Source organism: Vidua chalybeata, chromosome 21, assembly GCF_026979565.1.
Source record: "Vidua chalybeata isolate OUT-0048 chromosome 21, bVidCha1 merged haplotype, whole genome shotgun sequence".
Classification (NCBI taxonomy): domain Eukaryota; kingdom Metazoa; phylum Chordata; class Aves; order Passeriformes; family Viduidae; genus Vidua; species Vidua chalybeata.
This window is the reverse complement of record NC_071550.1, coordinates 4,674,855-4,783,722: the sequence shown is the minus strand read 5'-3', so window position 1 is coordinate 4,783,722 and position 108,868 is coordinate 4,674,855. Positions and strand designations below refer to the sequence as shown.

General features: G+C 52.5%; 5 protein-coding genes across 8 annotated transcripts; 3 read left to right on the top strand and 2 right to left on the bottom strand.

Annotated features, from left to right (window-relative positions):
- Positions 1–4,665: 4,665 nt before the first annotated feature.
- On the bottom strand, positions 4,666–6,133 carry QRFP (pyroglutamylated RFamide peptide). Its single transcript, XM_053962438.1, has 2 exons — positions 6,100–6,133; positions 4,666–5,052 (listed from the first exon to the last, which is right to left on the bottom strand). The coding sequence occupies exon 2, from the start codon at positions 5,050–5,052 to the stop codon at positions 4,666–4,668; it is 387 nt and encodes a 128-aa protein (XP_053818413.1). The 5' UTR covers positions 6,100–6,133.
- A 920-nt stretch (positions 6,134–7,053) lies between these two features.
- FIBCD1 (fibrinogen C domain containing 1) lies at positions 7,054–22,813 on the bottom strand. Its single transcript, XM_053962162.1, has 7 exons — positions 22,729–22,813; positions 17,405–17,881; positions 16,349–16,508; positions 15,515–15,651; positions 10,362–10,458; positions 9,970–10,149; positions 7,054–9,727 (listed from the first exon to the last, which is right to left on the bottom strand). Exons 1-7 carry the CDS (start codon positions 22,798–22,800, stop codon positions 9,468–9,470), a joined length of 1,383 nt encoding a protein of 460 aa, XP_053818137.1. The 5' UTR covers positions 22,801–22,813; the 3' UTR covers positions 7,054–9,467.
- A 12,002-nt stretch (positions 22,814–34,815) lies between these two features.
- Positions 34,816–53,682, top strand: LAMC3 (laminin subunit gamma 3). 3 transcript variants are annotated; one of them, XM_053962388.1, is made up of 29 exons: positions 34,835–35,215; positions 38,930–39,234; positions 39,418–39,548; positions 40,432–40,598; positions 40,987–41,175; positions 41,340–41,457; positions 41,538–41,636; positions 41,847–41,983; positions 43,394–43,510; positions 43,821–44,016; positions 44,217–44,329; positions 44,579–44,797; positions 46,203–46,391; positions 46,465–46,710; positions 47,027–47,180; positions 47,289–47,431; positions 47,513–47,691; positions 47,782–47,920; positions 48,334–48,539; positions 48,821–48,897; positions 49,013–49,138; positions 49,422–49,566; positions 49,682–49,843; positions 50,081–50,183; positions 50,285–50,484; positions 50,616–50,762; positions 50,960–51,059; positions 51,700–51,947; positions 53,561–53,682. In XM_053962388.1, the coding sequence occupies exons 1-28, from the start codon at positions 34,843–34,845 to the stop codon at positions 51,942–51,944; spliced, it is 4,725 nt and encodes a 1,574-aa protein (XP_053818363.1). In that variant the 5' UTR covers positions 34,835–34,842; the 3' UTR covers positions 51,945–51,947; positions 53,561–53,682. The 3 variants fall into 3 exon arrangements, with proteins under 3 accessions (XP_053818365.1, XP_053818363.1, XP_053818364.1); XM_053962390.1 differs by having other exon boundaries at positions 34,816–35,215; positions 51,700–53,682; XM_053962389.1 differs by having other exon boundaries at positions 49,685–49,843; positions 51,700–53,682.
- Positions 53,683–54,301: 619 nt separating this feature from the next.
- AIF1L (allograft inflammatory factor 1 like) lies at positions 54,302–66,414 on the top strand. The gene is made up of 5 exons (XM_053962485.1): positions 54,302–54,408; positions 58,892–58,958; positions 61,926–61,967; positions 63,130–63,292; positions 64,949–66,414. Exons 1-5 carry the CDS (start codon positions 54,331–54,333, stop codon positions 65,034–65,036), a joined length of 438 nt encoding a protein of 145 aa, XP_053818460.1. The 5' UTR covers positions 54,302–54,330; the 3' UTR covers positions 65,037–66,414.
- A 1,889-nt stretch (positions 66,415–68,303) lies between these two features.
- NUP214 (nucleoporin 214) lies at positions 68,304–108,095 on the top strand. Of its 2 annotated transcripts, none has more exons than XM_053962210.1 (36): positions 68,304–68,380; positions 69,782–69,977; positions 70,635–70,786; positions 71,045–71,249; positions 71,737–71,807; positions 72,187–72,250; positions 72,510–72,613; positions 72,912–73,018; positions 73,166–73,232; positions 73,744–73,867; positions 75,712–75,873; positions 76,941–77,397; positions 78,691–78,866; positions 79,389–79,480; positions 79,807–79,896; positions 80,236–80,385; positions 80,618–80,776; positions 82,945–83,048; positions 83,541–83,720; positions 84,184–84,269; positions 84,364–84,447; positions 84,774–85,016; positions 85,698–85,865; positions 86,354–86,462; positions 89,782–89,857; positions 90,519–90,627; positions 91,599–91,701; positions 93,216–93,289; positions 95,075–96,829; positions 98,279–98,349; positions 98,855–99,008; positions 100,298–100,444; positions 101,679–101,850; positions 105,158–105,300; positions 106,121–106,145; positions 106,826–108,095. In XM_053962210.1, exons 1-36 carry the CDS (start codon positions 68,339–68,341, stop codon positions 106,857–106,859), a joined length of 6,255 nt encoding a protein of 2,084 aa, XP_053818185.1. In that variant the 5' UTR covers positions 68,304–68,338; the 3' UTR covers positions 106,860–108,095. The 2 variants fall into 2 exon arrangements, with proteins under 2 accessions (XP_053818185.1, XP_053818184.1); XM_053962209.1 differs by having other exon boundaries at positions 98,852–99,008.
- The last annotated feature ends 773 nt before the right edge of the window (positions 108,096–108,868 follow it).

Sequence of the window (108,868 nt, the reverse complement as noted above, 5' to 3'; positions counted from 1 at the left end):
CAAGGAGATTTATATCAGAGATTTGACTAAACTTTTCCTCTGTTAATGGTTTGTATTTTATAATTCAGCTGCTGTTTTGTTTTCCTCCTCCTCCTCTGCTATGAAATGACCCATGAGTTTCTCTCCTCATACAGTTCCCTCTGTCATTTCTGGTTGCTTATTCTTGTTTCCTGTTTCTCTTCAGCCTTTCTAGTAAAATTTGAGGAGGGGGGGGGGACATTTCCAGGTACTGAGCAGCCTCTAAAACCAGCCACTGCTTTGATTAATGAAGATGCTAAAGACTGAAAAAGGACGAGAAGGAAACAAGGGCAGGTGACAGTGTGTGGTGTGCCTGAGCTCCCGCAGTTCCACAATGATGTTTTAGGGTTGTAACCCAGTTCTCTGCATTTCTAATCCCCTCAGTAAGTCCCTGGTGAAATCTGTGGGTCCTGGCACTGGTATCTGGGCTGGGGGAACAAGGCTGATGGGAAACCTTGGCCTGTTGTGACAGTGACTGCTTTGATGCTGAAGAAGGTGAAGGAGAAGCAGGGGGATGCACTGGTGAATAAAACAAAATGAATGGCCTGCACTGGCAAGGCACAGGCACAGCAAAGGGGTCTGCAGTGAGCGGGGCTGCAGCGCTCTGGGAGTCCTGGGTGGGTCTGAGACCAACACCCTGGCAAAGGTCAGCGTCCAGACTTGGATATGGTGAGTAGCTGTGGCCTGAGGGAAGATGGAGAAGCTTCACCTGCCCCTAAATGCTGTCACTCCTGGTGATTTCCATCCCTTGCTGGCTTAGGGACCGGTCCATGGTGTCGTGGGAAGGGAGAGGCTGGATGACCTGGCTGGGGAAAGCCCCTGGATCTTTGGTGTTGGGAGTGAGAGAGAGGGGATTAAAGGCTAAATTTAGCTGAGTACAGTAGGAGTTGATTTAACAGATCGATGCATTTAACAGTTTGATTGCTCCAATTTTCAAGGCTATTGAGCTTGAAAGTGAGAGTGCTCTGGGGGAAAAATAGCTGTGTTTGTGGTTTTGTTTTGGTTTTCGTGTCTTTGAAATTACAATGTTCACTCTTTTAAGTTTTCCTTTAATGTCATCTTGCTTTTTGTTGAGAAGTTGCTTGTCACGAGATGTAAAATGTGGTCAGTGTTTTATGCTCACTCTTTTTCTTACAAACTCCATGGTTTTATGGTCAGGCTGGTGTGACAGCCTGGCTGGGCCAGAGGTGTTTTCAGGTGTGCCAGACACTGCCTGTCCCCCAGGATGGTCAGGGACAGCCCACAGCCTCTCCTTTGGCTGACATTCATCCTTCCACAATTGGAAATAGAGGAAAAATGCACCTAAGCACCGTGTCATCTCTGAGGAGAGGGTTCCTGTCATCACCTGTGCATCTAAAAACAGGCTGGCAGCAGAGAGGGACACACTCCTTGTCCGAGGGCGAGACCTGGCCTGGGTGGGCTGCTGAGAATGATGCTCCTGGGTCAATTCCTTGGCAGTGCCAATGCCCCTGAAGCTGTGGGTGAGGGACAGCCCTCAGTCATTTCAGTGTTGAGGCCGAGCTCAGAGCTGTTCTCCCTGGCGCTGCTGCTCAGTGCTCAGTGGTAGATCCAGCTCAGCAGAAAGCTGACCTGCAAACCAGGCCGTGCTGAACATTTTCCCAGCAATCACCCCCTTGTTGAGGGTTCTGTGTTTGTCCTAGCATCTATTCTGCTGTAAAGGTCCCACCTGTGCTCCTGCAGCCTGCATGACCCAGTTATGATACACAGAGCCCCTTCATGAGTCCCTGGGATGCAATTAACCCGGGCTCTTCCTCTGCAGAGGATGCTTTGGGTTTCTGGGATTTGCTGTTCCTGTCGTGTGTGTTTGTAGTGCTGCAGCTCTGCCGGGGGTGGAGGAACAGTGAGGGGCAGCCCATGGGAGTGGAGCAGACGAGCAGAGGCCAGGGGAGGGCCAAGGGTTGTGCCTGGGCAGGGAAGGCTAATGGGGCGTCTCATGGACAGTCCCAGCAGTGGTGGCAATGCCTGCGCTGCTCTCTCAGTTCAGGGTAGAGGAATCCAGGGCCTGTTTGATCCAACTCCTTATGGACTGGTGGGTGGCTGGGTTCTGAGCTCTCCACCTCTCAGAGATGTTCAGGATCTGGGTGTCCCCTCGGGGGCTGCTCCCCCCCATCAGGAGGAGAGGAACTGGGCAGGGGTGTAGCTTCCTGTGGGAGATATCATATCCAGTGTGCAGGGCTGGGCTTTCCAGCCCCTCAGGGGTCATTTTTGGCACGTTCCCCCTCCTCCCTCCCAGCCACACCCCCAGGCTCCGGGCTGTTATTTTCCATTCACTTTTACCTCCCCTCCCCAGCATTAATCGCCAAGGAGCAGTAATCAAGAGCCTGGAATGCTGCCTCTTCCCAGGCACCCTGAGGTGTGCTCAGGGGAGTCCAGGGATGCCATGGCCCCTCACCTGCCCCATGTCACAGCCTGGCAGGAGCCCCTTTCCTGGCAGAGGGTGAGGAGGGTGATGGCATTGCCCTGCTGGCACCAAGCTGCCCATCAAGGAGCCCCGAGGCATGGGGGCTGAGCCCAACTCTGTCCCACCTGCCAGGTAAGTGCTCCAATTTTCAGTGAGTTCTACAGAGGTTATTGCACATCAATCAAAGCCTCGTTATGTGAGAGCTTTTATGAGGCTGTTCTGAGCCTGTTCCTCTCCGGGACTTGAGTGCAGGAGCCCAGGCATCCCCGCAGCCACAGCGTTGCCCAGCAGGTTTCCTTTCCCTTCCTGCAGCAGTCAGTGCCACTTTCCCCTGCAATGATCCATCACAGCAAAGCCGGGGATTTACCAGCCCTCACTAACCCAGAGTTACTCCAAAACTCTTCCCCCTTCCTCCCTTCCATCCCTCCCCCGACTCCAGGGCAGGGTAAAATTGATCAGTGCATGTTTATTGATGGTTTGAACACTCCAAAGAAAGGGGTAGGGGGAAGTCGTTGCCATGGAAACATCGATAAAGCTCCGTCTCCGCTGTGTGATGCGAGCGCGGCGCCTGCGTCCCGATCCAAACAGGGGGCCTTTGGTGGGGCAGGAGCGGGGAGGGGTGGAGATGGGTTTGGGGGTGCCTGGGGTGCGGGTCTGCAGGGGCTCAGCCGCCCTGAGTGCTGTCGCTGCTGTGCTCCCCAGTGAGGGATGCTCAGGGCTGCAGGGGGAGGAAATGCCCATCCTCACCTTCGCAGCCGTCGCCGTCCTCTCCTGAGGGCCAAACCCTGGCACTCTCTGTATCCCTACAGACCTGAGTGAGCCTGGTCCTGTGCCTCCATTGCTCCCTGGACCTGCTGCCCCACGACTGTTTTCCCCTGGGTTCCAGCTCCTCCATTCAGCCACAGTCACTGCTCCTGCTGCCAGAACGACTCACGCAGCACTGCATTAAGTGGTCTGTCTGCTTGATGGATATTACAATGCACCTCTTGCAGCCTGATTTAGGTTTCTTTAAAATCTTTTTACTCCCCCAACCAAGTCCTGCCACGGTCTCTGATTTTTGAGGGTGCAATTCAGCGCTTGCAAATCATCTCCAGGCTCATTTTTGTGCCTACAATGAAATATCAGCAGTGGCTCAGTGTGTAAGTTGCCGTTAGTGCCTGCAGCAGGTAGTTAGAGCTCTGATTGCTGGTACCTCTGGCAGGCACAGAGAAAACACTGGGATTGGCAGAGCTAAATCTGCCCAAAAGAGGGGAAGGCAGTGCCTGGGCAGTGGGGCTCTTCCTGTGCTGGCTTTTTGGGGCTAATGGTTCCCAAAGCTGCACCACTGGTGCCTGGAGCACCAATGACACTGAGCACCTCTCAGTGGTCCTGGTAGGTGCAGAAGTTCTTGTTTCAGTCCTTCTGCACCCAAGTTCCTCAGGAGCTACAGCTGGGATTAGGTGGTGATGAGGCCAGGAAGGCGTTGAGAAGGGCCAGGCTGTCAGCAGGAGCTGGGGTGGTGACAAGGACGTTGAAGGTCAGGCATCACCATCTCGCCCTGGTGAGGAGTCTGGGGCATGAGCAGGGTGCTGGGGCTATGACAGGGCCAGTGGTGCCAGGGCAGGCTTCTCTGCTCACACCAGGGGTTGCTAAGGACAAGATTTTCTTGAACCCTGCTGTTCTGCCCTGGTTTTGCAGGCAGGAGCTGCCTCGTGTAAGAGGCATCTTGACACTAAGCAGAATTTGCTGCCGGAGGGACTTTTCCTTAATAGGCAGGAGAGCAGCAGCTCTGTGGAGAGCTCTGAGGGACCCTCTCCTCCCTGATGACTGGCCCTGGACTGCAGACAGTCTCTGGGGACTGATATCACCACAACTATCCCGCTGTAACCCTCCAGCCTCGCTGCCTGCCCCGTTGTGCCCGTCCCATTGTGCCACCCCTGCTCTCTGTCAGCACTGGAGACCCAGCACCAGGCCCTTTCCCTGGGCCCCAGCAAAAGCCGTGTGTGATCAGGGAAGGGATTTGGTGATTTCTCCTTAAGGCACCCTCCTCTTCTTCCATCACATCGGTCGGGAACAGGGATGGGAGATCTAGAGCAGAGCTGGAGTGGAGCAAACGCAGCGTCCCCCCCTCCCCAAGGCAACTCCAAAACCCCCCAATACCCTTTTGTCCGAGCAAGCCCAGGTGAGACGGAGGGGAAGGACGGGACAGGGTGACCCGCGGGAGGTGGGGAATCGAGTCCAAGCTCTCATCTCCCAAAGCGGAAGGTGAAGCCCCCTTTTTTCCTGTTGTAGCCGTTGAGCTCCTCTGCCAGGTTCCCCAGGGTGCCGCTGCGCTTCTCCCCTCCCATGGGCGGCAGCTCGGGGCCCCCCCGCCTGCCCGGCCGCTGCCCGGCCCCGGCCGTGCCGTATCCCCGCAGCTCCCGGGCGATGCTCAGCAGCGCATCCAGCTCCTCGCTTCTCCTCCGCTGTGCCCCTGCCCTCCAGCCGGGACCCCGGCCCTCCGCCGCCGTTTGCCAGCCGGGACCGAGCAGAGCCCCTTCCGCGGGATCTCCCGGCTCCCACCGCTCGCCGGGAGGGAAGCAGGCTCCCAGGCTCAGGAGGAAGAGGCAGGACAGCGGGTAGGGTGCTCTCATCTGGGGGAAGCACAGGAAGGGGAAGGAATGTCAGTGGGGCAGCGAGCAGCCTCGGGCAGCGGCTGAGGCAGCAGCACGGGCTGCAGTTCCCCGTCCCTGCTGCAGCACCCCCAAACCAGCCCTGCCGCCCCTGCTGGAACCCCCCGAGCTCCCACTGCTCCTTCTGCAGCCTCCACACCAGCACCCAGCCCCAGGGAGGGTCTGAGCTCCCCCCCTGCCTCCTTGAGAGCTGCTGCCTTCATGGGCAGCAGGTCCGCGCTCACAAATTGCAGCCTCGCAGCTGCTCCGCTGGTTCCCAGCCGAACGCAGGGCTGGGGGCTCCGGAGCTGCCCGCTGCTCTTGGAGGCACCGCGGGAGCATCACCCTGATCATCCCTACGAGCGGCTTCTGCCTGCTGTGCCTGGGTGACACAGCGGCAGAGGAAGGTGCTCGGCTTTGTCCCTGTGCTTTATGGGGCTCGGAGCTGCCCTGGAGAGGGGTCTGAGCCGAGCAGAAGGGAGTGAAGTCCTGAGCCTCGTGCGGTGCCGCAGGCAGGGGGTGACCTTCAGCAGGGGCAGGGCTGCTCGGCCTCCCTTCCTCCTCCCACAAAGGCTCAGAAAGAGGAAACGGGTTGTATTATGAATTATTATTATTTATTATTATCATTATTATTATTATCTGGAGATATTGCCTTAAAAGCTGCTGCAGGTGCTGGGGGCCAGGCTGTCTGCTCCACGCTTGCCCAAGGGGGCTGTTTCTCACTCCTGTGCCAGACCCAGGTACACTCAAGTCCCTGCCTGCCCTTCCCAACACCCCTTAGCCCGGAGGTTTCACTTCGGGCTTCACCCCTACCTTTTTCACACCTTGCCTCTGTTCTGCTCTCTCCCTTTTCCCACCCCCTTGCCCATCATGGAGCCAAATTGCCGAGTCCCGTCCTGGGGTCTGGGGGTGCTGGTGGGTCCCCAGCTGCTTCCCACCAGCCTTTGACTCCTCCCTGGCTGTGCTGCCCGTCGAGGCAGGGACAGACAGACAGACAGACAGACAGACACACGGGCACCAATCACTTACCTCTGCACCTCGGTGCTGTCCAGTGCTGCCAGTCCTGGCTCCTCTCTGCCCACCCTGTGTCCAGATGAGCGGCCAGCCCGCCTTGGGCCATTAAATAGCCACGAGCGCTGATTGCCATGTCACCCCTTGGGCGTGTGGCCACAGAGAGAGGAGGGTGGGATCCTCGGGGAGGGGACAGGGGTTGGTGGAGCTGCCACAATGGGAACACAGCAACATCGCTCATTAACGTGCCACCTCGTGTGGAGGAGCAGCTGGGAGCTGGCCTTGTGTCCCTGGCAGCTGTCAGGGCTGCTGCTGGGATGGAGGGTCTCATCTGGGGGCCCAAGTGTGTCCCCCTCAGCTGGCTGGTGTGTCCTTGTGTGCAGTTGTTGGGGGTCCCACCCATCCGTTTGTGTGCACAGGCACCACTGGAGACCCCTGCACCCCCAAACCTGCCCAGGGCCTGGCCCCACATGGACATGCCCAAGTGCTCCCACCCTCCCTGGTCAACACACACAGGCACCAGTGCTGGAACATGGTCCCCAAGGCACCCTGCTGTCCCCTCCAGGTCTGTCCTGGGCTGTGGCAGTGGAATGTGAAGTGGGCAGCAGGGAGGGGCAGGGGGCATCGCTCGGTGCTCTGTCCATCAGAGCAGATCCCCTGGCACAGACACCTGCCACCCTCCCAGTCCCAGTCCCGGGGCCACCCCAAGGTCCTGCAGGGCCTTGGTTTGGGCTGGAGCCCTGGGAAGGCTCCTCAGCCCCCTGGGTCTCCCCAGCTCTTGTTTTGCAGGGTGGTTTCAGTGTGGTGGATGTGTTCCCAAGGACGCCATGCCTGGTACAGGGAAGGAGCCATCCCCCAGCACGGCGAGGAGCTGCAGTGATTCAGTGTCACTCCCTTTGCTGTCACCACAGCTGGTCCCTCCGGCCGTGTCCCCGCGCTGTCACGGCTGTCACACGGTGGGTAACGATGAGATCCTTTTATTAAGGAGTTTAGAAAGTCCACATGTACAGCGTTGGACACACTCACACACGACCTAGACTTCACAGCACTGCTACACACCACGGCCTGGCCCAGGGCTTCTCTGGGAAGGTCCATGGCCACATCCCAGACCCCCCGGTCACCCCTGCCCACCCCTTTCCAGGGAGGTGTCACCACAGATGGGTTTAACCTAATCCAGGGCCACGGAGCAATGCGTGAGCTCTTGGGAATAATCCTGGGAAATCCTGCGTCTTGGCATGGATTAAATACCTCTCGTGCAAATCAAAACAAATCTCTGGGGGGTCCTGGGAGACACAGGCAGTTACACAAGGATGTGCTACCAACAAACCAACGTACAATATCCCCTCCCTGGCAGGGCAGAGCATCAGTGGAGGGGTCTGGGGGGGGATGAGCCTTCCCACCCGGCACATGGTTCCATGTGCATTCCTGCCCAAAGCATCAGAAAACCCAGCTACAGCTAACCCACCAAAATAACTGATCGAAAAGTAAAGGTGGGTGCAGGCAGGACCCTTTCCAGAAAGGTCCATTGGAATACAGGAAGCTCCATGGAAGCTGTCAGGGTTCCTGCAGTTGTGCTGAGAAATGCCACTGCTGAGTTCCCCCAGTTCCCATCCTTCCAGAAAGCCGGCCTGAGCAGCTGCTCAGGGAGCACTCAGAGGAGTGCGTAGAGCTGAGTGCCCTTCACTCAGAGCTCATCCTCACCCGAGGGCTCTGGAGAATCTCTCTGGCAGAGTAAAAAGCTGTGGTGATCCCAATGCATCGTTTGTGCATTTCTCTGTCAGGGCAGACAGACAGCCACTCACCCAGTAGGTGAGAGATCTTGTCCAGCACAAGATGCGGGGTGGGGAAAAAAGAAGAATCACAGAGGGAAGTACAAACCTGGCACAGCTGGGAAGCTGAGCCTTTGATCTCCCCGTGCTTTAAGCTCCCCTGGAAATGGAGACAGGGGGAGTTTTCCTCCCCTCCTCAGTCCCTCCATCTGTCTGATGGTGTTTCTTGGAGCAGGACTGTGCTGTAGCACAGGCAGAGAATGATGTAAAAGGTGGCAGGGTTCCGTCTGTCCCCTCCCCTCTCGGTCCAGAGTCTGCTCACATTTGGTTCTCGCTTTTCTTTGACAAAATCCCCCATTTGAGTCCTTCCAGGGAGCCAGCAGGAGACATCAGTCCCACAGCCCATGGCAGCTCCTGCTTGGGCCGGCTGCTGCTGCTGCTGCCCGGTTATCAGGGCCCTGCAGATGCTAAGCCCCACTCGGGGCTTCTTTTTTGCAAAACCTTAACGGGATTTGAGGAAATGAAAGGCTTTGGAGATCTGCAGGTGCCGAGCCAGTGCCGCAGCTCAGCCGGGGTGAAAATGAACGCGGGTGCCCAGGCCAGCAGTGAGCAGAGGGGGCTCACTGGGAGATGTGGCTGAGCTGCCCAAAGGGTTTGGGGAAAGGTCGCAGCTTTTGGATGGTGAAAGTCCGATGTGAATCTGAGGGGTCTGGTTGGGAGGGTGGGGCTGTGAAATGCAGGCAGAGATGTGTTGGGAAGTGAGCCTTCCTCGCCTCCTCCTCTTCCTTGTTGTGCTCCCTGTGTCCCCAGCACTGCCAAAACAGCTCCATGCCGTGCTCGGTTCTGGGTGTGTGTCCTTGCAGCGCTGTTCTGGCTCACTTTGGGGTGTCCTGACCTGCTGGGAGGCTCCAGGAGTCAGGCCAGGGACAAAGGGGACTAAGGAGCTGGTGGTCATCCCTCCCCAGCTGCGTTGCTCTTGCAGGGGCAGAGGAGAGCGTTCTGCAGTCCAGAGAAGGAATTGCTGGCACGGTCAGGCTGACCCAGCTGAGCCCTCCCCATCACCAGTAGCACCATAGGGGAGCTGGAGCTGTGGAGCAGCAGCCTCATCCCAGTCCTGGGGGTTTGGGGGGCCTGGCGTTCCCCATGACAAGTGCCCCCAGTCCCTTGCCAGCTTGGCAAGCCCACTGCCAGGTGTCAGTGCCCAGAGCAGAGGTGACTAGAGGTGCTCAGCCTGCCTGGGCTGCTCCATCCCTCCCTCCTTCCTTCCCTCCAGGCAGCCCTTTTCCTTCCTTGCAGGATCCTGCTGGGCACCTCTGCCCAAATACCTGCATCCTCTCTGCCCCAGCCACGAGCACAGGCCGTGGGTCACACTCTGGCCAGGACACCCGTTCTGGCTGCGGGGGAGCCACGGCAGTGGGAAGCAAAGGTCTGGCAACATCTGTGGGTGCCCAGGAGCCAAAGTCACCCTCACTGGCAGCAGATGCTCCCCAGGGGCCCCTCCGAGGTGGGCGAGCCCTCAGAGAGGATGGGGAGGACGGCAGCTGAGGGAGTGGGTCTGCAGGGTGCTGGGGAAGGGCAGGGGACTGGGCACGGTGTGGGGGGGGCTGATGCCATCAGCTAATTCTCCTCCCGGATGGGCCGGATCTTCATCTCGGTGAACTTGAGGGAATACTGCCAGCCGGTCCAGGAGGACCACTCGATGCCGTCGGCGTAGGAGCTGTGGTGGCCCTTGAGGTACTGCCCGTTGAGGTTGGAGGTGTGGCAGTTGCGGTACCACCACGCGCCGTGGTAGAAAGCGGCGCAGTTGTTCTCCGAGTGGTCGTTGTCCAGGTCCTTGGTGGTGAACTTCATCCCGTTGTGCTTCAGGAAGGAGTCACCTGTCCCAGGGGAAAGGAGTCCTGATGGGCACTTCCTGCCCTGCCCCGTGGGGCTCCCCTGGGCACCCCAGTGGGGATCCTACAATGGGGCTCCTCCAGCAGATGCCCAACCTCTCCCTGCCTCCAGCTGCCCGAGGCCGCGGGGATGCAGCCAGTGCTGCTGCCAGAGCACACTGGAACAGCCCAGCAAGGGGGCTTGGTGCCCATGGGCCCGCGGGGGTGCCCCCAGCCTGCTGCCCTACCTGCTGTCCCTGAGTAGTCGGCGATGGTGATGGGGTACCCGTCCTCCTCGGGGTCCACGGAGAAGAGCCCCACGCCGAAGCTGCCGTAGTGGGCGAAGGCGGTGCCGTTGTCGAAGTCCTCCAGGTCGATGCGGAGCTCGTAGCTGCCCTGCACCGTCAGCAGGTGGATCCTCTTCAGCCCTGGCAGAGGGAAAGGGGTGAGTGTGGGGACCCGGTGGGGATGGGGTGCCCAGGGGTCCAGCCCCTCCCTGCCCAGCCCATCACTCCCAGGAATTGGGCGTGCAGGGGGGGGGTCTCGATGTCCCCTCCATCACAAAGAAACCCCAGACCTCCCCAGGGGAGCGCAGGCTTTGCCAGCCTGCCCAGCACCGAGCACTGCCAGCCCCACACACCTAACCAGTGCTCTCCTGTCAGCTTCCCGAAGCCGTCCCGGTAGGCTTCCCAGCCACGGAAAAAGTTCACGGAGCCATCCTCCCGCCGCTGGAACACCTGGGGACACACAAAGAGCATCAGATGTGGGGCTGCTCCCAGCCTGCGTGCCCCAGGCAGCCCCTCCGCTCCCCACCGTGCTGCCCACCTCCTCCTGCCACTGCCCAATTAGACACCGGCACAAATTAAACCCTGTCGGCTCAGTGATTACACAGGGGAGAGCTCCCCGGGGAAATGCTCGATCGTAGGGGTGGGTGAGCGGGTTCAGGTAAAACCCTTCACAGGATCCTCTGTCTGAAATGTGAGCAGAGCTCAGGAAACCTGAAGCTCCTTGGGAAGTTGTCGGGTGTCCCTGGAGCGGGACACCCTGCAGCTGCCTCCAAACAGCCGGGGGCTGCTCCTGCACATGGGAGCAGAGACACGGAGGGCACGACCCGAGCTCTGTCCCGCAGCAGGAGCTGCCCGGCTCGCTGTGAGCTCTCCTGCCAGCCATGGGTGCTCAGAACGGTGTAAAAACCCAGCGGGGCTGATTTCTTCCTCCTGGATCTCCTTGCTCTCCTGGGCAGGCACCCCATTATAAAACATCATCTCTGTGACAGCCTCATTAATCTCCCAGAGAAATTAACTGTAGGGCACTGACTGCCCTGACCCTGCAGAGCCCCCAAATCCCAGCCACATCCCAGGGCTCAACGCAGCTTTTCTGCTCGGAGCCTTTCCCTTTTCCTCTCCCATCTGCTCATCAGCGCGTGTGCCCTCTGTGTTTCATCCCCTTTTATCCATAGTTTTGGGTTTGATTTATTGACAGCGATCCAGAAAATGCTGCTTCATGCCCGACCATTTGAACTTAATTAAGCCTCCAGCCCTGGATTAATTGCATTAAAGTTGGCTGAGCAAGCCTGCCCCACTCCCTCCCAGCTCTGCACTCCCAAGGCCGTGGTGGGGACAGCTGGGGCACTTGGTGATTTAGGCAGAACCCTCCCAGGCTCTGGCAGCCCAGGGGCCAGAGCACCCCATCTTCAGAGCTGAGCTGCTGCCGAGCTGAGCTTCCAGCATCCCAGGATTGGGGAATGTGGACAAGCCCTGAAGTCGGCTGGGAAGCCACCATGCTTTGCTCCCCCTGGCTGCTTCTGCCCTCCCGCACAGGGTTTCATCCTGGCATGTGAAGCAGAACCACCCTGTGAACCTCTCACCGTTTGCCCTTCCCCAGACAGGCATTTTTGGGGCTGGGTGTGCTGCCTGAGGCTCTGGCACGCTCCTCGGCACAGCCCAGCTCTGATCCTGCTGTACTTACCTTCTAGAATTAGAGCCTTAATTTTTATCCCCGCGTTGAGCACTTGAGAAGCTGTGGTTAAGCCCATTTAAAGGGGCTTTCTTCAGGCTTGCTGGGAAAGGGGGACAGCGTGGCTGGACAGGGGCCTGAAGCTGATTTTCCCCAGCCACCATCAGCTCCATCGCTGGCGCGTGGGGAAGGCGGTGGCTGCAGCACCAGAGCTGCCTCTTAATCGGCTTTGACCCACAGTTGTAAATAGGCCAATTGCCTGAGTGGTGCCCAGGGAAGCGTGTGGGACAGGGCTCCGCTGTCTGAGCCTTGACACGGCTCAGGAATCACCCCAGGAGAAGCCTTCAGTGCCCCACTGCCCCCAGGCCCAGCCCCAAGGGGGCTTGAAACCAGGTTGGTTGCTGGTGAGTGCTGGAGGTCCTGTGTCCTCCCGAGTCTCCTGCCCCATCCTCATCATCTCTCATGCACTGTCCCTTCTGTGCCTCTTCTGCGCACCCACCACGTGCAGCCAGGGCTGTGGGAGCCTCCTGATCACCCTCTGGGAGTGCTGGGAATGCTGGGTGCACCAGTGACCTGCAGGCTCATCGTGCTCCCAGCCCTGCCTCGCTGCTCTTTTCCTCCTCATCAAATATGCATCACCCCCCTCTTAAGCAAAAAGGATTTCCCTCCCTTCTTTAAAGGCAAGGCTGAAATATTTATCTCCCTCATTCTCTGCCTCCCCCAGTTGCCCCTGTGGGGCAGGGACAGGCTCCTGCAAAGCCACAAACCCAGAAAAATGGGTTAAAAGCAGAGAAAAGTGGGAGCACCAACCTGTGCCTGCCACGGCAGCTTCCTCTCCCTCAGCTCCACCAAACTCCTGGTGGGCTTGAAACTCCCAGTCTGGGGACATGCTTGGCCACATCTTCTCCACCCCCACAGAGCTCAGGCTCCTGGTCCAGTTTTGGCAGCCATGGCAGAGACCCCACAGCCCTGTCCCCAGGGTGTCCTCTGAGCCCTGTCACGGCAGGGAGACCATCTCTGGGCTCAGCCAGGGAGAAAGCTCTGAGCAGTGCAGAGCCAGTCCCGTGGGACGGCCTGTGAGCTCCACAGCTGGCAGCAATGCCCGTCCCAGGAGCTGCTCCTGCCTGGCCCTGCCAGCAGAATTGTCTTGTCCCTGTTTGTGGTGACACATAAACCACATCCTTTGGAAACACAGCGTGTTCCTGCGGCTCCTCTCAGCCCCTGCCTGTGCTTTACCCCAGCCCAGTGTCAATGCCCAGTGCCTGCTCAGCCCCCTCCCTCTCCAGGACCCCTCCAGCAGGGGATGTCCAGGCTGGTGAGGCTGCCCCCACCAGTGTCCCAGCACAGCAGGTACCCCTGAAGCTGGAAGCTGTCACTCAATGTCACCACAGCCCTCATCCTGCTGGCACAGCCTTTTCTTCTGCATTCCTTGGCTTTCCCACCATTTCCCAGCACACGCTGTACATGGAGGTGATGCTGAGGCACGCAGAGCACTGCTGCTCATGGAGCTGAGGTGCTGATCCCAGGGGATTTTGCCCCAAATGAGGAGCAATGGAGGCTTGGGGACACTGGGAGGAGGTGTAGGGCATTTGCCAAGACATTCTGAAGACAACATCATATGAAAAGGCAACTTTTTGAGCCCTCCTGGGATGCTGAGCCTCCCTTGACCTCTACCATGCCATTATTACTTTAAGAAAGAGCCAGAGGTGAGTGTCAGGGGCAGAGCTGGGCTGGGCAGTCACAGGGCACTCACTGCAATCCCAGGCAGTGCTGAGCACAGGATATGGATGCTCCCATCAGCACCGGTGGGCACTGACCCAGATCCACATCCCCAGCAGCAGCAAACGTGGCCCTGCTGCTGGTGAGCAGGACCCAGGGGGCACAAAACAGCCGTGCCTTGCTCAGCCTGCCCCGGGACAGGGACAGGGAGCGAGCAGGACCCTGCCTCTGTGGATCATGCTTTGGGGACAGCGGGGTCCTGAGCTCTTCCCCCTGCCCCAGTCCCCGTGGCCTCTGAGCTGTCCAGGCAGCCGAAAGCTGAGCTCAGCAGCTCCCAAGCTCCCGAGTCAGAATTGATTCAGCTGCTGCCATCGCTTCCACCCACCCACCCACATGCAAATAAGCCCAAATGTCAGGAGTAATCGCTCCAGAGAGGGGAAGGGAAGGGAAGGGAAGGGAAGGGAAGGGAAGGGAAGGGAAGGGAAGGGAAGGGAAGGGAAGGGAAGGGAAGGGAAGGGAAGGGAAGGGAAGGGAAGGGAAGGGAAGGGAAGGGAAGGGAAGGGAAGGGAAGGGAAGGGAAGGGAAGGGAAGGGAAGGGAAGGGAAGGGAAGGGAAGGGAAGGGAAGGGAAGGGAAGGGAAGGGAAGGGAAATTTCCCAGGCTCTGCCCCACGGCACCCAGCCATGCCATGGCTTACCTGGAGCCTGGATCAGCCAGTGCCCCCACACCCCCAGCCCCCCGGAGATGGCTGAGACAATCCCTGCACCCAAGGGACGGGGGAGGCACGTTTGGGACCCTCTGCTGCAGAGCAGCCCCAAGAAACAGGAGCCTGGGGTGTGCACCCTCAGCCCAGCTCTGGCTGGCCCTGGGCCACTGGGATCCAGAGCCTGGTTTGGCTCCTGGCCCCATCAAGGCAGGGCGGAGCCGAGGTGTCTGTGCCACTGCAGTCCCAGACCCTCCCGGTGCTGCCGGGCTTAGAATCACTCGCTGTGCCCCCTCCCCAGCCCTGCCCGAGCCCTCCCGCCTGCAGCAGCTTTAAATAAGCCTCTGAGTGTCTCGCTAATCACCTTGGGCTGCTCTTCAGGCTTGGCTGGGGCTGATGGAGGCTCTGCACACTGTGCACGGGGTTTGCAAGGACCCTCCGCACCTTGGGGAGCCAGAAGGGTTCCCCTCTCCCCTCTGTAGGCCCCTGAGAACTGAGGTCCCTGGCTGTGCTGTGCCTCAGTTTCCCCACTGGAGCTGCAGATTCCACCTGGACACCACAAGTTCCTCCTGCCCAGGGTGGGCTCTCAGAGGTCGAAGGCTCATCAGCCCCTGAGGGCAGGGGGGCTAAGCTCCCTCCTGGCCCTGCTCAAAGCTGCTTAGGGGAATCAGATCGTGGGGATTTGTTTCCTAGAGCGCCCAGCTGGAGGGGTGCTGGCCAGCTCGGCTCACCCAGCGTGTCCTCAGGGCAGAGGCTGCCTGCCCACCCCTCCTGGTGTGACCCCACCACCTCCTGGGACCCCCCTCTCTGTCCTGCTGGCACCCCAAGTGATGCCCTCCAGGGTAGGGGGAGCTGCTTACACCCATCTGCTCCCGGGGGCAGTGGGGGGCTGGCAGAGCCGTGTCCCCCACCCCCTGCTCCCTGCCCCCATTGCTGGGATTACGGGCCCATCGTGGCCGCCGTGGCAGAGTGAATCGGACAGGGAGTGAATCAGCAGAGCACCCGAGGTGCCCCAGGCAAAATGAGGCCAAACGTGTGGGTTTGGGGTCTGCCCTGAGCCCCAGCACCGCCTCACTGGGACCACGAGGAAAGCAGAGCCATGTGCCCCATGGCACAGCCCCAACCACACCCAGCCCTGCTGAGAAGGACAAATCCCAGAGGTGGCATCCAACTCCCTGCCTGAACCCCCCTCCAGCTCCAGCCACGCTCCCCAGTCCAGGGCAGGCACTGGGCTCCAGCTCAGGGCTCTGCCTGGCACCACTGGGAAGCTCTGGGTGCACAGCCAGGCCCCCTTGACATTTATTGCCCCTCCTGATGACACCTCCAAGTGTCCAAAGTGACATCTCCCACGCCCAGCAGCCCGGCACAGGGCCAGCCCGTGGCCAGCGGTGCCATCAGCCGGTGTCCCCAGCTCACCGTCCAGCCGCCCCCGTCCGTCGTCATGTCACAGTAGACCTGGAAGCCGTCAGGGTAGTGGGTGGGGAAGATGGAGTAAATCCCATCCTCCTGCTGTCCGCTCGCATAGATGTCAAAGCAGTCTCGGGGCCGGGAGCCTGCAGCGTGCCATTGGGGTGGGGTGGGACGAGGGGAAAGCTGGTTAATTAATGGTCTAATTTAATGTCTTGCCATTTCTTCCAGGCTCCCAGCCTTGCTTCCAGCTCTAGTTGCCAGCTTGGTGCTATTTTGCTCTTTCCCTCCCTTCTCCTCCGATGCTCAGGGCAGTGCCAAGGGGGATGCCACCACCGTGGGGACTCCCCAGCAGCTGGCAGGGACTGACCTCATGTCCCTGTGAGATGGCAAGGGCAAGCTGGGACCCACATGGGGACAAGGGGGAGCCAATGCCCGGGGAGGCTGTGCTGTGCTCCCAGCTCCAGGACAGGCTCACTCAGCTGCATCTCAACCCAAGGCTGAGGAATGTGACTGTTTATCCATGCAGGGCCACCCTCCACTCCCGATGGAGGTGAATGCTCTGCCTGTGTCCCTGCTACCCTCTGTGGGAGCAGATGGGTTTGCAGGGGTGTGAAGGGGCTTTTGGGCTGGTTTATGGACAACTGGGAGCTGCACGGTGAGAACTCCCCCTTCCAGGACACACCTTTCCATCTCCCTCCTTCTCCACCTCCTCGCCAGCCCCTGCACTGTATTAAATCCCTTCTCCAGGATGGTTTGCCCCATGCTGGGTGGTTTCTCCCCCCCCCACGGGTGGCCCCAGGCACATCCCTCTCCCCAGGGACTGGCAGGGATGCCACTCACCGTTGGAGCAGCCCCGGGGCCGTGCTCCCCTGGCCGGAGCTCGCTGCAGGTCAGCCTTGAGCCGGGGCCGGGCCCCGCCGCGCTCCTTCTGCAGCGTGTCCAGGACGTCACTGACGGAGCTCACCAGCCGAGCCATGTTGGTCTGGCTCTCCGAGAGCAGCTGTGGGCAGGGGACACACGGGGGGGACACTGAATTGTGGTTAAATGGTTAAATCCCTTCAACATCCCAGCCCCTTGACCACTCTGCTCAGCAATGCCAGGGTATGGGCTGGTGGGGACATAAATCCACAGCAGATCCCATAAAACATCTCTGTTGCTTTTTGGCAGGGGTCAGGGGCCAGATAAGCACCAGGGAGGAGAAATCCCCAAACGTGGGTGCATTGGTGCTGCAATCCCATGGGATAAAGAGCATCTCTGGGCAAAGGACAGGATGACGGAGGCGGCAGGAATAGCCGTGTCCTGAGGCAGCCGCCAGCTCTTATCATTCCCTGAGGTGACCCAGGCTGGGACAGTGACACAGGGTGGCTGTGGCAGAGCATCAGGATGGGGAGAGAAGCAAAGCAGCGAGAAACAAGCAGCTCTGGGCAGAGGGAGTTGAGTACCAGAAGAGTCAGGCATGGAACACCCTGCCATGCCCTGGATCTTGCTACAACACCTGGCAGACCCCTGGCATACTCAGGTAAGCATTTCAACACAGCTCATTGGCTGGGAGATTTTGGGGACTGTAAAGAGAGGGGTCTGATTGCTGCATGAACTGCCCTTGAGAAGGCTCTGTGTTGTGCTTGGCTCTGACTGGAGCTCCCAAACTGGACCTGGAGCTGGGCCACCCACAATGTGGGAGGCTGCACACCTGGCTCACTGGCACTGGGGTGGTTTGGCAGAGAAACTTCCCAGCTTCCAACTCCCAAACACTTGCCTTCAACCTCAGCTCCTGCACCTAGAGCTCTTCCCTGGGTGCTGTGGGCAGGGGCTGCGAGCAGCCATACCCCCAGGGACATTGGGACAGGGAGCTCCATCCCCAGGGAGCCCTGCCTGGCACTGCCAGCCCCGGCTCACCTGGATGAGCCTGCCCTGCTCTCCCTGCAGGTTGCTGAGCTCCTGCCCCATGGCGCTGTGCCCCTTCTTGAGGCCGTCGCAGTCGGCGCGCAGCTGCACGGCGTGGGTCAGCAGCTTGGCCACCTCGTCCGCCACGGTGACCAGCAGGGCCTTCTGCTGGCTCTTGGTGGCCTTGGCCTCGGCGTCGTGGTCGGTGACGGCGCGCAGCAGGGAGGTCTGCAGCCCCTCCATGCGGCCCAGGGTGCCGGCAGCGCTGGGGCAGTTGGGGTCGATGAAGATGTTGATGCGGGAGCTGTCGGCTTTCTCGATGGTCACCAGCGCGTTGGCCTCCTCGGGGTTGGTGCTGATGACAGGGGGCGACTCGGTGACGGGCGTGTGGTAGTGGTTCATGAAGAGGATGGCCCCCGTGACTGTCACCGCCAGGAGCACGGCCACCGAGAGCAGGACGGTGCACAGGATGTACCCGCAGCTCATCCTCTGCGGGCAGAGACACAGACACGCCATCAGCACCCCCGTGGACAGCCCCGTCCCCTTCACCCCAGAGGTAGGCTCCGCACGGGCTTTGGGGTCTGGCAGTGACATTGGCCGCGGGGGTGGGTGGTGGCAGAGGAGGGAGGGTGGGGAGCCCAGGGAGCCCTGTGGCTCTGGCAGGGACACGGAGGCCACGGGAGAACACCGAGCGAGCAGAGCAGCCAAGCCCGCCTGGGAGCGGGGTATGAAATAATAACGAGAGGAAGGCACGGCAGCCGCCGGCTCCTGCTGGCATGTTTTATTTACAGCAGTGATCCTCGGCTGGAGCAGCCCTGGCTCCCCAGGAGGTGTGTGTGGGGCTCCCTGCTGCTCAGGGCACAAATGTGGGGAGAAAAAGGGAAAACACCTCGTGTCCCTCACAGCAGGGACCGCAGGGAGAGCAGCAAGGGTAGCTGTGGGTCAGTGCTGGGGTCACGTTGCCCTGAGCATCGTGGGGACCTGCTCTGCAGAGGGCAGGCAACTTATCTTCATCTCCCTTGTCACCTCATTTCCTGCTGGAGGGGGCAGAGCTGCTCCCAAAGCCTTTGGGTCAGTCCCAGAGCCTCCCGGCAAGGGAGAGTTGCTGTGGGAAAGGTCTCTGACGCCCCCAGCCCCTCTGGCAGCTCTGCTGCTGTTCAGACCCATCAGCTCAGCCCGTGGAACCTGCTCCGTGCCCACCAAGAGCCTTTTCTCCCTGCGAAGCCTGAAGTGCCAGCACAGTCAGTGCAGAGCGGGTGAGCTGCCACCCGATCCCATCGGCTCCTGGTCTCCCTGCACCTCCCCTGCTCGTTACACCTGCAGGACAGAGGCTGTGATTTTCCCCTGACCCTGGCCGCAGCTGTCACAAGGAATTGCAGGGCTGGCAGCAAACTGCAGATTCAGAGAGACAAAGACTACTTTCCCCAGAAACGAGGGGAAATTTGCTGCATCTGCAAAGATTTCCCAGGCCCTGTCCCCTCCCGTGCACATCTATCTGGAGTGACACCTTCCTTCAAGCACCCTTCATTTCGTTCCATCTCACGCAACCATTTGCATTAAGGTGACCCCAGCTGCAGCGGGGCTGCCTGGGGAGCTGAGGATGCCCCACCAGCCCCCGGGTATGCTCTGGCTTCCTCCCCCTCTCCATGGAGTGAGGCTGCAGATGCAAACAACACCGGACTGAATGAGAAGCCACCTGCAGGGAGCTCTGTGAGGAGACAGCCCCAGGCTCAGCCCCTTGGCGCAGGTTAAAAGGAGATGTCAAAGGCAATGAGGGAAACTCTGGGCAAGCAGGGGGTTGAGGAGTTTGCCTGGTGTGTGTAGACACAGAGCCCTGGCTTGGGGGCACTGGGGACACCCAGGAGCAGCAGGATGGTGGCAGACAGAGGTGGGAGATGCCCATTGCTCAGATCCTTATGTGGACACCCAGGACCTGGGCTCAGCTGGGCCCCTCAGCCCCCTGCAAGCACAGAAGTGACAGGAGGGGTGGCTGCTGACCAAAGGCCAATGTCTGGTGGTTTGGGATCTACAGGGTGAGCAGGGACCCTGTCCCTGTGGTTGTCCTGGCTGTGACAGCACCCTCATCTCCAGGACTTTGTGCACTCCCATGCTGCTGCTGCTGCTCCCCACAATGCTGCTGTGCACAGCTGGAGGGGCACATGGAGGGGCTGCAGGGCCCGAGGGTCCCCTCTGGGCAGTGAGAGCTCCCAGAACAGAGCCATGAATGGACGAGGCTCTGCTTCCCAGCTGGGAAATCCCATAAATCCCAGCACACAAATCCCAGCTGGGCTGTAACAAACCGAAATCTTGCAGCTCTGCCCAGGTGTACCACCACACTAGGAGCTGTATCCAGCTGTTTTCCAGCCTTCAAGCCCCAGAATCACTGCCCTCCCACCAGCAACAGGAATTGGGGGACAATCCCCTTCCAAAGTGATCCCCTCTGCTTGTGGCTGCAAGATCCTGAGTGGCAGCAGCTTCAGGAGTCCCACGGCATTTTCCTGGCAGGTTGTGTTACCTGGCAACCTGCAGTGGGGAGAGGAGGCAAACTCAGCCAGTGGCACCAACAGCACTCCAAACTGGGGTGGGGGTCCCCCCAAGGCCCTCCAGCAAAGCAGCACTGCAGCAGCGTGCCCAGCTCTGGCATGGGACCCTGCAGATACCCCCTGCCACAAGCTCCTGCCTCACCATGACCACAGCTCTCATGATCCCTAGGGTTCCTGCTGTCTGGTCCATGGCCTCAAGCTCCCGGAATTCTTGCCGAGACTTTGGGACAGCTGTAAGACATCCCCCTGCCCTGGTTATTGATGTTCCCCTGGGGATATCCATTGGGCTGGAGGTCCCAGTGTCTCTTTCCTAAGGAGAGCAGAAGCTGTGAGACTGTGTGGTGCTTGGGATGAGCAGATCTTCACTTGCAAACCTGCTCTGGAGCCTGGGAGGGGGCTTCAGGCAGGATCTAAGGGATGGTTGTGTCCCTGGTGAGTCGGGCTGCCCAAGCCCTGCACTAGCACAGGCAGTAGATCTACTCTTGGTCACCCATGAGAGCTGGGTCCTTAGTGACCCAGCCACACTTTGTGAGCAGCTCTGGACCCCATCAGGACCCTCAAATCAGCCCCCAGCCCACTCAGCCAGCCAGACTGGCTGTTCTGGGGATGGGGACAAGCAGCTCCATGCAGCCTGTGGGAAGGGAAAGACATCAACCGGCTTGTCCCTGGGGCACCCAGAGGTGGCTGGTCCCTGGAGAGCATGGATGGAGAGTGGTGGCAGGAGAGGTTGAGCTCTGCCCTGGGAGATGCTTTATGATGAGGAGGTCCCCTTTGCTCCTGCCAAAATCCCTGCTCCTCTCCAGCTCAGCAGACAAGCACCGCTGTGGGATGGGAGGCAGCAGTCCTGCAGCCTGGCTGCTCTGCCCCTGGGCTGTGCCCTCAGCCAGGGACGAACCAGAACCTGTGTTCTGCCTCCCAGGCAAGTGGACACTGTGGTTTGCATCGCCCAGGCTCAGCTGCTGGTGCGAACTTTAGTCCAGGACCCCGCACCTTCCTGCCGGGGTCCACCCAGCGCTGCAGGCGCCCCAGGGCAGCGAGGGTCCGTCCCCCACCCCGAACCTATCGCTCATTCAGAGCTGCCTGAGCAGCTCAGTTTGCATCCTTGCTCTGCTCCACTGCTCCGTCGCTCTCCACCCTCGCTGCCCATCCCGCCCTGCTGCTCCGCCTGGCTGGGGGCTGCAGCCCCCGTCCCCTCGCCCTGGGCCGGGGCTGTGTCCCAGCCGCCCCCCGCGCTCCCCGCGGGCACGGAGCGGGTGAACTGAATCCCGCTCCCGTTTTCCTGCTCTCCTCCGTCACCCAGAGCCTGCCCGCGACCGCTCCCACGGCGCGCCACACTCTGCGGATGGGGAAGAGGAGAGGAGAGAGGACGGGAAGGATGGCGAGCGCTCTGTGGGTGAGCACGCAGGCGGGCTGGGATGGGATTCCACCGGAGCTTGCGGGAGCTGGGACCGCAGCACCGGCTGCACGGCAAACTCTGTGCATCCTTTGAAACCCACCGTGAACCATCCAGCTCCGCGCTGCGTTGTCCAGCCCCCCTCGGGTGGTGAGGCTGGATCCATCCTGCCCGGGTCGCCCTCGGGGCCGCAAAGCCGGGGGGATGGCAGCTCCGAACGGATGGCACTGCCCGAATCCCTGCGTGCAGGGGCTGTGCACAGGGAGGGAGCTCTCCAGGGAGGGGAGGGCAGGCTGATCTGCCTCTCGGGGGGTCAGGGGTCTCCCGGGCTGCGCAGCCCCTCTCCAGTGAGGCGCGGAACCTGCTCGCAGAAGGGAGAAGTCAGGCAGAAGCCTCTCTCTTGCCTTGCTGCGGGTGTCAGGGGACAGGAAAGTGGCGGACCTGAGGTCGAGCGTGTCTCACGGCTGCTCCCCCTATCCTTGCCCAGCTCCTGGGTTCCGAGGAAGGGCAGCACTGCCAGCTGTCGGCCCCTTCCCTTCACTCAGGCTCGCTGGAGATTTGCTGTCCTCCAGCTCTTCGCAGACACGTTTGCCCATACTCCGCACTCCTTCTTCCCACCCTGCCCGCGCTCATCGTGCATCCGTGCTTGTGCCTATCCCTACAAGTGTCCAGGGCCAGGCTGGATGGGGGTTTGAGCAACCTGATCTAGTGGAAGGCGTCCCTGCCCGTGGCAGGGGGGTTGCAAATGGGTAATCTGCAATGTCCCTTCCAAGCCGAACCGTCCTGGGCTCCTCGGGCTCCCTCCCTGCTCGGCCGTGCTCGGTGGCTGGCGGCCGGCCGCGCCGGGCTGGCGGAGCTGGCACACGTGCAGCGGGATGTGCAAACGGGCTCCGGCACGTGCCGGATCCCCCGCGTGTCACCGCAGGCTCTGCCGCCGCTCCACCGCACCCCGCCGCAACGCCGGCCTCCCCCCAAAACCCAGCGGGGCTCCTGGAGGTTAAGAGCCGGTCGAGCGGCCGGGAGCCCCCGAACCGGGAGGGACGGCTCGGGCTGCAGCGCGGAGCTGAGATGCCCAAATCCCTTTCAAAGGGTTATTTAAGCAGTTTAGAGCGCGTAGCGGTTCAGCAGAGGCGTGTGGCAGCCCCGGAGCATCGCCCGCTGCCCGGCCGGGGCAGTCCCGGGGCTGGGGGGGAGCCCTGGCCGCAGGTTAATAAACACAGTGATTGGGGTGGGGGGGTGAGGAGGTGCAGCCCGGGGGGCAGCACGGCGGGGGAACAGGCGGGCAGCTCGCCACGCTGGGGTGCGCCGGGAGAAAAGCTCGCTGGGGACACTGGGGGGTCGCTGGGACCCCCGGGATGGCTGTCCCCCCCCCCCGACCCCCCTTGCCCCCCGCCCCGTACCTGTGATTTCTCCTGCTGCCCATCCTCAAGTTGCGAGGCTCCTCCCACGGTTTTCCAACGCTCGTTCCCCATCGCGCCGCCAACTTCCAGCCCAAGTAAGTGCCCGGACCCCCACAAGCCCCCCCAGACCTCCTCCCCGGCGGCGCAGCCCCCGGCCCGCCCGCGCTGCCCGGCTGGCCGCGGCGGAGGACGGGCGGCGGCGGCGGCGGCGGCGGAGGAGGAGGAGGAGGAGGGAGGGAGGAAGAGGAGGGAGGGAGGACACGGGCACGGACACGGGGGTGGATCTTCCCTCCCCGCCCGCCCCGATCTCCCCCGGGGCTCCCCCTGCCCCGCTCCGGGCACCCCGCCCGGTGATGCCCTGGGGGATCTCCCCGCCCCCCCCAGCACCGCCCGCCGCCCCCCGGCCGCCCCAGTCATTCCGGACCCGGAGCCGAACCCCCTCTCCAGCCCCGGGCTCCGCAGCTGCCCAGATGTGGCAGCACAGCTGGAGGAGCTGCAGCAGGTAAGGCAGGGGCTGATACCAGCGGGATCGGGGGTGCTGCAGGGGCCCGGGGGGGAGAGCGGGGGGTGCCCCCGGAACCCGCTCACCCCCTTCCCAGAGATACGCCCCTACACCCTCCAGTGGAACACCCCAAGCTGGTGAGGCTCAGTCCCATCGGTGGGCAGGGATGGGCAGGGTGCTGGGCGGGGGAGGCGGAGAGGGTGGCATTGCCATCGCCACCCCCCCAAACCTTTGTGCCCAAGGGTAGCCGAAGTGCTGGGAGGCTCTCTGAGCAATTCCCAACGCACCCTGGGAAGCTGCTGCTGGCGGGGCGAGGCAGCAGCCGCTCCCACCCCCTCCAGGGTCACAGCGATGCCCAAGCCCAAAGCCGTGGTGCTGGCCCTGCGTGCCAGGGCTCCCTCCCGGCCCGATGTGCCGCCACTCCCGTGTGGATGTGGTTTTCCTTCCCATAGCTTTGCCGCACCTCCCGTAAATCTTTTATTTGCCACTTGTCTGACCTGCGGGCAGGAGCGTTGCTGAGAGGTTCAGAGGAGCATCGTGAGAGCAGCGATGGCTCAGCGCTGCTTCAATCCGGCTGGGGGGAGGCTGAGTTGTCTCTCCAGGCTGAGAATCCCCTGGGAAACCTCCTGGGCAGCCCTGCAGCCCCTTGTCCTGAGGCTGTCCCCTGGGCAGGCGGCACCCCCCAAACCCCCCTGGGTCTCTGTCCCTGGAGCTCAGCCCCGGTCGGGACCTCCCAGCAGCGCCCATGTGGCTTCACTGGGGTGGGAGCTGCCTGGCTGTGGGGGCAGGTGTGGCACAGGGGTGGCAGGTTGCGTGTGTGGGAGACGACGGGTTCAAGCAGCTTCTCTCCAGGGCCCCATTTTGGGAACAGCTGGATGCGTGCTGGGCTGGCAAATATTCCCCAAGAGCTCTCTGGGGCGGGGAGGGGAGCACAGGCGCTGCCTCAAGCCGTCGGTACCGTGTGTGTGGTGGGGGTGTGTGCATTGTCTCCCGGCCAGGTGCAAATCCTGCCTTTGGCTGCAGAGATGTTTTGTGTGGATTTACCGGGCGATGCTCGTGGCTGGCAGCCCAGCTCCTTCCCCATGGATGGTTTTCAAGGACTTCCCTTTGCAGCTGAGACCGGCCAGCTCATGCCACTGGTGCTCGGTGTGCCCACACCAGCCGGGCTCAGCTCCCTGCTCCACTCACCTGTGGTGGAAGCAGGAGGCGCTGGCCCCCGGGAAGCAGTTTAAGCTGAACTCCAAACAATAAAAACTTAGCATTAAAAAGAAATGCATCTTGGCTTCATGCGGCCTGGCAGCGCGGGGAGGAGTGATTCAGTGGCTTGTCAGCCCTGGGCGTTAGGCACGCCGAGCTGCACAACTGGACACTCTCCAAGTCCAGCAACTCATTTTCTGCAGATGGAGCCGGGACCGTGCAGCGGGCTGACGGTTCATTTGCAATCCAACATACCTTGACATAACCCACAGCCGAATCGCGGAGGTGGTGCAGGATGGGATGCCTGGCAGCCTGCTGGCCGGGCTGTGCCAGCAGGGCTGGCCCCTCGCAGCCCTGCCATGTGTGGGGTGTCCCCACCGCACCCTGACACAGGGGTGCCTGCGAGGGTGCGGGGTCCGGCTCGGTCCCGGTGCTGCCCCCAGTTGCCGGTCTCCAAGCAATGCGGTGAGTGGGATGGAGGTTCCACCCTGGCAGAGGGATCCGTGTTTTTGGGAGCTTGGGTGATGCTCAGGGTGAGCCCTGCCCGGACCAGGGGCCAGCAGGGACACTGGCCTGGCTCATCACTGACTTAAGTTGAGCTGTGTCACCTCCTGTTACCTGTCATAGGGTCCGGCTGCAGCTGTGGAATTGGGACATGGGAAGGGGCATCCACGGCCAGCTGAGACCCACGGCCCCACAGCCCTGGGCCCAGCTCCACAGGCTGTGTCGGGAGGGATTGGGTGCTCAGGGTGCACCTTGTCTTGGGCACACGGTGGTGGCTGGGCACCGATGGGCACAGACCCTCCCCCCGGGCTGACAGGGGAGGGGGTGACGAGGGGGTTCTGCCAGCAGCCCAGCCCGGATCGATAGGCATCGGAGAGGATGATTCATGTCTCAGGCTGTGGCCCGAGGGCAAAAACGGGGAGAGGTTTGATGTGAAGATGCCGGGAGGCTGCGGGCCCTGCTGAGAGTTGCGGCTCCTGGCAGCGATTCCCCTCCCGCAGCCGGCTCTGCCCGCACTGCCCCGGGGTCCCGGCTTGGCCTGGGGGAAGAAAACGACTGAAGCAACACAGGATCAGACCCAAGCTCTAAACAGAGTCTTTTAAAACATTTCAGACACTCTCTTCTACGTTGTGGTCCAAGACAGCGAGCAGAGTTGCAGGGGGGGTGTCGGGCAGAGGCTGGGCTCGGGTCAGCCCTGTGCCCCCCGTGGGGACAGGACACTACAGAGAGTGGGACAAGAGGGTGGCACTTTACCCTCCTTGTGTTCAGGTGTGCATCCCCAGGGTGCCAGGGCCAGAGCCGGTGAGAACACCGATGTCCCGTGGGTCCAGCCCAGAGAGGGGCTGTGTGGAGCATCAGGACTGTCCGAGACACGGTGCCGGGGCTGGGGAAAGGCTGGGGGAGCGGGGGGACACCGAGCCCTCCCCCGGGAACAGCGTGTGCTTTCCTTGGCAGGGAGCCAGGGGAGGCAGAGCCGTCACTGCACACGCACGGCGTCAGACATCATCATCATATTAATAATGAAAGGGCAGCTCCTTCAAAGCTCTTCGTCCCCGCGCCGGCGAGAGCACAGAATGCAGAGGAGGCGCGTGAGCCTCATCCCAAGCAGTCGTGGGAGAGCGCTGCGGTGCCCGGATGGTCCTTCGCTGGTCCTTCACCAGGCCACTGACCCGGAGGGACAAAAGCCCGCCCGGGTCCCCGCTGGCTGCTCTCCCTGCTGGGACTTTGGCTGCCGTGGGGGTCCCTGCACAGCAGCAGGGCAGCCCAAGGTGTCCCCAGCTCCTGTTCCCAGCACTGCCCTGTGCAGGCTCCCCTGTCCCCCTCGTTCAGCAGGAAGGGCCGTTTTGGCTGCCAGGGAAGGAGCCTCTCTCTCCCAAGGGCTGAGTGCTCTGTCCATCTCTGAGTGACACGGCAGGACACTGCTCCCTGTGTCAGGCCTTTCCTCCACGGGAGGAATCGATGGCTCAGACAATGAGACAAACCACCCACAAAGAGGTCATGGGCTGCAGCCCGCACAGGGTCAGTGACATCATGTCTGTTCTTCTCCCTGCAGGATATTTGGGTTTCCAAAAACCCTCCTTTAACACCCCCATTTTGTCTAGAGCATCCCCAAGCCTGGTTGTACTTTGTGAGGATCTCAGCAGGACCAGATCAGGGCTGAGCATCTTTTCTCCTCTCTCCCCTCTGCAAAACCCTCTCCTCCACTTTTGCCCCTTTTGCTGCAGATGCCATGGTCTGGGGAGGAAAGAATGGAACCCTCTGTGCCAGGTGGAGATGGAGCACCCCACACCCACCCTGTTCCCATCCCAATCCCACCCCATGCCCACATGCTCTCCCTGGCACCTCGAGTGTTTCAGAGGGTCCCACCCTGCAGCAGTGTCTCCAAGGAGTGAGTGCTGCTCTTCCTTCCCAGCCCTTTCTCAAGCTTTTTTCCCCCTCCTCCCTCCAAACACAACAAAAGCCCCAAATCCCCCGCAAATGAGAAACCTCTTTTTGTTCCTCTTTTCCCTTTGCTTTCTGCCACGGCAGAGTATTGATTGGAGCTGATGTGCTGTAATCCGCTGTTTCTGTGAAAAGTTGGCATCCCAGAGTCCCTGGAGGGGCTGGATCCTGCCCCGGTGTGGGTCTTACTTCTCTGCCAGGTTTCAGGCTTGTGGCTAGCAGGAAAGCTGCATCCATCCCCATCCCATCCCATCCCATCCCATCCCATCCCATCCCGTCCCATCCCATCCCATCCCTCTCTCTTGCCCCGTCCCATCGCTACACTTGGTGAGAGGGTCATCATGAGCAGCTGATGGGTGGGAAAAGGCTCTGGTTTGGAGCAGAGCCAGGTCAGACCCCATTGGGATGGATATCCAGAGTGCTGGGCTTCTGAAGGAGCCCTCCTGCCCTTTTGGCAGGGCAGGGGACGGTGACAGGGGGACCTTGGTGCTGATGAGAGGGGCTGGTTGTGGGGGTCGGCAGGGATCTCCAGAAAGGAATAAATCAGTTTCCTGACAGCCAAGGAGGGCTGTGGAGAGATAGGGATGACCCCAGCCTGAGAGAGGCTCACTGTGGGGTGCACAGCTGTCTCTGTGGGTCTGAGCCCTGGCTGGAGACCCCCTGTGCCCACCCACCCACCCAACTCCACCGTGCTGCCACTCCATCTGCACTCAATGATGGCAAATGGGCCGGAGAGCTGGAAAGTCAGGGGAAAGAAACACAGCCAAAAATCGCCAAAAAACACAGGGAAGATTTTAATTTAAAACCTTTTCCCACATGGAGAGCAGCAGCCTGGGCCATCTGGAGGAGCATATGCAGGTGAGGGGGGGCAGTGGTGCCTCCTCCAGCTCCCCTTGCTCTCAGCAGCCTCCAGAAAGGGCTTTGGGCTGGTGAAAACTAACCCAGGGGGGACCTGGATACCCCAATCCCAAACACCAGCCTGGGGGAGCCCAGCTTTCCCTCCTGAGCTACCAAGACCTCTCTGTTTAATTGCTGTATTTGCTGCAAAAGTGATGATGAATCCCAAAGCAAACTACAATAGCAGCTGAGTTTATTGCGGGAGATTAATTCAGCGGTTTAATCAAAACCGCAGAAGCAGGATGGGAAAGCATCAGTGTGGGGCTGGGAGGAGGGGGTCAGGGTCAGCTCTGCTCAGCACCCACATCCACCCCTAGCCCCGGCAGTCAACGATGCCCAAATTAGCAGATTTACTCCTCAGAGGGCTTCTCCATTGGCTGAGCATCACATCCAGCATCCCAAAGCCCCAAGTCTCCTAGCAACTCCCCAGCTCTGCCTGTGCCCACCCATTAACCCCTTCCCAAGCCCCCCCCCACGCTGTGTGGAACACCCGGTGCTTCGAAGGCGTCGCTGCCACACTTGGGTGGGAGCAGGGATTTATGCAACAAATAAATCTGCAGGATGCTGGAAGGAAGCTCAGGATGCTTGGCTGGGTGGGAGAACCGGGCTGGTTAGCCAAGACTCAGAGTGTTGGATTCCAGGTGGCACAGAGAAACCCTCAGGTTTATGTATTGGTGGTTTGGTTTCTAAATGTCATGTTAGTTTTGAAGGTTTTATCCTCCTGACTTGTGGAGATGCTGGGAAAAGGTCAGGGAACCCCCAAATCATGGCCAGTCCGTGCAGCTCCCAGCTGGCATCGGCATCGGGAGAGGCTGAGCACGAGCCAGATTCTTCCTCCAATTTCAACAGTAAATCAATGACACAGTTTCTTTGAGGATAGGATGGAAGGGAAATTTTCAAGGAAAATGGCCTTGAAAGTGTAAAATCACAGCAGGACATGGTGTGATGGCCAGGCCTGGGCTGAAGGAAGTGGGGCTGCTCCGTGATGGTTTTTTCAGATGGGATGTCCAATACTTCCCTGGTTTTGCCTTTAGAGATCAGAAATCAGGAAACCAGGGCTGGAAAAAATAGTGGGTTTTATGGCTGAAAAATAACAGTTGACATGGAAAAAAAGCCAAACAAGTTTGTTTGGGTTTTTGTTTTTTTTAACTGTCTTACTATATATGGACTGGGAAATGTATCCAAAGATCACGTGCCACTGAAAAGGATAAATCACTTCTCTCACTTTAATGTGCTTTGTTGGGTTTTATCAGAAACATTGTCATAAAATTACCAAATTGAAATTTTAAATGGGGGGGAGAGAGGGGATATCTCGAGGGTTTGTTCTTGCTTCTCTTTTCTTATTGCCAAATAAAATACAATTAAAGCAACATTCTCTATGCCAGCCAGCATAGCTAACATCGCTTTTCTGACGGCACTTTTTTCTGTCAGCCAATGAAAATAAATGATGCAGGATTACCAGGGAGCATCCAGCCTCCGTGGCTGGAGGGGCATGCGGAGCAGCAGGCATTTCAGTTCAAAACAGAAGGATTTTACTCCCGCGGTAAGTGGAAATCTCCAGGGACGTTTCCCACAGAGCTCTCTGCCGCCGCCTGGAGCGAGGCTTTGTTTTTCCTTTGCTCTCCCAGTTCCCACCAGTGCTTCCCAGTCTAACCCAGTCCTTGGCACAGCCGCTATCTGGGAGTGCCAAATTAACTCGGGGCCCCCTGCAGCACTTTTGGGGTGACCCTGGTGAGGTCACCGTGGGCCCGGTTCCCCGTGGGGCTCATTCCTGTGCCGGGGGCTCATTCCCGTGCCAGGGGCTACCAGTGGCTCAGCTGCTGCCTGCACCAAAATCCCCGTGGTAATTGGATGAGGGCACCGGTTTCCATGAGAATATTAAATCAGAGTCCCAGCCCCAATCCAGGGCGACACGCTTGGGGATATAAAGACACGGTAGATCACGTTACAGAGGAGTTATTTCTCCTACTTTAAAGTCAAAGGTATCACAGCAACTTTTACTTGTCACAGAGCATATTGGGGCACCTCTGATTGATGGGAGTGGGAGGGAGGGGGGAGGCAGCCCCCAGCAGAGGGGCTGAGCACTCACCACTCATCACAGCGATGGGCTCTGGGGGGCTGTGGGAAAGCAGGCTTAAAAAGTTCTTAAGTGCTTTCCAAGCCTGATTTTCCAAAGCCTCCTGAGAAACAATCTCTGTGATGAGGTGTGAGCGCTCAGCCACTCTCAGGGGACAGCCCAGGCTGTGACTGTGGCCACAAACCTTTGTGGCAGTGCCAGTGCAGGTGCTCCAGTGCTGCAAAGGTCCTGGAGGCTTTGTGGGCAGCAGCTCAATCCCCTTGGGACGAGTACAGGGAGTCACTCAGCAAATGAGGGGCTCCAGTGTTCTCCCAGTTACTGGTTTAGCTGGGTGTCTCATTGTGGTGACCATCTGGTGGCATCTGCTGCTGCTCAGCTGTCACCCTCCCTCCTGGTGAAGGGGAAATCCAGCACCTCATGGATGGGGTAGGCAAGGGACACGTCCAGGGATCCAGCAGAGGATTAGGGATAGCCATGGCAGGAACATCCCATGGCTCCTGCCACGGTGGGGATGGATGGATGGATGGATGGATGGATGGATGGATGGATGGATGGATGGACATCTCCCCACTCACAACAGAGAGGCAGGGGGGAACACACAGACAGATGTGCCTTGTTAGCCCATGAGGTGGCCTCAGTTGATGCTGACAAGCCCATTAAAGGGGTTTATCAAGGGAGCTTGGGCGAACAGGAGGCTGCTGGTTTCAGCTGAGATCCTGGTTTTGGGCTGGGAGAGCCTAAGCCTCTGCTCGTTAATTAGAAAGGCTTCAAGGAGGTTGGCCTCACTTGTGAGCAGCCATAATATGATGAGCGATTAGGGACTCTGAAGCTTTTTAGCCAGTGTCATTAAGCTGCTGATGAGCTCAGGCGAGAAAAGGTCCTTTTTGGCTGTGCCTGAAACTGGCTGGTCCTGCTCTGACCTGGTGCTTCCTCCTGCTGTGGCCCCCGACCTCCTGAGCCCAATGCAATGGGTGAAATGTGTGTCCTGGGAACAGGGATGGCTTGGCTGTCACCCTGTGTCCTTGAGTTGGGTCAGACCTGGAGTAGTTCAGCTCATCAGTGAGATGATGAGCTTGTGGTCATGCACGAGTGAAGCTGAGATGTTCCTATTTTCACTGTCTGCCAGGTATTGAGAGAATTTGGGGATGATTATCTCTGAAAAGGTGACTTTAGACCATTTGTGCATTAGGGAAGAGGATGGTGATGTGTGTCCTGACAATTGCTTTGGGAGAGAGCTCCTTTACCCGTTATGGGGTTTCCCCACTTGTCTGGGCACTGAGGGTGAAGCCTTCTGGCTCAGGGGACATCCTGGCAGTGTCACTGTCCCATCCTCCCCTTGCCCCTTGAGGGCTGTGGCAAAGCAGGGAGCAAAAATCTACTGGATTTTATCTGCCCTCCCTCATCTCCTGTCAGCCTTGGCAAAACTTCCTGCAGCTCAGCAGCATCATGGCCCGCCGTGGTCTGCCTGGCATCTCCAGCGCTGCATTTACGGCAGTGTTAATTAAATACTTTCTGCAATCAGCGCCACGCGTGACCCCGCTCCCCAGGCTGGGCTGGAATGTGCCATCATCGACCGAGAACATGACTGCTGCCATCCCAGGGAATTTCTAATAGAGATTTACTCATCCCAGGCCTCTCGTTTCTCCATTTTGTGACATTTTGCAAAGTTCAGGTTTACAAAATAAGCCAGCGCACACGAGAGATGCTCCAGCCGTAATTTACACTGCAGGTTCAGTTTCCCACTACACTGAAGATGGGGTCTTCACTCCGTGGCCAGCAGAGCTGGGGGGTGTGCTGGCAGCTGCCCTTTCCTGCTCTCTGCCCAAGGGGCTGCTGTTTGTGACAAGGAGCACCCTGTCACCCCAGCTGTCCCCACCTCGCAGGGCTGTGTGTGCTGGGAGAGCAGCAGAGCATGTTCTGTGCTCATTGAAATGCTCGTGGCATGCTGCAGCTCAGCCTGCCTCCAACCCCTGCTCCAGTCCCAGGGTGAGGGAACTGGACACAGTGTCAGGGAAGGCCAGGTAGGACTGCTGTGGTTTTTGGGCTGTGATTTGGGATGCTCAACTGCTCTGCTTTTAAAAATAAGCCTGTGCTGAAAGCTGGAGGAGAGCATGGAGGCAGCAGGCTGCCAGCAGAATTCTGTTACTGTGCCCCAGGTCTCAGCTACAGGCAGAAAAGCCATTTTTGGCAAATCACTGGTGGTAGGAGCTGCCTGTTCCAGGAAGGTGAGGCAGTGTGTGTGCTGAAACACAGGCAGGTGTCCATCCCAGAGGCTTGTCCCTCCATGGCACAAGGTGGTGGTCAGTGCCTTCCTGACCCTCTCCCATGTAAATTGTGGCCAGCTCCTGTGGATGGTGGGACTTGGGGCACACTGCCAAGCTGGGTGACCAAACCTTCTTCTCCTCTTCCTCAGGATGGACCTGGCCATCCTGTGTTCCCCTTCCTCCAGCAAGGTCAGCTCATCCCTTTGGGAGAAGGTCCTGCTGGAAACTAAGGGGTGTCCCTTTCACAGAGCCACTCCAGGAGTGCAGTGGAGCCTGGGGCAGTGACCCAGCTCTCACCCCAGCTCCAGGGGATGGATGGGGCCACCCTCAGCCTCACGGGTGCTGGAGGCAGGTAAGTGGCACCCAGTCCCACGCACCCTGTCAAAACCTGGCCATGCTGGCAGCCTGGAGCTGGGCTGTGGGACATGAGGGGCTGTGAGATCTGGCACACCTCGCTCCTGCCCCGCGCCTGCCTTGTCAGGTCTGATCAGGAGGAGGATCAGTTGGCCCTGTTCCTGCTCTCCAGATTTAATTAACAGGCCTTTCATCTCTACCCTGAAGGAATCTGCTATCTTCTGTCTTCTTAATTAACGTTCATTAAGCAAATCAGAAGAACATTTTCTCCTCTCCGCCTCCACGGCTTTTAACCCTTGCGGGGTTCCAGGTCTGTGTTGGGGCAGAAGAAGGCTCCTGGACAGGTTGGTGTCATCACAACCTTGGTCATCACATCCCTGAAGTGCTTGGACCAAAGTTCTGGAGCATTGGGTGAAGTCTCTCCAGGTACAGAGGACTTCAGGTGAGGTCGGGCTTTGTTACCAGTGGACCACAGCAAGTGTAGGGCATCTCCTTGGGCAAGGGGCAAACTTGTGCCCACCACCCGGCAGGAGCCTGGTGAGGGCTCATCCAATCTGGGGTACAGCTGAATCCGTCTGGGAACGTGCAGTTCCCACCTCAGCTGCAGCATCCCCACTGCTGAGCACAGCAGTGTCACCACCAATTCCCATCGAGCTCTGGCCCTGTGGGCCATTCCCCCACGCCCAGTGGGCTGTGCTGGAGGAGGAGGTGAGACTGGGATACTCATCAGCATCCTGAGCCCTGGCCGTGTGGTGTCATCACTCTCTAATGTGCACCCCTCTGTAACAGGGCCAGGCAAATCCTCTCAGGGATGTGTGTTGCATCCCAAGGAGGAGGAGGCAAATCCTTGACACTAAAGATTTGGCTAGGGCATGGTGTTAATGGTGCCAAGGTCGTGGGTTCAATTCCCATATGGGTCATTCATTTAAGAGTTGGGCTCAATTACCCTTTTGGGTCTCTTCCAAGTCAGAGTATTTTATGGTTATATCTCCTGTCCAGAGCTTACAGCCTCAGTACCACGGGAAAAGCAAAACACCTGGAAAACCTCACCTCTGCAGGATGCAAATCCCATTAAAACTGGTGGTGGAAACACACGGGGCAATTATTGAGCTGCAAACCCTTCTCTTTCTCCCTGGAGGTTGACAGTGGGTTTCCCACTGGCCGCCCACTCCCAGGCAGCTGCTGCACAGCTCCTTGATGCTGGGAAATTCAGCCTTCCCAGAGGAGCTGGCTCTGGCTGTCAGAGCCTGGGTCAATATATGATAATGGGCCTCTGAAACGGCGCTGCTGTGGGAGCCGCTGCCCAGGACTCTGATTCACAGCTCCCCTCTGGTGCTTCTCCCGCAGTGTGTACGGGGAAGGAGAATAAAATAAATAAGAGTAGAAGGGAAGGGGAGGAAGGGAGCTTAAATTATAAATGAGTACTAAGTTTCCAGAGCCCCTGTGGGCAGCTCAGTGAAGTGGTGTGGGGGTCAGAGGCAGCGCTCCCCTGTGCATCCCACTTTTGCAAATACAGCCCCTGTGAGGTGTGGGTCAGGATTTGCCCAGGGGCACGGCACCGTGCCAGGCTGCCTCTCTCCCTGTTTGCTGCCACCCTCCTGCAGCCACAGGTCAAATCTAGAGGGTGCCATGGTCCCCAGAGGGATTCCCCTGGCACAGACTATAATTAGCATTAGCTGCAAGCTGCTAATGAGGTCTGGTGATGATCTGGTTTTGCCACCCCATGGAGATGCCTCCACAGGAATGTGCCCTCACTCGTGTCCAGGGGACTGGGCTGGCTCATGGCAACAGGCAGGGATGGGACCCCCCCCCCCCACTCGAGGTTGCTGGTGTGGAGGAGTTGGGGTGTCACAGACCCACAACCCAAGCAGGTTGGTGTAAGTGGGAGAGCACTCAATCCCCCCAAAAATCAGTGTGAGGAGAAGAAGGTGCTTCAGAGTGAATCTGTTTCAAAGCCTTTCTCTAATCCCTTCTTGATTTTGGGGCTGCAAAAATAGTGGTGACCCCTACCAATTGAAGGAAAAAGCCTCATGTGAGGCACCACAAGCTCATTCCCAGGGCTGAGGAACGGAGGAGCTCAGCTATGCCCACGCAGCTGAAGATGCAAATCCCCAATCCACAAAGCAATGGAATTGTTCTGGGCATAGAGTACTGCATGGTCCCATCCCCACGGCCTGGGGACTAGGATGGTCCCAAACTGCACAGCTCTGCCTCACATATTTCGACATTCCCAGCAGCTTCCACAAGATGGACCTCGGAGCGAGAGGAGGTGCCGGGTAGGGGGACACGTCCCATCCCATCCCACCCCGTCCCATCCCATTCCGTCCCTCCTGCTGCCATCCGGAGGAGGCTCAGAGTCCGGCCAGGAGAGCCGCGGCATGGCACGGCCTCCCGGGCTCTGCCTGCTGGCCCTGCTGGGGCTGGGGCTGGGGCTGGGGGGCTCGTCCCCCTGCTGGGACCCTCGGGGCCAGCCCCGCCGCTGCATGCCCGTCTTCGAGAACGCCGCCTTCGGCCGGGCCGTCCAGGCCACCAACACGTGCGGGTCGCCCCCGGAGGACTATTGCCTGCACATGGGCGCCCAGCACGCCAGCGCCCTGTGCCACCGCTGCGACGCCACCGACCCCCGGCGCCACCACAACGCCTCCTTCCTCACCGACTTCCACAGCCAGGAGGAGAGCACCTGGTGGCAGAGCCAGTCCATGGCCTTTGGCATCCAGTACCCCAACTCCGTCAACATCACCCTGCACCTGGGTAAGTGCCAGCAGGAGCCCTGGCGGTGTCGGTGGAGCGCAGCGGCTGCGGGGGCATCAAGATCAGGGTGGATGCTCCTGCACCCTGCAGCTCTTGCTGCCAGCGCTGGTTTAAGGACAGGACCCTCCCCTGGGCTTTCTGGGGGGTGTATGGAGGGAGCTGCCCTCTGCAAAGCACTGAAAGGACTCGGGGAGGGTCTGCCCTGTCCATCAGCCGAGCCCCAAGGATGCCAGGAGCTGTGCCTGTCTGTGCTGCGTCCCAGCCAGCCATGCCCGGAGTGCCTGCTCCCCCCTTCACCCCGGGCTGCTTTTTTTCACTGATTTTGGAAGCCTGCGGAGCAGGAGGCAGATGGTTCCTACCCTGGGAGAGCCTTGCCCGGGGAGGGTGACTACCATGGGTGCCAAGCCCCTCCTGTTTCATCCCCTTGCGTTGCTCAGGGTGCCTGGTATGTCTCAGGGTGCCGAGCTCCAGACACACCGTGCAACCGCAGTAGGTTTCCCCAGCTGGCATCGACCCTCTGTGTTTTAAATACCGTGCGAGCCGCCCACCTGGAGGGTATTTAAACCCAAGGGGCATGCCTGGCATTTTAAAAAGGTTTTATAACATTTTCCTGCCATCTAAACTCTCCTGGCTGTTGGCCAGAGCTGTAAAATCTTCATTCTCTGCAGTCTCCTGCCATCTGCATGCCGAAGGCGGGTAGTGGAGGGGCTGCGGCTGGAGCTGGTGAGGGGACAGCTGAGTGTCGGTGTGGCACCAAGCCCCGCTGGTGGGACCCAGCGTGGTCGGGGTGACGGTGACGGTGGCGGGTCCGTGCCTGCCCCGGCAGTGACGGGAGAGCTGCCCGGCTGGGTGGAGGTCGCTGCTTTCCCAGCCCCCTGCCAGCGGGCGGACATCTGGTCCTGTCCCCGGGCCGGGGCCGGGCTCCCCGCCGGGCACGAGGAGCGCTGCCGGAGGAGTCTGCCATCCTCACTCCCTGCTCCGGCCAGCCCTGGCAGAGGGGATTTGCCGGCCTCTTGCCCACCTAACGCAGGCTGTCAGTTTGTCCCGCATCCTTTGGTGGGTGACCCGGGGCACAGACCACCCGAATGCAGCCTGTGTGGCTGAGCCAGCTGCCGCCGGGCGACTTTGTGGCCACCAGTCCCAGCTCAGCACAGCGACATGTGTGGGCTCTACTTGCCCCGGGGCTTCCTTCCTATTCTCTGACCTTCTTCCAGCTCTTCCCTGGCTCCTCTGTGGTCCTTCTTGGACCCCACTCTCGGGTTTCCAGTGGAGTCCAGTCCCTGTGAATGCCCTGCTGTGACTGTTAACACAGCCAGGACTAAAGCATTGCACTGATCTCATCTTCCAGCCTGTCCCTATAGCCCTTCGTGAGCTGGAGCATCCTCTGCCATTGTACCCTTCTTCCTACATGGCTCCTTTATCTTGCCATGTTAAAAAGTACCATCTTGGTGCTTGGCACATCATTGTCTGACCTTTCCCACAGTTGCCAGGTCCTGTTCTTGTCCCAGCCACAGATGTTTTTTATTGCTGCCTTACTGCTTTCACTTGGGTTAAGCAGAAAAAGCCCAACTGGCCCCTGCAGTCCCCTGGAATGCACCCTGGGCTGAGTCCTTGCTCCTGAGCTCTACCAAATAATTGGGTTTTTCATCCCATGTAGTGTGCCCCCCTAGCCTGTCTGTCTTGCTCGGTCACACCTCTTGTAAGTTCTCCAGCGTGGTTGCCTGGGGAGCTTATTAAATAAGACATGGGATGACTTGGACAAGACCCGTGTTTACCTGCATGTTGTTGATTGGCGTTAATTAGATTATGCTCCTTTAAATCTCTTCTCCCCGTGAGGTTCCAGCCATGCTGTTATGGTGCAGTGGGCTTGCAGCTGGTCGATCATCCCAAGTGTCCACAGCTCTTGTATTTGCCCTGTCAGATGTCACGAAGGAACTCAAAATATCTGTGGCTTGCAAAGGCAACAGACACCAGGGCTCCTCAGGAAGCAATCTGAATGCCAATGGCTCATTTTGGAGTGTCTAGATCAGGCACTATCTCTGTCTGTGACTCTGATTTTCCTGTGGGACTAGAGATGACAGTCATGTCACATGTAGGTGACATGATTGTCCCACATGCTCCTTTCCTCCTCTCCAGAATTCTCTTCTTGGAGCCCCAGAGCAGTACAAGCTGCAGTTTGGGCTCAGGGGGAGGCAGGTGCACACTTTATTCAAGTGACAGCACAGCTGGGAGAGCACCCAGGGGTCCTGGTGCTGCCTCTGCACCCTTCCCAGCATCACTGTCCAGCAGCACATCTGGCTTTGGGAAATGTCACACCTGAGCAGCAGAGAGGAGACAACCAACCTGGTTTATTTTCTGGACCTTTTTTTTTTTCCTTAGGAGAAATTGGCTGATTAAAAAGCCTGTCTGGGAAAAGCACATGAAAATTCTCAGACAGGCTTTTTAATCAGCCAAATTTCTCCTCTCATGAAAATTCCTCAGAAAAGTGAATCTTCTCCACCCCAGCTGGAGGCACCAAATTGGGGCTCCCCCAGCGTGGCTGTCCCCTCCCCTCGCATGGGGCCACTTGGGGCAGGGGCAGTTTATTGACACAGCCCTGCCTTCCCTTCCTCTCCCAGAGGAAACTGCTCCGGGAGGTGACGGCCCCGACCTCGCTGTTTTGGTAGACAACCCCCTTGGGACCGCGCTGTCTGGGAACCGGCGCCTGCCAGGCGTCCCCCCTGCACGGGGTGCAGGACAGGGGCACCCCCGGCGTCACCAGCCTGGAGCGGTCCCAGAGGGAGGCGAGAGGCACAAGGCAAGGGTGGGACAGCCCAGCTGCAGCCCCTTCTTGGCCCTCGTCACCTCCGGGTGGGCTGGGAGTGGGTCTGTCCCCCTCTCCAGGCGCTCTGCCGGGCGCTTCCTGCATCCCTGATGGGATGCAGCTGCTTTTCCCAGCGCTGGTAGCCGGCTGCCTCGGCTCCCCCGCAGCAAAGTCGCAGCACATACGCGACAGTATTCATATGGGCCCAATTAAAGGCTTGTTTTCCTAGTCCTGGAATAACCCCTCTAACATTCCCAACTCATTATCTTTTCAAATAAAGCCAAAACCTTGCAGCTAATTGTTTTGTGCTGTCAGGAGTGGTGCTGTTATGGAGCAATTCGGGCTTTGAGCTGGTCCTTCATCTCTGGCAATTAAATGGGTCTGATGTTCACTTTGGTGTTTTCTCTTTTCCTTTCTGCTAATTCTTTCAAGCTCTTTCAGAGCTCGCCGGACGCCCCAAGGATTGGTGGCCTCTCTTTGTCTTCATCCCAGCAAAGATGGAAGCGATGCCAGGTCCTGGCATGCAGCTCCCTGGGAAGGGATTGGCCTTGACCCGTTCCAACTCTCCATCCCTAAAGCACCACTGCCCTGGGGATGCTTTCAGTGCTGTGGGCCTAATTCTCCCCCACAGCTGCTGGATAGAGCCTGGATTTGGAACTGCTCTTTGCCCTTGCAACCTTCCCAGTGCACCCACACAAGGGGTGGGCCTTGCATTGGGGTGAGAGGCAGCTTGGACCTGGACAGGGTTTGGGCTGCACCAAGGAGGAGCTGGTTGAGGGCAGCTGGGTGATGGTGAGGATCTGTCCATTTTTAGCTATGGTGGGTGCCACAGGATGCTGTTGGGGTAATCCAGGCTGTGGTGCCCATCGGGTGGCCGGCAGAGGGTCGCAGAATGGTGGGTCTGTCCCCAGGCAAAGCCTACGAGATCACCTACGTGAGGCTGAAGTTCCACACCAGCCGCCCCGAGAGCTTCGCCATCTACAAGCGCAGCCGCGCCGAGGGGCCCTGGGTGCCCTTCCAGTTCTACAGCGCGTCCTGCCAGAAGACCTACGGGAAGCGGCCGCGGCAGTACCTGCGGCCGGGCGAGGACGAGCAGGTGGCCTTCTGCAGCGACGAGTTCAGCGACATCTCCCCGCTGAGCGGGGGCAACGTGGCCTTCTCCACCCTGGAGGGACGGCCCAGCGCCTACAATTTTGATGGAAGCCCCGCGCTGCAGGTGCCACCAGGGTGGGAGGGGGGTTGGTGCTTGGAGCCTTGGGATCAAGGGCATTATTGCACCCAGCTGGGGTAAAAGCTGCGCTGCATCCCGGCTTGAAACGCTGCAGGATGTGTCCCGGTTGGGGTGGGAGCTGGTGGCCCAGACCTCTCTACCAAGGTGGCTTCCCCATGTCCCCTGCAGGAGTGGGTGACAGTCACTGACCTGCTCATCTCCTTGAACCGGCTCAACACATTCGGGGACGACATCTTCAAGGACCCCAAGGTGTTGCAGTCATACTACTATGCCATATCTGACTTCTCTGTTGGTGGCAGGTGAGGAGCAGCCAGGAAGAAATATGGGGATCTTCTTGGGGCTGTGGGACTGCGGCAGCTGCTCCCCACCTCAGTGTTGTCTTAATTATGATTTGGGGGTAAAAACTGCTCAGATGTGGCTTTCTCCATGTGTAAACTGGAGCTGGAAGTGCAGAGATGGGTGATTAAACCTGGAGATCTCCCAGCTGTGCAGAAACATTGTCTTTTTCCCACTAGCCCACTCCATGTGCCACCAGCTGTATTTGCTTTGTTCCCTCCCAGTCCAATGGCTTTTAATGACACTGGGGCACATGTTGCTCCTCCTGTGACCCTGCTGGTTCCTGGACACTGCAAAAGGGGAGCCATGGGGTTCTAGTGGAAAGATGACCTGAAGCTGCAGAGGCCGCTGGAGGAGCTTGGAGTCAGCATGGCCAGAGGCAGAGGAGCTGGAACAGCTGCCAGCAGGAAAGGGCAGCAGATGTGGGATAGAGATGCAGGTGGCACCCACTTGGTGCTGCCCGTGGACTGTGCTGCACATGCCCTTCCCCAGATGGGGGAAGTGGAAGATTTCCCCATCCTTGAGAGAGCTGTGTGTCCCAGGCAGCAGGGCTGGGACAGCTCCCAGCTGGCCGGCAGACCTGTAGCTGCTGTCCCACCTCCGGGGACAGCAGCAGGATCTGGTTAGCACAGGCCACCCTCGGCGTGTGACCTCCTGACTGGCCAGGCTGGGAGAGCCTCGGGAACACGACAGGCGGCCTCAAGGCCAGCACAGCCTGAGCTGCTCTCACCCCACAGCCAGCCCAGTAGCAGGGTCACACACTGCACAGCCTGGGCACCGTCCCGCTGCTGCTGCTGCCCACACCGGTGCTCAGAGCAGCTCTCCCACTCCGGGGTCTCGCCACAGGTGCAAATGCAACGGCCACGCCAGCGAGTGCGCGCCGGACGAGGCCGGGCAGCTGGCGTGTGTGTGCCAGCACCACACGGCCGGCACCGACTGCGAGCGCTGCCAGCCCTTCTACCAGGACCGGCCCTGGGCGCGCGGCACGGCCGAGGCTGCCAATGAGTGCCTCCGTGAGTATCCCCCGGGTGGCTCCGTGGCCACAGCGGTGGCTGGCCCTGATGGGCTGCGCTGGTGCGGCATGAGCTCATCTGGCACCTCCTGCCCTTCCTGCACCTGCTCCATTTTGCGGGGGAGGGAGGATTTGTACCCCGTGGCCCCCCTTCACAGCAGCACCCCATTCCCTTTACCCCAGGGTATTCCCATTCCCTTTACCCCACGAGTGCAGCCATCCACTCCGTGCATTGTACTGCACCCACCTCTGCTTCCAAGGGCAGAGGCACCACCGAAAGCTCTCGCTGCTGAGCCAAGGGGTCCCTCTGGCTCATCCGACCCCACAGGAGGTTGCCATAACCTCCAGTGCCCGCCAGGTGCCCACCCATCCTCCCGCCTCTCCCCCAGCTTGCAACTGCAGCGGCCGCTCCGAGGAGTGCTTCTACGACCGGGAGCTGTTCCGGCGCAGCGGGCACGGGGGACACTGCCGCAACTGCCGCGACAACACGGCCGGGCCCCACTGCGAGAGCTGCAGGCAGAACTACTACCGCTGGGAGCCGCAGGGAGCCTGCCAGCCCTGCCACTGCCACCCCGCAGGTGCGTGGGGCTGTGCCAGGCTGCGGCTGCAAAACTACTGCTGCCCCAGCCGGAGTTTGCTGGGAGGGATGGTTTTGGTGGATTCCCTTTTGCTCGGGGTTTTCCCATCTTCCCCGTCCTGTGTCTCTCCCCGGCTGGGGCTGAGCCCCAGGTTGTCCCCGCAGGCTCCCTGCAGCCCCAGTGCGACAACTCGGGGACCTGCGTCTGCAAAGCCAACGTGACGGGCTGGAAGTGTGAGCGCTGCAAGGACGGCTACCACAGCCTCAGCGAAGGTGGCTGCAGGTGAGAAGGAACCTGGCCCCGGGCAAGAGCAGAGGGATGGAACCGGGGCTCACCTCCTGTTTTTATCTCACCCCATCCAGACCCTGCACCTGTGACCCCGCGGGCAGCGTGGGCACCTGCGACCCCAACACAGGACACTGCACCTGCAAGGAGAGGGTGGAGGGGCACTTGTGCAACAGGTGAGCACCGTCGCCCTGGCATGGGGACAGGAACACTGTCCCTTTCCAGTCTTGGACTTGGTGGCAGGGCTGTGGGGCTGCATTCCTCTGGACCACTGAGACTGGGCTCACAAGGAGCTGTCACCAGTGTCCCACACGGAGACACTGCCGTGGTTCCCTGCGGCTCTGCCTGCCCTGTGCCACATACTCCTGTCTCCTCCCCGTGTCCAGGTGCCAGCCGGGCTGGTTTAACCTGCAGCCCCACAACCCCACCGGCTGCACCAGCTGCTTCTGTTACGGCCACTCCAGCGCTTGCAGGGCGGCAGATGGCTACGAGGAGACCTGCATCCGCTCCGACTTCAGCCAAGGTAACGACCCCCTCCCCCCAGCCCCAGGTGAAACGGAGGGCACCGCTCTGCCAATTTCAGCCAAAAATGTTTGGGAAGGATGTGGACGAATGTCCCTCTTCGGGATTGAGCACCTCCCTTTGGAGCTAACTGGTGGTGATGTGTGGAGAGGGTTTTCTCTGGCTTGCCCCTGTTTTACTGCTAAACCTCAGCTTCTGCCCCCAGCTCCACGGGGACAGGGTGTCCGTGACTCCCTGTGGCACCCCTCCATGCCAACCTGCTCCTGGGGCTGTGCATGGCTCAGGGAGCGCCGTGGGGCCAGGCATGGGCATTCCACCACACCAGGGACTGCAGGAGCACTAAAGATCAACTCAGAAAGATCAAAAAATAATAGGATGGAGCCTGCTGGGAACTTTCCCAATTATTCCCTTCTCTCCCCATGTTCGGCTGGGATGTGACAGCGCGGTCGGACGGGCGGGATGTGGTGCTTTTGCCCGGCTGCTGGCAGGGCTGGATGCGTGCGGGATGCTCGGGGAAACCCTGCCATCTGCCGCGCATGCCGGCGTGTGCAGCCCCGCTGCGGGGACACCGCAGGGACGGGCACCCACGGCAGGCACCCCGCTCTGCCTCGCCTGTTCCCAGATGGATACGAATGCGCCAGGCACGGGTGGATCTTAATTGCCTTTAAACCGCGCTGCCAATTGCTGTGCTGCTGGAATGTCTTCCATGGCCTTGAAACTGAGCCAGGCTTTAAACCGAGTCTTTTTTTCTACCCTTCACACAGCCAATTTGGGGCTGCTCCTTTGGGGACTGGTTTGGCAGTTTCTGAGCTGAGATGCAGCCACGGCACCCTCCTAACTCCCTGCTCCCCAAAACATTCCCCAGTCCACAGTGGAGGGGGATCAGATGGAATTTTCTTTAACTGGGCGAAAGTATAAACCGGGGATGATTTGATAACAGAGCACAGCCCACTTGAGAGATTTCCAAGTGTTTGTCCTGCAGGGCTGGAAGAAATAACCAACTCTGTGGAGTGAGGGGGAGTTTAACTGGTTTCTTAAGGAAACCAACTTAATGCAACTATGCCCCATCTCTTCTGGGCTTCTCCATCATTTCTTCTCAGGCTTTCTGTGCTCACCAGCCCACAGTAATGTTAGAGTGGCAGCACAGGCAGGGGGCAAAAGTTTAAAGATAATCATTTCCTCCAAATCTAAGAAAATAAATAGGTGGGGGATGGTTAAGGCCACCCTCTGGTGCATGAGAACACAAAGCCCAAGTGGAGCAGGGTGTTACAAAGTGCGGGCTCCTTCCAAGACTCGAGAAAGTGTTGGGATGAGGGACAGAGCCCCTGAAAGCAGCACCCTGCTGGTGCTGTGCTGGCAGGGTCTCATGGCAACTCTTAGCTGTGCCCTGTCACTGTGTCCTGTCACACAGGGCTGGAGGGCTGGGCTGCCACAGCTCCAGGCACCACAGACCTGCCTCTGCGCTGGGCTGGCTGGGAGATCATCGCCGAGTGGGATGGAGAGGAGTCTGTGGATTTTCTTGCACCAGGTACTGTGTGTGCTGGGTCCCTGGGGGGCTGCTCTGCCGTGAGAGCCCTCTGGTGCTCTCGTCCCACTGTTATGCTGGTGCAGGAGGCACTGGGCTCCATTCCAGAGCTGAGCATGTTTCTGTAGCAGACAACATTGGGGAGTATTGGAACAGTGGACCAGGACCCCAGGAGGGCAGGCTGGAGCTGGCATCACTCTAGGAGGGTGACTGTGGCTCCTGATGATTGTGGTGGGAATGGGGCTGCACTGGCAGTCCTGGCAGGGCTGGTGCCTTCATGTCCTACAGACTTTGCTCCTCTCTCCCCTCACAGAGAAGTTTCTGCAGAACCAGCGCCTCAGTTATGGGCAGCTCCTGTCCCTGCTGCTGGGAGTGGAGAATGGGACAAGAACAGAAACTGGGGTGCCCCTGCTCCAGGTCCAGCTGCTGCTGGAGGGCGAGGGGATGAAGATCACCATGTCCAGCAGCAAGAGCCAGCTCCAGCATGGAAAGCAGGCCGTCACCTTCAGGTACCCATCATGGAGTTTTGGGGAGCCTCAGTGAGGTTTAGGGCTCAGTGCCTGATTTGTCTGGGCTGCGCTTTACTGCTCTCTGCCCCACCTTGGGGATGTAACTGTGCTGTGCCCGGGTCCCAGCCAGGAGCCGAGCTGTCCTGCAGCACCGAGCTCATGCTGGCCCTGTCCTGCCTCCCCCACTCCCTCTCCAACAGGCTGCACGAGGCAGAGGAGGGTGCAGAGCCTTTGCTGTCAGCCTTCAGCTTCCAGCGCCTGCTCTCCAACCTGACCTCCCTCCGCCTCCGCGTGAGCCGCGGCCCCATGAGAGGTGGGTGGCTCCACAGAACATCCCCACGGGGACCATGCTGGGGTGGGACTGGAGATATCAAAGCAGCACCAGGCTGTCGAGGACGAGAGGGATTGTAGGGGGTGTTTTGGGGCAGGGGCTGCCTTCTCCCTGTGAACACCCCTGGGCTCTCAAGGAGGTATTTTGGGGTCTCCTGTGCCTGTCTGGAGTGTTTCAGAGCCGAGCAGGGGATGCACCATCCCATTCCCACACCGCTCTCCCCTCTCACAGGCAGGTTGTCCCTGAGCGAGGTCCAGCTCACATCTGCTCGCCCCGGGCCAGGCACACGGGCGGGCTGGGTGGAGGAGTGCACGTGTCCCATGGGATACACCGGGCAGTTCTGCCAGTCCTGCGCACCTGGATTCAAGAGGGAGATCCCATTTGGCGGCCCCTTCGTCAGCTGCGTGCCCTGCACCTGCAACCAGCACGGGGACTGCCACCCCCTCACAGGTGTGCACCCCCCGGCCCCGCCACTCACCTGTTGCTCCATGCGTGGGTGGCAAATCCATGCCTTTGCTTGTTCTGAGGGAAGCTTGGAACCATTGGTGAGGTTGTGGTTCCCAAAATTTGCAAGTTGAATTGCTTGGGTGGTTCTAGGGACCGGGTTAATAACTGCAAAGATAGAGATTATTAATGAAGAAGTGCAATAATGGTGTTAAGTTATAATTAGAGGAGCATTTTTCATTATACTTTATGACCTCTAAGGAGGAGAAGGGGAGGGTGCTGGTCTTCAGAGGAGTGGGGGAGCAGGGGCCAGGGCAGCAGAGAGGGTTTTGCTAGGCTGAGTCTCACAGGCAGCTTCACTGCCAGATGAGAGGAGCAGGACTCTGGAACCTGAAAACTGAGGCTTAACCTGAGCAGAGAAAAAAGCAGGAAAACACAGAGGTGCCGGGCTTGAGGAAAGACACCAGAGGAGCCAGCTCTTGTGCTGCCAGCCCAGCCCCTCGGTGGCTGCTTCTCCTCAGTGCAGAGTAATAATGATGTACGGCAGGGATGGAGAGGGCTGGAGGAGGCAGAGCGCTCGGCGAATGCCCCTGCCCTGCCCACGAAAACACAGCGGCAGCTCTGCAAACCCGCCCTCACCCCGCAGAGCCGGGGCTGGCGCTGCCGACCGCACAATCCCCAGGGATGGGGCCAGGCTTTTAATGTTCCGGCCTGGGCGCTGCCAGCCTGCGCACTTCCTTTAGTTTATTTTTCCGCTTCTTCCTGCCACCCGCTTTTTCTTTATTTTCCATCGTCTGACTCTGCCTGGATGTGGGGAAAATGGAATAACACCCCCTCCTGCGCAGCCTTCCTGGTATGACCCGACCCCACAACACATGGGGGGGAAATCCTCCCCCTGACTCCTCTCTCTCCAGAGAAGCAGAGCATCTGCCTGGAGGTGGGGGGTTCCTTGAGCACTCTTCCTCCTCTTCCTCCCTCTCCTCCTCACAGCCGATTTCGGAAGGCTGACTCACCGGCTCGGCTCGCTCTGGGGCAGATGCTCCCCGGTGGTTGCCGGGCCGGCTGCTTGTGTTTTCCAAGCCGGGCTGGAAAGGACGCGCCTCGACACTCAGAAATGTGTTGTGGATTACGGCAGGCGCCGGCAGCCTCCGCACACATTGACGGTGCTGTCTGTGCCAGCGCTGCCTCGTCCCTGCGTCGCTGTGGCCTCTCCAAAACCTTCTCCCTCGACAAAAGACGGGGCAAGGAGGGAAAATGTCCCGACTACTGGTTGGAGATGTGCAACCCCTCGCTTGGAGCTGCACATTCCTCTTGCTACGCTCAGCGCTGGGCTCTCTATCCCTCCCGCAGTCCCTGCTGCTATTCGGGGTTGGGTTTTTGCAGACCCTCAGCTCCATTTTCCTCCCCGCAGGGCACTGCCAGTGCTTGCACAACACAGAGGGTCCCTCCTGCGAGCGCTGCAGCCCCGGCTTTTACGGCAACCCCTTCGTAGGGCGCTCTGATGATTGCAAGCCCTGCCCCTGCCCCGGCCGCTCGCCCTGCACCGAGGTGCCCAGCAGTGGGGAGGTGGTCTGCACCCACTGCCCGCCGGGGCAGAGAGGTGAGCCTGGGGCTGGGTGGGCACAGGGGCTGTGGGCACGGCTGGATCCTCCCCACCTTTCCACCTTCCCCAGGAAAACGCTGTGAGCTCTGTGATGACGGGTTTTTCGGGGACCCCCTGGGGCAGAGAGGTCCTGTGCATCCCTGTGAGCCCTGCCAGTGCCACGGGAACGTGGATCTCAATGCCGTGGGGAACTGTGACCCCGTGTCTGGCCGATGCCTGCGCTGCCTGTACAACACAATGGGCGACCACTGCGAGAGGTGTCGGCCGGGCTTCTACGGAGATGCGCTGGCTCCCAGCCCTGCTGGGAAGTGTGCACGTACGTACAGCCCCCGGGCACAGCTCACTTGCAGCCAAAATCCTCCCAGCAGTGAAGGCAGAGGGTGGAAGGGGATGCCCAGCAGGTTTAGGGCCTGATGGATAGTCCAGGTTACCCCTCTATGTTCCCCTTTGCCCTCTTGCTCCACTGCCATCCTTCCCCAGAGATACTCTGGCCTGCAGGGACTCTTTGGAGCCCTGGCTGATGGGGGAACGTGGCTCTCCACGTTGTCAGGAGCTCAGCCCCAGTGCACCATTCCTGCAGTCCAATCCAGCAGCCCCATGCTGGGATTTAAGGGTTATTTTGTCTCCCGTAGCTTGTGATTGCAACCCCAGTGGCTCAGACCCGAGGCTGGAGGGCTGTGATCCTGGCACGGGCCAGTGCCACTGCCTCCCACACGTGACAGGCAGAGCCTGTGGGCAGTGCCAGCCTGGCTACTACGGCCTGGAGCCCACCGTGGGGTGCAAGAGGTATGTGGGGCATGGCATGGGGCTGCCAGGGGGCAGCAGTGGCTCCATGTTCCCAGCTCTGCTCTCTGCATTGATTGCCTGCTCATGACCCTCCACTTCTCATGCCAGCTGTGAGTGCCACCCAACAGGGTCACGGGAGAGCGGGTGCCACGTGCTGACGGGGCAGTGCTCCTGCCAACCAGGTGTCACAGGGAAGAAATGTGATCAATGCCAGCATGGCTTCTTTGGCTTCTCTGCCAGGGGCTGCCGAGGTAATGGGAAAGGGCACTGCATCTTTGTCCCTAAAGCAGGGCTGGCAGCCACAGTGTGATGCCTTTCTGCCACCACTGCAGCCTGCAACTGCTCCCCACTGGGCTCCGTCACCCCGCAGTGCCACGAGAACAGCACCTGCCTCTGCCACCCTGGCTTCGTGGGCTACAAGTGTGACCGCTGCCAGGCCAACTTCTTCCTTGACCCACTGAGCTCCCGCTGCCAGCAGTGTCCTGCCTGCTACGGGCTGGTGAAGGACCAGGTACAGCCTGTGCACTGCTGAGGCAGGCACAGCACCCCACCCCTGCAGTGCCTCACTGTCCCCCCATGTCCCCCCGTGTCCTGCCTGCAGGCTGACCTCCTGAAGGCCAGGCTGCAGGAGATGGAGGAATGGCTGCAGAAGCCAGGCTGTGATGCCCGCCCGGGCCAGTCTGCCATGCTGGGAGATGCACCCCGTGGAGATGGGCTGCCCAGCCCACATCTCCTGAGAGGTACAGGAGACTCTCCTTCCTTCCACCTATTTCACCCTCTGCTCCCTCAGGGTGCTGTGACATGCTGGGTGGGTGCAAGGAGGTCTCAGGTGAGCACTGGCCTCAGTGTGGTGTGACCTGGGGGGAGGGCAGTGGAGGGGACATGCCTTTTTGGGAGGACAGAGCACTGCAGGGATGCTCACAGCACTGAGGTCTTGGAGCAGGCAGTGACGGGCATTACTGGGGGCTGAGCACCAACACATGGGTACCCTTTGGGTGCTGAATTCCTGGGTCTCTCCTGAGCATCCAGAGGAACTGTATTCCCCTTTCATTAGTAGATGTTAGGCAGGGGCTGGGGCATGGGGCAGCTCCACAGGGAAGCAGAAAGCTCCAAACAACCCCAATGGGCAACGAGAGACTTGTGCTGCCCACAGGTGCCTGGGCCACCCTCTCGATACAGGTGGGGCAGCTGGCAGGGGCACTGAGCACTGCACAAGGCCGTCTCACCAATGCCAGCCAGGCCACCAGATGCTCTGACCACGGACCCCCCAAGACCTGCACCCTGCTCTCGGAGATCGGGGCCGTGCTGCTGTCGGCACAGCAGGAGATCCTGCACGCTGCAGACACCCTGGCTACCACGGTGGGGGCTCTCAGTGGTCCTGGGCTCCTGAGGGGGGTGGTGGCAATCCTGGGGGGCACTGGGATGTGCCTCCCAGGACTGTTGGGGTGGGATGTGACCAGCAAAGTGGGGGAGCAGGAAAGCCTGGGGTCTGTGTGGGTATAGCTCTCCTTGCAGCTCAGTCAAGAGGAGATACTTTCCTTGCTCTAGCCCTTTGGGAGGTTCTTGCTGGTGCTGGGCTGGCAGGGTCCAGGGGTGCCTGCTCCCTGCAAGGGTCTCAGCTCTGCTGTTTGCATTCCAAGGAAATTCCCCAGGAAATCCCACAGCAGCCCACAAACTGGAGCCACTGGGCACTGGAGGCTCGGGCTCTGTCCAAGAGGTAAGATTTAAACAGGCAGAGGAAGCTGTCAGCCCAGCTGGGGGTGCAGGGGGCCCACTCCTTTGCCAGGAGGCCAATCCTGATACCCTCTGTCTGGGTGTCCTTGTCCCTGCAGCCACAAGGACTCCATGGCACAGGTGGAGGCCGTGGTCAGGAGAGCACTGCGTGCCTCCAACGCCAGCTCCGAGCTCCTGCAGGACCTGCTGGAGGGGAACATGGCACGGGACGAGCTGGAGGCTGGGTGAGGGGCTGCCAGGGCACCACAGCCCCTTTCCTCTGGCCAGGTCCCTGTTATAGGACTTGGTCATGGTGATTTGGCAGCTGCCCAACAGGCACGTGCTGAGCACCTTCAAACTCATTGCACAGCAGTGCTGTAAAGCGCAGGGACAGGGTGCTTCATGCTGGGGGCATTCAGGAAAAGCCCCCAGAATTTCCTGCTACATCCATGCCCAGGGCCAAGTTGTCCTCTTCATCCTTCAAGGGACCAGAGGGCCCCGGCTGACAGGAGCATCCTGTCCGTGTAGGTATGAGGAAATCCAGCGGGCGCAGGAGGAGCTGGGTGCTGGCATGGCAGAGGTGGCAGTGAAGGCCAGGAGTGCTGTGACAGCTGTGGAACAGGCACATGCTGACCTGGCTGAGAGACTTTTGCAGGTGGCTGCTCTGGGGCAGGTGAGCAGCACCCAAGCTACAGCTCCTGCTGGCATCCCTACCTTCTGCTTTACCAGTGCTGCCTCCTGAGCTGGGAGATGATCTCATGGAGCCTTTGGCACTCCTGATCCTGCAGCAGGTGCTGCCAATGCAGGCTGGAGACCTGGCACAGGAGCTGGCAGTGCTGGAGCAGGCAGCAGCAGCCCAGGAGCTGTTGGCTCAGCAGGCTGTGGAGGCATCCCACACTCTGGCAGCTGGATTGCACCTGGAGCTGCAAAGGACTCAGAGCTTCAAGCAGGTAATTGCTGCTCACAGGAATGGGGAGCCCCATCCCTGCTGCTCCAACAACTGGAGGGACCATGCCCGCAGCCAGGGAGCTGGGAGAGGATGTTCTGGGAGACATCTTCCTTTGGGCTCCCAGATGTCCCTAGGAGCTTGCCTGCCGAACAGGAGCAGGCTGAACCTCACATTTCCCAGTTGGGTGCAGCTCTTCACCCACTCCCCAGCCTCATTCCTCCTCTCTTCTCCTCTCCAGCTGCGGGACCAGGCTGGCTCTGCCCATGACATGGCCACCATGGCTGTCTCCCGAGGAAAAGCTGTGCTCTCCGATGCTGAGTCCCTCCTGGCCAGCTTGGAAGGTAAAAGGCACCAGTCAGAGCATCTCCAGCCACAACCTGGCTCTCACCAGGTGACAAGGAGAGAAGTGGACAGTTTGGTGATGGCCAGGTTGCTCCTATAGGCATGAAGAAGGTGCTGGGGCATCAGAAGAGTCAGGCTGCCCTGAGGAGGAGAATGGCCACTGTGAGGGACCGAGTGATGGCAGATGCTCAGAGGAAGATTAAACAGGCAGAGAAGACACTGGGAAACTCCCTGTCCATCTCCACCGCAGCCCAGAGGACAGCTGGGGAGGCTGAGCAAGTCTCTGAGGAGAGCGCCAAGGTCAGAGCTGAGGGATTGGGGTGGAGCTGCTGGGCATGGCCAGGCTGGCAGCCATCACCTCCAGAGCCCAGGCTGCTGCAGGCAGGGCTGCGTGTCCCCAGGTGACTGTTCCCATCTCTGTCCTTTTGCAGAGGGCACGGGCTGTGCTGCAGGAGAGCAAACAGGCCCTCAAACATGCCAGCCAGCTCGCCACACGTGTCAATGAGACCCAGTGGGAGCTCTCCCGGCAGGAGCACATGGCTGAGAAGCTCAGGGGAGACCTGGAGGAAGCACAACAGGTCAGCTGGGTTCCCTTGGGCTGGTTGTGTCCTCTAGAGCATGGAAGCAGCTTTGCCTACAGCCCAAAGCATAAGGAACAACCGGATTGGGAGCTCCACTGTAGGGACAACACCTTGGGGATGTTCCTGGGATCTTCCCTACCATCCAGCCAAGAGTCAGTGGTGTCCCTGATCTGGGTGTCTGTCTCTGTTGGAAGGTGGGGTCAGAGGTGAGTGAGATGGCAAAAAGTCTCCAGGAAGCCCGGGGCTCACTCATGTCAGACATCGAGACCCTGAACAACCTGCTGAACAGCCTAGGTGAGACCTGGTGGGAAATGGGGTGCAGGTTCCAGGGAAGGGGCTGGGCTCTTGGGGGCCAGGGCTCTCCTGCTCACTGGTACTCCTGCTTGGTGGCCATCCAGGCTGAGCTGGGTGCTCTTTGGCTCAGATCATCCATGGTCTCAGCAAGGCTTTTTTAAGGCTCATGTCTGGAGGAAAACCTCATGAAGAATGAATTGGGGCTTGCTGAATGTGTGTGCTCATGTCTGCTCTGGGTACACTGATCTCCCTTGGGATTCTCAGGGGGAGCAAGGCTGGCAAAAGTCCCTTTGGAACTGGGGGCTGTGCTAGGCTGGGTTTGCTCCTTGTTGCTGGTTGGTCTTGCTCCAGCTCCTCATGTTTTTATCACGTGGGTTTATTTCTGAACATTCCAGGACTCTTGCATCCAAGAAATTTTGCAAAAGGGTGGAAACCATGACCCATTTGTAAGAGTGAGAAGTGCCCAGGCTCTGCCTGGAACCAGAGTTCTATTTTCTTATCTGTGATCAGTGAGAAGCTGCAAAGCCTCCATGCCCTGCTGCACCCACTCCCTATAGTTTGCCTGGTGCCATGGAGTACATCCAGAACATCTCCTGTCCACCTCTCTGCTCTCATCCATGTCCTCTCCCCCCTTGCCCAGGTAACCTGGAGCAGGACATGGAGGCGGACGCAGTGCTGAGCGCGGGGAGGCTGCAGCTGGAGCAGCTGTGGCTGCGCCTGGCCACGCCGGGTCCCCTGGCCAGCCAGCTCAGCTGGCTGCAGCAGGAGGCAGCACAGCAGCAGGAGAAGATCCGAGCATTTGAGAGCGACTTGGCTGAGATCCGGGCTGACAAGCAGAACTTGGAGGACATTTTGCGGAGCCTCCCTGAGAGCTGCTCGAAGTGACAGGTCGCTGGCTGCTGCCACATGCCCTCTGTGCCCACCCTGCACAGGGAATGGCAGAGGGAAGGACACTCTGCATTCACCAGCATCAATCCCTCCCACCTCTCCTCACACTGCCCTCCGTACAGTATCACACCCCAGGTCCTTTTCCACACCCGTTCAGGCTCCACATCTCCAGCACTGCAGCATGACTCCAGCCACCACCTCTGTCCTTGGGATGGTGGGGGGGGGATACCCACCTACCAGGGCCACCGATGTTTCTGTGCAGGATATGGAGCCATTCCAGGCTGGTCTCTCACTGCAGAGTGAACAAAGAATTCTCACAGATCTCCTCCATCCCTCCTTTCCCATTGCAGCACAGCGCACTGGGCAAGCACAGCTAACCAAGTATGCAATGTACCCAAGCTGTACTGCCCGGCAGTCCCTCCTGCCCCAGGAGAAGAGAGAGGCTCTCACACGTGCTGGAAGCTGGTCCTGCTGCACAGCACCCTGCAGTGTCATGCTCATGGGCTGTGGTCACAGAGGTGCAGAGAGGAATCTTAGTGAAGCCAGGCAGAGAGCTGCTTGCCAGAGGGCACACAGCTTGCCTGCTTCCCAAAGGAAAGGAGTTCACAGCAGGGAGGGCTAAATTAATGAGCAGAAACAAAACAAAGATTGATCCTCACCCAGCTCCTGAAAGGCAGGTGGGACATCCTCAGCCTGCTTCAGTATGAGAGGAGCTCAGGTCTTGCTGTTCCCTTGCTCCAGGGTAAGACAAAGCCACGGCCAGCTCTGCTTGGCTCACCGAATGTCACCAGGCATGGCTATAAACCAGCCAGTCCCAGGGGCTGGGTGGCAGAGATGTAATCAAGGTTGGTGTCAGAGCAGCAGCACCCACAGCCCCACATGAGCACCTGTGCCCCACTGGAGAGGAGCTGGCTGATGGCAGCAGGCTGTGCAGCCAGTGTGGGCTGGATGGGGAACAGCTGGACACCCGCTCCTGCCTGTGTCACTCCCAAGGGGTGGCAGAGGTCAGTGGCTGTATTGCCTTTAAAGGAAAAGCATTTATGTTCCCCTGTGCTCCCATGTGGGCTGGGCTGCAGGACAAGCCAGGTCCTGGCTCAGCCCACCTTGTGCTGGCTGTGCCGTGACTCCAGGTAGCTGAAGTCATTCCCATGAGACCAGAAACGAGTCCCCAGGCTGGAACTTGCTTCATTTTTAACCGGTTTTACCTATGTTTTTTTCTGCTCACAGTGCTGCAAATCAGGTTTGCTAAAGTCTTGTGTAATTTATGTAAAATTGCTGCCATCAATGTTGAATTCCCCCAGCAACATCTCTGGTGGGTCCAGTGGCCTGGAAGGAACACAGGATTCTCCTACTAAGAATAAAGCATCACCCTTCTAATTCTGCACAAAAGCTGCCCAAGGGGTGGGGTGCCAGGGCTGCAGTGCTGTGGGGGTGTGATGGCAGGGGCTCCCCTGCTGCTGCCCAAGGACAGCTCTGGGAAAGCAAAACCATGGAACAGTGAGAGCACAGCGTGATCCGGCTTGGCCAGAGGCAGGGAGCCGTGGCCACTTACTGTCTCTCTGGGAGGACAATTATACATCTCCAGTGAACACACAAATTTGCTGCTCTTACAGAAATGTCAAGCCTCTGCTGTGTGCCTGCTGCTGAAGATGTGGTTCACGCTGCCTCCCGCTCTTCCTGGAACTCTGTGGTGCCACCTGCCTAGAGCTGTATCCATTAAAAATTCTTAATATAACACACAGCTGTCCATCCAGGGTGTGTGGCAGCAGGAGAACACACTGTACCCGAGTTTGCTGCTTTTAAAGAGCAGGGGTTGAAATGCGGCTGCATTTGGGGTGGTGAGGGGAATATGTCTGAAAAGTCCCACGTTAGTACATGATTTTAACATAAAGTGTCAGGCTGACACCGCGGGGGCATGTGACCCTGGCCGGGACACGCATGGCCGGGACATCACCTCGGCTGCGAATGTCCCTCCGCCCGTCCCTTTTCCCGCTGCTCGCGCTCCAGGGTTTATCCAGGGCCTGGAAGCGGCTGTACCATCCCGCCCCTGTCCCTCTGCCGCCGGTACCGGCGGGGCGATGCCGCTTCCAGGGCAGCTCCGGAGCGATCCCCGGTGTCCCGGAGTCGCGCCCGGCGGGCGGTGCGGGCAGAGGGAGCGGGTCCCTTCCCTCCTGCGGGAAGCCCAGAGGCGGCGGTGCCTCCCCCCGTGCTCGGCACCTCGAGCCCACCGCGGGTACCACGCCGCCCTGCCGGCGCGGGGCATGCGGGCTCCGCCACCCGCCCGCTGGGGCGGGGAATGGGTTAAGGGCGGGGGGCGGAGGGCCCGGCCCGGCCCTGCCCGCCCCTATTTAAGGCGGCGGCGGGCGCGGGGTGGCTCGGTGCGATGGCGGCTCCGCGCCGGCCGAGCGGCGGGGGGCTGCGGAGGGCCCCGCAGGACGGGCGGCTGGAGGAGATCAACAAGGTGGGGCTGGGGCCGCCTCCCGACCCGACCCCTCGGGGAGTGGGGAGGGGGCTGCGGCGGGGGCGGGCGGGGCAAGAGGAGGAGAAGGGGGGTGGTGGGTGCAGGAGGAGCTGCCGACCCCTCTGCCCAATCCCCTTTGGAGAGGGGATCCGGCCGGAGGAGGAAGCGGGGTTTCTACGGGGATCGCTCTCCATCCGCTGGTATTGCCCTCTCAGGCGGCTCTTTCCTCTCCGTGCATCGCACATCGGCGGGTCCGAGGGGCTGGTGGGCGCCCGGGGGCTGGCTGCTATGAAATTCCCTTTGGGAACGTGCTCCAGCAAGAATGGGGACTATTGTTCTCCTGGAGGACTTCAACCTCCCCTTTGCTGTATCAAGCGCTTCAAGTTTTTCTTCCCGGAATGAGAAGTTTCTGCTGCTCAGAGCTGACTCCAGCCTTCCTAGCTTTTCGTTACAGCGGGTGAATGGGTTGCCCAGGATGGTTGGACGTCCCACAAACCTCGGCAGGGGGAATGGAACCTCCTGGATTAGTGCAAAGTGCACTGGGCTTCATGCCCTTCATGCCAGGGTCAGGCAAGGTCCTCTCCCCCGAGCTTCAGGCTTACCCCGTCCCTTGCTTGGCATGGTTGTGGGGGCAGTTCTGTTGGCATCCCTCCCAGCTAAGAGCAGTTCTGAGAGTGAAAAGAAGGTTTAAACCTTGAAGCAAACAGTGCTGGGATTTCTAGCACTTCTAGGTGCTCCTTTAATTAGTGGCACCTTGGTGTTACAAGTGCAGAAATCAAATCGCTGTACAAGATGAGAGCCCGGAGGAGACGGGTTCACCTTGTCCTCACACTGACTAAGCTCTGAAAAGTGGTAATATGCTCCTCCAGTGAGACAGCAGAGGTGAAGTTTAGGTCACTGGAGAAGGAATTAAGTCATTAGAAATTACTCAATTAACTAGAAATTAGGATGTGCTGCGGAATAAGAGTGGGAAAAGAGATGTCATGGCATAAGGTGTAGAATAAGAGCACTTGGTTAAAAAGGAGCCTTTGTAACCTGCTGCTGGAAGGCAGGCACAGCACACCCTGCACCAAGGCGTGTAGCTGGGTCTAACATACCTCCCCTAGCCAAGGTGGTGTTGGCCCTTAGGCTGAAGATCAAGGGACTGTGTTATACCTACTGCTGCAGTTTCTGCTTTTCCAGAGCCGTCCTCCAGAATCACACAGGTGCAAGGTGGATACATGATCCTTAAGCTGGCAGGAGCTGTAGGGCTCAGTCTGGGAAGCTGTGCTTCCTGGGATGCTGGGGGTGTGCCACTGCTGTGTCCCGAGGCTCGGGGCTGTTCCCACGCAGGGGACAGGTTTCTATCTCTTCCCTAAGCTGACATCACTTCTGGCCTTTTCTTTGGCTGAGGTTTGGGTGACAAAAATGAAACAAGCTACGTGACTTCCCACTGACAGAGCTGTTTGTTTGCATCCTTGCTGCCCTGTGTGCTGGCTCAGCACTACAAGATGGGGTTTGAGTAGCTCAAAACCAAGCTGCAGCTAGCACGGGTGGCAGATGCCCATGGATCCTCAGAAGCCATTGTGCCCTGGGCAGCAACCCCCACGCTGCTGTGCTTTGTCAGCTCCATGTGGCAGTGGGGGAGTGCAGCAAACAGCCTCACACCTCCCTGACAAACAGCTGATACAGAAACTTGGGCTGATACTGTGGCTGGAGCCAAGGAGGGGGTTTCCCCAGCACTGAAGAGCCCTAAGGCTGTAAAGCAGTCAAGTGCTCCTAATAAAACCTATCAGACCAAATTCCTATCAGGCTTAATCTCATTGTCTCATCCCAACACTTAGCTCCCTCCAGCCCTGTTTTCCTGGCTGGTTTCTACCCCAGAGCTCTCTCTGGGATGTGGGTCTGGCAGCAGTAGAGTGAGTGCACATGTGCTGCTGAGGGATAGCCAAGTACTAGTGCTGGCTTCTCTCTTCCAGCCTGAACCACTCTTCTGGGCTCCCCTCTTGGTTGTTCCCCTCTTTTCGGGCAATGCAATCACATTGTCCAGCCTCGTGCATCAAGGTGGCAGGTCTAATCCAGCACAGATTAGTTTCAACCTTGTTTTACCCTCTAATGCGCTGGGCTGCAGAGAAGGAATTCAGCCTGTTAGAGAGCAGGTGCCTGCTTCTCCCATCAAGGGCAGGCACGAGCATCCCTCAGCCCTTCCCAGCCCCTGCAGGCAGGGTGGCTGGCATTCAGCGCTTAAACATCCCAGTGAGAGCTTGGCCTGCCAGTTGGAGTCACCTTTTTGGGGAGCAAGGATGGATCTGGCTTTGCTCAGGTTGTGTTGCAGGTAGCTGGGACTTGTCTGACTGAGTTTATTGGCTTAGAAAAGTCTCTCAACAGCTCAAGAAAGGCTGTTCAGGCCAGGAGCGGGGGAGAGGCTTTTATAGCAGTTCTTATTAATAGAATATGCCCCTTAAAATGGGAACTTAAGCAAAGGGCTCTAGGAGGAACTTCAGCCACTCTGAGTTTGAGTCACAGGCCCTGGGGACTGAATTCCTGTGCGCCATTGTGAGTGTTTTCCTTATCGCAGTCACAGCCCAGCTCACACACAATATGGAGAGTGGAATGCCTTTGAAATACAGCCCCTTGTTGCTTCCTTGCACCTGGAGCAGAGCTGTGGTGCTGGTGGGCTCTCCAGCCCCCCTCCAGTTGAAACACAAGGGAACTGAGTCCTAATCCTGTGTGCACTATCGCCTGTGCTGCTCTTGTGTCACGCTGCCAGGGGCTGGTGGGCTCCTGGGCCTGTGTCCCTCAGCCATCACGTATGGATGCATTCCCTTCAGTCATCACCATTTCTGTGCTGCTTCTTGCTCCCAGAGAGATGCTGTGCTCTGCCCTCACATCCCCTGTCCTGCTGGGAGGTGGAAGCTGCTAGCTGCTCCTGCAGGGCAGGAATGAAGCTGTGACCTAGTGGCCAGGAGGTGTTTTGGCTTTCAGTGGTGTTTGCCTTCTCCAGAGACTGTTCAGTAATGATGGCAGCAGGTCACATTACTCTGGTCTCTGGTGACTCCTGCTGCTGCCTGGGCCCAGGTCTTGAAGCTGAATTGGGCCCTTTGTGTTGGGCTGGTAAATGATACCCCTGGGTAGAAATAACTGAGCTAAATGAAACTGAGTTTGCAAAGGAGAGCAAAAGAAGGAACTGGAAATGTTGCTTTCCACCACAGCTCTCAATTTGAGTTGGTGACCATGGTGATGAGGGAAGCCAGTGTCACACTGGTTTTGTGGCCATAGTCTCTGGTGTCCCATGTGGAGTTTCTGGGGTGGGAGGAGGGGGTGGCAGTCACTTCTGTCCTAGTGGGCTTCCTACAGAACCCTAGTTCAGCTGCAGGGAAAAGACTTGCCATAGCAGTGGTTAACTGGCAGTGAAGGTTTGAGGATTCCCTGAGCAGTCTAAGCTCCCCTGTCCCAGTGAGGAAGGAGGGAGAGCTCCAGGTGCGTGGGACCCAAAGCACAGGAGCAGGATTAGGATTACCAACAGTGATCAGCACACACAAGGCTCTTGGTGACCCACTCCTGCCTTCCCCATGAGCATGGGGAGTAATGGTGAGGAACACATTCCCAGAGTAGGGAACAGCCTCAGCCCCCCATCCACTAACCCCTCGAGGGGTTTGTCCTGGACAGGCCATGCATAAACTGTGCAGATGTTAATGATTTCTACACTGAAGAATGTGGTGTTGTTGCTGAACACAGATCGAGTCATTAGGCTGTGCTGGGCTGGAGCTGGGCGGTGTGGGAGGGCAGGGACAGGAGCAAGGCCCTGCTGCTCACAGCTGTGGGGAGTGTTGCTGGCAGGGCACAGCAGAAGAGCTGGCTGTGCATGTTGTGGTCTGTGCTCTTGGGTATCTGAAGGTTTTTGAGGTGGGGCTAGGGACAAGTGACCAGAAGTGATTCAGGGCTTCCTCTCCAACCTGAGCAGGGTAGAGGGAGAAAATGGATATTTGGTATAAGAGAGTTCCTAAGCCCAAAATACCCGTCCTCTTGGGCATATGACATTCTGCAAACTTTGCCTGTTCTATTTGCAAGCCCTCTGAGTTTATCTAAGAGTTTGAAATCTCAGATAAGAGTGCTTTTTGCAAGGACTAGGAGCTCTTGCTGGAAATAAGTGCCCAATCCACATGCTAAGTGTGCTTAAGCAGAGATGTGGAGAGCTGAAACTTTGGGTGAGCAAGAACAGGGGCTTTCATGCAGTTATTCCAAAGGCAGGTGGGGTCCAGTCCTCCCTCAAGCTGCTGGTGGGAAATCTGAGACATCAGAGGGATTCCCCTTGCACTGGAATGTTAATGACAAGGTGTGGAGGGATTCAGCCCATTTTCAAGTCTCCTGGTGCTGGTGCTCAGCTGTGACTCTCTGGGAATTGAGAATCTTCTGACTAATGCTGCCTTTGGAGGTGCCCTCTAGGGTGTTTTCCTTTGCGTCTTTAACCTTGAGGATATATATTTTTTGTTTTCTGTTTTAGGAGTTTCTCTGTGACCCAAAGTTCAGTGATGAAAAAGACCTGGAGGAGAAGTTGGCAGTGTTCAAAGGTGAGAACTGGAGGGTCACCCTGTCCTTTGAGCCTGTTTGCTCTGAAGCAGATTATTTTCCTCAGCACTTGGATCTCACCAGCCTGAGATTCTCTGCCAAATACAAGTGACTGAGCTGGGATGGATTCCTTCCCCCTTGCTTGTGGGACTTGGTGAAACTCTCTGGAGAGGTGTTTTCCACACAAGCCTTGTGCTTCTCCCGCTTGCAGGGCAGAGACATGTCACCCTAAAGACATCCTGCCTGGCAGCTGCTGTTACTGCAAAACCTGCTGTGTGGGCAAAACTCTGGGGAGCAGCAAAGGAGGATGGTTTCTGTCAGCAAGCTAACTGGCATAATGGACCGTGCAATAGCTGGACTCTATTTTTTTTTTTTCTCAGTAAGTAGGAGGACCTCATTCCACAAAGCAGAAGTGTCAGCTGCTTTCTGGAGGAGTTGGGGACTTTCTCTCTCCAAAAGTTTCTTTAGTCCTTTCCCAGCCCCTTGACAGCAGAGGGAACATAGCACTGATATGTCTAGTTCTGGCCAAAGCCTGACTCCAGTGGGTCAGCAGATCTAGGGCTTAGGCTTGGGCCTTTTGCTGGGATGGGGGATAGAGAAACAGCTCAGAAGCCTGGAGTCCTCTGGAGCTTGCCCCCAAACTGGTTACAGGACAAGATCTGGCAGGGTTATTCTGATGTACCCACTTTCTCTCCAAGCAGTGGCTGAAGGTAGTAGGGAAAACATGCCTGCGTCACACTGCCTCGAGGCTTGTGCTCAGCCTGGCTCTAACCAAATAAAACCTGACCTTGCTTCCATTTCAGACACTGTCTGCTATTTCCCTTTGAATTTTGGCTTTGCAATCCAGCAAGGAAGAAGCTGGCTGGTGTTTTGTGATCCCTTACACTGCTGGGCACAGAGGAGTCTCCTGTGCTCCCCGATCTCTTTGTGTTGCCTTTTGTGTAGCTTTGGCTTTTGGCTGCAGCCCCACATTATTTTTTCCCATCACAATTGGGGCTCTTCAAACATTGCAACTGTAGGTCACAGGCGCAGAATTCCCTGTAACGAGAGCCTTTGGCATCTCTTCCTGCTGCCTCGTGAGTTTGTCTCCGTGGCCTGTCCCTCTCTCCAAGGCCTCCTCCAGCTCCCCCAACAATCAGCTCATTGTGTGATGATGGGGGGGATATTTCTTCTCTGCTGTCCTTCCCACTTCCCCCTCCCAGCCTGGGGGAGGCAAAGATGGAGCCCCCATGCAGTGTTTGTGTAAACGTATTTGTGAGGGAGGGACCATGCATGGTTTTTGCCCCACTATATCCCTGCTGCTGGGGTGGGAGGGAAACATGAATGTGTGAGCTGAGGCTGATGTAAAGCTGCCTCTGTTCTCTGTACTGTTGGCTAAGTGTCAGCTCAGAAGAAAAGAAAACATGGGCTGGGCATGGAGACCTGGCAGAGCAGGGTTTGTGCCCCATGCATATGCAGGGGTGCCTGACCCTGGTAAGGGAGGTGGCAGTTAAAATGCACAAGGTCATTCTGGAGAGGCAGTCCCACATCAAGCATCACTCTGGCCCCTAAACATGTGTGTTACAGCCCCAGATTCTTCTAGAATCGGTTGCTTGATGCTTGGAGGGAGACATTTACTCCAGCCTGAAGCATGAACAGCTTTGGTTTGTACATGGTATTTCCGTATTCTGTCCTGGTCAGCTCATGGCAGCAGTAATCCATGGGCTGAGACCCAGGTGAAGCCAAGCCAGTCCTTTGCCTCCTGCCCATCAGTCCAGTTAACCCAACAATTTCCCTTGGAAGCACAGGTCCTGGGAAGACTCTGATGTGTGAAATAACCACTCTTCACTTTGGCTTCTTAAATTAGCCTACCACTTCTGTATTCATGCTCATATGCCTGCTGGTGTCCCCGGAGCACAGGCAAAAGATCTTTTCCATTTTCCTTCCTGGGGCAAAGGAGCAGTCTGGAAGGGCTTGGTTAATTTGAGTCCTCCAAGGCTGTTGTGGTGAGCGAGTGCTCACTGCGGGGTGATTTCTCCAGCTCAGCATGGATGGATGGTGCCAGCAGGCATCTTGCTCTTTCCATTTAGTAGAGCTGAGGTGATGGGCCCCCCCCTGTGGTGCTGGGAGCTGTATGGTCTGTAAGACAGACAAATCCTTGCCTGAAGAGCTTAAAGTCTAAATGGGGAACAGCTATCAAGAGGTGGGGGGTGTGTAGGAAGCTCAGGTGTGCCACTTCAAAGGGCAGAAGCTGCACAGGACTGAATTCCTGAATTTTCTAACTCAAATCAGTGCTCTGCCTGTTACAGCATGCAAGTTTTGGTCCTGCAAAGCTAACCAGACCTTCTGGAGCGGGCTCTGCCTCTCTCTGACAATACTGGAGTTGCTCAAGTCAGCAGTGTTTGACAGCAGGCTGGAAGGGCAAACAACCTACTCCAGCATCACTGTGCCCAGGCATGTTCTTGGCTTCACCCTCTTGATGTGGTCCTTGAGCATCTCTCCTGGCAGGTGCTGCTCTGGGAGTGAGCACAGTGACGGGAGCACTGTGGAGTGTGTCCCTCATTATTGCAGGCAACTGCGTCATTTAATCCCTGTTCTAATCCGATCAAGCTTCATCTCAGGAGTGCTCAGGGGTTTGTTTTCCTTGCTACTCCTTCTGGGAGCCTGTTCCAGAGCTTTGTTTTTCTGGCTGGAAACCTTTTAATGCTGTTCATAGCCAGCTGATACCTTGTTCTCATGCCAGTGTTTTCCTTCAGCTTAAATGAAAAGCAGCCACAATTACAGAGAACTTAACTCTAGAGCCCTAGAGTTGAGATAAGAGTGCTAAAACCAGGCCTTGAGATGGTCTCCCCTTCTGAACTTTGCATTCAGCAGTATATCAATCTTATCACCAAATGCTTTATTTCAGTGCTGTAAGCAGGCAGTGCTCCAAAGCCCTGCACACCCTCCTGCTCTAGAGTCCTGCTAACTTAATTCTGTGTCTCTTCCAGAGAAATACATGGAGTTTGACCTGAACAACCAAGGCGAGATTGGTGAGTGAGTCTGAGGGATGCTGGGCTGGAAGAGCCACAGCCTGTCTGCTGCTGAATCTGCTGCTTCCTTCTGCATTCATGGTGTTGAGGAGGAAAACTTGTGGGCTTTTCCTATGTCCAGCCTTGCTTGGATCTTGATTGCCAGCCAGGGGCTTCCTTGGCTCTCCAGCCCCTGCCTCTCAGCTTCCTCAGTCTCTCCTTGCCTATTTCAAGATCTAAGCTCTTCTCAGTGCTGTTCTCCTGAAGTTCTGTTTATCTCCTCCACTTCTTTCTGCTCTAAATGCTTTTTTTCTTCTCCCTTTTTCTCCACTGAGGCCTTCTCGATCCTCTGCTGCGAAGCTGGGAATTCAGAGCTGGGAAGCTGCAGGACTTGGACAGTCCTAGGGCTTGCCTGGCTTGAGGCAGGAGCTGTATAAATCCATGAGCACTTCTGGTGCAGAGAAGCTCTTTGCTTTGCAAGGAAGGGAGCAGAGGGAAGAAAAGGACTTGGGTGTGAGTCTGGCTCAGCTGAGCAGCCCTGCTTTGGGCTCAGAAAGCACCAGTTACATAAAGTTCCAGCCTCCTGCAGGCCTGGAGCTGACACTGAAGTGTAATCACTTGTGCACTGTGCCTTTCCAGGAGGCGGCTGCCTCATTCCCCTCCTCCACAAGGCTTCCAGCTGAAGTGAAGCCTGTGTGGAGCTGAAGAGGCCTGACTCAGGGCTTCCGGGAGGGAAGGGGCCGCAGGTCTCAGCAGGCAGCAGTGCAATGGGAGGAAATGGCCTGTGGCGATGGGCAGGGGCGTCTGCTCCCCACAGCTTGTTTGTCTCCAGCTTTAACCCCGGCGTTGCTTCCCTCCTCCCAATCCTTGTGATTCTTGGCAACACAATCCGGGCTAGAGAGCTCTGTCCCCACGTGTCTCTGGAGCACTTGGAGTTGTCCCTCTTCTCTGAGTGTGTGGGACTTTTATCTTGAGCTGCACAACTGGGAAGTGATGCTCTGTACTGGGCAGAGTGACAATGAGCTGTGCTGGAAGGCTTTTTGTGACTTTTGGCAACAGCTTAATGCTGTCAGCCACAGAGTCCACAGGTGAGGTGGTCTCTGGTGGGAACTCATGGCTCTGTCCCTAGGGTTGGTTTGTCCTCAGTGGGGTCACCCCTTGACAGCAGTGATTGCTCTTGTAGATTTGATGTCTGTCAAAAGGATGATGGAGAAGCTGGGGGCTCCGAAGACCCACCTAGAACTGAAGAGGATGATCTCTGAGGTGACCGGAGGGGTCAGCGACACCATCTCGTACCAGGACTTTGTCAACGTGATGCTTGGGAAACGCTCTGCTGTGCTGAAACTGTGAGTGTCCCAGGATGGAGCTGGGGAGAGCAACAGCACCCGGGCTGCTCTGGTGGGAAGCTGGGAAGCACAAGCTGTTCTGTCTGGTGGAGCTGGAGCTGTGCACACTCAGTGTTCATGGAGGGAGATGAGGACCCTTGTGCAGAGGAGTCTGCAAGGTGCCATGAGAGGGTGTATAAGCTCAGGTGGAGGCTGAGCAGTGGCAAGCTCCCAGCAGAGCTGCCTGCTGTGTGTTAGCACAGGCTTCCTCACACGTGCTCCATGGGAGCCATCCGCCTCCTTTCCTGAGGGTGGGCAGGCATTCAGCGCTGCAGGACTTCCCATCTCTTCCCTGAGGATCCTGCTGGTTTTGGGGACACAGACTTGCCCTGTGGATGGTGGCAGGACTTGAGTGAATGATGGTCCTGCCAGCACCAATAGTGCTGGCTCCTGTTTCCCACAGGATGCTCTGTCCCTGCCTGATCTTGGAGGGATGGGCAGTAGATGGAGATGGGACACATGCTTAAAACAGCTGGCTTGTGCTGGGAGAGATTTTCTGTAGTACAGGATGCCAGCACTAGCCTCCCACGGCCCCCTCTGCCCTCTCAACAGGGCTCTGAAAGCGCTGCTCTAACAAATGGCTTCCAAACACTTGCTTGGCTCCATCTCCATCCCGTTGAAGCCTGGCATTTCCTTTCACAGCTCAGAGGCTGGCCCTGCTTTTGTGTCTGAAACCACCATGAATAGGAGCCGATCCTCTCCATCCTCCTTACCTCTTTTTGAAGGCAGCTTTAGAAACACAGCCAGCTTTGCAGACAGGTTGGAAGGATCTTGCACCCATCTCTCACGTGGTTTCTCTAAGCTGGGACATGTTTCCTGGCAGATTCTCCCCACTGTGAGCTGTGTCTCTGTTGTGATGCTCCTCTTCCAAGCAGACACAGACTTCTGACATCCCTGCTCCTCCTTTTTCTCCACAGAACCAGACTGAGCCTGCAGCCTGTCCCATATCTTCCATCCCTCCTCCCAACTGCAGCAGCTTTCACAAACAGGTCCCTTCTCTTGCTAACAGACACCCCATTGTCTGTTGGACCCTGTAGAGCAGGAGCAGAAATGTAAAACTCGTCCTAAGAGCAGTACAGCCCTTTGATCCATCGAGGCAGCTGGCATTCCCAGCGTAGCTGCAGTCCTCAGGGAGGAGGACAGTGCTAGTGGTTACAAAATGCTTGAGATTCCTACAGCCAGTGCCTTGCTCCTTGTTTTTGCTCTCTCCCCTGGCTGTAATTGCTGTTGCTTGCTCGGTGTTGGCTTCTGAATGTTCTGTTGTGTGGTTATGTGCAAGGTGGGCCAGGAGTGGTATTTGCTTTTACGCATCAGGAACACTTGGCATGCAGTGTGTGCCCAGGGGATTTCGGAAGTGGCTGTCTAAATAAAATGTGCTAATCCTCTGGGCTCTGAGAGGAAAACCAGCAGAGACTTTGGGAATCCACTCCTGGTAGCTGCTGGAAAAGCCAGCCTGGCAGCACTGCCCTCTGTTGGCTTTCCCTGCTTTGTTAATTATCTGAGTGCGCTTTGTAGGGGAGCCAGATGCTCTTTTTCAGCAGAGAACGCCACCCCCAGTGATGGATAAATATACATTTGCTTTTTTTTTAAATTGGCAATATCTGTTGTGTTTTGCAGGGTCATGATGTTTGAAGGAAAAGCCAATGAAAGCAACCCAAAACCTTCTGGTCCACCTCCAGAGAGAGACATAGCCAGCCTCCCTTGAAGAGGACAGGCTGTAAAATGGGCACTGTTTGCTTTGCTGGTCTGTAACAGAGGTTACCTGTGCTTTGTTACTCTTTATTGTGGACAGTCCTAGTTTTCAACTAACCTGCCTTAGAGGAACAGCAAGGGAAGCTGGAGACCCCCAGCTTGTGTCTTTCTGCTGCATCCCTTAGCCAACTTGATCTGTTAGACAGAAGCCGTAGCACCAAGTGTAATGTGAGACCAAAAAGAACAAAAAATATCGTGTGATTTTACTCTTTCCTCTGCCCTTCCTGCATTTCTCAGACGAGGAGCTACTTTGTTCCCAGCGTATGGATTCAGAGCTGTGCTTGTCATGACAGGTTCCTAATGGTCCTTGCTGCCAGACACGGACAAAGCCCCTGAGAGCGGCTTCATGGGTGCAAAGAAATAAGTGCCTTCTCTGCTCCATCCTTCTGTTCCTACTTTGGACTTAGTTCTTCCCCTCCTGACCTCTCCAAAATGCAAATCAGGCTCCCACATCTGCCTGATCATATTGAGAATGTGGGAATGTGCTTGGACACAGAGATCTGCCTGCACAGCCTATTGGAGTGGGGACAGTTTCTGTCTGCTCTGGGGGCTCATCCTGCGGGCAGATCTTGGGGTCCAGCACCAGCCACTGCAAGTGAGGATGGTTAATGCCACCTTGGGGACCCCCTTCCTGATAAATCACGACTTGAGTCTGACCAGGAGTGTAACCTCTGGGCAGCTGATTGTCTGTCCCATCCATGGAGTCCAGAAACAAGCTGTGATGCCTTTGCAGCCCCACAGATTCCTGGGGCAAGTGAAACCTCCAGGTGAAACGAGGCTGTGTGACCAAACTGAGCCCGGCCAGAGCAGTTGCAGATGAGGATCTGTCCTCAGGCAGCTTCTCTGTCCCTCTGATTTTTGCAAAGCTCCCTGTATGTGTTTCAGCCTGGTCCCCTGGGCCTAACCATTTCCCTGATGGATAAGCCCTAAAATCTGCAGAATAAAAAGGGCTGTAAATATGGACTATCAGCTGGGACTGTGCTATCCACACTCTGGGTACTGTGGTGATTTTTGTTCTGTACACAGTTTCTGGAATCCAGGTGTTTGCTCTTTGGCCTTTCCCTACTCTTTTCTTAAATGTTCTTGACAGCTTTTAACTTTTTTAAAATCATGATTTAGTAAGTACATTTTTTAAAGGAAATACAAATGATTAACTCTACTAGGCGATTGTTCCTGCCAAAGGCTGCACTTTTAAATAATTTTAAATAAACCAACAAAAACATTCTCACTACTGTTTGTTTGAAAACCAAAACTGTAACGGAGAGAAAAAGTATGAGCAAAAGCAGCACCAGTCTACTTCAAGGACTGAAAATAAATCTTTTGAAGCTACACAGTGTGTCAGTGTTTACTGTTATCACCTCTGAAGCTTGGTCCATATGACTGGTTGAAGATTAAGGGAGCTGGTTTCCAAGTCTGTTAATATAAACCCTTAAACAGATCCTGGAGATAGGTTTGGACTGTCTTGATCTGATCTTTATCTGTAATGACTGACTGAAAGCCATGGAGTTTGTGTGATAAAATACAGAGGCTATCTCCTGAAAACTGGCTCTTTTTTTTTGACTTACTGAAAAAGAGCAGGTGCTTGTTTTAAGGAATAACTTGTTTATTCCTTAAGAGAGCAGACACCTGCAATGCTTCTCTTGAAGGAGGTCTTTGGTCTTTTTTTTTATTGTTCTCTCTGTTCTTGAAGCAATTGCCCAAGGTTCTTGTCTGATGTGAATTACCAAAAGGGGAGACGAAGTTTCCTGGGGAATGACTGGGTGCACTTTTTCCATGTGTTTCTCAAAAGGACAGAATTTCCCTGAGATCACAGCCCCATGTCTTCTTTCTGCTGCCTGGTAGCCTCTGGGAATGCACCTGCTTTTCTTGGCTGTGTGTTGAAGCTGTTGTTCAGTTGACAAATAGAGGAAGCATATTACACGAGGGAAACTTGGATGTGGTTTGCCACAGTTCAGGTCACTGCCCAAAGCCATCATTGCTTGCCTCTGTGGAAATCCTTGTCCTTTATGGTCCTGGAAAAGAGAATGACCTGCTAGAGCTGGAAACAACCCTTCTCAAAATGTCCCCATAGGGCTGAGTGCTGGCATTCTGTCTGAGTGGGAGCTGAACTCCTCAAAACTCGAACAAGTAATGAAATCAGGGACCTGGTGTGATCAAGCACCCACATTCTGCTTTTGTGTGGTCCTGAAGCACAATAAAGCTCCTCCAGGTCACAGAGCTTCTGTGTTTGCAGCTCAGCCACACCACACTGGAGCTGACCCAGAGCACCCCTGTGCTCCCACTGCAGCCCATGCCAAGGGAGCGGGATTTTAGCTGAGGGAAGGCATGAAACTGTGTCAGGGTAGAGTTAGGTTGGAATTAGGAAAAGGTTCCCCCCCCCAGAGGGTGCTGGGCACTGCCCAGGCTCCCCAGGGAATGGGCACAGCCCCAAGGCTGCCAGAGCTCCCGGAGTGTTTGGACATGGCTCTCAGGGACATGGTGGTATTCTGGGGTTGCCCTGTGCAGGCTCAGGAGTTCAATTTAACGATCCTTGAGCGTCCCTTCCAGCTCGGGAGTTTCTGTGACTCCTTAGACCTTCAGCAACACTGGATCTCTGACATGGAAAAAGCATCAAAGCCCCTCACCAAGGGCTGGTGGCCGGGTGGAGCAGCCGCCTGCCAGGCTCCACCACAGCTTGGTAGGGACAGCTGTAACCCATTGCTGGTTCAGCCGGAACCCATCCCTGGTTCGGCTGGAACCCATCCCTGTTCGGCTGGAACCCATCCCTGGTCAGCGGGCTCTGTCCCCTCAGGGCTGCTCCCCTCAGGGCGGAGCGGGGCACGGGCGTTCTGCGGCTCCCAGCGCCTCAGAACCTGTGGGAAAATCAGGGCGAGAGCGCTCAGCCTTAAGCTGCGCCTGGGGGGGGGTTAGGTTGGACACTGGGAGGAATTTCTTCACAAAAAAGGTGATTAGACATCGGAACGGGCTGCCCATGGAGTCACGCTCCCTGGAGGTGTTTAAGGAACGACGCTCAGTGCTGTGGGCTGGATGACAAGGTGCTGTCCGGTCACAGGTTGGGCTCGATGGTTTCAGAGATATTTTCCGATCTCACTCTGTGCAAAGAGGGTTTATTAAGCGCAGCTGTTGTAGGGGAGGAGCCGCTGGGAGGACCCGGAGCAGCGAGAGCCGCGGCCGGAGCGGCGCCGCCGGAAGCGGAAGCGGCGCGGGGCTCACCCGGCGGGGCGCGGGCGGCGGGACCGCGGCCGCGGGGCCGCCATGGGGGACGACATGGACGTGATCCCCGAGCGGGAGATGAAGGTGAGGCACGGGGAGAACGGGGGAAGGGTAGACAGGCTGTTTCACTCGGGCCGGAGGGCCTTGGCTTGGAGCCGGAGGGGAACGGGGCTTGGAGAAGGCTCGGCCTGGGCTGCGAGACGTGGTGGGTTCTGGGGGAGGCTTGGTTGGCACCGTGGGGCTGACAGACGGGGGAGGGTCGGCTTGGGGTATGGCGGGGCTTTTTGAGACATCCTCGCGGTGTTTGTGAAACAGAACGGCAGGATGGGTCAGGCTGGAAGGGACCACAGTGGTCCTTCATCTGGTCAAACCTCCCTGCTCGGACTGGTTCGTCCCAGAGCACATGGCACAGGATTGCGTCCAAACGAGCCTGGAATCTCTCCAGTGAGGACACTCCACACCCTTTCTGGGCAATCTTGAGGGCTTTCAAATATTTGGGGACTTCCCAGTATAGTGTGGTACAAGCCTGTGGGGTGGAAAAGAGAAGGCTGGTGTGGCCTTGGTGTAGAGGGGTGTTTAATGCCTGGGCAGGGAATCACAGAATGGTTTGGGTTGGAAGGAACCGTAAAGCTCATCTCGTTCTAACCCCTGCCACGGGCAGGGACACCTTCCACCAGACTAGGTTGCTCCTTGGCCTCGAGCAGTTTCAGGGATGAAGGAGAGTTGGAGGAACCTTGTTTTGGAAGAAGAGTGATATGTTTCCAAGTCCTCCTGTCAGCATGCCTCGTGCTGGGATCTCCTGCTTTGGGGATGTGGGGCAGTGGGAGCTGGAATCTTGCTGTGTGGTGCCAGCCTAGCCTGTCCTGTGTCACCCAGTGTTACTGTGAGGCTGGGTAAGAAGGGACACGGGGGAGCAGATTCCTGGAGTGATTATGGGTCTTGTGCAGCTGCCTTCTGCCCTCAAAAACAGGGTAGTTGGGCTGTTTGTTTTGCTGAAGTTTCTGAGTTCCCACATCCTCCTCAGATTGCAGGAATGTACTTGTTTAGTGGCAGTTATTTGGGAATAACTCAGGTGCTTGACTGGCGTTACTGGCATGTAGGTTAGCAAATGTGTGCCTTGTAGCAGCAAGTTTGGTTCAGTCCTGTCCTGTCTTTTCTTTATTCCTTTCTCTTTTCCTCTGTATCCCTTGGCTGGTTTTGGTGTGCTCCTGAGAAGGTCAGATGTCCTAGGCAGATTTTATGAACACAAGCACTGGGTACAAGTGAGATTTAACCAATGAAAAAAAAAAAAAAAAAAAAGGTGGTGTGATCTCAGTCCTTCATGGATGAGACAGAAAATGTGATGGAGTGGCCAGAGGCTGCCTGGGTGTGTGGCAGGGATTTGCAGCTCTCATGGAGAGGCTCCTGCATTTAGTGTCTTAGAGAAGCCAAAGTAAACTGTTCCTCTTGGGCAGCATGTGAACTCTTCCCAACTCTCTCAAACAGGACTTCCAGTTCAGAGCACTGAAGAAGGTTCGCATCTTTGATGCTCCTGACGATCTTCCCAAGGAGCGCTCCAACCTCCTCGCAGTGTCCAACAAATACGGGCTGGTCTTTGCTGGTGGAGGGACCAGCCTGCAGATTTTCCACACCAGAGATCTTCTCATGCAGAAACAGCTGGGAGAAGATCCCAATAAAATTGGTAAGACACACTTAAATCTCATGGGCTTGGCAGAGACAGGTTTAGAGGGGTTTATGACATGGAGCTCTTGGCTTCTAATACATGTTACAGTCCTTGCCATTCTCTGTCAGGCATTTGAATTGCCACATTTTCTTGTGTGGGGAGGCAGGAACAGTGGTTGGTAGCCATTCTTTGCTGGGTTGGTAGCCATTATTTGAGCTGTGAGCCCTGTGCATGTGTCAGGGATGTGTGTGAGTGGAGGGACACACTGAGGAAGTTTTCTCACTGAGTTACCCACTCTGACTAAATGACTGTCCAGGAGAGGAGAAGCACCCACTGTTCCACCACCTGAGTGCAAAAGTTTTCAATCCCCTTAATAACTGTTGCACTCTCTGCATACATAAATAAAGGCAAAAATCATTCCACTTATTATTACTCAGGTTACTGAGGAAAGAAAGTGATGTTTTCTCTTCTTATAAATTTGGCAGCTCTCAAGATTGTATTGACAGAGATGGGGGGATTTGCTTTCATTCAATTTTTCTACGTGTTACCTTTGAAAGCTGCTGTTCATGGGACTGAGGATTATTGCATAAATTCGTTGTATTGTTTTACAAGAACAATTCCTGCTATTTAAATTTGTCCCCTTCATTCCATCTTCCTTTCCTTTTGTGTTTTAAGTGGAGAACATTCAGAGTACTCTGGTTCCCATGAAGTTTCCTATGCAGCACCTGGCTCTGAGCTGTGACAACCTCACCCTGTCTGTCTGTATGATGTCCAGTGAGATCGGGTCCTTCATCAGCTTTTTTGATGTCCGCACATTCCTGAATCAGGTACGGCATATGCCAAGTGGGTTTGGCTTTGGTTTGGGGCTTGGATTTTTTTTTCAGAATACAGCAGAGGAGAGGTGTAGCTGGGGTGGGATTTTCTGTCCCTGTGAGGGCTGTCTTGTAAAGGAGTTGCTCAAAATCTGCTCATTTTTATCAGACATTAATTTATAGGCAGGTCAAAACTGCTTTGAACTGCGACTTCAGGAGAGTTTGGTTTTGTGCTCCACTTTGACTGTCTTGTATATTTGTCTTTCCTAAAAGGCAAAACAGCAGAAACATGCGTTTGCTTGTCACAAACTGGCCAAGGACTCAGGAAGTGCAGCCATGGTCAACGACCTGAAGTGGAGCCCTGCCAGTCCCACCATGGTGGCCATCTGCCTGTCCGATGGCAGCATCTCTGTCCTGCAGGTCACAGACTCTGTGAAGGTCTATGCCACACTCCCATCCTCTGCTGCTGTCACATCTGGTGAGTGGCAGCCTTGGAGGGCACTCAGAATGTTGGACACTGAAGAGCAGACATCAATTGTATAAACACAGGTTGCTTGTCTCAAGAGGAGTTTTCTTAAAATTCTTCACAAAAAGGAAGAGTTTAAACTTGGTGAGACTGAGAAAATGTGTTGCAGTGGAATTACTCTTTCCCAGCTGATTGCAGCAGCTGAGTCTTGTGAGTTACTAAGCCTGCCCACCTGTGGTTTGTGCTGTCTCAGGCTTGACTCATTTCCAAGAAAACATGCAAATAAGCATCATCACCTGTTGGGGTTTTGACCTCTGTAGTCTTGCCTTCTCTGGGACTGGATGACACCCTGTTTGATTCAGATTCATGACTTTTTTCAGTGGAAAAAAATAGCAGTTTTAGTTTATCGGTCCTGTTTTTGTGGGGCCTTGTAACTCTCCAGTTCCTTAGGGCTAATGAAGTTCTTTTTTTTTTTTTTTTTTTTTTTTTTTTTGCCTAGTGTGTTGGAGCCCAAAGGGAAAACAACTGGCTGCAGGGAGGCAAAATGGCACTGTGGTGCAATATCTGCCTGTAAGTATTGATGGTATTAAGGCCTTATGATTTTTCAGGAGTTTGAAATGTGGTATATTTTGTTGGTTTGGTTTGTTGGTTGTTTTGTTTTTTTCCACTTGATTGGTTTTTGTATCACAAATTACAGAATTTGGTTAGGTGGCACATGGTGTGAGCCATGTGATGCTGCCCAATTGCTTCAGTAATATTCAAGTGTGTTAGGGCCAGTATTTGGTTTAGTTTAAGGTTTGCACTGGTCACTGAAGTCATGATTTCAGAGTGGCCCATGATTGTTAAAGAATGGGTGAGTTCTAAACCAGTTCTCTGGGCTTTCTGCAGAACTTGCAGTTGGATTTGTTCATTGCCTTTTCTGTCTATTTAAGAGTTGTTTTATTTGCAGAATCTGCAGGAGAAGAAAGTAATCCCTTGTCCTCCCTTTTATGACTCAGACAATCCTGTTAAAGGTGCATATTTTTATTACTTTTTAACTTGTCTCTTTAAAAATATTTTACTCATTCTTCCCCCTGTTGTCTTTACTTATAGCAGCTCTATAGCACTGGTTATGAAATTACAGTGTGATTTTCTGTAATTCTTAAGCTTGGTCGTTTAGGAGTTAGTTGCCATTTGTTTGTAATTTCCTTTTGTGTGCTGTGCACAGTTAAAATCAACAGGAAAGTATTACTATAAAGTGTTTCTGGCTGAGGTATTCGCTTTCTCTTTCAGTTTTGGATGTACTTTGGATTGGCACATATGTCTTTGCCATCGTGTATGCAGAGGCTGATGGGACACTGGAGATGTCTCCACAAGTGGTCATAGCCATATTGCCTGTAAGTGCCAGCAATCACAACGACACAAATGTCTGTTGCTTGTTCATGACATTGGCAAGTTGCTTTTGTTGTTGATATTGGCACCACATAGAATTTGAGTTTGGTGCTGCTGTTAAATCATGGGATTGGGGTTGGGGGATTAAGTGGAGGACGTAGGATCCACCTGAAAATCAATGAGTAATCTGTTCTCTGCTGAGATTCAATTATTATATTATTGGTGTGCCCTGATACTGTCAAGTTTAAGGGAGATTACTTAGTTTGTGCATTGAAAGATAAATTATCAATGTTGATCCTACAGAAAAAGGAAGAGAAGCGACCAGAGAAGTTTGTGAATTTCATGGAGCCATGTTACACGAGCTGCACTGAGAGACAGCATCATTACTTCCTCAATTTTGTTGAGGAATGGTGAGTGGCAGGTGCCATGGCAAACTCCTTCCCTTGGTATGCATGTCTGAGGGGTCAGTGCTTCTCCATAGATTGTGTTCCTCCTTTGTGTAGACCTTGCAGTGGACTGTCATGTTAGTTTTAACCTGCTTGTGTCCATGCTTACAGGGATCTAGTTCTGGCAGCTTCAGCAGCTTCCACAGAAGTCAGCATTCTTGCCAGGCAAGGGGATCAGGTAATATTTTTATTCCATTTGTGGAATATATTTTGTCTTGCATCTGTGCAAATGTACATTTTCTTTCCCCAGGTATAACCTCTATAAGACCTGGAATACAATGAGATGATGATTTTTTTAAGACTTCCCAAAACTAAATAAGCTTCTAAATTGTACAGAATCTGATGATAATTCTTAGATAAACAAGAGATGTGTGTTGTGAACCAAGTACCAGAGGTCTGTTTTTCGTTAGTCACTTGGCAGTCTCAAAATTTGGTCAAATTCACTATAATAAAGTGATTGATGTGAGGTCATCAGTTGAAGTTAAGCATTAAAAATGTCTGACCTCTGACATGCAGTGATACATGAGAAGTCACACACAGAAATCTGTGAAGGACCCTGATCTTTCTAGCATTTCTTAATCTGACAGATTTAAGTAGATACTCTCTAGCTGGTGTTTCAGCAGGAGTGCTGAAGAGGGCTGGTCACGGGAAAGCTGTAGTTGATGTAACAATAATTTTACTTTTTGCAGAACTGGGAATCATGGGTTTTGGAGGACTCCAGCAGAGCAGAACTTCCTCTGACAGATAAAAGTGATGACACTCTGCCCGTTGGTGTTGCTGTGGACTACACCAGTAACATGCCCATCGTGATCAGTAAGTCTTGTTAGTCTTTCTTGTGGAGTAGTCCAAAAATCTCAGTATATTTGATATTTTTGAGGGGCAGCCTTGTGCTCAGAGATCTGGGAATCATTCTGAAAGGCAGACCAACACACCTGCTGCTGTTTTAATACCAAACCCACAGCACGTGGCTTTACTTCTGTGTAAGGATTCAGTGGCGAAGTGTTAAACACAGTTCTTTCCTAGAGTTTTCAGCATCCTGGGATATGACACCAACAGACATGGCAAACAAAGCTCCTGAGTTACATCTGTCCCCAGAACTGGGATTTTAGTGAGTTTAAAGGAGTTGTGTTCTAACACTGGATATTTCAGGCTGCCCGTGAGGCGTTCTTTATTCTTGTCACTTGTCCTTTTGCAGAGCTGTTTTGCATAAAGTACATTTGCATGGAACTAAAGGAAAAGTGGCTTGGTTTCAAAGCCAGAAACAGCAAAGATCGCTGAGGTGAATGCGTAGGTTTTAATTCAGCACAGGGTCTGTAGTGCCTAAACCCTGCTGTGCTCTACATCTCAGCTGCATTATTGCTGTACCTTCTGTGCTGCCTGAAGGCCCTTCAAAGTACTCTGTCAAAGTCTGAAGCTATATCTGAGCTATTGTGTTGTATCTCAGTGAATTCTGAGAATTTTACCTTGAAGGCCAGAGACAGATGGAAATAGAGATGCCTTCAGGCAGAGTGGAAGGTACTGCAGTCAAGAGTTCCTGAAGAGCACAGGAGGGTGCCAGTTAACTGAGACCTTTACCTGAAAAAAAACCCTACAGTAGGGAATCGAGGTCAAACATTGTACTTGAATGCCAAATTGAATTTGAAGCCTTTTCTCTGTTAATCTATATAGTTACTGGATTAAGAAATCTGTCAGGACAGATTTTTTAAAGCCTGTGTTGTGCTGCCTCAGAGTTTTTAAAAAGGTTTTTGGAGAAGCTTTTTGCTAACACACTCCCTGTGTTCTGACACAAGGGTTTGGCTACACATTAATTGGCTTTGCAGTTCACAGCAAGTTTAGGTTGCAGAGAAACCTGATTTGTCCTGGAGCTTGTTCCCAAGTGGAAACTGCACTTCCCTAGCATGCTTTTCCTGAAGAACCAATAGTAAATAAAAATGGCTGTTCACTGTGCTGCCTGACAAACAAAGCACCATGATTATAGCAGATTTTTCCTGCACTCTACATGTGTTATGTTTGGGTTTTTACATGTAATTGTGCACAGTTAAACCATTACAGAATTTTAGAAATACAGAGAGTGTTCTGGGGCCTTTAACTGTTCTGAGAATTTTTGTACTGAAGCAGACTCACAAAGCAGCTGCATAAAACACAAGTATTTTATATCAGTGGTTCAGATCACGAGGATTTTTGTTTGATGTTGCCTTTCTTTAAAGTTAAAAAGGTTCCTATGTAGCAATTCCGTTTTGTAGTTTATGCATATGAATGTTAATGAGGGGACAGGGCCCAATGGAATGTGGGGATTGCTGAAAGGAATTGAAGGAGGGAGCAGAGTATCAGTGAGGAAAAATGACTGCTTCAAAATCTGAAAAAGCTTGGCACGGGAATTGATGGGTGAAAGTTGGGCTTTGTCATTCAGGAGATGACATTCAATTGTCAAATAACCCTTTTATGAAACATGAAGTCAGGAACATAAAGGAATACAAAAGGATAAAGAAAGAGATCTGAGCACTGACAGAGAAGCAAGGGAACAAAGATGCAAATGAAAGCAAGAAGGTAGAAATGTAAGAAATATTGTGTGAAGAAAGTCATATGAAGGTGACAATTGCAGTAGGAGCAGAATAGGAAGCTTTGACTGCAGGACTTACATGTGTGGTCTCTGGCAGGTGATGAGAAGATCCTTCCTCCAGCTCCAGTTCTGATCCTGCTCTCTACGGATGGTGTGCTCTGCCCATTTCACATGATCAACCAAAACCCAGGAGTCAGGTCACTTATTGTGAGCCCGGAGCCGCTGCAGTTGGTCGGGGAGAGAGTTCCAAAGTCAGCAGGTGAGTGCTCCAGGGGCTTAGGGGAACACTTGGTTTGTGGATCTTTTTGGTACTGATCTGTCAGTTCAGTAGTCAGACACACGTGGTCACAGAAAACTTATTTTTTCTTTATGATGATAATGGGGAGCAGTTCTTGGGTGTTTTGAGCTCCCAGGACTGTTCTCTGTCTTTTGTGCATGAGTGTGAAATTACCTAGTCCTGTTCACCAAATCACAGAATCATTTAGTTTGGAAAAGACCTCTAAGGTCATTGAGTCAAACCTTTAAATCTGTTTGTTTGTGGGCTCTCAAGCACTTTGCAGGTTGTGCATTTAGACTTCCCTATGCAATCAGCCTTTGGAAAATAGGGCCAAACCAGGAGGCTTTTTGCCCAGCTCTGAGCGTGGCCTGCATGCTTCAGACAGGTGATGGTTTTCCTCCATAGTTTTTCCACAGGAGATCATGATATGAACTAAGGTAGTTGACTGCAGAAAAATCCTATTTAAACAAAATTCTATTTAAAGCCTATTTAAAGCTTTCCTCAGCACTGAAAATTGTGTCAGCAGGTGAAGAGGAGTAGTTTTGTTTGTGTTATAGATGTGTTGCCCTGTATAGTGTGATGTAGGCAGGTAAGATGATTGTTTTGCTTGTCTGCATCAATGGAGAAATAATTGCAAATGCACCATTTTCCTCCATGTGCCCAAATTTGCCTCTCCTTCTCCTGCCAGAATGCTGTTGTTTGGCAGCCTGCCTCCCTGCAGTGCTGGCTAACTTGTGTGCTGACTGCCTATTTTATTTGAGATGGCAGGAACCTCATCAAAATCAATGGAGGAAGGTGAAGCTTTTTCACAGGAAACTGCAGACAGCATTAATCTGAACAGATTGTTGTATTGATCGTGACTTTGTACAGTTTCTGTATCCCTTGCTGGGACTGGGGACTGCAAGCCCAGCTCTGCCATCTCTCTTCCTCACTGTCCAGTGAGAGAAGCAGTGCTGAGCTGTCCCTATCAAACAGATTTAGCCTTGCAATACCTTCTGCCATTAGTGCAGCCAAATGAGCCTCCTCCTTTCCCATTTGTCTTCCTGCAGGGAGTACTGCCACAAGTCCAACCACTCCTCCAACTTCTCTAAAGCCTGACACAGCACCAGCTGTTGCTCCCACTGTGCCCACCTCAAGTCAGCCTCCAGCAGGAAGTGGAGCAGCTGTTTTTTCCTTCATGCCCTCAGCTGTGAAGACTCCTGGCTCCACAGGCAGTGATCCTCCACCATATTCCTTTGCCACTGATACCTCCAAGCAAGCCCAGACTCCTGCTCTGACTGGAGCAGCAACATTCTCCTTCTCCTCTGCTTCTTCCAAGGCATCCATGACTCCTGCTTCTGTAGGCAGCACTACAACAGCTCCTGCCACCTCTTTTCCTTTTGGCTCCATGAACTTTAAACCAGCTGCAGACAGCTTGTCTGGGCCATTGCTCTCCACAGCACCTGCTGCACAGAAGCCATCTTTTGCACCTTCAGCTTCTTCAGTCAAAGTGAACCTCAATGAGAAGTAAATAAATTCAGCAGTGAATGCAGGGGCTGGATACTTGTTAAATTGCTGCAGGCATGGATAATGTATGGTAGTTCTGAAGATGGTGTCTGGCTTTATGCCCTGACAACAGTTTCTCACATTCACAGAAAAGCACTGAGGAAGCCCCTCTTTATCCAAGAGTATCATGGCTGTGGAAATCCTCAGTGCTTCCCATGCCAGAGGTTATGTTCTCGGATACTAGTCAAGGGACAATGCCAAAAATTTAGACTGATACATTGCCAAAGACTTAGGGGGGGGTTTCTATATCTTTGTTTCATAGGCATCAAACAAATTATTTCTTGCTTTGGTTTGATGCAAATCATGGCTAAGGACTGCTGGGAAATCCGTTCTGTCTGGGATTGCTTTAGTGGAGTGGTGATAGCACAAGTTTCTCTGACAGTTTGTTGAAGGTTCCTTACCCCCAGTCTGAGAGGAAGCTGGAGCCACAGCTGATGGATTGCTTTGCCACTCTGTGTTCAGCAGAGAGGGTGCCAGACCTTTTGGTTCTGTTCTGAAATGGCCCCTTCTCACTGAGCACAGCATCTGGACTCTTCAAAGTTTGTTCACACTCGCTGAAAAAAACTAATATTGATTATAAACTATGCAAAAAGGGTTTGAGCGTTCTCAGATGTCATATACTCACTCTTCCCTCCAACTCCTGAGACGTGCTCTTTATTTTTAGAAAAAGTGGTTTAAAACACAGAGCTATGTTAATTGCAGCTGCTTTTTAAGGAGAAGAACTTTCATGTGAATGCATCATAAGAAATTTCTGATGGTTTAAATGATTATTTTTGAATTAGAAAAATCTTTACTACCAGAATCTGATGGGAGCTCTTAGGGCTTTTTATATTTTGTGTATAAAGCAAATGATACACCAGTGAATTGGCTGAATATTTAAATTGGCTGCCTTGAGGAACTGAGTTTGCAAATGAATAGAAATTCATATTTTCTTGCAGAATTTCTGTTTGAGCATTACTCTGAGGATGACACTGAAGGGCAGCTCAGATTTGCTATAGTTGGAACAAAATGATGAGGTGCATTTTTAGCAGGGTAGTATTTTTTGCAGGCATTTAGCTTTTGCTCATGGGAGGATCTAAGATAGAAGTCTTTGTGGTTCCATGTATTCAGAAATTATCCTGAATGGCTCCTTCCCACTATCTCCAGAAGCTACACTCGTGATTTTGTATTTGGAGCTTGAGTTGTTGCTGATCCCAGGGGATGCTCATTCATTTATTCATTCATTCACTCATTCATTTATTCATTCTGTTGCAGGTTCAGTGCTGTAGACACCTCTTCTCCCACGAGCAGCAGTGGGCAATGCACTTCCACAATGTTTTCCTTCTCAACCAGTTCCAAAACTGCTCCTGGAGGTTCTTTGAGCCAGTCCACGCCCCTTGCAGCCCCTCCTACCACATCACTGAAGACTTCATCCCCTGTGCCTGCCACGGGTAGGAGTCTGATCCCTATTGTTGGGAATAATGCATTATAAAAAACACTCTAAAAGTTTTTAGGACACAGGGAGCTTCATTTGGTTTCTTGCTTGTTTATCCTGCTGCTTTCCCTGCTCCAGAGGCCCTCCTGATTAGCACACCATCATGATGTGGATCACTTTGTCTTGAAACTGAGCATTTTTTCCATTTGTGTCACATATGGCTCTCTGAGAAATAGAGCATAATTATATTCAGCTGCTTAAGTTTGCCCAGAAGTTCTGGCATTTTCAGTGCTCTGAATGTTTCTGGGCAGCCACACAAATCAATGCCTTACCTTCCATCTGCATTGACCAGAGTTCAAAGTAGTCACAAGACAAGTGGAATGGAAGTGAAAAGGCACCTGAGGAAGGTGTGTTCTTGCATTGGGGCCCATAGCACTACTGCTTTTGGATTTGATAGTGGTGATTGTTTCTGATCACAGCCAGTTTCCTCAAGCTTTGTATAAGTTCATCAATTACTGTTGTTCTTATTAAATCCCAGTGGCACGACCTGCTCAAAATACTCCTTCAGCTCCCTTGGTACAGAAGACACCCAAAATCACCCCGTCAGCAGCAAAGCCAAGCTCTACTCAGGTAACAGGAACTTGACTGGGTTCTTTAGAGGGTGAATGTTTTTCATGGCCCATGAATTGCTTAGCATTCCTTGGACTGAGCTAGCGTTCTTAGGTCAAAAAATTAACTATTTTCTGATTTTGAAACAGTAGCAAATCTGTGGTTCTAAAAAATGTTTTCTGCATGTCTCTGCACATAGAGAGCTATATTTTGACCTATGTTATAATCAGAGTGTATGGTGTCTGAATGGAGTTTCTAACACCAGGCCTTTTTTGGTATTCTAAGCTCCCCATTGCAATGGATATATCCTTAATATTGGTTTTGGTTTTGTCTTTTTTTTCCTCCAGAGCAAATCAGCACTCCCCAGCACAGCTTTAGAGAAACAGACCCACCAGTGGAAGGAGTCAGACCCTGTCATAGCAGGAATCAGGGAGGAGGTGAGATTTTCAAGCAGTTTTCTTCATACTGCCACACAAACACTTCCATTCAGCTGTGTTCTGATGGTGTCTGTAAGTAGTTTAGGAATCAGAATGGAAATCTTCCCTAAGATGATCATCCTGTAGTTGTTATTTGTGTGTCCTGTTCAGTCATCTTCAGTCACTGTGTTGAGAAGATGGAGTATTCTTTCCTGTTAATGTTCAAGAAGAATTTCCTGCTTTGGCTGCAAAGTGATCAGTGTTTATGGTGTAGTTGAGGCATGATCCAAGAGCTGAGACATTTGTTCCAGACCCTGCTGTGTTTTCAGTGGCTGCCCTTTCTTCCACTTGACCTTGCAGATTGCACATTTTCAAAAGGAGATGGAGGAGCTGAAGGCCCGGACTTCCAAAGCCTGTTTCCAAGTTGGAACTCCAGAGGAAATGAAGATGTTGCGAACTGAGTCAGATGATCTTCACACCTTCCTCTTGGAAATTAAAGAGACAACAGAGGTGAGCAGGCTATCTTCAAACTGTGAACTTCCTCACCTGATGTTCCTCCTTAACCTGCTACAGCTGAACTGTAGATGCAACATCTGACTCTGCTGTGTTAATGAGGAGGTGGTATTTGCCTTTCTGCTTTCAGGCAGATGCTTGCAGAAATGGCAAGAAATGGTTGTGCTAGAAACGGCAGTAGAAAATGTTCCCTTGAACCTTGTCTCATCTGTTCTATTTCACTTTGCAGTCACTTCATGGAGATATCAGTATTCTGAAGACAACCCTGCTGGAGGGATTTGCAGGGGTAGAAGAGGCTAAAGAGCAGAACGAACAGAATCATAGCTCAGGGTATTTACACTTGCTCTATAAGAAACCTTTGGATCCCAAGAGTGAAGCACAGCTTCAGGTATGAATCATGTCAGCCAACTTCTGATAGAGAGCTTTAAATAAAATAAAACTTAGGCTTGTGTGTGCAAGTTGTTCTGCCCTATGTATTTGCTGTTTCAGTAAGTAGTCTTGTAAATGTGTGGTGAGCTTTGGTTTCCATGAGTTTGCAAGAGATGCTGGAAATCCTCTCCTGAAGCTCCTCTCTGTTCTTGCCATTTGCAGTAATGATTCAAAATTCCTTCTGAAGGGATGTAGTTCACCTGAGATCCAAGTCTATTCTAATCTTAGAATGTGACTCTTGACATCCTGTTCCTTCTCAGCCTGTAGTGTTTGCTCAGGGATTTCAGTTAAAAGAATGTTGGGTTTTTTCCTACACTTTATAGAAGAGTTCTTGGAATTATTTTTATCTTGAGCAAGTGCCTTATGGAACAATTTGATGATTTATTATGACTTACAGAATTGTGTGGTTAATTTCATGGATGGTGGAGCATAAAGCTTAATGATATTCTGAAAGCTGGGGCACAAAGGAAAATAACCAGCAGCACATAAAGAGGCTTTCAAAGACAAGAAAGAAAGTAGGGGTGAAGCACTTTTTGTTACAGCTCTGGTGATGAGGGCTATTTAACCCTCAGCAAAATAGAGTGAATGTGCCCTACAAATGATACTTGGTCTTTTATACACTGATAAGTTCCCCTCAAGAGGTTTGACTGGCAGGTTGAAGGCATGTCAACGAAGGTTGAATGTCATCTTTGTGGCAGGAGGTATCAAGACCATGCATGCAATTATTAGAAATCAGCTGACACAAAGTAATTTCTTTTATGTCTGATCTCTAATCTTCACCTGGATTCTGTTGATTGATTCACAGTCTTAATTGCATGCCTGCTTTGATGTCCAGCATGTCTCTCTGACATTTAAAGCTTATGCTTGTGACTTCAGAGAGATGATAATCTTGAAGTATGTGTTTCACTGTGTAGAGGAAGGACCATGAGGAAAGTAGAACTTAGTGGGAGAGAAGTGGAAGTGGATTTGAATTGAATGAGAGAGTTTTTGGGTCAACTTTGTGGAAGTTTGCTTTGAGAAAGCTGTGTGCTGACTCTGAAATCATCCCCATTCTCCTGGGTAAGAAAAGTTCCCTTAGGCAGCTTTGTGTCTTAGTTTTCAATGAAGTTTTCAAGACCCTGAGACTCTTCTGATGTCTAGCTCTACCAGTTTGGTATCCAGAGAATTGCTGCCACAGTAGGTGCTGGGAAAAGGAAACCTGGGCTTGGCAGTGTTTAACACTAAGCCCACAGCAGGACTGGGTTTGCTTTCAGGTTGGAGAGGTCCCACTAGAATTCCATGCTGTATCTTGAAAGCATTTGCAGTGGAATTCTTCTCAAGCTGTGTTCCTTGGCTGCTTCATCATATTTAGGTGAACATTCTGTTGAGATGAGCTGAAACCAACTGCAGTTCCCATTTCCATTTTACAAGGTTGGAGTTCAAGGCAGGGCCATGCCATGCCAGGCAGGAAGGATCACAGGAATGAGACTGAGCTCTGGGTTTGTTTAGGGAGCAGAGCTTGGGGCCAGAGCTCTCTGGCATAGCTGCTGCAGTTGTGCAGCTGTGTGGTCATGGATAAGTCACTTTACTCTCTGTCCTTGCTTTTTACTTATTTTTATTTTCCTACCTATAAAAGTCAAATTAATTCCTTGCCTTTATGTGGGAGGTGTGAGCATTTGTGAGTGCTTTCATGAATCATAGTCTGTGAATGCTAATGTTCTAGAGCCGTGTGAGCAGCCTGCAAAGCTTTGATCACTTATAATTGTTAGAAGTTTCAGTGTTGTAAGATGGGACCAAATGACTCATGTTCTGGAACTGGCATTTGAAATAAGGATTGTTTTGTATAATGCCTGGTGTTTGTAAAATCCTTTTTGTAAAGACCTTGGCAGCGTTTTGCAAATATTATGGACAGTATGACTCTTAGTTGAGAGCTGAGGTGAGGGCAAACCCTGGACAATGTGTACCCTATTGATTGTTACATACATTTTCACCGTGTTGGGTTCTGTTTTGCTGGCAAAACTTTCCAGGCAGAAATACAGGCAAGCGCTCTATGGCTTGGACTGAATGAACCCAAAGAATCTTCATCTTCTTCAACTGAAACTGAGATTTCTGAAATGCATTTAAAGCTCACTTTATTTTGCACGGCAGGAAATCCGGCGCTTGCACCAGTATGTGAAGTTTGCTGTCCAGGATGTGAACGACGTTCTGGATTTGGAGTGGGACCGGCACCTGGAACAGAAGAGAAAGCAGAAGTAAGTGATTGAAACTGGACAGAACTATATCTGTGAATAGGGAATTAGTCTATAATCAACAAGACAAAGACCATTTTCTCTTTAACAGTATGATCTTTTTCAAGATGATATTTTTCTGGGAGTAGAACTTGTCTCAGACACCTAATGGGAGCCATAGTTTCAGACTCTCTGGCTTCATACATGTTACAAGCTTGTCTCCTTGTACAGTGCAAATAGAGCTTATAGAAAACAAACTGTAAGCTTTGCAGAAATTCATTGATAGCAACTAATTAAACCTTTCTAAGACAAAACATCTTAAAGCAAATGAGCTGAATAAATAAACTGACAGCATATTCAAAGGAGAAATCTATATTCGAAATGAACTGAGCTGCTTGGTGATTGACCTTGAGTTTCAGTAGCCAGAACCACTAAACCATTGGTGTTTGCTTGCCTGCCTGTGAGCCAGATGCACAGAATGGTCCTTATCCCTGTCTCTTGATCTGATCTCTGCAGGCGTCTGATAGTCCCTGAGCGAGAGACTTTGTTCAACACCCTGGCAAATAACCGGGAAATCATCAACCAGCAGAGGAAGAGACTCAACCACCTGGTGAACAGCCTGCAGCAGCTGCGCCTCTACAACCAGACATCTCAGTGGAGTGTTCCCAGTGATACATCTCTAAACAGTGCTCAGAGGTATGTGAAACATGAATTCCTCCCTCTCTCTTGCCCCCGGCAATGTGCAAGGCTTCATCCTCCAGAGAATGATGTTTTGTGGGCATGGTATGGGAGGGCAGGACATTCTAAAGATTATACTAAACCATGCCCACGTAATACAGAAGCTCATTGGTTGTATTCTTAGACACTGTTTGATGCTTAGCAGAAATTTCTCCTAAAATTTTAAAGAGTTTTTTAGTAAATGGGATAATAGAGCCTTCAAGCTGAGATACTGCTGGTTGTCTGTCTGACCTCAGGGGAAGAAGTGAATGGCTATTGAAGTTTCTAAAATAGTTAAAGTGCATCACACAGTATCTAGAGGAGCCAATTGTTCCTCCAGATATGCCAGTGGTTCTAGTGGCTACTTTGGCCCAGTTTTGTTCCTGCTTTGGTTGGTTTCTATCTGCTGCTGCTGTTTTTTCACTGTTCTGCCTTGTCCCAGTTTTGACAGTGACCTTGAAAGCCTGCGCAACGATTTGATGAAAACTACTTTGAAATCACATGCCAAACCTTTGCCCAAAGCACCTGGTAATTTATTATTTCTTCCTGCCATAAATGTGAATTACCTTTTTTTTTGACTTGCAGTTTGACTGTAGACTAATAACTGCCTTCCATTTTCCAGCTAAGCTGTCCCCAGTGAAGCAGGCACAGTTGAGGAATTTCCTAGCCAAGAGGAAAACTCCACCAGTTAGGTCTACAGCTCCAGGTAAACTTTTAGTGACTACAGAACTAGTCTCATATGCTTTCCAGGAGGGTGACTTGCTTGTTGTGGGACTGAGACCTGAAATTAGCTTTTGACTACTCAACCCCTGCTTCTCCTTTCCTGTTCTCCCATCTGCTCTCAGGAGGGCTTGCCTTCAGTTGCTGTCTGGTTGAAGGCTGCTTTTCCAGGCAGTTAAGAAGACAAATCCTATCAATGCATGAGTAAAACGAGCCAATAGGAGAGCATCCTAAAATAGGGTGCATTTGTCATTGCTGTTACATTGGATGGTTCCCTCAACTTAATACTGAATTTTGGTTTTGATGTTGCAGCAAGTTTGTCCCGATCTGCCTTCCTGTCCACAAGATATTACGAAGATTTGGATGAAGTCAGCTCAACATCCTCAGTTTCCCAGTCACTGGAGAATGATGATTCCCAAGCAGTGGACCAGGAGGAAGAGGCTGCCCCAGTCCAAGTCCCTCGTCATGCTCCTGTGGTCCGAACTCCCTCAGTCCAGCCTGGTTTGATGGCTCAGTCTCCATCCTTTGGGAAACAGCACCACCTGGGTACTTTGTGTGAGTTGTGTTTGCAGTGTCTCTTCTCGATGTGGTCTTGTGGGTGGCTTTAACTACTGTATTATCCATTGCCAGTGCTTCAGGCCCTGGAGAAGAGTGATTGCAGGATACAGATTTACTTTTCTAGGTTCCCAGGAGCAGTAACAGAGTGGCTTTGTAACCTCATGAACTTGAGCTAAAAGCACTAAAACGCCTTGACTCACTGTCTGGGTTTTTGTGATAGCCTGGTTCTTTCAAAGTGCAGTGACCTAAAATATTGCCCAAAGACTAAGAAACTAGAGTACTACTGCATTTGTGGCCAAGGTTAGGAGTTCTGAGCCCAGCAAGTCTCAGTAAGAACTGCATTTGCATACATTCAGTTTTCCTTGTGCAAGAGAGATTTCTTTAATCCCTGCAACCAGAGAGAAAAATAAGGTGTCAGCAGAAGTGTCTGTTACAGCAAACTGGAAGTCCTTTAAGGCATTAAAATGACATCTATTGAGACTTACTAAGTTCCTTGGGATATACCAAAATCTGCCAGGGACAGATTGTGTTGATTGTTTGAATGGCCTGCACATGAGTCCTGTCAGAAGGAAGCTGTGTACTTAGAGGAACTGCAGTTCAGCAAAGGCTTTCAAAGGCTCCCTGATTTATAGAGAAACATTTAACTAATACTTTCGTTAATTTGTTTTTTTTTTTTAGTGCCTACATCTTCAAACAGAATCATCCCACAAGGGGCAGACAGTACAATGCTTGCAACAAAGACTGTGAAACATGGAGCCCCTGCTCCCACTGTCACTGTTCCAGCACCACAAGCAGCTGCTGCTGCTGCAGCTCTGCAGAGGCAGATGGCTGCTAACCAGTCCCCAGGTAAAAGGATGGCTAATTGCCCAAGTGACCTCTGAGCAGCTGAATGGGGCTTTAACAGGGATTTAGTGCTCTCAGAGGAGGAGATCATCAAACAAAATGTGGCACACATCTGTAATTGTTGTATCTCTGAGCTATCCAGCGTTCCTTTGTCTTCCTTTTTCCTGTAAGCTGCTAGTACAAAATACCTGAGAAACTCCCATTTCTGTTAACAGAAGATGTTACAACGTTTGTAAGAGAGAGTTCATAATAGTTTTGGTCAGCAAGCAAAAAATGTACCAACTGTATAGATTGCTGCCCACTTCTTTTGTCCTTAATGAAATCTGAGATTCCAAATGTTTCGGGCCAGGTACACTATGTATGTTTTAGAATCTTGGATGGATCTTTTTGGAATTATTCAGGCCATACTGAATTAAATGAAATGCTTAATATGGAGTTTTTCTTTACATATTTTTTTTTTCCCTCCGATTTTTTTTTTCTGTTCCTTAAAGCTGTGAGCACCTCCTTGACTGAATCAACTCTGAAGACTGTTCCTCAGGTGGTGAATGTTCGAGAGCTCAAGTCTGGTGCAGTGAGCCCAGCAGTTTCTGCAGTAATAGGGTGAGTGAGTGCTGCCCTTCTTTCGGGTGGCCTTTGGTAGCATTTGCACTGGAGCACATCTGCCAGTGGGGAGCAGTAGCAGTGTTTTACTGAGTCTGGCTGTGTAAGACCTAAAGTGGGTGCATTTAGACAAGAGTATTGGGTTTGTGGATTGAAAGAAAGAAAGACAGACTGACTTTACCAGGTCATTCAAGGAGTTGCTAATGGCTTGTCCTGAACAAATGATGAGACCAGTATTAACTGGTCTTAACCAGTATTAACTCCTTCTCCATTTGTCTGTATTAATCTCCTTCTCCATTTGTCTGTGAAATGCATTTATGTGCATCCTCTCCTTTTGGGATTCAGTGGCTTTACTGCTAATAAGAAATTTGGCCCTGGTATCTCTCAAATCACTACCTCTGTTCTACCTCTTTCAGTGAGGGAATTGCAGCCCTCTGTCACTGAGTGTGGTCTGTGACTTCAGGCTGTCCAGATGTTTTCCTTCTACTTTGTCGTCCTTTGCTGAGAGAATCTTCTCTGGAGTTACGCCTCTTCTGTCTGTTCCCAGATTCACCCCCTGAAGGGAGGGAGAACTGTGCTCTAGCTTTTCTGGAAACTTGTCTCAAATGTTTTGACATCAGAATTTTGACTGAGGGGTTGGGTGTCACTAGGGGTCAGTCACTTTGGAACACTACTGAGCTGCAGGGCTCTTCCTCAGGAGTGAACTAGGAACGTCTGGTATTTAACCTTGAATTTGTTACCATTTCTTGTGAGTTAGCTGTAACACTTGCCTTCCCTACTCTGCTTCCTGCAGACAGCAGCCAGCTCAGCTCATTCCAGAGATTTCTGCCTTATCACCAGGCTCTGTCACCAGCCTAGAACTAGGCTTTTCCCCTGTCATTGTAATGACCTTGGAACTGTCTTTGCCTGAAGTTCTTGCTGTTGCTTAAGACCAGGGCAGTGCATGGCCAGTTCTGGGCTGGGGATGGGAGGGCAGTACTGAGAAGTCTGTGCAAAGTTGGGCTTACATGAAGAGGGATAAATTCACCACATATCTCTGATTATATATGGAGTTGCAAATGCTTTATCCATATAACTGTGAGCTGTATGTGCAGCTCCTGGAACAATTGCTGTTGTTGCATCACCATTGGCTTTCACACATTTGTGTGTACTCTTCACCAATTCCAAAGGTGGAATTCCTTAGATTCAACTTCTTAAAAAGGGAACAGTCTCATAGTGGTAGTACTCAACTAGAGACCTTTACATTTACTCCATGGTTTCTGTTGCATTTTAATTGAGTAACAGCTTGGGTGCTTTTTGCTATTTTATTTCTTCCTTAAAAGTGATGAACTGGAATGGGGAGGGAAATTGCTACATCTTTTGAAAGTCAAATTTGCAGACACCTCTACTTGGGAATTTTCTGGCTAAAAGTAGTGTGACCAGTAAGAGTTCTCCACCCTCTGTTTCATCAGAACTATGATTGAAAAAAAAAGTAGAAAGTACTGGCTGTGCATAGAGAAGGTTGTGAGTGAGCAATATGCAATGAGATTGGTTTTCACTTGAACTGTAGCTAAAGACTGTCTTACTTTCAAGTAGTTTTAGACTGGCAGTATTGATTGATCTCTCTAATTTATAGAGCACCAGCTAGCTTGATATCTTGGAGGCTTTCTACAGTTTTACCTTATAGCTGACCTCATAAAAATGTACTTTCTAAAAATTCTACCCAAATGAACCGTGCTTGCCAGTCAGATTCAGCACTAAAATGAAGAGCATTCACCCAGCAAAGTTAATTCACCAGTTTTTGCTACTTCAGACATCGTGGCTCTCTTTTGCTGCCACAGCACACTCTTTGAATGGTAAGCAGAAATGATTTTTTTAGTTATCAGTTGTTCAGTGGCCTATGACTGGGTGTGTTGGTGGTCCCAGTCCAGTTACTAATACACAGTTTTTCAGTGAAAAAAAAAAAAAAAAAAAAAATCCTTTTTCCACAACTGAAGTCAAACCCAGCATTTTCACAGCATTGTCAAGTGATCTTGAGATCAAGTCCCAATCTCTCATGAATTTCACAGACTTTTTGTTGTTTTCTTTTTGTTCAGTATAAGCTTGAAATTTACAGCTGCACCATCCCAACACCAACTTTTTCCAGTGTTAATCTTCAAGTTTTCATTGTTTGCTGTACTTCTGCTTTGGGCAGAGGGAAAAACCAGGCCAGGCAATGTAGAGAGAGTACTCATGGCTGGAAGGAAGGAAGGACTTTCTAGTAAAGCAAAGCTGTTTAAGGCACAAAACCATATCCAAGACCAAATGTCCATGCAAAATGTTTCATGTGTGTGTCCTTTTCCTTTGGAATATGGTAGAAAATTCCTGTGAATTGGCCTGCAGCTGACCAAACAGTACATGCAGTTTGGGAATCCTCGTGCTTTAGCAGACAGACAACTTTGGATGCCCAAGTTTGCTCACTGTCTGGGATTTGTGGCCTCAGCCAGAAATTGGTTATTGCCTTAGGGAACTTCTGGTCTGAGTCAAGATGGAGAGAACCTGCCTGGGTAAGAAAGCTGGGCTTTGCCACCAAGAGGATGCAATCATGGTTGAATTTAAGCTTCTGAAATTTTCTGGTATTGGCCAGTGAAGCTTCTGAACCTGGTGGGCCACAGACTTGAGGAGATGCTAAAACTGGTTGGCTGTTCCCAAGTTGCACTGATTTGATTTGTTAGTGCCCCACAGTGCCAAGGTCAGATCCTGCACCCCATGAGATGCTGCCATTCTGCAGCAATTGTCTGGGGGTTTTTATTTCATGGTCAAAAATACCAAACTTACAAGGTAGAATGCAGGTTAATTTTATCATAGTTCTTGCCATGACTTTGTCAATGTTTATAGTACACTTCAAAGACAGGAAATGCTCCCTCCACCCCTTCCCCACTTTGCCTCCTTACTCAGCATTTCTAAGCATTGCGTGTACGTGTCTGGACTCCACATTGTGAAGGAAGCTGCTTAAAATTGTTATCCACTAGGCATAACATTGTAATCCCCTTACCTGCTGATTTTTCATCAATTCCCTGTAAAATAGAAAGCCCTGACTCTCTTCAGAGACAAGAGTGTCTGGAGAAGACTTGATCGTTTCAGTCTAGAGGTTTAAACACATTTACAGACTTCCTTTGTTAAATGTGGCTGATTCATTTAAGAGGTTTATTCTCTAATCAGATTTGTCCTTTTGGAGCTGTGTGTGGAATCTTTAATAGTGGCTGTTGTTCAAGGCTTCTGGGAGCTGTGCTTTTTGAGAGGAGAGGAAATCCTCTTTCAGACTAGTTATTCATATAATTATTTAATTTTTCTTTTTAAGATCATCTGTACCTCACTCTGCAGCCCAGGCAGTCCATCAAGTTTTGGCAACTGTTGCTACAAATCAAGCTAAACAGGTATTTTGATATAGAGCCCTTTCCCTGTGGAGTACTTACCTGGGCATGCTCAGCAGAGTTTGGGGGTTTAATTTTCATAGCTTGCCCTGCATTCTTGACAAACCATTCCTGTATCTGTGACCTTGACAGTGTGATGCCAGGCATATCTATGTTATGTCTTGCCTTTTCTCACTTCTGAAGACATGTAGCTTTCTAGTGGCCACAGCCTTGCTGCACTGAGGGTTGCAGCTAACAGCAAAGGAAGCTGTGTTAGGTAGCTACAACTAAATTTCACACAAAAAAAAGAAAGTTACAGGCAATCAAGGGAGAGAGTTCTGTATTACCCCGTTATTCTACTGAAAATATTGCTTAATGGTTGACAAGCTGCTGGGTTTTATATCTATGCATCAGAAAAACCCAATGCAGCAGTCTTTGTCCTCTGGAATCATCGAGCTGCTGCCCATGGAGGCTTGCTGACTTGTTGAAAAGGCTGAGGACTGACCCTGTATTTATGTGTCAAGACATAATGGGCCCAAGAGTGCAGAGCTCTTCTAAGTGCTGCAACCACCCACCACTATTTTATTCTTAAGTCACTGCATGACACTGGTAATAGCAAACCAGTGTCAGAAGGACCTTTGTTAATGGGCAGACTGCACTGACCTGAAGTGGTGCTGTGTTTTAGACACCTCTGACAAGCTCAATGAAGAGTCAGACTCCACCTTCCTCTGTGTGTGCACCCTCTCCTATGGCATCCACAGCTGCTCCAACATCATCTGGCAGCAAGATCTCAGGTGAGTTTTCTTTCTCTTGTGGAGATGGAAATAAGGCCTGGATGTCTCTTGCAACATGTCAGGGTGCACAGTCCAGAGAATGAGGATACTGAGGAGAAAAGATTTGCCTCCACTGAGAGGTTGCTGTGCCAGTCTTGAGGGGGAGAATTTGTAAAGCAAAAGTACAGAAGTGCAGGAGAGTGGTTTTCTATACTCCCTGTGTTTTGTCTGTTCCTGCCTCTAGAATTTAGTGACACAATTCCTTGTTCAGAGTGCACTCAAGGCTTGTAACTCTTATCAGGAAATGCTGAAAGCACATCTTCCACAAGGCTACTGTGGTTCGACAGCAAATTAAAAGCAGCTCTTTTGTTTTTAAAACGTTAAAATCCTGCTGATTTAAAACATTTTAAATGTGCTGATTTGATTTTTAGACACACAGAGGAGTACCTGAACAAGCTTGATCTAATTCAATTGAGCACTGAGGTGTAGGACCAACTTCAGAGCCAGTTCAGACTAGTCTCATCGAGTTGGGAAGCTTCTAAGGAAAGGAATGCTCAGTTTACAACTTAACAGGGAAAGAGGAAGCATTAGTGGAAGGAAGCAATTGATTTTTAATGTGTATTAGATAATAATGCTTGCATTGGACATGGTTTTATAAGCCTCTTTCATAAACGTCTGAAATCCATCTCTGTTGGTCTTTTGCCTTTAATCCGTGGATGTAGGTTGCCTCTTAGCCAGGGGTAAGAAGCAGTAAAAATAGCTAGGAATCATATTTGACTTGGCAAATGCTTCTTAAATTTTGGTTTATTGAAAATGTCAGCTCCTGAATTTGATAGCACTTCCTTTTTATTAGAAATTTATTAAATTATAGCCTGTCTGTGCAAGCTAATCCCTGCTTTTGTAATAGATGGATTACAGGGTGCTTTGTTTATATATTTTTTTTGTAAATTTATTTTAAAAGTATATTTATTTGTTGTTCTTGTAACTTACAGGACAAGGGACAGTAAAAACAGTTACAGCTGTTTCTTCTACTGTGACATCAGCGCAAGCAACAACTTCACAGCTTAACAAAACGTCCTTGTTTTCTTCTGCAGGGTCTGTATGAACATTAAGATTTCTCTGTAGTTGACATTAAATATGAGCATTGGCTGTTACAGCAGGTGTTGCCCACAAGCTGTGCAGTACTGTGAAATGGCACCTGCAGATGTTAGACTGGGAGGGCAGGGGTTGTACCAGGGTGCTTTGAAGACCTTGTTTGTGGAAGCCTGAGTGAGGTCTGAAGGTCTGTGAGACTTTGACACAATATCATGTTGCTCTGAGATTTTTCAGTTTATAACTAATCAAGAGTAAAGGATGACTGGCTTGCTTTTGGGGTTTATCTGCAGTGGACTGTTGAACAAGTTCCCAATTAGGACTTGAAATCTGTATACTGATGGTCACACTCCCTGAATTACTTATTCATTTTAATGAATAAGTAGAATAAAATTTGTGTTTTGGCTTGAAAAAGTAATCAGTTCATGAAGGTGACAAGAGGACGTCCCAAGCCATCTGGTGATATCTGTTACATAACAATAACACAAAGCAAGGCACGTGTTATGAACATACAGTTACTCTGAAATCTCTCTTATGGAATGGTATTTCAAGGATGGCAAAAATCTTTATTTGGTTATATCTTATGTTTAGGGGAGAGGGATGATTCCTTAGGAATGATTGTTTGAAATTCTGCATGGTTGGCAACATTAAGTCTTTCAAAATACACACACATTCAAATGGGTGGTTTCTTTCAGTTTTATCCATCTCTCTACATGTTTTTTAAGTGGATGCTACCCAAATGCCTTGCTGGGCTCTTCAGAGGGCTAAAAGAGTCCTTTTGAGTGATGGAAATTCAGATTCAAAAAGCAAACAACCCTGCCTTTGTCCCATGTGCAGTGCCTCAGTGTGTAAACCATATGCTAAATACAGTGCTGTTGTCAGTGATGTCTTAGTCCCATGGCCTGACTTCTATATCAGCAGCTGGTCTTTGAGAATCAGAAAAAGCTTAAAAAGCCTCAGGGAATGAAGATCTCTGCAAGACTCATTATGAAAGATCACAGTATTTTTGCAAGACAAAATATTTTCAGTCTAAAGTAGTCATGATAACTTTTCATTTTTGTCTTGCTATGAGTGATCTCCTTTTTGATGGATGGTTGTATCCAGTCATTCCCTTCTGCACATGCACTGATTCTTCCCTTTTAGCTCTTTCAAACTCTGGTTGCCCCTGTGGTTTTTTCTCTCACCAGTCTCCCCAAATCCATCAGATTTTGGTGCAAGGGGAAGAAATGCACAGCAGAAAGGAAAGAACATGGAAGGATGAGGGGTGGTCAAAAGAACTTTGAACCGTGACTCTCTTTAACCCTCTAGAAGCCTTTTCAGAGAGGGAACAAATGGAGCACTGTGTGTGTGTGTGCTTCTCTCTTCCTATTTAGTCCTTGGAGAAACTGCTCCTGTGTGCCTGGCTTTGTGCAAGTCTGTACTGGAAATCTGAGTCTCAGAGTTGTGCTCATCATATGGTTGGAAATTTCAGCACTTTGAGCTAAGTCATTCTTTCCCTTTCTCCCCTCTCCTCCTAGGTCTGTATTTAATTTTGGTGGTGTCACATCAGCTGCTTCATCACAGACGCTGCCCAACCTCACTCCCTCACAAGGTTAGTTTGGGACAGTGTGCAAAACCAGCATCTCTTCCCTCTTAATAGAGTGTTTACTCTTGCTAATCCATGTGGTTCTTTTTCTATATTACATTTATATTACTAGAATTACAATATATTTCATATTGCAATAACATTTCATACATATGCTGGGTTCTCCCCTGTAGTACACAGAAATCTGGGCCACCCACCTATCAATTAAGCAAAATATTTGTTGCCAAGAACATTTAGGAGACAGTAGTTTATGAAAAGGGTAACGTCTATAGTCATTTCCTCTGCTGTTTTTAATCTGTAGATTTAAAGTTGCTGAGGAGGATTGACATAGAACTGTTATCCAGTGAGCATTTAGCAATCAGAGGGAAGTGCTTGGAATGGCTTAGTGTTGCTTCCAAAATTGAAGTGACAATACACAGGCTGCCTTTTCATGTTATAGGTAGACCCTACTTGTCGAGTCTCATAAAAGGGAACTGATAAAATCTGCTTTGTAATATTTTTGAAGCTTTCTGCCTTTAATTTCAGTCTTGCAGATGAGATCATGCAGCCAAAAAATTTGCTCCCGATGTTGTTTGTTCCTCTGATAAAAGACATCACCTCTTCTTACAAATCTTGGCTCATTTCTATCCTTAGACCATCACAGCTACAGTAATGCTACTGATACTCTTGATGTTAAGCAGAGAGAGTGAAGTGGGCTTAAAATTTGGAGATTAACATAAAAGTTTAGGTAAATAACACAGATAAAGCAGGAGTGGGAGGTACAGGAGGCAGACTTGTAAACCACAGCATTGTGTGAAGGCAGGTACTTCACTCTGTTCTGTGAGCTGGTAGGAACACCTTGTCTCTGTAATTGGTAATGGAAGAACTACAGAATGTAATTTCAGGGCCTCAGGAGGGAAAAAAAAAGCTACATTATTGAGTGTCAGTTACCTAAATATACTTAACATAGAGGAGAACACAAGGATAATACCAGATCTGCGGAGAAGCTTTTACTCTTTGTTGTTTGATCTCCATGCAGATCTCCTGTATTTTGTCCAAACACCGGTTCAGTGTTTTCAAGTCAGAATTTGTTTGGTGCTCAGAAATGAAATGACAGTACATTAAATAAAACTAGGCCAGTCTCCCTTAAAACTTCAGCAGTTTCACACTGTTGGACAGCAGTGTAGGTTCGAAATGGAGCTGCTTTGGCAATTATATTTGGGAGTTTTTCTCTAGTTTTTCAAAGCTGAAAACAGGCTGTATCAAAACGGGTTGGTGGTCTATAAATAGCTGAATTTGTAAAGAAAGATTTGATTTTGTAGAAGACTGTTCAAGTGTCAGAAAGTATTTTTATGACCTTAACTGTTCTGAGCCATTGGTTTATAAAGAAAGTGCTGTAGTAAATGTCAGGAATTTTTTACCTGAACCAGGTAAGAAGCGGTGAAAGTGGTGTCAGTAGAAAATTATCTGTAATAACCAGGTCTTTCATGTTTTTATCAAACTGCTGAAAAAGAAATAGGAGTGAAAAGCTGGAGTTGTCGGTACTCAAAGAGAAGGATGGTTAAGTGGAGGCTGTGATGTGAGAGTAACAGTGTTTGTCACTGCCACCCTGGCCATAAAGGCTTCAGGTGTCACTGTTGCGTCCTGAATGGATATGAAGCTTGCAGTTACCTGGTGGACAGAGGCTTTATAGTTTTGAGGCAAGAGCACTGACAGTCTGTGAAGTACTAAAATGGACCATTATTGCAAGAATGATAAATGAGCTTTGCATACCCTAACTCGATTTATTACCTCTGTCTCTCTCACTGACAGCCCCTGCAAAAGAATCAGCCCAGCCGGATTCATTTTTGTTTGCTGGGAGTTCCAAACTTGGAGCAATTCCCGAGGGCTCCTTTGTATTTGGGTCCCACAAATCAGCAAGTGCTCCAGGAGGTGTAGCAGGAGGTAGCTCCTCAGCAGATGGCACCCAGTCAAACAAAGCTGCTGCAACATCATCTTCTGCTCCCTCCACAACCTCTGGCAAGTTGGATATTGCTCCATCCAAACCAGCAGATCACTTGTTTCAGGGCAGTCTGGCTGGGGAAACTCTTGGGAGCTTCTCAGGACTACGAGTTGGTCAAGTAGATGATAATGCCAAGACCACCAGTAAAGCACCATCTACCAGTGTTGCAGGAACACCGTCAACTAAAGTGTCTACAATACCTTCTGGGTTTAATTTTACTGCTCCCCTGACTTTAGGAAAAGCTGGAGAAGCTGCTTCAACATCAGTCACAGCAGCTGGCACTGCATCCCTGTCCAGCAGCACTAGTGCCACAGGCAGTCTCTTTGGCAATGTCCAGTTAACCAGCACAGGGTCTTCTGGGGTGTTTAATCTTGGAGGCTCTGGTGGCAGCAAACCCACCTTTTCCTTTGGTATTCAGCAAACAAACAGTATGAGCACTTCCACCTCTGCCCCTTCCACTCTCCCTGCTTCAACATCCCTCTCGTTTGGAGGTTTCTCAAGTTCGTCACAAACTGCTGTCCCTGCTACAACTTCCAGTAAGTCTGCAGGGGATGCCAAATTACCACCTGGGTCAGAAAAACCATCTGAAAACGAAGCTGTAGCAGCTGGGTCTTCACCTCCAGTGCCACAGCCCCAGGCACAGCTCTCAGAGCCGCATAAAGAACCCGCCTTACCCCAGGCCACAGCTGGGGACGTGGTCCCAGAGGGCTCTGGGACCACAGTGGCACCACCTGCCCCTGACACTGTGGCTGCTCCCACCTCCACCAGCGAGCTGAAGGCTCCGGTACCTCCTGCTGTCTCCACAGTCACCCCACCAGATCAGAATGTCTCAGCAACAGCCTCCACAGCAAGTGTTGCCTCTCCTGCAGAAGCCACAGGTGCCCCGGCTGCTACCTCTGATGTTACTACAGGTGTGCAGAGTCCAGCTGTTGTTGCCTCTGTGTTTGCCCCCACTTCTGCAGGCTCCTCGGTGTTCTCTCAGCCGCCAAGTTCCAGCTCTTCTGGCTCAGCGTTTACCCAGCCTGCCGGGGAAGCAGCTGCTGCTCCTTCCACACCACCTGTTTTTGGACAGCTCCCAGCAGGTACCACAGCATCCTCTCCATTTGGGCAGCTCACCACCAGCACTCTGTCCACAGCCACTGCCACCAGCCAGGCTGCCACCTCAGCCTTTGGTACTTCTGCTTTTGGCACCACCACCACAGGAGGCTTTGGCCAGCCAGCCTTTGGGCAAGCACCAGTCTTTGGACAACCCTCAAGCAGTTCTTCAAGTGGCTTTACCTTCAGCCAGTCTGGGTTTGGGACAATGCCAGCCTTTGGCCAGCCAGCAGCTTCCACAGCAGCCTCGAGCAGTGGGAATGTTTTTGGAGCCCCGGCCAGCACCAACAGCGCCAGCTCCTTCTCCTTTGGCCAGCCAGCCAGCACGGGCGGGGTGCTCTTTGGGCAGAGCAGCCCTCCCGTGTTTGGGCAGAGCTCTGGCTTTGGGCAAGGGGGATCTGTGTTTGGTAGCACTGCTGCTGTCACCACCACCACGTCCTCTGCTGGGTTCAGCTTCTGCCAGGCCTCAGGTAAGGGCAGAGCGTTGGCCCAGTGGCACTGTCTGGCTTGGAGTGTATCACTGGGGAAAGCAGGATGGCATCAATGCCTTTTTTTCCCCTATGGCACCTGATGGGTCTCATTTTTCTGGTTTGGTTTTGTTCTGTTTTGTTTTCAATTGGTAAGAACAAGAGCTGCAGTGTATGTGAGAAGCAGACTAATGTTGGAGGCAAAAGAAGCTTTTGCTCTGCTTCACTATTCATCAGCAGGCCTCTGAATGTAGCTTTGTCATCCAGTCCTGCCTTCATTTTTTACTTACTAGTCTACCTTAATTTAATTTTGAATTACATATTATCCTGCCTGTTGCACAATAACTGGAAGTGTTGTAAATTGTTGCACCAAAGGCACAGAGCAGCTCTGAGACCATAACCAAGGCAATGAATAAACACAGATGCAGCACTTCCTTCAGTGGCCTGCACTGAACAAATGCAACAGTGGATGCACAGACAGGTGTAATATTGTGTCATCAGCTAGGTTAGCCAAAAAAAATTTAAGCCCTCAAAGTGATAGGTTTGCAGGGGAAAAAATCTGTTAAATCCACTTTTGCATTTGGAAGCATCTCAAAATTAAATATAGCAGTAACACGAGCATCAGCTACCTATCCACACACTTAAATTGGATTCTTGCACAGACCAAACCTCCTTGGTCAGTCCCTTTTTGTTCTCCACATGCTCAGTATATTGTTGGGGCTTTTCCAAAGGTTTTTCTGTACAATCTTCAGAGAGCTCCCAGGGAAAAGTGACACATGCATAGTAATAATGGAGAGCATGTATTTCCAAGGAAGAAAAACTAATTAGGTTCATTTAATTAAAAATGATGGCACTGCAGGCAACTGCTTGCTCATTTTAACTACAGTAGCAGAGAATAGTTAAATTGTGGGAAGTGAACTCTGCTCGAGAAAGGTGTTCCTAATTATAGAGATGCAAGTTTTATTACAAAAGGCACATTTAAGTGAAGTGGGAAATGGAAAGGGGAGTTCTTTTTTTAATCAAAACATTTCATTATCTTTAACAGGAGTCTTCAGGTAACAAAGCTCAGATCTTCTTTACACAGGGGCAATCAGAATGCTCCAGTGCTTGTGCACGACTTGCAGTATTATTGTAGCCATTTTAACAGAAATCCAATTCTCTTAGTGTTAGCAACAATTCCACAGGTGAAAAGGCCTTCTATTGTCTATATTTAAGTTGGCCAAAGAGAGAATGAGAATGACTTTCACATAAACTTTCAATGTAATTTATTTTGTGTGTGTTTGCACATGCTTTGTATTTGTCCAGCCTAGATATGTTTGGTAACATCATTTGTATCCTCGTGTTTTGGCATGGAAGACCTGTCCTGATCCTGTCCTGGTCTAGTGTCACCTCCCTGAATGTCTTACACTGTGGTAATAGTTTTGGTGGTTGATTTTTTCTTTTTTCTCTTAGGTTTTGGTTCTAGTAACACAGGTTCTGTGTTTGGGCAAGCAGCAAATACTGGAGGCACTGTCTTTGGCCAGGCAAGTATTTATGGCTTTTCGTAGAAACAAAGGGCTGTTACATGTGGGGGACTTGGTCAGGGTTCCCTATTTCTGATATATTTTTAAAAAACACAGTGTTTGATGTGTTAAATAAAATGTGTCCTAGTCTGTACTGGAGATATTTGCTGTTGTGGTAAGCACCAGAGCATCTGCATGAATACCCCAGGGGGTATGGAGGCACAAACATTTTATCACATGCAAGATAAGATAGATGCAGTAAGTCTCCTGCCTTTATTCTATGCTAAGTGGAAAGTAGGGCAAGTGTAGGGCAAGTCTCAAAGGCATTATTCTGTGCTGTGGACAAGATTTAAGACAGACTTAAATAAAATTTCATGGCATTCTATTTCAGAAGGTGATTGCTGGCTGCTTTGTCAGCCCCTTCAGACATCCAGAGAAAAGGCCCAGGCAGAACAGCATTGGTGGGAACCTGTGCTGCTTTGACTTTGCTTAAATCCCTTTTTTTGTCCTTTTTGTGTTCTAGCAGCCATCTTCTTCCACTGGAAGCTTGTTTGGAACTGGAAGTGGTGGGAGAGGTGGGGGCTTCTTCAGTGGTTTGGGAGGAAAGCCAAGCCAGGATGCAGCCAATAAGAATCCCTTCAGTTCCTCCAGTGGAGGATTTGGATCCACAGCTTCCCAGAGTAAGTGAACAAAACAAGAATACAAAATGTGCTGTGATTTCCATCTGCTTTTGTGAGCCCATCTGCTTTTCTGCTGATTGTTTTTGCGTAAATTGTGTGTTAATATGAAAGGCTTTGAGGGAGTAACCAGAGTATGTGTGATGCGTAATCCAGAATTTTTCTTCTAGGTTTATGGAAAACAAGTAGGGAAGCCATTGAAACAAACAAGCAGATGCAAGAAGTGTGAATAATATCTATATTCTGTAGAGAATTCTTGTCTAAATCCTTCCTTAAAATTAAATACTCAAAATTCTTGTCACTGAATTTCTGCCTCCAACTTAGTTGGAAGTTAGAAAGCTTTGATCATCTCTCATCGCCCTAAGACTGTAAAAATTGCAAAGAATCAATATGTGAGGGAGAGAATGTTTATTAACCTCTGCCTAAATATTAATATCTTTATGCAGCACGTGCAAGGTACTTTATCAAAATTTGCTGTGACATATGGATAGGCAGGTAGAAAGCACAAAGAAGGGGAAGCAGTGGCTGAACGTGAAAGGTGGGAAACAAAGCAAAGCTGTAAAATTAGTGCTGCAAGTGGTTAGAAGTAGCACTTCAAGCCCTAAGAGAGAAAATCCATTTATTTTATTACATCTTTAATGACCCATTGGGATTAATGGTTGAGGTCAGTTTTCTAACCTTGCTAATTTAATCATTTAATGCAGTTCTGGGGTTTGTGATGAAACAAAACAGATGGTTCACCAGAGAAAAGCTTTGGTTGTTCTGTGTCCTGCCTCTAGTTGCAAAAACTCCCTGTAGGCTTATGAAGGATGAAAAAATGAGTTATTTCTCAGTAAGGCTGGAAAAGTTTGGCTCCTGCTTTAAGGTCCTGTTAGATAATTTTGTGTAGAAATACTGAGCATTGCCAAAAGAGCTGAGAACACTTAATTTGTGGTGTGCTGATATTTGTGTTGTCTGGGGATTTCTCACTTGAGGAATTGTCTTTTACTGACTGGGGCACAGGATGCATCTAAACAAATTATCCCTCTTGGTGATTTACTAGATTGCAGCAGTAAAGGGTTGTTAGTGGTCTATCAAATCCAGAATGGATCTTGGTGCAACTACAAAGTCCTGTAGGAATTAGGGAAAACTTGGCTTCTGCCTGTGTTGTTTTCAGCCTGATGTTCATTGTGTGCTTGGGGGTTGTGGAAAAAAAGTAATTTTCCCTTCTCCTGCTTCAGCTAATGAAGTGCAGTGTAGAATATTGTCTGCTCTGAGTATTGGCTGTTTATAAATATTCTTCATCTCCCCAGATTCTTCAAGCTTATTTGGAAACAGCGGAGCAAAGACTTTTGGCTTTGGCAGCTCCTTTGGAGAGCAGAAGCCTACGGGCACTTTCAGCTCTGGTGGTGGAAGTGTGGCCTCCCAAGGCTTTGGGTTCTCCAGTCCAAACAAAGCAGGTACTTTGGGAATGCACCCACTAGGGCAGCTCTCACTGTCTGGGAGATATTTGCTGTTCTACCACTTAGCTGTCCACAGCCTGGACTCGGTGCATGGACAAGAATTGTCTCTGAACAATAAATGAAAAATAATGGCTGAGTGAATGGAGCTTTAACTGGTGGGTCCAAGGCAGAATTTTACTCTCTCTTATGCAGCATCCAATAACCACCTCAAATCCTCAGGTGTTCATTCCAAAAATTCCCGTTGCAATTTAAGAGCTGAGAGCTGTGTAATTTAGTTCTGGTTTTATGTTCTGTAGAGTCAAGAGTACAGAACATGGAACTGAATAAATTTTTCCTATTTTAGATACTTCCTTGGACTATTACCTTACAAAGTTTGCTCTGGGTTTTGTAACCTCTTTTATCCCCATTTCACTACTTAAAATAGTGGAAAAAGGAAAGTGAAACATGTTAATATTCATTGCTAAAGAGAGTGTTTGCTGACCAAAGCTTCAGCCCCTGGGATAAATGCTCTTAACTTCCTAGAGATAGAGGTAACAAAATATCTGATCTGCCTTTAAATAATTCAGCCCTAGCATTTATTTTTTTTCCAGACCTTTTGTGTTTACAGCCAAACAGTATCCATTACCTTGGCATGGACTGGAATTTCACCCTGGGTATTAAAATGTACAGTGGTATCCCATCCTTATCCCTGGTCAAATAAAAGAGCAGGTGTCCTTCATGTTCCATGGTGAAACAAGCCAATAATATCAGCAGATGAACATAGAAAGAAATCATCTGGGTAGAAATGCATTCAGAGCTGCAGGAGGCAGCTAACCCCTGAACAGAAATTGCCAAGAGCAGAGATAAGTTCTCAATTCCCTGCAGGCAGTTCCACTGACCTGGCATTTAATCCTTCCATTTTAGTTTCCACCACTTAAACCAGGATTAGATCATACCCTACCTCCCAAATCTTTGCATCACTGAAGCACCTAAACCCCAAGTTTGCATCTACTCTCTGATCTTAAGAGATGGGGGAGACTAGCCAGTTGCAGTTTTCTTTCATGCATTCAGGCACTTCTCTGACCCATCTCTCTTGCAACAAAACACCCTGCAGATTGGAATTATTTCTATAAATTGGTGTCCCTATGATAGGATGAACATTATCTACCTGGAAAGCTGCTCTTTGTTTTCTCTCTCTGCATTATTGTTTATGTGATATTCTTGTCCCCTTTTTTGCCTCTGTTTTGCTCAGGTGGCTTCGGTGCTGCTCCAGTGTTTGGCAGCCCTCCCACTTTTGGGGGATCCCCTGGGTTTGGAGGGGTGCCAGCATTCGGTTCAGCCCCAACCTTTTCAAGCCCTCTGGGCTCAACGGGAGGCAAAGTGTTCGGCGAGGGGACGGCAGCAGCCAGCGCTGGAGGATTTGGGTAAGCCAGGGAAAACAACCTTCTTGCATGACAAGGTTATGCTTGGTTACCTCTGCTTTTACATGAAGAATGTGTTCTGTCATTGACTGGTAAGCTTGAAGTGTCCTTGGTTTGATTGTTTAAAAGACAAAACCAATTAAGGTATAAAACTAAAACTCGCACCCCAAAGGGAAGAATGAGTGTGATCATTTTAATGCTGGTAACTCCTGTGTTGAATCTTTAGCTTTTGAGATGTCAGCTTGCAACTCTGTGAGGAAATGCAGGGGTATTTTCTCTGTGTGCATTTAATGAGTGCAAACCTAGGACTACAAACTATGCCTAGCAAAGAAAATAACAATTATTGTTATCTGTTACTCTGTCCAGACACTTTATCCTCTGATTAGATTCGGGCTAGAAATGCTAATGAGAATTCAGGCTGTTCTCTCACCTGTGGGATGAGGCACTTGAAACGGTCTGTGCTCCCAGAGCTCTTTATATTTATCCCTCCCTGATTGTTTTCACCTGTTCCTGTGTCCCCTAAGCCTGTGCTTGGCACCAGAGCAGACAGCACATCATTCCTTGCTTTGTTCATCAAATACAAAATTCCAAACCTTGCCAAGCAGCTTCTGCAGGAGGCAGCAAATGCAGTTCTTCAGCATTGTGCTACCAGCCAGCAACACTCCTTCATGTCCTGCAGTTACAGTCAGACTGAACAGAGCCAATTAAAAAGAGAAAAACTTCCAGTGAGGAGAGGAAACCGGATGTCTCCCCAATCTTGGTGTTTATATATTTCACAAGTGTTTGTCTCTTAGTCTGGTTTCAGGAGGAACTGCCTTTAATAAGGCACAGGGGACATCCAGAAGTGTGATTTGTTAATTCCCTGTGGGCAGGTACCCCTGAGCTGGAACAGGCTTCAGCCAGGTGCTCCTGCTGTCCAGAATGTGCAGCAGATTGAGGAGTCCCTTTGGAAAGGGTGAAAATACAGGCAACTTAATTAAATCTCAAAAGAAGGATGTGTTTGTAGGGATGACTTGGCTTAAATCAACTGCTAGTTTGTTCAGTTACGACATCCAGCCATTGTGCTGCAGGATTTTGTACTCAGACTGGATCTGCTTAGTGACAACATGGAGAGTTTAAAGATAAAATGGGACTCAGAACAAGCAGCATGTTGATGGAAAAGAGGTCTTGCATAAGCAGTCTGCAGACTCAAGAAAGATAATTCAGTGACTTAACTTGTAGGAAGCTTTGACAATTTTTTCTCTACTAGAAAGGTACAGACTCTGATATTTTCAGAGTTTGCTGAGGATGTTGATTTTTAAAACTTTAAAGGAGTGTGCAGAATTCCCAGGCAGCTTTACAAAAATCCAAATCTCACCACAAAATGTTAAGCAATAGTTTAATTCTGCAGTATAGTGTAGCATCTGTGCAGGACTTCCTTTTTGCCTTTCTCTTGAAGTGAAACTTTAAAAATCCCAGTTCCAAAGAAGTCACTTGCAAGTACATGGTGTTGTATTAGCTCCAAGTTCCTGAGAATACTCTGCTGACTTAAATACATGTGATTCATACTGCTTCAATTCTGAAAAATCTGCATCACTCAATAAATTATGGGGGTGTCAGAAATAGAAACCACTACACTTCTTCAGAGCCTGCAGTTCCAACTGTTGGTGGGCAAATAATGTTTTGCTTTTATAAACTAACCTCAAGTGCATCTCAGTTGTGCTTTGCACAGCAGCTTTACAAAAGACCTGAAAGTCTGGGCAAGATAGGTTGGATTAAATTGTTACCAGGCAATGACTGCATTTCACGTCTTTCATGTGTCTGGAAAAAATTTTCATATTAAGCTGTTTCTTACATAAACTCTGTGTAGCCTTTCCAACAGGCCTCTTCTGATTGCAGCTGAAAGGAGCAGTTTGAACCACAAGTTTTCTTGTCACTATTTTTACCTCCTCTTCCTTACACAAGATAGACAGGATTTGTGTGTTGTAGCACAGTCCTGAGAAGATGGAGCACTCTAAAACCTCTTGTTCTAAACACATCAGCCAATCTTGCTTCTTTTTAACAAAACTAAAAATATACCTGTTCTGCTTTTCTTGAGAAAAGCACATTTTGTGGTTCTGAGTGCTGCCTGCAAGTACAGAGGTGAGAAGCCAAAGCAGGACCAGAGGTGCAGAGTCACTGAACTGCCCCTGGTATCTGCTGCTGCCTGTGGAAGCAGTGTGCACACTTGGCAGTGTCTGGGAGAGGAGAGGTGATGTCCTTTGCCAGGTGAATTGCTTGTCACATTGCTACCAGGGCTGTCTTTTGTCTGGAGAGATAGCTTTTGATGTAGGTCTGTGTTTTGGGGTTTTTTAAGTCTCCTAGATGTGGATGGATGGAGAGGTGGGTTAACGTGCTGTCAGGTTGTGTTTTAAGTGAGAAATGACAGGAGTTTGTGTGAGGCACAGCCTGGCAGAGCTGGCACACTGTGACATGTCCAGCTCTGCTCAGGCTGCTGCTGGGATTTAGGATTGTTGTGCACTTGCAGAGCTTGTAATTTGGAAATCTTGTGTCTGTATTTTGCCCAGTTTAAGTTAAACTTGAAGGTCCTTCTTTGAGAACATTTCTTATATTCAGAATGGAAGGAAGGGCAGAGAAACATACTGCATGTCATGGTCTCGTTAGTGTGTCACACTGAGAGCTTTGTGCTGCCTGGTTGGACAGAGTGGGTGGAGAAAGACACATTTCCATATATAAAAGTGTTTCTTATTTCAGTCCCCAAAGGCAATTAGGGAAGTGATTAGTTAGAGATGGTGGGAGAAGTGCCAGGTTGGTGCAGATCTTCAGGGAGGCACTGAAACCTTATGTGGTTCAAAATGGGGAGAGAAAGGAATTGAGAAATCTGCACATTTCTCTGTGCAATGGGGAAGGTACCCTCTGAAATCTGGGAATCTGGGTTCTATATCTGACTCTGCTTTGTGCTCTGGCTTTGAGCAGCTCACACCAATTCTGTGTTTGCTGCCCTGTGAAGTGAAATGATGCTTCACACAGGGGTGAATTCAAATAGTCCATTTGATGGCTGAAGTTGGTATTTCCAAGCACTTGAAAACATACTCAGTATAAACATGAACATATTTGTGTGGTGTGTGTCAAGAATGGGACCTTTCTATGTACAACAGTCTCCCAAAGCAGGAAATCTCTTTCCAAAATGAACAATTATTCACATCAGCTGGTTTCACCCTTTGATGTATCCTCATTTAAGGAGTGCACTGTTATCCTGGGTATGGGGACAAACTTCCAGTGTAAGTGAGAAGATGTTTGCAAACTCAGATTTTCTCTTTAAAACCTGCAGGTTTGGTGGTACCAGTAACAACACAGCATCATTTGGCACCTTGGCAAACCAGAACACGCCCACGTTTGGCTCCCTGTCCCAACAGGGCACAGGCTTTGGAACACAGAGCAGTGGATTCTCAGCTTTTGGGACAGGTGGAGGAGGTAGGAGAGGCTAAAATCACCCTAACAGCCCCCATGTCTCTGGTTTTCCCTGGAAATTGGGTGGGACTCCTCAGCTCCCTGCCAAAAATCTGCCCGGTGCTGTAGGGAAGGCACCATGTCCAGGAGAACTGAGGTGCAGGGTGGGGTATAGCACCTTCTCAGGCTTCAGCTCCTAATTCCATCACTGATCTGCTGTGTGCAATGCCAGCACATCACTACTGCTCTGCACACCTCATCTGATTATTGCTTTTCACCCCTTTTGTGGACTTGCTCGTTCTCCTCAAAGGAAAATACTGAGAAATAAGGAATATTTGTTCAGTACCATGTGCTTGGGTATCAGTGCTGTAAGTACTTAGTGTTAGAGGAATATGCACTGAAAAACTGAGCTGGAACACCAACAGCCACATGTTTGTCTGCTGCAGTTCAGTGAAGCCACAGTGATTTAGCCAGGGCTGCGAGCAGAGCCCGTGCAAGGCCACGTTCCCTGGTGGCTGCCTGACACCAGGGGTCTGCATTAAGCACAAACCACCTCCAGAAAGCAGCTCAGGGAGAGAGGAGCAAAGCAGGCACATTGTCTGCAGGGCTGCTAATGAATGACCTGGCTGATGAGCAGTGAAAGCCAAGCCCTCTTAGGAGCCAGGCAAGTCACATCTCTTGTAGATGGAGATTTGACTTTCATTGTTTGCCCATCGCTTTTCTCCTGGCCTAAGGCAGGAAAGAAATATTTTTCAATCTGTGTGTGGGAAGGGACATTTACTACAAATCCTACGCATTCATTTTCCCTTTTACCAACTATTTTTCTATCTTGCTTTTCTTTCAGGGTTTGGTTTTGGATCACCTAACACGTAAGTACCATTTTGTGTCTTAACTCTTCCTTAAAAATAGGAATTGAATCAGAATAAAGAGTGGAATGGTTTACAAGAGCAAACTCTGAAAATAGCATTTAAATACTAGTTCTGATTTCCATTTTGGTAATGCTGCAGAGGTCAAGGTCCAGGCTCTGGATGTGAGCTTTCCAGTGAGGTTTACCTGTCTCTTAAGAGAAAACTTCCACTTGGATCGTGCTCCTTCTCCACCACTCAAGGACAGGATGTGTGTGCTCAAGCTGTGTGTGTGAATCAGGAGTCTGCTCCATTTATCAGGTTGAAACAAGGAATGAAATCAATTGGTACTTTTGTGGCTGAAGTGAGATGATGATTTACAGTTAAAGGTTAACTCTGTCATCTGCTCTGCCTCTGCCTGGCTGGATCCCTTCCAGCAAGTTTCTTAAACTTTGTTTCCCTGTCAGATAGTGAGAACATGGATCTCTGCAGATGGCAGCCTCTAGAATAAGCACAATTATATCTAGTCAGTGCATGTTGCTGCAAGCTCAGGTAAAAGAGGCTGGAAATACTTGAGTGTTCTCATAAAAAGCTCCTGGTACTAGGGAGACTGGAGGTTTGATTGAGAGATCTGCTGAATTAATGCTGCCTGAGAGAGGCTCTAGCACTCACTGCTGTGGTTTTCTTTTTATCTTGCTCCACAGATCTTCCTCTGGATTTAGTGGATGGAGAAGCTAGGAACATCCTGAACTTTTCCTGTAGCTCCTGCATTCATGAGTCACCCACATGATCAATACTCAACCAGCTTTTCTTCTAAATACAAGTTCTCAGACTTTTTTTTTTTTTTTTAAGAAAAATATTTTGCTTATTTTTATGCAATACTTGCTCTCACTCTATATTAAACTATTTTATCTGGCTTGATGTTTTATGTGGTGGAAGGGTTTATTATCTCCCTGCATCAAGAGGAGATGAATGTATGCTGAGCTCAGCTTTCTCTTGTCCATCCCTTGCCTACACAAGGGAGTAGCTCCAGTTGGTTCCTGACATAAACCAGCACATTTTTCATTAATAGAATGCCTGATTATCCCAGGCTCTGAAGAAGGGGCTGAGGTTTGGCCTGCTAATTTTAAGTCTAGGATGGGGCACATGCTTATCTCAGTGAAGTGCTGAAACTGAGTCATGTGTGAGCCAGAGGCTTAGTGGAGAAATAGGAAATTATCTGGGAAGAAGCTGGCAGCGTGCAGAGCACGTTCCCATGGCAGTAACATTCAGCAAAGAGGTGGGAAGTAAAAGCTCTCCTATTTTTACCTTTCTGTAAATCTTACAGAACTCAAAAAATGGAGCTCAGGTTCTGGGGAAAACTTCTGGCCCTGGAAGCAGACACATGACCTCCATCTAGAGCCATTAGTGATTTTGCTTTTTTTTTTTTTTTTGTTTTTTTTTTTACTTTGGTTGTCGGATTCTACAGTTGGATACTTTTTTTTTTTTTTCTAACAGAGATGAAATTGTGCTTTTTTTCCCTGTAGCTTTTGGCTTTAGTCAATATCATTTGTGAAATTCTCATGTGCTTATACTTGAACATACTAAACAAATGTTTTAAAGAATGCCCCGAAGGCTTCTGGACAAACACTTTTTCTATTTGAATGCATCTGACCTCCATGAAACCTCCAAATGATGCAATCAGGTTTTGTTGCTCTGTGGATAACACATTTGAAATAGCAGCTCCTGTGTTAGCTGTGTCCATGAAGATTGAATGGGCTTTTCTTCTTGGTCCTATTAGGATGTTTTGGGGAGTTCTGCATTTTCTGTTTTCAGCAGAAACATGTATTGTTTCTTTTTCTCTTCTTCTTTACCATCACATGATAGGATGACAGGTGACATTTTCTGGTTTGGTGGATGTGATCAGTTTTGGGAATTGTAAATAATTGATAACTTCTTGTTTTCATATCCCTTATAAACTTATATTTTTCAGCAGTTCCTGAAGAAATTGGGTTTTTTTCAAATCAGCCTAAAAATGTTTTCCTAATCCTGTTCTTGCTGAGCCAGGAGTCCTTCCTGTCTCTGCACCTGGGAATGACATTAGGCAGGTTTCCTTTAAAAATGAAGAAATGTGGGCAATTCAGTGTACAAGCAGGGCTTGTTTTTAGCTGTGGAGAGGCTCTGCAAGGCCATGGGCTCCAAGGCTTTTCCATATGCCCTGGGTTTCACACCCTGGTGTGCCATGGGTCATGTTAGAGGCAGCACTTTTGGGATTTGGTCCCTCCCAGTCCCTTCGGGGGAAGAGGGGGAGTTCTGGTGATCCAGGACCACAGCACTGGGACAGAGAGAATATTCCCAAACTGGCTGGCCTGGAGGTGAAGAAAAGCTCAAGATGGATTGAAGCATGCCCTTCCCAGTGTGTTCTTGACAAGACAACATTTCTTAAGGCCTAGAGGTGACACTGCTGTTGTGCTTTCTTTCCTCTTTATAAATAGCAGCTGGCCCAAACCATTGACCTTAAATTCTTTGCATTAATCTCCCCTCGCTGTGGCATGTGACACCTCCTCAGAGGCCATATCAGCTGTGCTCCCCCAGATAGCTCAGAAGCCTCTTGCTATGGAGAAGATTGGCTTGGTAAGAATGTGGTGTTGGCAGGCTGAGCCATTTGAAGTTTCTCTTTTGGAATGATGGGAGCAGTTTGGGGGTGTCCCTGCTCTGCTGCTTGGTACCTGTTTAACTCCTGGCAAGTGAAGTGCCTTTAGAACTAC

What these genes read in the sequence shown, in the direction of transcription:
- LAMC3 (XM_053962390.1), top strand. Translation starts at nt 34,843, where the DNA reads ATGGCACGGCCTCCCGGGCTCTGCCTGCTGGCCCTGCTGGGGCTGGGG. An exon ending in ATGGAAGCCCCGCGCTGCAG is followed by an intron (nt 39,235 to 39,417) that starts GTGCCACCAGGG and finishes TGTCCCCTGCAG; the next exon opens with GAGTGGGTGACAGTCACTGA. An exon ending in CTCAGCGAAGGTGGCTGCAG is followed by an intron (nt 41,458 to 41,537) that starts GTGAGAAGGAAC and finishes CACCCCATCCAG; the next exon opens with ACCCTGCACCTGTGACCCCG.
- NUP214 (XM_053962209.1), top strand. Translation starts at nt 68,339, where the DNA reads ATGGGGGACGACATGGACGTGATCCCCGAGCGGGAGATGAAG. An exon ending in TAACATGCCCATCGTGATCA is followed by an intron (nt 73,868 to 75,711) that starts GTAAGTCTTGTT and finishes GGTCTCTGGCAG; the next exon opens with GTGATGAGAAGATCCTTCCT. An exon ending in GAGGCACTGTCTTTGGCCAG is followed by an intron (nt 98,350 to 98,851) that starts GCAAGTATTTAT and finishes TTTGTGTTCTAG; the next exon opens with CAGCCATCTTCTTCCACTGG.
- FIBCD1 (XM_053962162.1), bottom strand. Translation starts at nt 22,800, where the DNA reads ATGGGGAACGAGCGTTGGAAAACCGTGGGAGGAGCCTCGCAACTTGAG. An exon ending in GGCAGCAGGAGAAATCACAG is followed by an intron (nt 17,882 to 22,728) that starts GTACGGGGCGGG and finishes CTCTGCCCGCAG; the next exon opens with AGGATGAGCTGCGGGTACAT. An exon ending in GCCCCGGGGCTGCTCCAACG is followed by an intron (nt 15,652 to 16,348) that starts GTGAGTGGCATC and finishes GGCACGCTGCAG; the next exon opens with GCTCCCGGCCCCGAGACTGC.
- AIF1L (XM_053962485.1), top strand. Translation starts at nt 54,331, where the DNA reads ATGGCGGCTCCGCGCCGGCCGAGCGGCGGGGGGCTGCGGAGGGCCCCG. An exon ending in GGCTGGAGGAGATCAACAAG is followed by an intron (nt 54,409 to 58,891) that starts GTGGGGCTGGGG and finishes TTTCTGTTTTAG; the next exon opens with GAGTTTCTCTGTGACCCAAA. An exon ending in CGCTCTGCTGTGCTGAAACT is followed by an intron (nt 63,293 to 64,948) that starts GTGAGTGTCCCA and finishes TGTGTTTTGCAG; the next exon opens with GGTCATGATGTTTGAAGGAA.
- QRFP (XM_053962438.1), bottom strand. Translation starts at nt 5,052, where the DNA reads ATGAGAGCACCCTACCCGCTGTCCTGCCTCTTCCTCCTGAGCCTGGGA.